The 144,179-nt window shown below is 44.1% G+C and overlaps 1 protein-coding gene and 2 pseudogenes across 2 annotated transcripts; 2 read left to right on the plus strand and 1 right to left on the minus strand.

Annotated features, from left to right (window-relative positions):
• Positions 1–34,922: 34,922 nt before the first annotated feature.
• LOC142449191 (U2 small nuclear ribonucleoprotein B'' pseudogene) lies at positions 34,923–83,352 on the minus strand (annotated as a pseudogene).
• Positions 83,100–117,302, plus strand: CEP78 (centrosomal protein 78). 2 transcript variants are annotated; one of them, XM_075549758.1, is made up of 16 exons: positions 83,100–83,603; positions 84,047–84,216; positions 84,318–84,390; positions 85,274–85,377; positions 89,193–89,367; positions 93,105–93,218; positions 94,711–94,775; positions 94,938–95,049; positions 98,962–99,082; positions 100,795–100,840; positions 101,973–102,101; positions 110,176–110,253; positions 113,483–113,649; positions 115,312–115,483; positions 115,823–115,870; positions 116,679–117,302. In XM_075549758.1, exons 1-16 carry the CDS (start codon positions 83,351–83,353, stop codon positions 117,237–117,239), a joined length of 2,388 nt encoding a protein of 795 aa, XP_075405873.1. In that variant the 5' UTR covers positions 83,100–83,350; the 3' UTR covers positions 117,240–117,302. The 2 variants fall into 2 exon arrangements, with proteins under 2 accessions (XP_075405873.1, XP_075405874.1); XM_075549759.1 differs by lacking the exon at positions 115,823–115,870.
• Positions 110,338–113,469, plus strand: LOC142448175 (hsc70-interacting protein pseudogene; annotated as a pseudogene).
• Positions 117,303–144,179: the final 26,877 nt, after the last annotated feature.

Here is a 144,179-nt window from a genome sequence, read left to right on the forward strand (position 1 = left end):
CCCACTGTCATCCATAACCTTCTGAAAACCAGATTCTCCCAATTTATGTTCTGATACTAACACCTCCTTCAATTTTGTATTACATGACTCACAATCTTTCAGTGATTGATGATGGTGTGCTTCTTCCATGTGGACTTAGTTGATGTCTCACTTAAATGGATGCTTATTTGGAGACAAGCCTTTAAGACCCCAGACTCTCTTTTATCTGATAGCCAGGCACCTCTAATTTCTTCATCACATTTTGCTATAGCACCCGTATCTTCTGTGTTCCCTTCCTGAGGGCAAGTATTGAGCAGGGTTATGATGTAAGAACTAGTTGTTCCTAAATTGGAGCTAGGATTTACTGTGAGCCCAAAACCCATTCCTGGATCTATACTTTTTAAATTTTGTATTATTAATTGTGAGGTAATACATATATCATATCATTCCACAGTTCAATCACGTCAGGCAGAATTGTACCATTGCTTCCACAATCAGTTTCCAAACGTACTTTTTCCTCCAGACTCCTTGACCTCATCTCCCTTCTACCTCACCAACACCCTGAACCCAACCTGACCGCCCGCCCCCAACCCGCTCCAACCCTTATTCTACTACTTGCTGTCCCTATAGGTTCATCAATCCTGAGTTTCATTTCCTGAAAAACAGAAAAACATAACACAACTTCAAGAGGGTGACACCCATTGGACCCCCAATGACATAACCTGAGATACACACTAATATGCACAAACAAAAACAAAATAAAACAGAGTGTCTGCCACAGGCTTGCCAGAATAATAAAGATTTAACTTTTTTAATTAAAAGATCATTTTATTGGTGGCTCTTACAGCTCTTATAACAATCCATACATCAATTGTATCAACATATTTGTACATATGTTACCATAATTATTTTCTAAATATTTACTTTCTATTTGGTATCAGCTCCTCTTTTTTCCTTCCCTCCCCACCTCCTACCTGCATGCCCCCTTGATAAATTATAAATTATTATTAATTTCATATCTTATACCCACCGCTGTCTCCCTTCCCCCATGGTTCCTGTTGTTAGTCCACCTGGGGGGAGGGGTTATGTCTGTCATTGTGATTGGTTCCCCCTTCCTCCCCTCCTCTTCTTCACCTTTCCCCAACCCTCCTGGTATTGCTACTCCCATTCCTGTTTCTGGATTCCGTGAATAATACATTTTAATATCGCATATAGGGTATTGATGTAGCAAGACCATGATTGTCCACCTACCAAACTTAAACAATCTTGGTACAGCTGTCTTCTGCTTCCCCAGACACCATGTATTTATTTCTAACCTAAGTCTTCAGGTTTCAAACATATCTGCAGTAGAGCCCAGTTCACCCTGTGAAGTTTCCATGTCGGATCTCACTGATGCAGCCTCTGGAGCATGCTGTGTGCCTTGAAGATCCAGGATTGTGTTCCACAGTATCCAGTCTATGTCCCCAGGATGCACTCAGAAGCCTGAGTAAATGTGGCCAATTTCGTGGGCCACCAAAGACACTCCCACCCCCACTAGTGTCCCCAAAAGCATTTTAAGTCATTCTTCCCCCAAACTGGAGGTCAGTCCTCCCTCTTTCCCTACCAATAGGCATGCATTTGTGTTCCCCCAGATATGTTTGCTTTCTCTCCCCGCTTCTGAGTGTTGTTTTTCCCGTCAGTATCCCTCATCCCTCTGATAGGGTTGTCTACCTGCCTAGGGGGACCTCATCATAGATTTCCATGGCAGCCACTCCAAAGACAATATCCCTTTCCCCTCTCTTGACATTTGATCCCAGCTGACAAGAGGCGCCCTCAGGCCAAGTGACCTTCAAAATACTCGCCTAGAGTGGATGGTGAATGGTTCATTGGCACCAGTCAGGCTGTCTGACCACCCAGCCAGAAGACTGAATGCCTTACAAGCCTGGGCTTGTGCCCATTTTGCTGCGTCTTCCCACAGCAGTGGACTCAGAGTAGTTGTCCTTTTGTGAGTAACTAACTTCACTCAGCATAATGACTTCCAGATCCCTCCACGTCTTGAGGTGTGTCATGGTTTCTTCGCTGTTTTTAGGGATGCGTAGTATTCCATTGTGTGTATACATACCAGAGTCTTTTAACCCAGTCTTCTACTGATGGGAATTTTGGCTGTTTCCAGCTTCTTGCTATTGGGAACTATGCTGCAATGATCATGGTGGGGGTGGGGGGAGCAAACATCTGTTCGTGGTCTATTTATTTCTTTTAGTTATATGCTCAGTAACAGTGTTGCTGGATCATATGGTAGTTCAGTTGCCATCTGTTTGAGGTATGGCACATTGCTTCCTACAGTGGCTGTACGAACAAGCCCAACAGAAGGAGGTAAGAGTTCCAGGCTCACTATACCTTCTCCAGCATTTGTTGTCCTCAGCCTCTGGGTTGTTTGTTTTTTTTAATTGGGCTACAGTGATGGGTGTTAGATGATATCTCGTGGTTGTTTTCACTGGCGTTTCTTGAATGGCTAGTGAACGGGAGCATTTCCTCATGTGTTTATTTGCCAATTGAGTGTCCTCCTTGTGAATCATCTGTTCAGGTCCTTTGCCCACCTTCTCAGAGGGTTATTCATTTGTTTGTTTTTCTTTTCATGTGTTGACTTGTAAAACACTGTAGATTTTGGTACTAGTCCTGTGACTGCTACATCATTACTAAATATTTTTCTCAGTCCGTGGGCTCTTTTTTATTCTTTAAATAAAGTCTTTGAATGTTCACACATGCTTTATTTTTAATAGATCCCATTCATCTATTTTGTCTTCCATGGAGTAGACGTGTATGTTTCCTTTGTTATCACTGATAGCCCATGTATTCCCTGCAGTGGGGCACTTAGATTTGTCCCAATTTTCTCACTGATGGTCCTGATAGTTTTGGTGTTTACATTTAGGTGTTTGGCCCACCTTGAGTTTTTTCCTTGTGCATAGGGTGAGATATGAGTCTTGTTTCATTCTTCTGCGGGTGAATATCCAATTTTTACAACACCATCTATTTGAAGAGGGCATCTGCTTCCATTTAATGCTTGGGCCTTTGTCAAAAATCTGTTGTCTGGATGCGTACATTTTTATTGACAGGTTTTCCATCCTGATCCATTGGCCCATGTATCTATCATTATATCAGTACCAAGCTGTTTCGACAACTGTGGCTGTGTACTAGGCTTTGAGGTGAGGTAGTGCAAGACCACCTACTTTGTTCTTCTTTTTGAGGAGTTACTTGCCTATCCTGTGCTTCTTCCCTCACCACCTGGAGTTGGTAATCAGTTTTTCCATTTCTTTAAAGAATGATGCTGGAATTTGGATTGGATTAGTTGATTGGTTAGTCCTGGTTATATTAGATAAAATAGTGAAAATAGAGGCATGAGCTCAGGACTTCAGAGCCACAGTGCAAGTGCCACTTAAAAGACTTCAAGCTTCCACTGATCTCTGAAAGCCTTATTTTAGCAATAGTCAATATTGCCCCACACTCAACCCAGAGTCTTATCAGAAAAGTGGCTACATTGTAACATCAAATTTGCAACCCTGAATGGTCTTTGAAGCCACATTGAGGGAATTATTGGGAAGAACTGAGATCCTGAAACTTAGGATGGGGATATTGAACCCTTCGAAACCACTGACTCACTCCTGTAAACTACACCAGCTCGCTTACCCTGATATGAAGAGATTGAGCCAACTGTGGTTGATGAGTCATTGTCTGGTATATCACCTGGGCAATGCCTGAAGCAGATTCTTTCTATTCTTTCATGTTCCCAGGAAACACCCCAGCATTCGTTATTGCTTTTAGACCTATACCTAAATTTAAATCTTAGCAAGCCCTAACAAGTGACTATAAACTGTGACTCAGGAAGAGATACACTACACGCAAAAAACCTGCTTGATTTTTCGGAGCTGTTCGAACAGAAACCTGAAGAATCTGTGCACGCCGATCTATTAAGGGTGTGAGATATTGGTGCATTCAACCTAAAGTTGGATCAGTATGAATTTATTAATGTGGGGCCACTAGCCACAGATTCTTCAGTCAATGGTTTAGCACAGAGGTTATGAAAAGATAAATTAGTTTACTTAGTTGGTTCAATGAAGGAAGCACAGATTGTGCCCGTGGTCTACAAAAATTCAAGTTGAAGTACCATATCTACCCTGGTATACTGTAGAAGAAGTATCCAAAGGCTTACAGGCTTACAGGAAGTGGCTTCTCCAGTGGCTACACCAGGTTAGACTCAAGATCCCCGCATGAAGTCTTCGCACCACAACACTAAGGAACACATTTGTGAAGAGAGGCCTTCTAGACTGCTGTGTTTGCTATTTTTTGAAGTCAGATTTGATATTGACAATTGCCTTAATTGAATTAACACACTCATAACAAAGGGCTCCAAAGTGGTAGAACCAAGTGGCAGCACGTAACTGATACAGATAAGATAAACATGGTTATCATACTAGGCAGTAGAATCAAAGCAGTAATCAGACTAGTCTGACTACTGTGATCTTATGGTATTCGCTACTTAGGCATGATTTCCCTAAGAGCGAAATGGATCTGTACAAGCAGAAAAATTCTAGGTCAAGTGAAGAACAGTCAAACTTGAATCACCAGAACAGAGAGACATGACCCCTCAATCAATTCCCAGACTTGAACAGCTTTCTGGGATCTTCAGTCCCTTGAAAGGAGGACAGGATCCCTTGATGAAAGACTTCACCACACTGCCAAAAATGTATACTGTCGGCCTTTCTTCCAGCATTGCCAAGAGGGATCTGTGGTCTTTTAAGAGAATGAGCGTTCATTGAATGAATGAAAATAATAAGACTTTTCAGGGATTACTGGGCATTGGCTCTGAATTGACACTAATTCCAGATGAGTCTAATGCAGCTCCAGACTACTAGGCAGAAATGGGACATATTGAGGTCAAATTATTGATGGAGATTTAGCTCAAATTTGTCTCAAAGTGGGTCCAGTGGGTCCCTGAAGCCATCTATGGATTCACAGAATACCTTATCCACCATCAGGGCATCCCAAATAGCATTGCCTCAGATCAAGGTAATGCCGGTCTTCCATGTTCCCCATCACAGTGAAGTAATTACTTCGATAGAACAATGGAATGGCCTTCTAAAGACATAATTATGGCAACAACTAGGTGGCAATACCTTGCGAGTCTGGGGCAGTGTTCTCCGGAAGGACGTATGTGTTCTTTACCAGTGTCCAATATATGGTACTGTTTCACCTATAGCCAGGATTTCATGGGTCCAAGAATCAGGAAGAGGAAATGGGGTGTCAACACTACTTGTGTCTGACTCACAAAAGTTTTGGTTAGTTCCAAAGGGAAGACTATCCCCATCTGAAGACACTGGAAGTTAAGGTTGTCACTCAAACATTTTAGAATCCTGTTTCTGAATCAACAAAACTAAAGGAGTTGCTGTATTGACTAGTGTTACTGATCTTGATGACCAAAGGGAACCGAGGTTGAGATTACATAATGGGGTTAAAGAAGTATATGACTGATATAAAGAAGATTCTATAGGTTAAATCTTAGTACTTACTACCATGCTCTGTGAATAAAATCAAAGCAAAAGTCATACAAATCATGACTGCTAATTCTTCATATCCTTCATTGTTATGAATCTTTTTCTCTTGTGTGTTTACATATAATATTTTTCTTCACTTATGAAATATAAGCTATAAGTGAGGCTAGTATATTAGGGGTGAGTATGACTTTATACCTGACTTTATTTAGCAATTATGTATGCCACACAGAGATGTGTATAGGCTACAAGTTGACAAGGTAGACTTACTTTAATGGTTGATGTTGTATGCCAACTAGGCCAGAATGCACTTAAAATCTTGTCATTTCCCAGGAAGGAATCTGGCCTTATATTGAAAGATAGTAAGCTTGGGTATGTGGTTTACTTCCAATACACATGGACATTCTGGTCAACCACCTTTGCGTTTTGGTTAATCTGGATCTTTTGTCTGTCTCATTATCTGACCTCTGGTTTTTTTAAACTTGAGCCAACAGCCACCATATTCCCCACTAATCTTTTGTTGTTGTTTTTTGTTAGTTCAGCGGGCCCAGGGGTTCCTGTCCCATGGCTGAGAGAATGTGTTTTCCAACGGGTATATGTAGTAGCATTTACAGATCTTTCAGAAGGCATGCACATCATAAGAGCTAACATCAAACATAATCAATAAGTAATTTCATAATAATATATGGTATTATAATAAACAAGCAATGAGGTGAGTCAGAGGTTTGCACTAGTGCTAATTGGCCTTAAACCCCTCTGAGCCCTCCCCAGGGGTAGCTATCTCTGATCAGTATCAGCAAGAGATAGCAAAAGAGAATTTACTACATTTTACGGTGGGTTGGCTATAGTACCTGATTGCTTTTATCTTCAGACAACCTTTAGGCATGGTGAAGTAGCCAGACACAGAAAAGGTTCATCTTATATGGTAGCTCCTTTAGGACCGTTCTTCTATAGGGGGTTATTAGAGGGACTGTGTCCAAGCATGAGAATGTATACTCCGATTTATTTTTCTCTCATAATGGTGAGAGTCTTCTTCCCCGACCAGGGTCGGCTTTCCAGACCCGTCAGGATGAGCATGGATGATTGTGTCGCATGACATTCTCATCCAGTCCCTCTGCTTACCACAGCTGTTGTTGGGTGACATTGAGATAGTTCTGACCCTTAGCGACCTTTTGTGCAACAGAAGGAAACACTGCCCGGTCCTGCACTGTCCTCACAAGTGTTCCTGTGCCGGAACCCATCGATCTGTTAGGTTTCTAGAGTTGGTAATACCTCTATTCTTGGCTTTGCATGAGGAGAGAATTCACGCCAAAGCCTGTTTTGCAATCCAAGTGGCACTTTATGAAGGTCAAGACAAGGTTCAGGTTTGACAGTCTCAAAGGGGTTCACAACTGGGCCTGAACAACCACGTGGAAAGGAGCACCCATGCATGAGAAAGTAGGGGGCATCCTGGGAGGCCAAAAGCCCAAGAACCCAGAGGCTGAGAGTATGTGGGCGAAGAGGCTGTGGGCCCTGAGTGGGCCTGGAGCAAGCGAATGTACACCTGCCTTTCTCCAGGAGCAGGGTAAGAGATCCCCACTACTCTTGAACTCTGTCAGCTTCGGCAGCCTGTGTGCCATCAGCCTTGTGTAGCAATCTTGGAATCATCAGCCTCTACTTCCTGTGAGCCAGCAGCCTACTGTCTGACCTTCTAATTTTGGAGTCATTGGTCTCTGTAGCTACATGAGTGAAGAGAAGTCTCCAGAATATGCCCGACTCACGGACATCAGATTTGTCAGCATGTAGACGTCGCATTGCAGGCTCGATGGCATTGGTTTGGGAATGGAAAGATCACGGAAACGTTCCACGAAATTTTTTAAACTCACTCATATGTGAGCTCTGCTGGCTTTGATACCCTGGAGAACATAGGGTAAGGCAGTGCCACGTTCACCCTACACCAGCTGTCCACATGTAATTTGGGTCTGTTTCTCCACTCTCCAGTGTATCTTTCTAATTTGCCCCCCTCCACTCATTACTTTTATTATGTAAACACCCCCCCATCCCACTCATTATTTTCCCAGGGTTTTCCAATAAGTTTTCTTTAGTTTGTGTGTGTACGCAAACACAAATGTGCTTCAAAAGCGTCGTAGAGATTTTTCATTATTGTTTCATTCTTTTTCCTTGTCAAGTTGTGTGTGTGTGTGTGTGTGTGTGTGTAACCCAATAGACAACACAATGGTATATTGCCCAGTCCTGGGCTAGCCTCATAATTATTCTGTTTGAGTCTATAGGAGCAGCCACCATGTCAGTCCATCTTGTCGAGGGTCTTCCTCTATTTCACCGCCCCCCCTCCCCCCGCCCCACTTTGCCAAACATGATGTTCTTCTCCAGGGACTGATCTTTCCTGATAACATGTCCAAAGTACAAGAGACAAATTCTCACCATCCTGCCTTCGAAGGAATCCATTTGACTATACGTCTTCTAAGATAGATTTGTTAGTTCTTTGGCAGTCTATAGTACTTTTAATATTCCTCACCAGCACCATAAATCAAATGCATTAGTTCTTATTCAGTCTTCCTTAGTCCATGTCCAACTTATACCTGCATAAGAAGTGATTTAAAATGTTATGGCTTGGGTCAGATATATATAATATACATATATAGTATATTATATATATATATATACTCTCTCACACACATACACCACCAATCTAACCAAAACCAAGCCAAACCCATTGCCACTGTGCTAATTCCACCTTATAGAGCAGGGGTCCTCAAACTACGGCCCGTGGGCCACGTGCAGCCCGCCGAGGACATTTATCCGGCCCACGGGGTGTTTTTGCCCGGTTTGTTTTCTTTACTTCAAAATAAGATATGTGCAGTGTGCATAGGAATTTGTTCATTGTTTTTATTTTAAACTATAGTCTGGCCGTCCAACAGGTCTGAAGGACAGTGAGCTGGCCCCGTTTAAAAAGTGTGAGGACACCTGTTGTTAGAATTACTGTAGGACAGAGGAGAATTTCCCTACAAAATATTCTAAGCTATAATCTTTATGGAAGCAAACTGCTATATCTTCTGCCCCAGAGCAGTTGGTTGGTTCAAACTGACAAATGTTTAGTTAGCAGTGAGATTGGCTCCTTTGCCAATCTCTAAGAAGAAAACGTGCATGTTAAGAATTTTACTGGTTTTATTTACATACGTAGTATTGTGTAACCCTCTATACATGAGGTTCACTCAAGATGATACAGGCATTTCTTCGTCTTGATGGCAGTGCTTCTTTATGTTCTTAGCATCAGCAAGGAAAGGCCATCAGGAGACAATGTCAGGCTTAACCATTCACCACTAGTAGACATCAACACTATTTCCACGGTTTTCTTAGCCAAGATAAGCTAGAAGGAATATGTCTTTACATACATTAATGATATCAACAATCATTTGGGAACACCAGCCCTCTCACTTCTTTTTTTTTTTTTGCTATATTATTTCTACACTACCTGTCCATTTGTCATACTATATATAGTAGCTGAAATGTTGCTAGGATATTAAATTATGCCTTTGATATTTCAAACACCTGCAGGTCATCCATGGTAGACCAGCCTCAGCAGAGCTTCCACACTGACATACTAGAAAGAAAGGCATGACAATCTACTTCTAAAAATCAGCAAACGAAAACTATATATTTCACAACAGACTATTATCTGCTATCATAATAGAAGATAAGCCTCCTAGGTTGGAAGTTTCTCAAAATAAGAATAAGATTGTCCATACTGGAAGTCCTGGCTTACAACATAAGGCAAAAAAAAAAAAAAAAATCAAAGGAATTCACCTGGGTAAGGAAGAGGCGAAACTATCATTATTTGCAGACAATATGATATTAAACATTGAAAATCCCCAAAACTCCACAAGTGGAGTGTTGGAGTGATAGAGGAATATGGCAGGGCGGCAAGATACAAGATCAACAAACAGTAGTCTATCGGACTGCTGCTACACACATCAGACAAGGTCACAGAGAGGCGATTGAAAAGGTAGTACCCTTTACAGCAGCCAAGCACAAATTGAAATATCTCGGGATATACCTAACTAAAAAAAAAAAACAAACAACCAAAAGATATGCATGAGGAAAATTACAAAACACTATTACAAGAAACCAAGAGTGACCTCAACAAATGGAAGAAGACCCATGCTTGTGGATTGGAAGACTCAATATAGTAAAGATGTCAGTTCTGCCCAAGGCACAATATAAGTTTAATGCTATCCCGATACGAATACCATCAGGCCCGAGGTTGGGGGGTTGGATTGCTAAGGCCTCCGAGGAGCCCAGCGGGAGCAGCTTCAGGCCCAGGGAGCAGAGGAAGAACTGGGCAGCCTGCAGCTGGTCAGGTAGCAGCCCAGCAGGATGCCCCTTCTTTGACAGAGTCATTAAAATCCAACATGCCTCACAAATTTCCATAAATGAGGATGAATTTAAAATGCTCCTTTCCCCTCTTGCTCTCATCTGCGTCTTCAGCATAACTTGCACTTCCTCTCTACGACACGACAGTAATCTATGCAGGGTGGTAGTTCTTCATACTAGAGGCACAGCCATCGACACGATGGGTGCACGGGTGTCAGACCACTGGATGTGCTGCTGGTGGTTCTCTGCCTTCCTTTAAACTAGTTCTCCACTTTGTTCTAGTTAACTTTGCATGGATAATTAGGAAACAAACAATCTGCTGAGAAGAAACATATCAAAATAGTATACATCTTCTATTAAATACTGGCAAGAGGGTGAAATCAATATATCTAAAATTAAACTCACTCCTTCCATCTCCTTTTTACAGCTTCCTTGCTGTAGGACTTTAAATCTTCCCATTATATTGATTGAGTTTTACTTTTTACTAGAATAATAGATAGTCAACTATAGTTCTAGACCCAGGAACACCTAAATTTAAGAGTTAAAATCCCAACAGCATTACTTAACCTTTCTGGGTTCTATTGTTTCTCAGTAAGTTTAATGGAGAGAGCTACCAAATTCCCTCCACTTCTAAAACCCTATGCAACTTTAAACATATTTCTAAGAAATGGATTGGTTTTGACTTGAATTTTAATAAGCAGTACAGACTTCAAAATATTGCCCACTTTTTACAAGACCTTTAGTACCTTTGACTCAGTTCCAAGAAGGACAACAGAAACCAAGAAGCCTCTTGGTATTGGGAAGGACACACCAAGCACTGTGACCCATCTTTGCCTCAGCATTTAGCAAGGTTCTTCCTCCTTGCTGTTACTTCCTTTACACAACTCTGACCATCAGCTGATTGATATTGCTCAAAAAGGAAGTGGTGGACTTCTGCTTCATGCATCTGCAGCAATTATACATGCACTTTAGTGAAAGATCCAACATTAAAAATAGCAACACTGAAAACCATTCCATAGCTATGTTGGGAAGCGAAAGAGGCACACCATGAGTGAATTGGAAAATATCCTTGAAAGACAAAAAGCAAGGCAGTAGGTTCAAGAGAATGAAGCCACAACCCCCAATACTGGAAGCAGACGACTTTTGTGATGGTGGGAGAAGATCCCACGATGCACAGCTTGGGAAGCGGGAGTAATAGTGTTGGGGTAGAAAAGTAACAATGGAGAAAGAGCATAACAATACAGAAAGAATATCAAGCAATGAAGCCATCTCCACCTACCCAACTTCCATCACACCCAAATGTTCCCAGAGAAGGTAGTTGGTTTGGTTGGGTTTGGAGAGGCTGGGGAACCACATGCAGAGACCCACCCCTCCTCTACGCAGCATTGTTACAGGCTCATCCTGTCCGGTGCGTGTCTCACCCTCCTAGCTTATGAGACAGACTGAAAGTGTATCAAGTGAAAACTACCCAATTATAAGACTTACTGAACAGCAGCACGCTCACTGCCATCGAGTCAATGCTGACTCATGGCACACTATAGTGAATTTGTCCCTGTGAATTTGCGAGGCTGTAACTCTGCGGGAGTAGAAAACCCCTTCTTTTGCCCTCAGGGAGGCTGGTGGTTTTTAACTGCTGAGCTTGCGGATCACGGCTCAAAGTGTCATCACTGTGCTAGCACACGACCTCCAAACCCCAAGCAAACCAGGAAAGCCAATACCCCCTGAGGAAGAGAAACCAAATGAGCAAACTGATGAACTGATCCTAAACGACAGTGGCAGCAAGAGAAAAGGTTTGTACTGGAGCTAGCAATAAAAGATACAAGAGCCCAAGGCCTAATTCAAAAATACTTAATTACATTCCTTGAAAATAAACTGATAAAAAAAGTTCAACACATTTGATTGAACAGCAGAATAGCCAGGGCTAGCTCTTTCTTGAGATAAAAAATAACCTCATGGCTTCATGAAGCACAGTTCATAGGCAAGGAGAGAGACAAAAAGAAAAGTATATTTATTTCAATGACATTTATCTTCTAGTTCAAAAACGAGAAAAACTCAAAATGCCTATTTCCTTCTCTATCAAATAAAATACGCTGATCACTGATATGGAGCTCTCCTTTCATCTAATACATTATAGACAAAACCAGAAGATTGTATGTAAAGATCTTGGTATTAAAGATATAGACACCATGATTAGATCTGCACATGCGTACACACTAACGCACAGGATGGAAGACTGAAAGTAAATGCACCAAACTCCCGAGGAGTGAAGGCAAGACTGAGACTGAGGAAGGGAGTCAGGGATGGCTTTAATATTGCTCGTAAAATATAAATTCTTTACTAATCATTCTATATGTTGAAATTGTTTTCACAATATGTAATCAACCGTTTGTATTATGTATCAAATTATATTTGTATCCATTTTTATCAAATTGTATTTCAAAATACATAATCATTAGTAAAGAATTTATATATTCCAATTAAAATTTTCTCAAAAAATGACATTTTGGAGATCAAAGAAACTAACTTTAGAAATCATTACTTACTAAGGTGTAACCTATAAAAGGTGCTAGACCACCGTGCTTGCTGCTTGTGGCTCAATGCAGCCACTTAAACTAGGGCTCCACATTGTTCTAGTTAACTTTGCATGCATAATTAGGAAACAAGTTTAATCTGTTGAGAGGAAGCACATCAAAAAAGAATGTGTTTTCTATTAACTATTGGTAAGAAGTTATTATCCTCTTCCATTCAACACGGTGAGGGTAGAACACCTTGAACCTAGAAAATATGTCATGTTTATGTCCTCGTCAACCACATACCAAATCACCATGATAAGGTCACGCTGTGCACAAGGCCTCAGTTACGTGTCACGACTCAGTCCTCTGTGATTATTCTATTTACAACGATGTGAAGAATGGAGATTTTAACCCAATGGGACCTAAGGACTATTGCATAAAAATATTCCATAAATATTATGTCAGTAGAGCGATTAAAATCTCTTTAGCCTAAGAATCTTGGAAAATGATTGGCAAAAAGGTTACCCAGCACTGGCCAAAGCATGCTTCCACAGCAAGGGTCCCACAAAATGCTCTAGGAACAGATGCATCCCAAAGCCATAGAAGTGTGATGGCCTCTAGAAGAATCACCAGAGCCCTTTCCGAAAACCTCTGAAGGAGCCGGCAGTACATATCCTTGCTGATTGAACTTGATTCTATCCAGCATTTCTCACATCTGAGCACTGAAATATTTTCTGGGAACAGTATTTAAAATTGCATTACACTCACCTCAGGAATAAACAGAGTCAAGCCACGAATTTGAGAAAAGCTCTGTAGACTCTCTATATCAGGATAAATAAGTACCGTATATACTCGAGTATATGCTGACCCGACTATCATTTGAGGCACCTAAGTTTATCACAAAAACTGCATTTAAAATGTGCTGGAAAACTCAGCTTATCCTCCAGTATGTAGGTACTTCCATCAATCCAATAATAAAACATTACATTACTTCATGGTCAAGTATAAAGAAGATAACAAGCACACTTAAAGTATATTTGCTAACTGCTAAACTGAAGTTTTCAAAATCTTCCATGACTTTTGATTCAAAATATATTATGATGAAAGAAATTATGTGCAAGTTCTATGCTACCAATAAATAAAAAATAAATACACAAATTAAAAATTGGGGAAATATTTTCAATAATTATGACAATTAATTTACATTAGGTAAAATATATATGAATATAACATATAGTCAGACCACAAAGGGTAACTGAATAAACAGTATAGAAGCAAGTTACAGAATATATATTTTGTAAAGACATTGAGCAAACAAAGATTGGTCAGTTTTTAACAAGACTAAAGAATTGTCAGACCACGGTAAGAAGACAGACAGTTGCAGAAAAAAAGGAAAGGGGAATCTACAAATTACCTGGTATGTTTGATTATGTGGGAAATTGCACGTAAAGGGATTTTACCATTCTTTCAGTAAAGTGGAGAAAATTGTACTAGACACAAAGCAAACAAAGAAATTATAAAAACAAACTAAAATTGTCAATACCAGGAAAGATAGAAGGGGATACAATGAAGAAAATTCAATTATATTCCACATTTTGAATTAACAGTAAGCAAGATTTACATAACCATAATAAAGTTCATACCAAATAACATCTTTATCCCCAAATTATAAAATCATTATCCTAGGGTGGGGGTGGGGGAGAAGAGGATGAGAGGTAGCCTCCGAGTGTCAAAACTTCACTTCCCAGAAGAGGAAGTAAGTAGACACTGCCCAAAATTGATATACAAAATGTTTCCAAATATGTACACGATAAGTCAATAAGGAGGTAAATTTAATTTTTTAAAATTGCAAAGTTAAAGGATTACATTGGGAGAGCATTACTAGAAGATGAAAAGGAATAAAGGGATCAATGTGTTACAATGAAATAAAAAGCAAAATTAACTCATATCCCATCAGAACATTTTCAAGGCAATTTAACAGGAACTAGTAGAGTGGGTCAATTACCAGATGATCAAAATGAAATGAAAATGTATCTATTATAACAAATAGATAAAAGTAGAGGGTTATGTCCAGGGGTGGGAAATGTCTGGTCTGTGTGGCATCTAAGGCCCATGAAATCATCAATAAGAGCTATCAACACACATCTCACCAGAGACTGCCAGCTCCAGCCATCACATTAAGGGTGAGTTAATTAAATATCTGACCAGTGTGACCTGAGAATGATGTTATAAACATCCAAATGGCCCCATGGCAGAATAACAGTTTCCTATCCCTGGGCTGGACACACAAATGATTTATAGAATCCTGCAGAGAACAAAGTAATTTATGTAAATATTTACATCTTGGGTTTTAACATTTAAATTTTAATATTGGACTAGAATTCTGGACTAGGCAGTCTTCCTTCTATACTTTCTCTCTAATTAATTGTATCTGTGTCTCTAGCTCCATTGACCATGATACCAGAAAGTATATCTCCAACCCAATTCTCTTACTTGTTGACCCTCCCTGTGTCTGTTTGCCTGGTCTGGACTCAGATAAAGGTGGCTAACACGCAACATATCAATCTTGAACTCAATATCAATTGCTACCTCCACTCCTTCCAGTGTTCCTTGGTGATAGCAGTGAACTGCACACCTGCTTCAGTTTCACAAGCAAGGACAGAAGCAGAGCTAGATGCCTTGGTTCTTTCCTCAGTGCAGATGACCAAAAATGGTCATTGGACATATAGTCATCAAATCCAGAAGCGTAGAACACATCCTCTTTAGAAACCTGTTTATCAGCAGCTTTCTTAAGGTCCCTCATCTTCCTCTCACCATTAATCCTTGGCCAGCCTCCAAAAATAAAATGTTTCTAAGAAATAAAATCATCAAGAGACTGTCATTTTCCTTGGTTAAGCCTACTACAAGATAATAATCTAAACATTGTTAATTTAGTCAACTGTTAGACTAAATTTGATTGTATTTAAGATTCCATTTTAAGCACCCTGGGAGACAATCAAGATAAAACTTAATAAACTGATTTTTAAAGGTAAATAATTTCAAGTTGATAGAAGTTCAGATTTTGTCAGATAAAATTAAGCCTATAGAACATTTTCCTGATAATCTAATAACTTTTTAAAAATTCAGCCTCTCTAGATTTTTCTTAATCTTCCCACTACTCTTCAGGGATAAAATGAAAATAAAAATTTTCTAACCCTTTTTCCAAGTAAAAAAGACCAAAGTGTTCAAATCTAAAATGGAATAGTGAGATGAAAAAACATAAATTAACTAAGCAATTTGATTACAATTACATTTTAGTATTCCGCTTTTTCATTTAATTGCTTTAGAATATCGAAAAATACCCCTCCACGTATCAACATTAAAAAATATTCTTCCCGACAGGTCTGAATTTTTGTTTTTCCTTCTCCCACTTACTGCTAAACCAAATCAAAAGTGTTGGAAATTGTCAAAAGATGTCAAATAAATGGAGGAGCGTTAGGGGATGATTGAGGAAAAGCATGTGTACGTTAAAGGTTTAAAAAGTAAAAAGTAGCTTGGATTTCAATAAAAAGAAGCTCTGCTAGCCCTCCAGCACAGATAACGGACACATACGCCTCTTACAAAATTAACAGGAAGCAATATTTCTCCTGAAGACGAACTGCTCTCTGACTTGAAAATGGTGGAGTGCGGCAAGCGTTGCTGTTGGAAATGGTTAGCGGGAAGGACGGCACACGCTGCTCTTCCCGGGGAGGGTGTCAGTCATTGACACAGAGATGCCGCCTTCCGTTTCCACCCAGGGGCACACCTTCAGCGAAGAGGTTTTGGTACGCAGCATTCTTTACCCATCTTAACACTGTCGCTACCAGCAAAAGACAACCCAGGCGTACTTCACAGTCCTGATCTGATAGGGAACCCCTTACACACAGCCTTCTTTGCTTTTACACTACCCGTTTCGTTTAAAGTTCGTCTAAATTCTAGCCTTTCCCTCAGTCCTCCAAAAACCCTCTCTATCCTTTCTTTGGCACGATGTTCTTCCAGTCTCCTTACAAAGTCAATGAATCTGCCTTCATCGGATTTAGATGGACTGCTTCGGGGCAGGGTCTACATTAGGATTCAAGGAAAGAGATTATCTGGTTATTCATAAAGTGAACACCTGGGGGCTTCCCAAGAGTCCTTTGGTGGCTTAGCTCATTTGCCAATGATTAATTGGCTCAGCTGAGAACTGAACGCTTGTGTTGTGGAGTGCCTGCGGACTTGAGAGCAAGCCTGTCAATGCACTTCTGAAAAGCCAGCTATTGTAGACGCCCTATGAGAGACAGTTCTCGCCACGGTGACCAATTTTGCTGGCCGGTGGCTGCTTGTCTATTTGTGTTAATGAAGAGATGAGCTACATAAATGGAAAGAGAAAGTCAACCCCCAATTGAATGTCACAACCAGAAAGACTGCCTGGAATCTCGCAGACATGCTGAAACCACACCTCAGTTTTCTCACCTTCAAAATGAAAACAATAAAATAAAATGCAGTACCCTCTTCAAGTGCTGATGCATACACTAATGAGATGACCTATCGGATGTGTATGGTACAATTGACATATTAAAAACAAACAGGACTTTATGCTACTTTATCTCTCTCTCTCTCTCTCTCTCTCTCTCTTGCTATTTTATTTCCTCTTATTTGTATTAATGCTACAATAAACTCTAAACAAATTCACTGCCATGGAGTCAGTGCTGCCTCATCGCGGTCCCTGTGTGTGTGTCTGTGAGTGTCACTGTTTATGGGAGGAGAAAGCCAGGCTTTGTCCTGCGTTCCTATGGTGGTTTCGCACTGCCGGTTGTGTGGAGCGCAGCCTGTCGCGTAACCACTATGCCACCAGTACTCTCGCATTCCACTAACTGTCCTTCCATTCTGTAGAGTTAACTGACAACCACCTAGATGTGTTCAATATGAATGGAAGCACGTATAGTTTAAATTTGTGATCCATTTTGAAGCACACATATATACGTTTATATTAAAGCTATAATACTATAAATATTACTATAAAAGAACTAGAAATATACACATATTAAAAAGCTTCAAAAATTTAAGGGAAACTTCCATTTCTTTTCATTCTATTGATCCACAATTTTTTGAAACCCATTAGTATATGAGGATTTGCAAGAGTAAGTAAAAACTTGTTGTTAGTAGCGTTCAGACTTGGAAAGGTTCATTCCAAACAAAACCTGGCTCTGTGGTCGTGGATGATTGCAGCCAAGTTCTCGCATTAATATGCTTGTATTGGTCTCACTAAAATGTCTTCAAAAGAAGGTCCAATTAAAACAGTGACTTCTGAAGGTTCTGCTGGGCCAGTTAAATTCAAGGGAGAAAGGTCAGTTGAGAAGGTATGGTGACTTTTTCTGGGGATTCGACAAGGGTATTGTCACAGATTTCTGGCAGGACACATGGCCATCATGGGGGGTTACTATGAAGACGTTTTAAGAAAATTGAATACTACATTGATGAGAAAAAGGCTTAGAAAGTTGTGCTGAGGATTTTTTTCCTCCAAACGACAATGCTTCAAGGGTATTTAGAGCTCATTCTTCAAGGGTATTTAGAGCTAGCCTATGGGAATTTCCATGGAAAACCTTACACTATTTAACCTACTGTCCTAGTATCTTACCCTTTTAGATTTTTTATTTGTGTCTCTTCCGAATAAAGAACATTAAAAAGGAACATGATTTAGGTCCCAAGAGGGTACCACCTTGTGCAATGTGATGTAAATCAAGTAGCACAGAATTCTTTGGGAGAAGGGTTAGGGAGATGAATATACCCCCTTCGTACATTTTAACTTCTGAAACTGAAGCACAATTCAAATTTTACATTCTGAAAAAACCTGAACTCAAAACACCTTGACAAAAAAGTTTTGGATGATAACGCATGTGCTTTGGACTGCATAATTTCAGTCCCGTTAGAAGTCTTTGATGTAAAAAGAGAGAGAGGTCAGATGTTTTTAGAATATTAACTAACAGTCAAATGAAGAAGAAAGTGAAAATGCAAATCTAAGAATAATAATAAAATACTATTTCTGCCAGGTTTATCATAGCTTAACATTAAAATATTCTAATTACAGACTATTTATAAAGTCCCGTGTGTCAACGTGGTGTCCCTGAATGGTGCATTGAGCTGAATCCGGCTCATGGAGACCTTATGGGTCAGAGCAGAACTGGTCAGGCCTTTGGGTTTCGGAGACTGCTTCATCTTTCTCCTGTAGAGTCACTAGTGGGTTGGAACTACTGATCTTGCACTTGACAGCTAAATGTGTAGCCCACTAAGCCACCAGGTCTCCTTACAAATAAAGCACAAGCTAAATCAATGGAAGTATTTAGTTTATTTGTTTAATCATTGCACCTGATAAGGTTTCTCACTTAAAACAATTAAGTAAAAAATGGTTTCGCTTAACTAGAAATACATTCAAGTATGCACTAGTTGCCTATGAAATAGTTTTGAATTTTACTTTACTAAAACAAAAAACCTAAAGAAGTGGTTTGACTTTACCAATAGCCACCTCTGGAGAAAAGCCTAGTGGTGTACTTCACAAACAACGGCAGTCATTTACAGTCCACATTTCGACTCTGGCATACATGTGATCTCTTTACATCAGAATCCATTTAAGAATAACTGGTTTCTCTATCCAATTACTCCAGGTGAATTTAGACTTACCTTGTTCTCTGGGTGCTCCATAGCTGTCGGGGGTTATGAATTTGAAAAGAGACTTGGATTCCTTAGGAAGGTACTGTGGGTTTGAGAGAAATGCAGATGCCAGCCATGCATAGAAGCAAAATCTTGGATGTGATTGAAAAAAATTAAATTGTCTACTAAAGATTGAATAAACACTAGTTAGCTTGTGTTTACTGCGTAATCCAACACTGAAATACTCCAAATACAGAGAATATAACAATTGCAGGGTATTTTTGGTAAAATTTCTTCTAAATACATCAAAACCAAAGTATAATATTCATAGAACAAAATTACATAAATAATTGCATCTGAAAAGGTTTCTCACCTAAAGCAGCAAAAACAAAAAGCTCAACTAGATATACATCCATATATGCACTATTTGTCTAGCATTTCTAAATTTGATCTTCCTAGAGCAAAGAAGCCATAAAAGAATCAATTGCATCTCTTCCAGGAATTCTCAGGCATGACCAGTTAACCTTCTTAGTTTTGTCTGTTTTTTAACATAAAGATCCAGATATGGTCCAATCTCCAACTCTTTCAACTATACACGGAAATTCTTTAAGCGTTAGAAAGAAGAAACGCTTTTCTAGGCAGCAGCTGACATGAGTTGAGTTCAACGGAATCTTTGGAAAATCATGCAAAACTCTAGAAGTAAATCTGCAGCTCCTTTAAACACAACAATATTCAAACTAACTTCTCCAGTGATCAGCGTTCTCGTTCTTTTGTTTAATAATTGTGAGTGAGCACGTGCGTGCGCGAGATGAGAGAGAGAGAGAGAGAGAGAGAATGAATTAGGTGGGGTGTCCTTCAAGTTCAAAACCACCAGCGCTGTGGGAGACAAATGAGGCTGTCTACTCCAGCAGAGAGTTACAGTCTTGGAAACCCACAAGGGCAATTCTATGGTGTCCTCCTACAGGGTGGCTATTGGTTACAATCAACTCCATGGCAGTGACCTTGGTTTGGGATTTTGATCCTTCTAGTTCTTTAAAACATTACAACAAATTAAACAATGGAGGCTTTAAAAATGGGAAACGAAATTAGATGAAAATTTCCCACAATTTTTTTGAAGCGCCCTGGTATATATTTACTTGTTTACATGGGGCTAAGTAATTAGAGATATTTATTTTCTTGTTTACATGGGGCTAAGTAATTAGAGGTATTTATTTACTTGTTTACATGGGGCTAAGTAATTAGAGGTATTTATTTACTTGTTTACATGGGGCTAAGTAATTAGAGCCATCGTGCCAAAACACAATCACACAAATGATCTTATTTCAAATTTACCTTCTACTACTCAAACATTTTTGTTCCCCAAATCGGCCTTGGTTTAGTTAGTTCACAATGAGTTTATAGACTAACTCCCAAAAAAGCAATAATGCTAAATTGTGAGATGTCTCAGAAAATTACATATTTTCTTTTACAATGGGTTATTCTATAGTTTTTAAAAATGTAATGTAAAACCTTAGATGTTTGATAAAAAGATTTCTACATTAAGTAAGTCGGTTTAAAATGTCCCCAAGGATTCGGGTAAATGGCCAAGGGGAACCCCCTCGGCAAGGTTAAAGCTTCTGTGGATGCGCCTCAGTCCAGCGCGATGTTCCCCTGCCTCTCCCGCGCGTCCACGAGTCCCGTCGGCTCAGAGCGAGCTCCGTGGACTCATCCCACTGAAACCTGGCCACATCAAAGCTTAATCGTTACCAATTCAGGAATTTAATTTTGGATTTAGTAGGTGTAGGAGGAAAAGTACTCTTTATATTCAAGTCGACTTATCAAACTTTACTTCCGATTTTAAAGCCCCCCCCCCCCATCCCCGAGTGTACTAGCCCCGGGGTCAACTGTTCTTAAGGGGGCGCAGGAGGGAGACTCCCGCGCCTCCTGCGGACTCGCTTAGATCCCTTTTCCTAAACCAAAGAGGGAGCTTTTGCCAGCGGCCCCCGAGATCCCGGGACCCGGCGCGCGGGCGGGCTGGCGTGGGTCCACGTCCCGGAGCCGCCGAGCCAGGCGGAGCGCGCGCGCACGGCGGCACCTACCTGTCCCAGGTGCGCGGAAGGTGTAGGCGGGGCCGCGCGCACCCCACGCCGGAGGCGGGGCGGGCTGAGTTGTCGGGTTGGGGTGCTTGGCAGGCGGCTGCCCAGACGCCGAGCTCCCGGGAGCGCGGCAGCCAGACGGGCGAGTCTGCACAGTCAGCCGGGCGCTCCTCCTAGCCGCCCGCTCCCCGCTCCTCCCGCCACCCTTTGTGGCCTCCACCGCCCCAGGCGAGGCGCTTCCTCTTTTGGGGTAACTTCCTTAACTCATCGGGGCAGGCGCCCGCACTTCCTCCTGGCCGCCACGCCTCGCAGCTTGCCTGGGGAACCCACCAGAATGGACCCCCCTTCAGGGAGCGGGCCTGGACTCTCAGCCCTCTAATGAAGTGGGGGGGGGGGGCGCAGGTGGGCAGGCCCCAGGGGCGGGGATGGGGGAGGTGGGCTTTGAGATGCACTTGAGGTAGAAAGAGAGCCTGGGAATGGAGCAAGTCCCCTCTGTGGATTCCCTTCGGGAAGACTAAAAAAAACGTTCCTCTGGGAAGAATTTGGGATTGCCAACAAAAAGTAACGCTGATAGGCCCCCAAGGCCACTTAGAAGCCACCAAAGGAACACCCCAGTGGGCTCTGCAATTGCTCAGGAAGAGAACACTGACCACGTGGTTAGGAATCCTAATCATTGCCTTAGGCGAGGAGCCCCTTGGTGAGACGCGGGGTGCTTGCGGTTAACTGGAAAACAGGAGATTCCAGCCTTTGCAGAGGCACCTCAGAAAAAGGACTTGGCGATCTATTTCGGAAACTCACCCACTGAGAACACCATGGGGCCAGTTCCACTCTGACACACTTGGCATCATCCTGAATTGTAGCCCACCCATAGAAGTCGGTTTAGTTTCGACTAGGTAAACATCAGGCTTCTGAAAACATCAGCGACTCAGTGCAGCCATTTTTCTGGGAGATTTAATTATTAGGGCCCTCTTTTTTTTTTTTCTCTTCCTTCTGTTGGACATTTCTCTTGATATTTTCCAATCAATTTTCAGACCTTCACCCTCCTGGTTCCACTGGTTGGCAGAGCAAATTTTAAGAAGACAATTCGAATTCTCAAAATAAACAGTCTGCAAATAAAACACAGTGTGGTGAGTTTCCCTTAGCTTTTTCTACATTCTTTCTATTCCGTTTGCCAAACATTTTTTAAGTTACAAAAACACACTCCGTACCAAACCACATCAACAGCAGTTCTAGCCCACCAGCTGCTTCAGGAGAGAAAGATGAGACTGTCTCCTCTTGTACAGATTGTAGTCTGGGGAAACCAAATGGATAGTTCTAGACTTACAGGATCGCTATAATTTTAACGTTAATGAATGATTTTTATAATGATTATATATATATACCACTGGGCTTAATATCACTTCAATTAGCCAGCAAAATAATGATTTGTGCCTAATAAATGCTGCAGGATGTTTACATACGTGTTTTTTTAGAGATGTCAAGATGGTTGGAAATGGGCACTAGGGGTGCTGCCTTGAATCTATGCGGGGGAGGGGGGAGCAAACCTGTCTTTTATTTAGACTACAAGGTTTCCTGAGAGGATGCTGATAGAGATGATACAGGTGTCAATGGAGGTGAGATTAGGTTATAAATCCACCTGCAAGCCATCTTGTACCACATTGCTGTGGCCCCGGCGCCTTAAGTAATTTTCAAAGTGATTTCATATGTCTATAATTTTTAAAGAATTTTAATTATGTCACAAAATACACGAAAAAATGTCTTAGATGTCAGCCAATGTCTTCTAGCCATCTTGGTGTCTTTTCCCTTCCCTCCCTAATGTGGAGATAGATAGATAGATAGATAGATAGATAGATAGATAGATAGATAGATAGATGATATGAATTTTGGCTGTGAGCACAATTAGGAATCCCTGCTAGGTAGTAGGTATTGTCAGCTCTGTTTCAATTCATAGCCACCCCGGGTACAACAGAAGGAAACACTGCCTGGCCCTTCACCGTCCATGCAATTGTAATATTTGAGCCCATTGTTGTAGCACCGCAGCCACTGGCTCAGAGGGGTGACTGCCTTGCCTACTGACCTGGAGTGGTGCTCATAGCCTGTGGCACAGCTGCTGCCACTCCTCCGTTTCGCAGGGGCGGAGCCGGGTGGGGAGCGGTCTTCTGAGTGCCTCCTGACACCCCCAGCGGCCAGGAGCACAAGAGTGGACTTTGAGGAACCCCTCCCCTGCACTAGCTTGGTGGAACAGCCCCCTGAGTGGAACTCAGAGCCCAAGCTTGGCTGGAGGGCACTGACGCCTGATCTGCTTGTGAGTGTGGTGGGCAGGGTCCAAGCTAGCTTAATCCTACTGCCCCCCCCTCCCACTCCTCCCAGTAGTGACAGACAATATCGCTTGCTGAAGAAGCACAGAAAAATCAAAGCCAATGATAGTATGTCAAGCTCTGACGCTTTTGTCCTCTTTCAATATGCTGTGCCACAGCTGAGTTTGCACACAGCTGAGCTTGAAAGGACCGACCTTCAAGGATGCCAAACTACAAGGCCCTGGTGTGTGAGCCAAACTCGAATTATCAGGTTGGGCAAGCCTGCGCTCATTCCCATCATTACAATTGATAAGATCAAAATCCTACCCTACCCACCCCACCCCCATTTGTTCAAATCGTGTGCCCCCTGTGCCAACTAGTAAAGAAAGTGAATGATTTGGGGGGGGGGGCGGGGGGAGAAAAATCATAGGACCAAAATGAGAAAGAAGAGGGTAGGGGTGGAGAGTCAGAATATGTCATAGAAAGACATGAGAGGTTCAATAAGAATATGGTTTGTCTTGAAACTGAATGATAACCTGAAGTTATATAGTGTGGTAGTTACATAATCTGGTGTCGACTTGAGACCATTAAGAGTGAAGGTGTGGAGTCGAACCTGTTAATCAGGTTGCAGCTTGAGGACCTCATTTTTAAAAAAATCATTTTCTTGGGGGCTTATACGATTCTCAAAACATTTTCTTTCTACTTGAACCCTTGCTATAAGCTCCTCATTTTTCCCCTCCCTCCTCTATCCTCCCTCTCTTACAAACCCATGATAATTTATAAATTATTATTATTTTTCATGCCTTACACTCTCCGATGTCACCCTTTACCTACTTTTCTGTTGTCCGTCCCCAAGGGAGAAGGGTATATGTAGATCCTTGTGATCAGTTCCCCCCTCCTCTTCCACTTTCCCCTTCCCCTCCTGGTATCACTACTCTCATTATTGGTCCTGAGGGGTTTATCTGTCCTGGATTCCCTGTGTTTCCAGCTCTTAACTGTACCAGTGTACATGCTCCGGTCTAGCCAGATTTGTAAGGTAGAATTGGTATCATAATAGTGGGGTGGGGAGGGGAAGGAAGCATTAAAGAACTAGAGAAAAGTTGTATGTTTCATCATTGCTATACCACACCCTGACTGGCTCTACTCCTCCCGGAGACCCTTCTGTAAAGGGATGTCCAGTTGCCTACAGATGGGCTTTGGGTCTCCACTCCACATTCCCCCTCATTCACAATGATATGATTTTTTGTTCTTTGATGCCAGATACCTGATCCTATTGACACCTCATGATCACACAGGCTGGTATGCTTCTTCCATGTGGGCCTTGTTGCTTCTTAACTAGATGGCTCTTTATTTACCTTCAAGCCTTTAAGACCCCAGCCACTAAATGTCAGCTTTCTTCACATTTGCTTATGCACCCACTTTGTCTTCAGCTATCCTGTTGGGAAGATGAGTGTAGGAGGCATTGGCTGATCAAGGTGTTTATTTATGGGTGACCAATTAGTCCCCTGTGCCTCTGTGTCTTTGCAGACAAAAGCATTGCAAAATGACTGTAATTTGTGACCTTGCTGCTAAAAACATTGAGAGATAACTGTTATTTATAATCTCTTTTAAGATTCTTTTGAACATTGCATATCTGTGTGATTGTCTTAGAACATCGTGCTTTTATTATTCAAATGTTAAGAAAGTGTGACTAGTTAAGTAACGTTTGCATAGATAAGAGTTTAAGAAAGTTTTTTAAGTTCTTTGATGTTTGTTTTGTAAGCAATCCCTTGTAAGAAGAGTATAAAAACCAAGCTTTGAATATACTCGGGACTTCAGTCCATCAGACTGTCACCCTCCTGATCCCATGCTTTGTACATATCTCTTTCTTTTCCTTTCATCCGCACGCCTCATTTTGGACCCAGCTTGATGCGGGATAGCTGGCCTAATCTCCCGCATTAATGGCACCCAATGTTGGGGCTTTGAAAACCGAGGATCCCTTGACGGACACCACTGAGTAGCTGGCCGTGAATCTTTACAGAGAAAACTAAGGGTACGTCGTGAAAAGTTGGGAGTAATAAATGATGGGACAGATTTCTAGTAAATGTATGTATGTAACTATGCTTCAAAATATGTTAAAAGCTAGAGGAACAAAAGTAAGCTACCAAAGATTAGAGAAGTTTTCAGATTTTGTGGTTAAGATATGTCCTTGGTTTCCTGAGGATGGGACTGTAAATATTGAAACTTGGCAAAAAGTAGGGCAACGGTTGAAAGATTACTATACTGCTAATGGACCTAGTAAGGTTCCCATAGACACGTTTAGTCTGTGGAATTTAGTTAGGGATAGCCTGGACCCTAGGCATGAGGGACACTTGGGTGAGAATAATTTACTTGCACGCTCAAACAAAATTGAAAGAAAAGTTCCTTCTGCACCTCCAACGCTGAAGCCGCTGAAAAGTGACCTTGAGGGCTTTGAAAGCGAGCAGGAGGAACCCCTTGATCCTGGCAATGTGGAGCAGTTAGAGAATGAGTCAGTACATTATCATGATGAGGACTTAGGAATTTGGAAACCCTGTGCAAGAGACTCAGGAGTCCTGCTGGGATGCAGCAAAGGCGTTACCCTGGGAGCAAGCTTATGCATCATTAGCAACAGAACAGGGAGAAGATGTAGGAATTCCAGGGCGTTACCCAGTTAGGGCACAAAATGCCCAAGGACAGGGGCGAGTGTTTGCCCCATTCCATTCAAAACTATAAAAGATTTAAAATCTGCTTGTTCTCAATATGGTCCTGTGGCTCCTTATACTATGGAGTTATTAGAAGCTGCAATAGGAGATGATGTGTTTTATGCAGGAGAATGGAAACTATTGGCCAAACCTTGTATGTGAGGAAATTACTTGCTGTGAAAATCGGAGTTTCATGAAAGTTGTCAAAATACAGAAGATCAAAGCTGTTTGTGTAAACAAAGTGTGTGTGTGCATGTGTGTGAAAGTATTACCTACTCTTTCACTTGTATGTACAGAGAAGTTTTTCTGAATGTTTATTTTAAGAATGAAATCACTTTTGCTTGTGTTTATTACTGCTTGAAGTTGAGTCTTTTTTTAATATTTAAAACATAATTATACCAACGAAACTACTCTCTCAAGGAAAATATTGTAATTTGTAGACTATATAACCTTCAAGTATGTGCTAATTTTTTGTCCCTTTGTCTAATTCAAATCAGGAATTGTATTAAAAAATTAAACAATGGGCTTTTAAAAATGCAAATATTGCCTGCCAGGTAGTGTGGAGGCCTTTTAGAAAAAAGGGCAACCTGTCTGATTATGTCAGACTATGCTCAGACATTGAACCTTCCTTTACTCAGGGGCTTGCTATAGCAGCTGCTTTGCAAGGAAAAATGGTAAAGGAGGATTAATGATACTGTGGAACTTACGGAAGCCCTGCAGCCTAGGCTCCCTTCCCCCTCTGCTATTCCAGCCAGTACATATAAGAACATTATAGATTTAAAAGACTGTTTTTATACCATTCCCTTGGATCCCAAAGATTATAAAAGATTTGCTTTTAGTGTTCCTAGTGTTAATTTTAAAGAACCTATGGAGCGTTATCAGTGGAGAGTTTTGCCTCAGAGAATGTCTAATAGCGTCACCTTATGTCAAAAATTTGTAACTGCAGCTATAAAGTCAGTAAGAACCTCTGAACCATCAGTGTATATCATTCACTACATGGGTGATATTTTGATGGCTCATAGGGACCAAAAGGTGGTTCTTCTTATTTTTTACTCATTACAAGAAGCATTAAAAAGGCATGGGTTAGTTATAGCAGAAGAAAAAGTACAAGTTATTGAATCTTACAAATATTTAGGACATATTTTACAAAAAGGTTTTGTTAAACCCCAGAAGATAGAAATAAGAAATGATCACTTACAAACTTTAAATGATTTTCAAAAATTATTAGGAGATATTAATAGGCTTAGACCATATTTAAAAATAAGTACTGTAAAAAAATAATAAGTACTGTAGAGCTTAAGCCTTTATTTGATATTTTAAAAGGAGGTCCTGATCCAAATATGACTCGGGAAATTTCCCCTTTAGCAGAACAAACCTTAAATTTAGTAAACTTATGAAAGGTAGATCTGAGTCCGTTAAATATTTTGGAAAAGGCCCTAATTATGGGAAAGTTGTGATTTCATGGGGATTAATTAGCATTTCCTGGGTTTTGTGGATTGGTGAACAATATTTATCCTCCAGATAAATTGTTACAATTTGCTAAAAAAAAATTTATTTATTTTCCCCAGTATTTGTAAAAATAAACCCATATCTCATGCCCTTACAATATTTACTGATGGTTCCTCCAATGGAACTGCAGCTATTTCTTATAAAGGACATATTATGGTTAAAAACAATTCCAGCTCAATCTGCACAGGTACTTGAGCTACATGCAGTCATTGCACTTTTTCAACTACATACTGAACAACCTATTAAGTTATTTGTATGTTATGGTGGACACTTACTCTGGATTTATTGTGGCCACTCCTATGACTGGTGAAAAAAAATGTCTTTAGTTATTCAATACATGTTTCGTTGTTTTGCTATAATTGGTGTACCTAAATGCTTAAAGAGAGATATTGGATCCGCTTATATTAGTAAATCATTTACTCAGTTGTATGTCACTTTTCGAATTAAACACATAACTGGAATCCCTTATAATCCTCAAGGCCAAGGTATTGTGGAACATGCCAATGGGACTATTAAGTGACATTTAGATAAAATAATAAAGGGAGAGATATACCCTTCTACTCACAATTTAATTAATCATACTTTATTTATTTTAATTTTTTTTATTTGGATGTACACGGTCAGTCTGCTGCTGACTGCCTTTGGAAAAAGATTCCCAAATATAAAGACAAAGCATATGTAAAATGGAAAGACCCACTTAATGGACAATGGCAAGAGCCAGCTCCCTCCTGATTTGGGGGCGAGGGCATGTTTGTGTTTTCCCCACAGGATGCTGATGGAGCACGGTGACTGATGGAAAGGTTGGTGGAGTTTGCAAACCATGCAGATGGTAATTTGCCTCCAAGTGCTTCTGAGGACTTCGCACAGTGAGCAGTACTACCCCATGCTTTGTACATATCTCTTTCTTTTCCTTTCATCCACACACCACATTTCAGACCCAGCTTGATGCTGAGATAGCTGGTCTAATCCCCGGCAGATGAGCATCATGGAATGCCAGTTTAATAGAACAAAGTGTTCTTGCATTGAGGGAGTACTTGAGTAGAGGCCCAATGGAGAACCTCATTTGGAGGTGCGACAGAGATAAGTAGCTCACTGAAGGTCAAATACACACACTAACTGTGAGACATCCCTTTTGACAAGCCATATTGAGCTACACTGATGCAACTACAGCCTTGGAGCTGGAGGAGCCACGTGGAGACCCACATCAGCACTAAGATGTTTCTACTGCCACTGGATCCCAAGGCTTTCCATCCACTGACCTGTGATCTTCCTGCACTCAACATCATTCTGTATGTTGTGTGAGTATAAAGAAGAATTTACAGACTGGTATCAGACATATGGGCTAATAACAGACTTATGGATTTAATCTTGACTGGGCTGTTTTCTTAATATACAATTACTCTTTTATATAAAGCTCTTTCTTATACACATATGAGTGCCTATAAATTTGTTTCTCTAGTCAACCTGGAATGAACACATATAATAAATTGTAAGTCCGAGAGGAGCTGAAGAGAAGGCTAAATTTATGCCACAGAGAACAGGAGAATATGCATGTGTATTTGAGTCAAGGAGGGATGTATTCCATTTTTTTAAAAATACCAGGACAGAGGACAGAAGATATTAAAATGCTTGCTAAAGATTTTATCTATTTATATTTATTTTTTAGATTTAATTTTATTCTTGTGAAAACTTCCTTAAAGTTGAGGATTTTAACAGAAGAAATTCCTGAGCATAATAAACTCCTGACAATTTAGAAATCCTGAGCTATTTCAAGGCCATCCCTTTGGCAGAATACAGCCAGAGGCAGATTATCTGTTGGAGAATCCCAACTGCAGATAAAAGCCATAAAATAGATCTCTGCTAGAACTCTTCTTAGAAACCTGGGCATATATCTGCCAAATGTGTTTTAAAAGCATCCCTCGAGCCCTGCATTCTCTGGATCAGTTGGTCTTCACTTAAGAAAGGAGGTTGATCAACAACCTATCAACAGAGGTTGATCCGGCAGGTCAGACCTTCTATCAACCTTAGAGAGTGTAACCACTGGGACAATGTGTGGACTGGGTGTGGCCAGTTTACCCAGAAAGGCATGGTTGGAGATTGGGAAATTAGCAACAAAAAATGATGTATTTAGAGATCAAGTACAACCCTAGGGGAAAACAACTCTGTGCTCTGTGCAACAGTTTGCAACCGGTGGAAATCATCCCCAAAGGAACCCCAGTGGCAATATGAATATGCTGTCCCCTACCGGGCTGAGGTAAGGACTTCACCAAACCACAATCAGAGGTGACACCGACCAGTGCACTGACAAAATAGCACGAGGGAAGCACCCTGTCAACTAGCCTCATGAATGCTGAACTAAACCAAATTCTTAGGTCCATAGCATCTGTCACCTGAAGAATCAGTCAATCTACGAAGTGGAGAGCTGCCTACGCGACAAGGCTCCAGTCTGAACCTGAGGCGGCCCGCCACATAGAGGGCTTGGCCAAAGGCACTCCTCCCCAACCAGCTACAGAGGTGGGGACGGTCGGAGAAGTTACTGGACAGCGCTAAGGGTGGCCTGGGTGGTCCTCAGGTGTGCAAGCAAGCAACCCAATGTGCTCTCCCAGCTGTGCACACCTGTGGTGTCCTACCAGATGTCCACAGCCACCAGGAAAACCACTTATTTAGACACAATGGACCAAGTGACTGCACAAGGCCCTGTGATGGCCGGGGCTGTAGAAGATGTTAGTATTTCTCCATAGTTGGGTTGATTCTTCACATCAGCAATCGTTATGGCCCCGCTGGCAAGAAAAAAACAAAACACCAACCATTACTGGAAGCGCTCGGGGTAAAAAGAGAAGTGAGAAGCTCAATGGGTAAACTTTGCCCGTCAAGCAAACTGTGTACAATGGTTGCGAATGTGGACCACCTGCAACCCTTATATCTCCAGCTGGCAGCCTGCTGTGGAAAGTTGCTGCAGCCGATGCGTGTGCCAGGTTGTGCCTACAGGACGGGGAGAGCCAGTCTGGACTGGGGGGAGCCTCCTTCTCAAGCTATTTCTCTAAGTTCTCTTTGCACTGAGGTGGGCTTTCGTAGTTTTACCATTGGTGTTGTAACTTGTGGCTACAAAGCACTAGTGCTCAGGTTTTGCAGAAGACTGGCAGTAAGACTGTACTGCTCATAAAGGACTGCTGAAGTGGAAGGTAGGGTAAATGATCACCCACATGTGTACCGTCAATGGCCCCCTCCAAGATTACCCTTCCCGTTCGAGTCCAATTCACAGCGACCCTAAAGAAATACCCCTGTGCATTTCCAAGACTGTAACTCTTTTTACAGGTGTACAAAGCCTTATCTTTCCCCTTGGGAATGGCTGGTGATTTCAAACTGTTGATCTGATGGTTAGTAGTCCAACATGAGGTTGTGAATTCTGTTGGGACTGCACTTTGGCCACTCTTATGGTCAACTCTACGTTCAGCTTTTGGCTAGATCAGCTCTGCTAATATGTAGCACTGAAATGTGACCCTGAAGCCCTGAGTTCATCTTCTTTTACTGCTATTTATATTGTATTATCAACCAACCAGCTTCTCAATAATTCTCTTCCTGACAACACGGTTTAAAAATATCAAAAGCAAAAAAATATATATATCAAAAGCTCAATCACCTAGAGTCTCACTTCCCACCAATACTCGATTTACTGATGGCAATATTTGGCTTATTAACAATGCCACCTCACTCCATGGAATGTTGTTGTTGTTAGGTGCCTTCAAGTCAGTTACAATTAAAGTGATCCTCTATTCAACAGAATGCAATATAGCCCGGTCCTGTGCCATCCTCACAATTGCCCTTTGGTTGCAGTCACTGTGTCAATCCATCTTCTTGATGGGCTTCCTCTTTCTCGCGACTCTTCTATTTTACCAAGCATGATCTTGTTTTCCAGAGACTGCTCTCTTCTCATAACATGTCCAAATTACATGAGATGAAATCTCACCATCTTTGCTTCAAAGGAGCATTTTGGCTGTACGTCCTCTAAGATGGATGTTTTTTCTTTCACCAGTCCATGGTACTTTCAATATTCTTTGCAACGCCCACGTTTAAATGCATCAGTTCTTCTTCAGTTTTCTTTATTCAACGTTCAATGTTTACATACAGATAAGGAACTTGACCGTGCCATGGCTGGGGTCAGTTGCACCTGAGCCTTCAAAGTGATATCCTAGCTCTCCAACACTTGGAAGAGATTTTGTGCAGCAGACTTGCCCAAAGAAAAACATTGCTTAATACCTTGACTGCTGCCTCCATGAACAGTGATTGTGGATTCAAGGAAAATTAAATCCTTGACAACTTCAATCCTAATTTATCAGGATTTAGTTTTTTTACATTGAGTTGTAATCTATATTAAAAAACACCGTAGATTAGCAGTGCTCTTCTCACTAACAGAGCCAGAGTAATCAGTACTAATGAGGGCAGAATTATCAGTACAGTAGCCAGACTTAGGTCCAAACTCACCAGTCACTCTGCAGGAAAAAAGATGACCCCATGTGCTCCCATAAAGATTTACAGCTCTCAAAAAACCTACATAGGGGTCACCATGAATCAGAATGAACTTAATGGAAATTAGTTTTTTGAAATTAGTGTCAATTTGGAGCCAGTATCCAGTAATCCTCAAATAGACTGATTCTTTTATTTTCCCTAAGAACTGTCACTCTCATAAAAGGCTATAGATCTCTTTGGGGTAAGCTGCGAGAAATAGCAACCTTTGGAGCAATGTAATTGTGTCCTTCATCAAGAAAATTCAACATCTCCTTCATTCAAGGGTTTGCGGGCCTGTACACTGGCTTAAATCTTGGGACACAGAGGGTTGGGTGGGGGATCTTAGCTTCCTATTCTGGCAATTTACTCATTTTTCCTACAATTATTTTGCTTGTGCAAATGAAGTAAGCATTTAGTCAATTTCCAGTATATTTCAATCCTAGGAATACTGTGTTGACGTACAATTCTTTGTGGTAGCTCTTCTATCCAATTTTTGTAACTCCCGTCAAATGTTTAGTTGGAGTCTGCGGATAAGGTGTACAGGATTCTAAGGAAGGGATTGGTCAGTTTGTCTTTACACTAGGCATTAAACTGGGCCATCTCAGAATCAGGAACAGAGACTTCCCGGACCATCAATCGAGACAAGTAAAGACATCTGCAGAGAACATGGGAGATCCCTACCTGGAACGGTGGAGGCAGCAGTAGCACGAGAGGAAACATCATTGAGAACCTCAGAGGGGTGCGCTTCCTAGCCCAGGAAGGAGTAAAGCCGAGTGCCTACGGGCAGGAAGCTGGCCTGAGAACAGGGTGCCTTCTGGGTATCTACTAGTACTAAAGGCGCTTCATAAAGTTTCCAGAGCATGGCCCAGAGGTTGATAATCAGTGACATGGCTTATAGAAATCATATCCTCGTATTATTAATATTTTCTTCTTGACATTTTGTTTTGTTTCTTATTGTTTCTGTTGGGGTTTCCAGTTTGTGGAAACAGAAGGAGCAGCTGCATTGAGACAATAACAGATGCAATGGTTTATGGGATGTGGCGGGGGATAAGGTGGGGAGGGTCCGCGCATTTGGGGAACAGACAATGAATGCAGGTGGGAGCAGCACTGATTGTGATGAGGGATATACTACTCTTTTTCAAAGTGATTTAACCATGGAAGTGGATAATATGTGAATATTATATCAAGAAACCTACTTTTTAAAAAAAGAAGTCTTCCTGCCCCTCCCCCAAGAAGAATTAGTTTCAAAGGACGATGTTGATTCTACAGCTCCGGGAGAGGGACATATCTGATCAGAGCACACGGGAGCAGATGAAGGGGCAGGAGGAGACAGTGGAACACTGCCTGGCCCATGAGGCCGTGAGGATGATGTTCCTGAGTAGAGCAGCCAGTCCACAGAGAGAACAACATGACTGGCCCTACTATGAGACATGATGCCCCTCAGTGACTAAGGGCGATACAGGGGACAGCACCGGACACACAGTGTGGGAATTGTACCTGACCTGATCCCACCACACCAAGGCAAAGCACTGGGGGAGTGCAGCGGAACAGCAAGGGAATGGAGCAGCAAGGTCCCCAGGGAATGCTGAAAGTGGACTTTGGGGCCAGGGCGTGGTGCCCCAACAGACTAGACTGGAAAACACTCCTAAGGGCCAGCAAAACATCCTTGAACTAACTACCAAAAAAAAAGTCAAATTTGACCAACGGTTACCATCAATGAAGGAGAAAGAGTTGTTGCTTAGGAGCCTTGAGATTATATTAATTGTGGTGGGATAAATTGCAAAAGCATATCAGTAATGGCTGTACAACATGAAGAGTATAATCAGTGACACTGAATTATACCCATAGAAATTGTGGAATTAGAGAATGTTGCGTATATTTTTGCCACAATTAGGAAAAAATTACATGAATAACAATGAGTAGAAGGAAGAATAAGTTCAAGAATTGAGAGTGGTGATAATTGTACAACACTTCTTGATATGATTGAATTATTGAATTGTATGACACGTGGAAAAGTGTTAATAAAACTGTTTTTTAAAAATGTCCTTGGGCAGATGTGAACTTATCTTTCTGCACTATAATTTGCTAATATCATTAAATTTGAGGGTACCTTATTCTACAGTATACCAAGGCAGGTCTGAAATTTCAAATGAATTTAATGTAGGTCTTCATGCAATCCATGTTTCAATAAACCAACCAAATAAACTATTAGATACTTTCTTAACCTCTCAAGCATTTGAAAGTAAAATCTGTAATTCATAGGCCCATATCAATAAACCTATAACCAAACCAAATCTGTTTGTTTGCACTGTAAGCTGCACCCTTATTAGCTATTTCCACACATATCCTCCAGGTCTCGATTTATACCTATTAGGAAAATCAAGCAGTTTTTCAGAGTGCAACGTACCTCTTTCCTTATCACATTTGGTACCTCTTGGTGTTTGCTGGTACTTAAGTCCAGGTACAGGTCTAGAAGCAATAATGGTTTGGGGGTGTGATTCTTGTGCACATTCATCATTGTCAGGTAAGACATCTGCTTTAGATGCTACTCTATGTGATAATATAGACAATAAATAATTCATTAGCCACAGCTGAATTAATCTCAATACTTGAGGGTAAGAGGGCTATCTCTGTTGACAGGAATAATTCAATGGAATTCAGATGCCCCCAACTTCCTGATTATCTACCCATAGGTTCCCATTCAATTTTTTTTTGGAATATAAATGAAAATTTATTGTACAAAATTAAGGTCTTCATATTTCACAGCTCACTAGGGTAACAAAAGATTAATTACTTAGGTTCACAAAGTTTTAATTTCACTAACCCCTCTGATTCCAATTATAAAAATGGACTGACTAAAAGTTACCAAAACAAACATTATAAATAAAAGTATGAAGAAGACTAAGCCACAAAATGGTGTGATTTTAAATCCTTGCAAAACTTCCCTGGCAGCTTCAGCCTACTCATTATTTTCAAATTCAGCAAAAACAATGGCATGCCTTCCAGGTATCAACCTTCCATCCTTAAAACCAGGAAGCTGACTAAGCAGCATGACTAACATTACCTCATTAGTTTATTCTGGTAAGTTATTAAGGAATAAAATATAGTTTGGAGGGTAATCAGGGACCTGAGGACTTGGAGTTGAATTTCCTGGAGTGTAAGCTGCATTTGGTATTCCTTGGCCAGGTTTTTTGTTTGTGGTTGTTACCTTTGTCAGTAAAAGTGCCGTGCATTCTAGATAATATGTCAGAATCTGATTTTGCCACAAAATGGACATTTTCTAAATGTCTCAAGGCATTTGTGGATGAGCCCAGTTCTTTAAATATAGTTCTTTAAAAATAAAGGCCTGTCCCCGTATCTTCAACTTTAAAGCCATGTTATTTACCACATGGCCAAACTGAGAAAAGAGAGCATTTAATAACCTCTTCAATTCTTCCTTTTTAATTTTGGCACTCATACTGTTAATATAAATTGCACGGTTTGGCCTGATACCCACGTTTTGGGTACACTGTCCATACAAGCTGATGATGCCTTATCCCGGTAAGAGTCCAAAGCCAGAAAAAAGTCCCCGTCCCAAGTTTTAGATACAATTCCTTCTCGTGCAATGCCTTCAATTTAACTTCAAATATCATTAAACATTTAGAACTCAATTGACATTGTAATTCATTCATCTATTCTTGTGATAAGACACTGTATTTGGTCTTTTGTAATGAACATAACAAGAAATTATATATATATATATATGGCACACACGGCAACTGTGAAGTCTTGTATGTGGTGCTTGAGTTGTGACTCCAAAACCCTGAGCTCCTCTAAGTCACTTTGTCTACTGGAACTAGGACCAAGCCATTAGTTTCCCTTTACTCTTCACCCTCTCACAATTGCTTAAAACTATGAACCATGTGACCACGTAGAGCCTCATCAAGACTTGAGCTATTGACGGTAATATTTTGCATACTAGTGTAGCCACCCCATACGCACTTCACTAATGGACTTGGAGCTGTCAGCACCTTTCAGACTAGTCAGACATAACAATCAATGTAGAAAACTCATCTTTATGATTGGGTGTTGTCGTGGGATTCTTCCTTTTAAGGGACTGAGGTAGTTAGTTTATTGTGCCAACCTGGCCGATAAACACATGTGGGGTTAATTGAAGGGCAGAGGGATAAGTGGTTCAGTGAGCCTCTCCTTTCGAGTTCTCAGGTTGCTTGCTTTGTGATGGTCAGACCAGGGTGCAGCTGCCTTAGCCAGTTCCCTGCTTCGGCTGGCAAGACTCACTTCCTGCAAGACATCCCTGAGGACAAGCCACATGGATCTACTCCGATGCAGCCCTGGGTGCTGGAGCAGCCGTGTGGAGACCCCTGCCAGCGCTGAGATGTTTACACGTTCACTGACTTGGCTTACCTCCTGAAGTCGGCATAATTGCATCTGATTTGTGAGATGGAGGAGGACTTTGTGGATTGGTGTTGGACACATGGATTAACGGGTTAATGTTGGACTTGTGGGCTTGTGCAGCACTGGGTTGGGATGTTTTCTTGATGCGCGCTTAACCTTTATATAAAACTCTCTTATTGCATGAGTTTCTGTGGATTTGTTTCTCTAAAGTCCCCAGACTAACATAGGGACCAAGTCTCCCTTTTATTCAAGGAGCTGTGTCTCTATCCTGGCTCATGTCTGAGAACTGACTTACATGCAACGTAAGTTAAGCAGTCCGTGGAGATACTGAGGCTCCCTTCACAAGTTGATTGCTCACTCCAGCAGGTCTATGGGTCTAACCAGATAGATCTACTACTCTAACGTGCCAAATTCCCTAAGTCTTTGGGGATCTTCTTTTACATTATACTAAGGTAGGTCTAGTATTTCAACATCACTTATTTTAGACCCTCACACAATCCACGCTTCAGCAAGGCAACCACATAAACAATTAGATGATCCATTCCTAACCTCTTGAGTTAATGCGTGTGCTTTGTGGACACACATTAATACACTTAGACTGATCCAACATTATGTTCCCTGTAGCTTAGTAAACATGTGCACACATATTCAGGTTTATATCTGCACATATTACAAACCTATCAGTTCTTTTTTGGTATAGCAGATTTATTATCTTATAGTGACCTGGAGCATCTTTTGCTTTTTTTTTCCCCTTTTTTAAATATTTTATTAGGGGCTCATACAACTCTTATCACAATCCATACATATACATACATCAATTGTATAAATCACATCTGTACATTCTTTTCCCTAATCATTTTCAAAGCATTTGCTCTCCACTTAAGTAAGCCCTTTGCATCAGGTTCTCCTTTTTTTCCCCTCCCTCCCTGCTCCCCCTTCCTCATGAGCCCTTGATAATAGATTTATAGATTGTTATTTTGTCATATCTTGTCCTATCCGGAGTCTCCCTTCCCCCCCTTCTCTGCTGTCCCTCTCCCAGGGAGGAAGTCACATGTGCATCCTTGTAATCAGTTCCCCCTTTCCAACCCACTCACCCTCTACTCTCCCTGTATCTCCCCTCACACCCCTGGTCCTAAAAGTATCATCCACCCTGGATTCCCTGTGCCTCCAGCTCCCATATGCACCAGTGTACAACCTCTGTCCTATCCAGCCCTGCAAGGTAGAATTTGGATCATGGAAGTTGGGGGGAGGAAGCATCAGGTTTATATCTGCACATATTACAAACCTATCAGTTCTTTATGAGCATCACATTTTTTTTATCACTGTTTGTACTTCACCTTTTGGGATTTGCGGAAACTTGAGTTTCATTGTACATCTGAAGCAAGAATGGGTAGTGAGAGTGTTTCCTGGGAACTCCCCATAGATAGAGTCTCAGGTGCTATATCAGCGGGCCCAGATGAAATAATCTCCTTGGATGTGTGTGGAGGGAATGGCGGTTTTACTGTTAACGGATTAGCAGGGTAAGGTGGAATAATCTCTAGTGGGGAGTGCTGTTGTTGCTTGAAATAATTCAATGGAGTTTGGGGGCTCATTGTCTCCATGTTCCTGATGATCTGCTCATATATCCCCATCCCAAGTTTTACAGTTTCATTTCTTCCCAATCAATGTCCTCTCTTTAACATTGGACACCATTTTAGGTTGAGAATTCTGTTGGCATTGTCAACCAGTCACTCTTACGATAGACTCTGGGTTTGATTTTTAATAATATCAGCTCTGCTACTGCAAGAAATACGGCTTTCTTTCATGGTACATCTAGAAACTTTGAGGTATTTTGTGTAGTGCTTGAACTGTGCCTCTGAAACCCTGAACTTGTCTCTTTCCTTTACCACTTTGTCTATTGTAAATAACAGCACAAACCAGCTTCCCTATACTTCTCTTGCTGATGAAATTGTTGAAAAATATCAAACACACGATCACCGAGAAACTTGGTTCTCACTAACACTTCATTGACTGGAGCTGATCTTTTGGATATTAACATTGTCACATCATGCTAAGCATTAACAACACATGTTTTACTAACAGTGAGAGACTTATACATACTAATGAAGTAAAAAAAACTTCAGTACCTTGAAAACTAATCAGATTGGAGAACTATATTAGACTAGATTTTCTAAAGAAGCAAAACAGGGCAAATCTATCTATAGAGAGAAAGAGATAGAGACGTTTATATTAGGAATGGAATTTATATCAAGATTGCGGCCCATAAGGTCACAGAGAGACTAACCAGTCCAGCTCATTTCTGTGATTCAGGTGCTGAGCCAAAAGCCTTCCCGCATCACATGGCTTTCAGGCCTAAGAGCTAAAGGGCAGGATGGAGAAAGGCAAAGGCAGGTGGCAGTGGCTATTGTGAAAGTTGTAGCTGTGGTAACAACTGTGGTGGAGGTTCAGGAACTGGTAGTGGTGGCAGCTGCAGTGGGTCACCGGCAGGTGCCAATAGCAGGCTACGTCAGGCAAGATGAAGCTGGCAGTGAGTGACGTGGATTCTACACCAGCAAGAAGAGGAGAGAAAGGTGTCTCTTGAGGCATTCCCTTATAGCTAGATCAAGTAAGCTGCATCCCCAAGAGGGGATCATCAGGCTGCAACCTGGTTGATAGATTGGACTCCGATTATATCTTTTTACAGGTGTACCAAGTTGACAGAAAAACCTAACCATCACAAGAGCCAAATTAGGAAACGTATCACTAGGGTGCTTTCTCTAGAACCACTCCTGGTGCCAAATGGACTAGGCTGGTTTCTCTAGAGAAGCAGATCCCGAGACACTTAAGGAAGACAATTACTGATAGATGCAGACGGGGATAAATCCATGGTCAGCAGCCAGTTATCCAAGGCTGACAGGTCAAATGACAGGCTCCGATGACTCCGAGGGATAGCAGGAAATGTGGTGGGCTGTTGCCTCAAATCCAAAGAACCAGATGTCAGTGCAGGATCCGGACCCGCTAGAAGTAAACTAACCTCCACAGAGCATGAACTTACATCTGAAGTAGGTCACACCCCTAAAGAAACATCATTAGGGTCAGGACAGGAGTAAGGGTTTCCCTCCTTCCTAATGTTCCCACAACTACTTAGCTGCTCAAAGATCCCAATATGGGGTTAATTACATGATGTTAGATCACATCATGAGTGAAGCCTGACCTGCCAAACTACTGAGAACCCTGGCCCAGCTAAAGTGACACAAAATCTAGCACAGTGTCTAACTGCAAAGTGTTTCCAAAGTTGTGCAGTTTTAGGCACATTTTATGTACAGTTACATCCCAGCTGGCTGCACTTCCCAGATACCGACTTTGTTGTCATTTGAAGATGTGAGACAATCCTGTATCAAGGAAGTCTGTCAATGCATTTCCCCAACGGTACGTGCTCACTGCATGTGTCTGTGTCACATTTTTGTAATTCTCAAAAAAAACAACCATACTTTCTCATAATGTTGTATACTTAATAGACTGCCAAACCAAACGCATGGCCATCAAGTCGATTCTGGCTTGTAACAATACTGTAGGACAGAGTAGGGCTGCTCCCTAAATCTTTGCCGAAGCTGAATGCTTCTTTGTCCTCCCTAGGAGTGGCTGGTGGCTTGGAGTTTGGCAGCCCAGTACATAATCAACTGGGTCACTAGTGCTTCTTTAATAGATGGCAGTATAGTCTAAACACAATTCTTAAATGCATTAAAACCAAAACCAAAAAATCATATGCTTGGCTTTATTGTGATGTTGGCTTTATGGCGGTGGTCTGGAATTGAACCTGAAAACGACCTGATGGCACACCTAACAACAACAACTTCAGACTGAATATTTGTGTTTCTGCTTTTGATCCAACTTGAATTATTTTGTGTGTGTGGCAAAAGGTATATTTTGCAGTTTTATTATTCTGTATTTTGCATAAAAGTATCCAACTGCTCCCATATCAATTTTATAAGAAATTCCTTTTACCACTACACTTGTCAAAAATCACTTACCATTTTGGTGATGGTTTCTTTATCTGTCCTAACATTAACACCACACTATCTTGATTACTATACTTAATAATAAGATATGAAATGGGGAGCTTTAAGTCCTCTGTTTTGTTTTTTCTTGTTTGAGGTTTTTGTGCAATTCTAGGTCCTTGGCACTTCCCAATAAACATGAGAATTAGCTTGTGAGTTTCTACAACGATCCTCCCCGGTTTTTGATTGGTGTTTCCCTGAATTGTTGAATCTATTCATCAGTTTCCGGAAAAGTGAACTGTTAACAATATTCATTCTTCCAATGCATAAGAGTCATGTATTTATTCATTTGGTTAGTTGCCTTTGAAGTGGTTTCACCTCATAGGCGCCTTGCCTATAACAGAATGAAACAATGTCTGTTCCTGCACCAGCTTCATGATTATTGATATGCCCGGAACCATTATGGTGTTGTTGTTGTTGTTGTTAGGTGCTGTCGAGTCAGCTCACAGCCGCCTGTGAACAACAGAACAAAACCCCGTCCAAATCCGAGCCGTCCTCACAATTGTTCTTACGGTTGAGCTCATCGCTGCAACCGCTGTGTCGATCCATCTTATCAAGAGCATTCCTCTTTTTTGCTGTCTCCCTGCTTTACCAAGCCTGACGTCCTCCTGCAGGGACAGGCCTCTCCCGACAACATGTCCAAAGTTTGTGAGACGAAGTCAGGTCATCTTTGCCTCTGAGGAGCATTTTGGCTATTCTTCTTCCAAGATTTGCTTGTTCTTTTGGCATCACTTGTCTCTCCGATTGCTACACTGGGGTGACTCACGTGTCCCGGAATGCTGGGTCCCTAAGAGTTCAAATACCAGCAGGGTCACCCAACATGAACAGGTATAAGCAGAGCTTCCAGAAAAAGAACAGACGGTAAAGAAGGATTGAACTGTCCGCTTCAGGGGAACTGGCCACGGAAAACTGTATGGAGAGCACGGAAACACTATAATGTGGTGCCTTCTAATTTAAGGGACTCGCCTCCCAGTGTTCTAACAGAACAATATTTTATTATGATCAGAGGCTTTCACTGGCTGAGCTATGGAAGTAGATCATGATACTTTTCTTTCTAGTTGGTCTCAGTCTCAACGCTTCCCTGAAATTTGGAAGGATGGCTCAATAGTAACATTCTCACCTGCTACTAGAACACCAGGTTTGATTCCCAATTAGTACACCTCATGTGCAGTCTGTCAGTAGATATTTTTGTAATGTCAGTATTGTGCTGCTGAACAAGTTTTCCGTAGGTGTCCTGTATGAGTTGAGAAAATGTTCTACTTGCTTGAGACGGTTAAGTCTAGCATTACTAAAAGACTTTGACATCTGCTTTTGAGTTAACAGGGTTTAAAGCACCAACAGAGCCAAAAGGCGTATGAAATGCCAGGTGCTGTAACGACAGGCGCTCGAGCAGCGTAGTGGTCACTCTACGCGTCACCAGCTGCTCCAAGGGAGAAAGATGCGGTTTTCTACTCCTGTAAAGAATTACAGCCTGCACACGCCCAGGAGCTGTTCTATAGGGTCACTATACAACTGGAATGAACTCGGTGTAGTGAGTTTGGAGTTTTTGAGGTGCTAATTATGTGCTGGTCTAAGAAGTAATTAAAGCCTCGCATGGAGTTGGGGCTGCAGTTATTTACATTTTATAATAGAGAAAATTGAAGCACAGGTTGGGCTGAGAACTTGTCCGAGGTCAGATAGCTAGAAAGTGGCAGAGCAGAGTAGCCTAGATCCTGAGACCCGCTGCTGGGCTGCCTATACCCTCAACTAGAGGGTCACTGACATTGTAAACCCATTCAACTTTCACTGGTCCATCTGAATGTAGCAGATCCTACCAAACCATTCTCTCCTTTGGCATTGGGAAAGAGGATGATTGCTAAGTGTGATAATGTACTTTCACAACATGGTTGTACATTTCTGCATTGCATAAATATCAGTAAGTCAATCTGAATTGCATACACATCCATGTGGTTTCTCTATTTTAAAATAATATTTAAGACACAAAGATAAAAAAATATTATCCTTTGAAGTAAGTGGCAATCCCATTTTTATTTAGTTGCTCTCTTCACAGATCTCTCTCTAAAAAAAAAAAAAAAGTTGTCTCCAAAGATCAGAAAGTAACTGCCTTCAGGACCTATAGTGGTAGTTTAATGTATTTTTACATTTTAATTCATTTACCATTAAGTATCAAGAAAGTATATTCTTTCTTTTTTCTTGAGTGTAGACTAAATATTTTATACAGTCAGCAATTGGCATGTCAAATTTATATGCATGACATGTGTATGTAGATTTGTATATATACCTGATCTGGTTATATATTTGGTATAAACCATTGCCGTAAAGATGATTGTGACTCACTTACACTATGTGTGTTAGAATAGAAGTGATGCTCCACGACATTCCAATGGCTGAATTTTCAGAAGTAGATTGCCAGACCTTTCTTCAGAGGCACTTTGGGTAGACCCAAAACTACTTTTATTTAGCAGTGAGGGCCGTAAATGTTTGCACTACCCAGAGTTTCAGTCACGGAACAGAGAATGTGGCAAACCACACAAAAGCGGAACAAATCCATCCACCAGGTGCTCGAGTGTTCGGAGCCCATCTGGGCCCTATTAGCATATTCTTATCTCCACTGTGAGGGCCCAGAGGAGTGCCACATAAGCTTATTGCCATCGAGTTGATTCCGACTTACAGTAATCTTGTAGGGCAGGACAGGACTGCCCCTCTGGGTTTCTGAGGCTATAGGTCTTGAATCGACCCCGAACCCCTTTGCACTGAGTGGATTCTGACTCATGGTGGTGCGATATAATGTTTCCGGGGCTGTACATATTTTCAGGAGGAATTAATCTCATCTTTCTCCCATGCAACGGGTCGTGGGTTTGAAGTCCCAACCTTTTGTTAGTCCTGTGACAGATACCTGACAATGCCATTGGGCCTGCAACAAAACCGCAAGTTAATTCTTGAGCAAAAACAAAAGCGAGTGAATGAACTTTCTTGGGGTAAAGTCAATTTGTTGCCGGCCTTACTCTTCATCTGAACATTTTCATGGCACACAGAATTGTCTCCCCACTTGGAAAATTCTGCTAGCTTCACATTGCTCTTTAGGAATAACACCTGCAGGGAAGTTGCCTCTACTGGGGGGAAAGGTGGTCCAAGTATTCAGCCCAGCCAACAAGAAACATGTCCTTGAGCAGAGCTGTAGGGTCAGTCAGGCAACGAGGGAACACCAGGTGTCGGCTCAGATGGTCAGCGGGTAAGAGGACGAAATACAGGAATTCACTAGCGCCCTGGACATGTGGAGAGAGTAAGAAGTCTTGGCCTGCATGTACCCTTCCCTGTCCCTCAGCAGAAGCGTGACCTTGGGTCCTATGGTCAAGCTCTGGAGGATTCAGTTTCTGCGTCTTCAAAATGAGGAAGTTGGAGTAACAGTGATAACCCACACTTGTTGAAACACTGTCACACACTGGTAACTATTTTACATACATTTCCTTTTCTCGTCTTTGACTTACTCCTATGAGCAAGATTCTAATATTATCTCATTTTGCAAATGAGTAAAATGAAGCTTGCAAGAGTTGACTAATTTGCTCAAGACCGTACCATAAGATAAAAACTCATGCTGTCCTGGTAGCTATTAAAGGCCCTCAGCTCCAACATTCACCACTGACCTTCAAATGTTGCATCTGAAAGGGAAAGAGTTTGCTACCACAACCACCCCACTTTGAATTCAGTGAAGAGCTCATGCATCATTTTCTTAAGTTATTGAGTAAGAGGAGAGCCCTAGGGGCAGAGTGGTTACATGCGAGGTGGCTGATTGCAAGGTTGCAGTTCAAAACCACTAGCTGTTCTTTGGGAAAAATATGGAGTTTTCTACTCTGGTAAAGAGTCACAGTCTCAGAAACACAAGGGTAGCTGTACCCTGTCCTACAGGGTTTCTACGAATCAACATCAACTGGATACCAGTGAGGTTGTTGGCTTTGTTTGTTTTTTTATTAAATAGGAAGATGACAATTTCCCAAGGCTTTCTCTGCCTGACTTGGCCTCTGCTATCCTGAAGAGGGCAGTGTGGCCTCAGGTAGTTCTTTCTTCCCCAAGTTAGAATGAAATCTACTACTTTTCTCAGCTCAACTTAAATGCACTGCCATTGGGTCAATTCTGACTCATAGAGACCCCTATAGGGCAGAGTCAAACTAACACACTATGTGCCACAGGGGCTCCTAAGGGAGCGTAATTAAGTGTTCTGGAGTCCCCATTCTTCTCAAGGTCATCCGTAGTTTGTTAGGACCACCAAGCTACACAACGCCTGGGTACAGTCAATAAAACACAGGTAAACAAATACCTTCTCGGTATTGTCTGCTTTCAACCAACTGGCTAGAATTTTCACAGATCCCTGTCAATGTAAGGCTTCATTCATTTTTAAAATACAGTCAGGAAAATCGTGTGTGTGTGTGTGTGTGTGTGTGTGTGTGTGTGAAATATTGTTAGATCATTGCTGTGTCCTGTTGGGTCGTCTGTCATTGAAATGGACACAGATATGGATGGCCAAGTAGCTCTTGCCCAGACCTGTTGGCTTCCAGTGCTGCATCTGCATTTTGAAACATTGTAATTGGTATTTCATCCATTTCTGGAGGCTGTTTTCCACTGATGTTTGCAGTGCAGCTTGGCCTTTTTGGTACTTGATCACATCCCACATCTTTCAATGGCTGACTACTGACCACTTCTTTTCCTTAACGTGACTTTGGGGATTCCCACTATCTTCTTTTGATACTTCTGACATAGCTCAATACTTTGCCCATTTAAAAAAGCTAAGTTAAATGTATTGATAGCCGGTCAATACCAACTCATAGTGAAAAGCAGGGTGGCGTAAAACGTCCCTTGTGGTTTTCTGAGACTGTAACTCTTTAAGGGAGTAGAAAGTCTCATCTTTCTCTCATGGAGCAGCTGGTGGTTTTGAACTGCTGGCCTTGCAATTAGCAGCCCAAAGTATAACCACTACACTGCCAGGAATCCTATGTGCCCATAGAACCAATCAATGTTGATGGTGCTCCACGTACTTCTTGGGCTTTCTTCAGACATTTTCTTTTTTTTTTCTGAGGGTCCCTCTGGCAAGTTAGTATGAAGATAATTGTCTCAAGGTCACGAATTCCAGCTTCTGTTGCTTCAGTTCTACTCTGTTGCTCTGTCAATGTATTATGAACTGTGGCAGTTACATAAGCTGGTGGCAATTTGGGACATGAGAGGATCAAAAGTGAAGGGGTGGCATCTTGTCTGTCAATCGGATCATAGCCAATAAGGCTTCTATGTGGGCATGGCCTTCTCCTGAGGATTCTGGGAAATCCAGTATTTCCTCCTTGGAGGCAGGAGACACCTCTCGCTCTCTGTTCACTCCCTGAGAGACATTGCAGCCGACAAGACACATGGAACTACTCTAGTGCCCGGAGCTGGAGAAGCCACATGGACCTACCCTGATGCAACCAGACCTCTGAAGCTGGAGAAGCCACGTAGAGACCCCTGCCAGGGCTGAGATGCTCACAACACCACTGGATCCAAAGGCTTTCTACCCACTGATCTGTGATCATCCTACATTTGGCGTCATTGCATGTGTTTCGTGAGCCTGAAGAGGACTTTATAGATTGGTATCAGACATATGGGCTAGTATCAGACTTAAGGACTTGGACTGGACTGGGTTGGGATGTTACTTAATGTGCAATTACCCTTTATATAAAACTCATACCGCTGTGAGTTTCTATGGACTTGTTTCTCTAGTCCACCCAGACTGACACATCTACTTAGGAAAGCTTTCGAGCAATCTTCTCTATTTCTATTTGATCATTTTGTTTGGTTTCAAATTTTATTTTGTCAGTTTATTCTTGTTGTCGTTTTCTAGATTCTTCTAATGTTATTTTTCCTTTGTTTTCCTAGGTTTCATCTGCCTCTTTCTTGGTCTTTCTTGTGACCTAAGTATCTAAATATCATTATTTTGAATTTTTATCAGATAATTCTAATGTTATTTCTTCCTTACAGAGTTCTTTTTGCTTTGTTTTGGTCACTTGTTTAAGCCACCTCTCCGTGCTTCTCTGTGTGAACTGAAATTGTCTAATCTAAGAGACATTGTATTGGTGTTCTTCTTGTATTCAATTGATGATGTCATGTTGGTGTGTGTGATCGTAGCCATTCAGCACCTACCTCCTGGCGGATGTGATAAAACACTGTTAAGTGTCAGGTTGAGTCTGGTTGGTTAGGTGGTGGAGGAGTGAGTAGCTGTGGCTGGACCATATGGGCCCTGTTGCTGCCCCCTGTTGGGTAAGAGAAGCATAGAGAGAGAGAACACAAATAACAAATAACAGCAAACAAAACAAAACCTCAACAAGGGGAAATTCGTCAACAGCAAAAACAGTAATTATTATTTTAACTATAAAATTAAAAGCAAGGGAAGAGAGAAGGAAATAAAAAATACAACAAGCAAAACTGAGGAGGGAAAAAGAAGGGAATAAGCAAGGAAGGGAAAGAAGAGAAAAAACCCAAGGAAAGGAGAAAAGGTGAGCGGGGCAGGACTCCGAGAGGAGAAGGCTGGGGAAAGCAGCGTACCCAGGATGGCTGACAGGAGTCCTGGCACTCACAGGACAGACGGAGGGGGAACAGACGGGAGACTGCTAGATAGGTTCCCTGCCAGCCGCGGTGCTGTCTGCAGTCATGGATGTGATCCGGTAGCAATTTGTTCAGGCTTCGATTGTACCGGAGGTCAGGTGGTTGCTCCTGGAGGAAATCCCTTTGGGCCCCGAAGGCAGCTGGGTGTAGGCCTGGTGGTTACAGACACTTTTCTTGCCCAGCGAGTTTGCTGGCACAACCTGCGTGTGTGGCACTGTGCTTTACGCTGTTCCTATGTGGGAGAGACCACATATCTTCAGGTGTGGGAGTGATGCAGCAGGACCCTGATCCAGAACAGCCAGGCTGTGACCTCAGGCAGAGCAGGCCCCGGGAAGGTGGGAGGTGTAACCAGCTGCTGGGTAGGTAGGAGTGAAGGCTGCCACTTCCTGGTCACCAACACAAGGATTAACCAGCCTTTCTCATCGTCAGCTCCTGGGGTGTGTTTGTGCCCACAGGCTACCGCCTCCACTGAGTCTCCTGACAAACATCCAGGGGAAGGCCAGTAGCGCGGTGGTTGCACGTTGGGCTGCTAACCACAAAGTCAGCAAGCAGCTGGAAACCAACGGGCATTCAGCCAGCAGGAGAAGGATGAAGCTCTCTACCACCGCAACGGATTACAGTCCCGGAAACGGTTAGTTCTCCTCTGTCCTATTCGTTGGTGTAAGTTGGAATCCAGTCGATGGCAGTGAGTTTGTCTTTTGGTTTGTACAAACATTTGACACGGCCGTACTTGTCTGTCTCTTCTCTGGGCGCTTTGTTCAGGGTTCGATCCACTTTTCTATCCTTTCCTTTCCCTTGGAAGCGTGGAGTATCCAGGATTATCATTTGTATCTGTCTCAGTTTGTCTTTCTTATAAAAGAGGGTGCATTAGTCTGGGTGGACTAGAGAAACAAATTCATAGACACTCATATGTGTATAAAAAAGAGCTTTATATCCAAGAGCAATTAAATATTGAGAAAACATCCCAGCCCAGTCCAGATCAAGTCCATAAGTCCTATATGAGCCCATATGTCCGATACCAATCTATAAATTACTCTTCAGACTCACGAAACACATGCAATGATGTCAAATGCAGGAAGATCGCTGGCCAGAGGGTGGAAAGTCTTGGGGATCCAGTGGCGGTGGAAGCATCTCAGCACTGGCATGAGTCTCCACGTGGCTCCTCCAGCTCCAAGGCTCTGGCTGCACCAGACAGGAATGTCTTGCAAGGAGTGTGTGTGTCCCAGCCCTCAGCAAGCGACTTGTCTCTGTAGTGCCTCGAAACGAGGTCATCAAGCAGCATCCTGATTGACAGGCTAAACGCCACCGTTTCGCTCTTAATAGATTATGTAACTACCACAGAGGGTTTGCCTTATCTGGCAACTGTCCAGAAATCTCAGTTGCTTGCTTGTTTTTTTTTTCTGTTCTCCTTCAGTAGTGCTTTGTTGATATCGTCTTGGTTGACTCATCCCTTCCTTGTGACCCTTCTGTGAGGGGGTGTCACAATGTCAACAGATGGGTTTGGGGTCTCTGCTCCATGCCCCCTCCTTATGCTCAACAATATGTGTGTTTGCTTGTGGTCCTCTGATCACACAGGCTGGTGTGCTTCTTCCATGGGGGCTTGTTGAGAAGCCCCATTTTAGAAGCCCCCTCACTCTACCTTCGTCTCTCCCCTTTGCAGTACCCCTTCGCTGCCTCAGTCTCTCCCCTTGAATGCCTCTCCCTCTGCCTCAGTCTCTCCCTGCTGTGGCCTCCTAGGCCACCCCAATCTCTCTGCCCTGAGCTCTCAGTCTCCTAGGGCCTCTCAGTCTCAGTCTCCTGAGGCCCTCCCACAGCATCTCCACACATTTCCTCTGCAGACCACCCTCGGGGGACCCTCCACTCCACCGCATTCTCTGCTCTGCCTTCACAGCAGTGCCTCTTCCCTAGCACCCCAACTCAGCTTCAGCCTTTCCCCCTGCAGCCTCCTACTGTTCCCCGTCTTTCCCCTTGGCCTCGGTCTCCCCTCCCTGAAGTCCCCAGCTCGGCCTCAGCCTCCCCCTGCGGAAGCTCCCCACTTCTCTTCAGTCTCTCACTCTTGAGGCCCCCACACTCCACCTCACCGTCTGTACTGAGGCTTAACCTTTCAACCTCAGCCTCTCCCCTGCTCCCCCATTCCATTTATATCTTCTCTTCTGCAGGCGTCCTACGCCACTGCTGCCTCTCCTCTGCAGGCCACCTAATTCCCACCCTGACTCTCTCCTCTGCACATCACCCCACCCTGTCTCAGACTCTCCCCGCTGCCACCTCCCCCCACTCCCTCCGTGTCAGCCTCTCCCCACAGAGATGCCCCAAATCCACCTCGGGCTCTGCCCTGCTCCCATTTCTCCCTCTCAGTCTTCCCCCCATGCATCCCCGCACTCCTCCTCATCCACATCTCCTGCCTCCTCTTCACTGCCTCAATCTCTCCCTTCTGAGGCCACCCACTCCCTCAGTCTCTCCCACAGAGACCCCGGGCTCCACCTCATTCTGCCACCCAGGAGTCTCCCCACCCCATGTCATCTCAGTCTCTTCTCCCTGTGTACCCACCTCTGCTTCAGTCACACCCCAGAAGCCCCCATCTACCTCAGTTTCTCACTCTAAGGCCTGCAAATGTCACCTCAGTCTTTCCCCCTTGTACCCCCATCTGTACTTAAGCCTTTCCCCTAGCAGGGCCCACACTCCACTCTGTCTTATCCTCCTGTAGCTCCCCCATTCTGCCTTAGTCTCTCATGCTGCCCCCAACTCCAACTGGGTCACTTTCTCCTGAGGCTTCTTGCTCCCCCTCAGTCTGTCCCTTCCCCTGAGCCCCCAACTCCTCCTGCAGTCTCTCCCGCTCCCTTCAGTCTGTCCCTTCCCCTGAGCCCCCAACTCCTCTGCAGTCTCTCCCGAGCAGGCCCCCTCCCTCAATCTAAGTCGATCCCCTCTGCTGACCCCCAGTTCCACTTCAACCTCTCATCCCAGTCCAGCTCACCCTCTCTCCACAGCAGCCTCCGTTTCTCCCATTTGAGACCCCCTCATTCTACCTCCTTCTCCATCTGCCACCATTTCCAATGTGCTCTGGGGTCTGTCGCTGGCCTTCTCCTCTGTCCACAGCCAGGTCCCTGATCTCGTGGATGCCTGGGGGCCCCTCGCTGGCTGAAGAGCAGGCGCTGTCCCCGTCCTGACCTGGGCCTGTGGTCGCCCAGGAGGGCAGCCCATCACATGCTTCCCCTTGGGGGTGGACAAGGCCCTTTCCCTCCATGTACAGGTTGCCAGGCTCATTGGTCACTAACCCCTGGGCCTGTGGGTCAGGGGGCTGAGAAGCAAAGCAGACTGGGCTGGCTGTCCAGTGGGCCTGCAGATCTGAGCATGGCTCTGTCTGCCGCTGCTCCTGGGTGCTCTCCTGCTTCTTGGCGAAGTTCACGAACACATAGAGGGACACATGGAAGGCGGGTTAGATGGGCAGGTGGGGTGGCACTGACATCTCACCTTACACAGGGGGCACTGGCAGAAGAACTGGTTTACATGCCGACCACATGCCCCATCTTGCTGAATACCTGGGTGCCACATTCCACCACCTCCTCACCTGACACTTGTCCCCCAGCATCCCCACCTGGCCCCTTGGCTCCAGGATCCCCAGTATCCTAGGCCTGCCTCCTGGATCTCACTGACCTGGGGGAAAGTCTGGGGACATGTGTTCTAGGTGCTGCACCCCTCGTGGCTCATTTCTGGCCCTTAAGGGCCTGCTGTGGCCTGCCAGACTCAGAAGCCCAGTGCTAGCCCTCCCCTACTCACACCTACATCCCTGGTCACCAATGAAGAAACTGTGTCAGCCCAGATCCTTGTATCTGGGTCTTTGTGGGGGTGGGGGAGGGTGGCATGAATTGAGCCAGTCCTGCATAGCTGGGTATTTGTCTCTGGGGACACTGGGCAGGCTGAGAGTCACTGGCCTCCATCGAGGTACTGGCCTAAGGGCACATCATCACAGTGGGAAGAGGAGCAGGAAGTTTGTTCTTTGGAGCTCAGGGAAGCAACCACTAGGCCTCCAGGATAGGCCCTGTGACCTTGAACCGCTCCCTGGGCTGGGGACAGAAGGACCAGCCCTTCTCCTGCTCACACTTCCAACCTACCAGTGCTCCGTTCACACTTGCACTTGAGGGAGGGAGCTCAGCTCTCTCCTGTTGCGAATCCAGACCCAGAGCCTGACCAAGACTGTTATTCAGGTGGGCCCCGCACTGGGCTGAGAACCCAAAGGCTGTAGAGTCCGGCCACACATGGAGAGGTGAGGGCACGGCAGAGAACCCAGGAAGCAGACTCTCAAATGTGACTGTTGGACCCTCCCTGCTGGCCCTAACCCACCCTCCCCGTCACCCCTTTTCTTCTCACTGCCATTGGTAGGGCGGCACAGCGAGAGCAGTTTCCTTCTGCTCCGGTGAGTCAGTACCTGTGGGGTGGGTCCCTGTGACTCAGAACCAGCTTGATAGCATCAAACATCAGGAGCGAAAACAACAACACGGGAACAGCATACACATACTTGCGCAGCACCAGGACTGCAGTCGCCAAGCATAAAGGCAGCCCAAGGAGTGTCCCCAGAGAGCTTGTCTAGGAAGCACAGAGAACCGGCAGAATGAAAGAATATGTGGGAGCCAACAGGGGCAGCCCAAAAGTCCAGCAACAGTGGGTTCAGTCCGGACCAGCACAGATTATTCTGAACAAACTGTGTTCGCCCCTTTCTCTGCGGTCAGTGGAGCAGCAGACAAAATCACGCAGCATTGCACGTGTCTTAATCTCCTTACAAAAACCAAATCAAACTCACTGCCATCGTGTCAATAGTGACTCACAGTGACCCCTGTGGGTTTGTGGGAGGAGAAAGCCTTCCTCCCATGGACCTGCTGGTGGTTTTGAACTGCTGACTAGGCGGATTGCAGCCCAGAACGTAACCACCACATCACCAGGGCTCCGTGTTTAGTCTCCCTAGGGTGCCTTAAAAAAGAGGTCAAAACAGGTTCCACTGAAAGCTTTGGGGCAGGTCTGTGCTGTCTTACAGGTTTGCTCTCCACTCAGAATTTACTCCATGGCACAGAAGAGCAACACAAGCAATAGAAATCAGATTGAGACACAGATTTTTCTATAATAGTTTCAGTTCATCTGCTCAATCATGAAGAGACATATAGTATTCTCATACACGTCTGTGTCTTCAATGATCTACTTTAATCTCTGAAAGCATCTAGTTCAGACCTCCTGAATTTGTATTTCAGTGCAGCCAACTGCCTGAAGGACATCTCTGTCTGGGTGCCTCAAGCTGCTTTCAATTCTAAAGTCACCATCTCTACCAAAGGAAAAAAGCTTCAGTGTGAAGCCTTCTTCAAGTTCATCTGATGGTCACGTGTCACGTGTGGTGTGAGATGGGAATTTGATCAGATCCTCTCATTTCTTCATTCAACAATTGTGCCTGAGCTCTTGCCCTAGAACATGTCTGTGTCAGGTCCAAGTGAGGACCAAAATTGATTGCACATCCCTGTCCCGGAAGCTCATAGTCTGGATGGAGACAAAGATGGACAGAAGCATGAAAACCAAAACATGTGAAAGAAACCAGCACATTCCATCCATCAGTATTTCACCACCATCAAGTCCATGCTGACTCACTGTCAACTAGCAAGACAGGGTAGAACTGCCCCTGTGAGTTTAGGAATGAAACGTTATTTTAGAACAGTTTTATTACCATATAATTTACATATCATACAATTCAATTGATCCATCATATTAAGATAAGTTGTACAATCATCATCGCAATCAATTTTAGAACATATTTTGTTTTTATGGTCATTGTTATTAGCACCCCATTTCCCCACAGCTTCCTCTGCCGCTTCCCCAACAAACCATGGATCCTGCTACTGTCTCTATAGATTTGCTTCTCCTGGATTTTATGCACAGAAAACAACCACGAAACCAACGGTAACAAAGTAAAACAGAAAGACCTCAATTGAGACAAAACCAGAAAATATTAAAAACTAGAACAAATTTTAAATGGATCAGAAGGGAGATCAAATGATAAAGTGTTCAATTTTAACCTGTATCTGCAATAATCCACTTTTTAATATATTCTGCATAATGGCAAGTCAATCACTGAAAGGGATCCATCAGATGCTTAATACACATCTATTTCCCCTTCACTTAATTTTTTCAAAACAGAAATGACGTTAAAATGTGTCAAAAGAGAGGTCAAATGATAAGGTATTACATTTTAACTTAACTGCACAAAATGCTTTCTGTTTGACAACACTATTCACTCCCCTTGGAAATTGTCAGAGGGGCTTCACCAAAGACTTACTCCAAGTGTGGATCCTGCAAGTGGATTTGTGATTTCCCTTATCACCGTAGCCTTTTGCAAACCAGGTATTCAAAATGTAAGCTCTGATATCATTTCCTCTTTCAGATATGGACTTTAATGTTCACAATCTTTGAATCACACATGCTGGTGGACATAGTGGACACCTTAGTTAGATGGCTGCTTGTTTGAAGAAGTCAAGCTTTTATGACTCCAGACTATGCTTTCTGATAGCCATCATCTTGTTTCTTGCCAAACTCTGCTGCAGTATCCCTAACTTCAGCGATCATTCCGTGAGGATGAACATCAAGAAGGGCTATGTCCCTGAGGGGCTGGCCCCATTACCAACTAAGTGTACAGCACCAGCCTCCCTGCCACCCCAGAAGAATTCACTTCAGAGGACAGCACTGAAGCTACAGCTCAAGGAGAGGGACACCTCTGATCAGAGCACACAGGAGCCAACGAGGGGGGGAAGGGAAAAAATAACTAAACAAAACATAGCGAAGCACATCTTGGTTCACCAAGCCCTGAGGACAATGTTTCTGCTCAGAGCAGCAATGCACAGAGACGACCACAGGGCGGGCCTCACCACAGGACACAGCGCTCCTCACTGACCCCTAGCACCACTGGGGACAGCACTAGAGAGAGACACACAGTGGGAATTGTGCCCGCCCTGAGCCCACTACGCCGAAGCCAGCCACTGGGGGCATGCAGCAGAGCAGCAAGGGGAGCAAAGCAATGAAGTCCCCAGGGATAGATGTGGGGCCAGGGCATGGCACCCCATCAGACTCGACTGGAAAGCACTCGTAAAGGACAACAAATAGACCCTGAACTATTTATAGGGTTTGTGTGTGTTGTTGTAGCTATTGTTTTACTTTCTATTGTTGCTTCATTGTACTCAGTCTTGTGATGGTATATAGCATGTCTCCCTGTAAGGGATAAGTGGGATAAACAAGCTGGAAGAGAGAACAATGGGATGACCGTTCTGGGGGGACATGGGAGAAGGGGATGCGGGGGAAATTAAGTGGGTATTAACAAACCCAGGGACAAGGGAACAACAAGTGATCCAAAATCAGTGGAAAGGAGGGTACTAAGAGGTCTGGTAGGGCTGGATCAAGGGCAATGTAACCAAGAGGAATTCCTAAAGCCCAAATGAAGGCTGAGTATGATAGTGGAACAAGACGAAAGTAAAAAGAAATAGAGAAAAGAACTAGGAGGCAAAGGGTAGTTATAGAGCTCTAAATACAGGCATATACAGATGTAAATATATTTATATACAACGAGGGGGAAATCGATCTATGTACATATATTAATAGGTTTAGTATTAAGGAAACAGATGGACAGTGGGTCCCTGCTCAAGTACTCCCTCAACACAAGAACACTTTGTTCTAACAATTCAACAAGCTGAGGTGCTCACTTTCCTGGCACAATCGTTGAAGAAAATGGGTGCACAAGACAATGGGTGCACAATGGTGAAGAAAGCTAATGGTGCCCGGCTACTGAAAGATATAGTATCTGAAGTCTTAAAGGTCTGAAGATAAACAAGCAGCCATCTAGCTGAGAAAAAAAACAAAACCCACATGGAGGAAGCACACTAGCCTGTCCCAACTTGATCGCTGAGGACAAAGTAGATGCATAAGCAAAAGTGGTGAAGAAAGCTGATGGTGCCTGGCTATCAAAAGATATAGTGTCTGGGGTCTTAAAGGCTTGAAGATAAACAGGTGGCTATCTAGCTAATAAAAAACAAAACCAACATGGAAGAAGCACATTAACCTACACTAACACAATCACTGAAGACAAAGCAGGTGCATAAGCAAATGCAGTGAAGAAAGCTGATGGTGCCCGGCTGTCAAAAGATATAGAATCTGGGGTCCTATAGGCTGGAAGATAAACAACGGACCATTTAACTGAGAAACAACAAAGCCCACATGAAAGAAACACACCAGCCTGTAAGATCACAAAGCGTCAAAGGGATCAGGTATCAGACATCAAAGACAAAAAAAACACATAATATTGTGAATGAGGGGGAGTGTTGAGTGGGGACCCAGGGCCCATCTGTGGAAAATTGGACATTCCCTTGCAGAAGGGCTGTGGGGAGGAGACAAGCCAGTCAGGGTGCAGTGTAACAATAATGAAACATACAATTTTCCTCTAGTTCTCAAATGTTTCCTCGCCGCTCACTATCACGATCCCAATTCTACCTCACAAATCTGGCTGGACCAGAGGATGTACACTGGTACAGATAGGAACTGGAAACACAGGGAATCCAGGACAGATGAATCCCTCAGGACCAGTGGTAGAGTGGTGATAACGGGAGGGTGGAGGGAAGGTGAGGGAGAAAGGGGGAACTGATTACAAGGATCTGCATATAACCTCCTCCCTGGGGGATGGATGGTGGAGAAGTGGGTAAAGGGAGACGTTGGATAGTGTAAGATATGACAAAATAATAATAATTTATAAATTATCAAGGGTTCATGGGGGAGGGGGCGGGAAAGAAGGGGGGGAAATGAGGAGCTGATACCAACCAAAGGCTCAAGTAGAAAGCAAATGTTTTGAAAATGATGATGGCAACATATGTACAAATGTACTTGACACAATGGATGGATGTACGGATTGTGATAAGTGTTGTATGAGCCCCCAATATAATGATTAAAAAGAAAAAAGAAAGAAGGGCCGTGTCATGAGAACTAATTGTTCACAGCTTGGGACTAGAATTAACGGTATTCCTCAAACTCATTCCTGAATCTATGGTGTTTAAGTTTCAAGTCACCTTGGAGACAACATTGTCATTATGTGTTAGAGAACATCATCAATCATCACCCTGGAGCACAAGGTCATTTTATTGATAGGGTCATTAATGTAGCCAATGATATAGAATTTAAAACATATTTGAGAAAAGGAAGTTATACAAGTACAGACTGGTTTTGTACCCAAATTCATGAATTATTGGCTTTTACAGATTAAACCTTTTGCTTAAACCTTTAAGTGACTGGACACTGTTTACACAAACAATGGTGGTTGGAGATAAGTCAAAATGCTCGATAATATTCATTGACAGTAGCAGAACTATGCCTACTAGATTAATACATATTTAACAAAGCCAGGAGGTCATTAGAGTAGAAAGTACATGATATTCCAGGTTATTATTCCATGATATTATTCATTGGGCGCCCTCAAGGCAAGTGGTCTGAACCACAGTCCAATCACCAGCAGTCCTTGAATCTTGGAATAGCAGTCATCAGCTTCTTCTCACCATACAGTTTCAGCCTTCAGCCTAAGGGCTACAGGTGACTTGAGTTAATGCCCAGTTCACTTAGTGGAGTTTCCACATTAAGTCTTACAGGTGGGGACTATCAAGGCAGTTGTGTGGCTCAGAACAGAGGCTAAAGGCCCAGTAGTCTATAGCACAAAGCTTGGGTCACCGATGGCTGAATAAAACTGGATCAGAAGTGTCCAAAGAGAAGCATAGTAGCAGACACATTTTTCTTGGGTCCTATATAAGCATTTATAGGCAGTTGTTAATCTAGGTAAATTAGAGAAACAAATCCACAGGCACTCATGTATAAGAGACAGTTTTATCTAAAGGTGAAGTGCACATCCAGAAAACATCCCAACCCAGTGCTGCCCAAGCCCACAAGTCCAACATTAACCTTTATGTCTAACACCAATCCACAAAGTCCTCCTCCATCTCACAAAACACACACTATGACGCCAACTGCAGGAGGAAAGCCGAGAATGAATGTGTAATCGTCTCAGGGCTGGCAGGGGTCTCCACATGGGTGAGCCTTGCAAGTGAGCCTTGCAAGCTGAAGCAGGGAACTGGCTAAGGCAGCTGCACCCTGGTCCAACCATCACAAGGCAAGAGACCTGAGAACTTGAAAGGCAAGGGCTCACTGAGTCATTTATCTCTCCACCTTGCAATTATCCCCACATGTATTTATCAGCCAGGTTGGCACAATAAACCTTAACTATCTCAGCGATTTTTCATGATGGGATGTAGCTCTTCCCCATGTACTCACCAGCTCCAATGTAATCACCTTCCCTGAGACCTACATGCCCCACTTCTTCACATCTTGACATGTATTTCCAATAAGGTTCCCTTATCACTCTAGGAGGGGCCAGTTGATTTGGGTTGACCTGAGCACAATTTTGTCTGGCAGCAACAGAATGATCTTCTCCCTTCCCCTCCATCTTGAAAAAGTAACCCCAGCTGAATTGAGGTGTCCTGTGTCAAAGGGGTTTTAAGATGTGCATGGTTCATGGGCACTAGGCAGCTCTCTACCTTGTTGCTTGGGAGACCAGCTTAGAAGATTACATGACCCTGGAGCAGAAGCCTACCTGCATCACGGTATTTCTCCGTATAGTACATATTTGTCCTTTTGTGATTGGCTGCCTTCACCCAGTATAATGGTTTCAAGGTCTCCAGAAGTCATGAGGTGTTTCATTGCTACTTTTAGGGAAGCATAGAATTCGTTGTGTGCATGTTTCAGAGTTCTTTTATCCCATTCTTCTACGGAAGGGCATTTGGGCTCTTTCCAGAGTCTTGTTTTTGTAAACTGTGCTGTGGTGAACATGGGAGCGCTCTTGTCTGTCTGTGTTCTCGTATTTCTTTGGGGTATTTTCCAAGAAAGGTATTTCTGATTTCTATGGTATTTTCATATCTAGTTGTTTTTAGTATGACCACATGGTTGCCCACAACTGTTGTATATACACATACATCCATTGGCGGTGTATAAAAGAGGCACTCTCTTGGTGCCCTCTCCAGCATTTGCTGTTCCCTTCCTTTGAATGGGCCATTGTTCGGGGCGGAAGGGGATATGTCACTGCTGTAGTGATTTTCCCCGCCTGGATTTTCTCGTGCGTTTTTAGCACTGAATTTTGTGATTGTTTATTCCTGTCCTTTGCCCACCTTTTAACTGGATTGCTTGTTTCTTTCTAATTGAGATGGTCCAGGCTCATACCGTTTTAGTGATTAGTCCCTTGTCAATTGTGTCATTGCTAAGGATGTTTTCCAGGGGCTCTTATTTTGCTCTTGGATCCAGTTTGCTGATGTGCATACGTGTTTTATTTTTAAATGGTCTCCAGCATCTATTTGGCTTCCACTGTGTGCTTCCTTTGTTGTAGTTGGTCGTCTGTGGCTTGTTTAAGTATTTCCTAATTTCCTCATTGATGATCCTTAAGGCTCTGGGGCTTACATTAGGTCTCTAATGCATCTTGAGTTTGTTTTTGTGTATGGAGCGAGGCATGAGACCGGTTTCATTATTCTGCAGTTGGAAATCCATGTGCCCCAGCACCATTTGTTGAAGAGGGGGTCATGTCCCATTGAAAGTTAAGGTGGCCTCCATATGGCTTACCACCCTGGCTTCAATTTCTGCCATCTCTGATTTTGTGCAGTAGTTCCATGTGACACCAGTCCATACAGATGCAGGTGTTCTCTCTCATACACATGCTGAAATGGGTGCAAGAGTATGTTGGTAGGGAGCTTGTGGGAGGTGTTGGAAGGATAAAGATTTGTGCAGAATCCAAAACTGGAAGATAGGGAAGCACTGTGCCTGACACCTAATGTCACCAGTAGCCAGGAGAGCAAAAGACACACTGCATTAGCTACACCGGTTGCACAGGACTCTTTACAGTATGGAAATGCAAGGATGTCATTTGAGGACCAAGATGAGCCTGAGCCTAGCCATGACAGTTTCAATGGCCTCAGATGCATGCTAAAGTTGGGCCTTTAGTAAGGAAGCCCACGGAAGAATTGATGCATTTGAATTGTCATGCTGGAGAAGAATATTGAGAGTACCATGGACTGATAAAAGAACAAATGAATCTGTCTTGGAAGTACAGCCAGAGTGCTCCTTAGAGGTAAGGGTGGCGAGACTTCCTCTTAGCATAGTTTGGACATATTGTCAGGATAGACGGGTCCCTCGAGAAGAACATCATGCTTGGTAAAGTGCAGGGGCAGTAAAAAAATGGAAGGCCCTCAAAGAGACGGATTGACACAGTGGCTACAATGGGTTCAGGCATAAGAAACATTGGGAGGAGGGCTGAGCACTGGGCAGTGTTTCCCTCTTGGTTCATAGCATCATAATGGGCCAGAACCGACTCAATGGCACCTAGCAATGACAACACGACACCCTCTGACCTCAAGCACGCAGTAACTTCCATTATACTTAGTTCCTGATTCAGGGAGTCTACGACTAGGTGGCGGGCAGCGTGCGCCATGGCTCAAATGGCCCCACATCCAGGTATCTACATATTGAGCGATCCCTTCTTTTGAGTACAGGCTGTACGCAGAGACTAGCTCCTAGAGAATGTTACTATTGTTGTTTTTAGGACACAGACGTGTGTGGAAACGATATATGCTTCTCAAGCATTGACCAGATGGCCCAAAAATAATGATATAAAAGATGTGTACCTCCTTTTGACCCCTACTACTATTGTTGCTCTGGTGTGACACTGAGTCAATTCCAACTCTAGAGAAACCCTGTAAGACAGAGGAGAACTGCCTCATAGCGTTATATTGAAACAATTTTCATGGACATTCTTATAGTTTCTTCAAACCCCCCCCCCAGTAGATTGTCTGGTCACCCAGGAACGGACCCCACTGTGTAGACCCTTGTTCTCCTCCAACCAAGATACTCCTGCTTTTATTCCTCCTGCCCATCCAAAGCTCTTCTCCTCACCTTCCCTCCCTCCCTGCCTGCCTGCCATGTCCACACAGGTTTGCTCCGTCCCCTTCCTACAGAGTCACCAGCTCCCTCCCTGAGGCAAGGGTTGTGGTGGGAAGGTTGGTGTGACCAAGAGAGTCTTGGGCCCTGTTGGCCAGCAGCAGAAGTGAAGGGCTGCGTCTTGTCTTATGCCCCTGTCACTCAAACAGATGGTCAACCAGCAACATTTTCATGTGGCCCCTCTAGTCTTGCACACCCATGATGAATTGCAATCACTGCGTCCCTTCCACATGGGAGAGGCATTTAAGGAAGGAGACCGTGTCTATGTTTCCGGGCCTCTTTAAGACACGTGTGCCTGGTAGCAATACACCTATATTTCTTCCTTGGAGACTACAAGCCCAATTCTAGAATCAGCTCCTCACCTATACACTGGCTGAAAGTCACACCTCGCTAAAGCTCTTCATGTGCATGGGTTTTGTAACTGTCATTACATCTCTTGCGACTCATGTTGTGGGAAGCCGTAGCTCTCGCGAGATGTGGGAAGCCACAGCTCTCGTGATGTGGGTAGCCGCAACTCTCGCTGCCATTACTAGATGGCGCCGGGCAGTCAGGGCGGTGGTCCAACTAAGTGGTAAACAAACACTTAGCGCATGCGCGATGCTAAGATGACGTAGTCATAACTCCACCCTGGAGTATGCAAACGAAGGTTCTGGCGAACTCACCAATCTATGCATGAGATTTTGGCAAATGCACCAATCAAGGCACAGCACGTCCCCATTGAGCATATATAAGCAGCACTAGACTGGGGTTTCAAGGTCTTTTACCGCATAATGAAAAATAAAACACTTGTGGAAGAATCCTGTTGTGGCGCGTCTTTTCTTGCTGGCGAGACCTGGCGCACGACAATTGGTGCCGAAACCCGGATATTTACGATCATCTAAGGCACGAGCGGAGACCCCCACCAGGGAGGATTCAGAACCACACGGAATTATAGAGGTAAATTCTGAGAGACATGAGCCTAAACGATTGCTAGAGCTGCAAACTGTTGTATGCATTCTAATACTTTCACTTTCGGTTTCAACGGCGGACAGCCTGCTGCTTCTTATCTTGCAAATAAAACCGTGTAAACCTGTGTGTTAAATTCTTGTCTACATAAGTAGGGAATATGGGAAACGTAGCAATAAACACCATGGTTACAGCGCTTAATGCTTTATTAAGGAAGAGAGGATTAAAAATTTCAGAGCCGACGCTGCGTAAGTTTGTAACAAATGTGGATGAGATAGTACCGTGGTTTGTATCTACAGGTTCTCTAACTTTGGCGAGTTGGAACAAACTGGGCTGGGATGTAGACCGAGCTACAAAAGAAGGGAAATTGAAACCGGGAACTAGACCCATCTGGAAGTTAATAAAAGCCTGTATTGAAGATAAAGAGTGTAGACAGTCATTACAGCAGGGACAGCAGGCTTTGGAGGACGTTCAGAAAAGCATGTCAGAAACAGAACGGGACAAGTCCAAAGAGGCTCGGGGCGAGTCCAAAGAGGCTCGGGGCGAGTCCAAAAAGGCTCGGGGCAAGTCCAAAAAGGCTCGGGGCGAGTCCAAAGAGGCTCGGGGCAAGTCCAAGGAAACTCGGGAAAGGCATGCCCAAACAGAAGAAACTGCGCAGGTAGAATTAGGGGAGGAAGTTGATCGACAGAAGAAGAACCGTACCCGCCATTCGGAGCCTTTATATCCGTGGCGAGAACTAGACCGTGCCCGCCATTCGGAGTCTTTAAATCCGTGGCGAGAACTAGAACTCTTGGAAATATCAGAGGAGGAGGAGGAGCAGTTAGAGGAAATAGCTGCTCGCTATGAGGAAGGTCGGCATAATGCACTAAAAGCGGCCAAAAGAGGGCGGTATAGTGCTATGCGGAAGTCAGCTGTGAGCCCATCAGCACCACCTCCTTATAAGGAAGAAAAGCAAAAAGGGTGTGGCTATTCCTTTTGCCCACCCAATATCCGTAGAGAAATTCAACAAATGTATCCAGTATTTGAGGATCAAAATAATGCTCGTTATCATACACCCGTAGAACACAAGAAAGTAAAGGACTTAGCTGAAGCTGTGAGAGCTTATGGAGTAAGTGCAAATTATACTCAATCTTTAATTGAAAGGCTTACGAGTCAAGCTATGACTCCTGCCAATTGGACATTTGTAACAAAAGCAGTATTGACTACAGAACAGTACCTAAAATGGAAATCTTTATGGCAGGATTTATTAACAGCTCAGGCTAGAGAAAATGCTGCAGCAGGACAGCCAGCATGGGATTTTGAAATGCTTACAGGCCAAGGAAGATGGGTTAATAATCAGACAGTATATCCATTGCAAGTATATCAGCAAATAAATTCTGCTGCAAGCAAGGCATGGAGAACTTTACCTAATAAAGGAGAGGTTAGAGGCAACTTAACAAAAATTGTACAGGGATCTACTAAACCTTTTTCAGATTTTGTAGCACGTATGTTGGAGGCGGCAGGAAAAATTTTTGGAGACCAAGACACAGCCATGCCTCTCACTGAGCAGCTAGTTTTTAAGCAGTGTCATTGTCCCATATACTAGTGAGCAAGTTGCTACACTGTGCGCCACTACAGATGAGTGGACAATTTTTAAATGCAGTTTTAATGGACTAATAGACAACCATTATCCTAAACATTCTTTGTTGCAGTTTGTGACTGCACATCCAGTAATTTTTCCCCGTGTCACTGTTAACCATCCCATTAAGGAAGCTTTAGACATTTATACAGATGGCTCTAAAACAGATAAAGGATGTTATGTAATAAACAATCAAGTGACTACATTGCAATTTTTAGCTAACGCACCTCAATTAGTAGAATGTTTGGTGGTCTTAAAAGTTTTTAAGAAATTTTCGGAACCAATTAACATCATATCTGACTCCCATTACGTAGTCAACGCAGTATCTAAGCTGGAAATTGCTGGCTACATTAAGCAATCTAGCAAGGTAGCAGACATCTTGTCTCAAATTAGAAAATGTATTTTACAACGAAAACACCCATTTTATATTCAGCATATACGTGCTCATAGCTTGCTTCCGGGACCTATGGTAAAAAGTAATGATTTGGCTGATCAAACTACAAGAGCTTTTCCTGTGTTAACTAAATCCAATTTTGAACTTGCTAAAGACTTTCATGAGCTGTATCATGTGCCTGCTGCCACTCTACGCATTAAGTTTTCAATTACTCGCGCAGAGGCTCGTACTATTGTGTTGCAGTGCGCCAAGTGTGCAGAATTTATTTCTAAACCTTCAGTTGGAGTAAATCCTCAAGGCGTCTGTCCTCTCAACATCTGGCAAATGGACGTTACCCACATATCTGCTTTTGGAAAGTTGCAGTACGTGCATCTGTCAGTGGACACCAGTTCTGGCATTGTACATGCAACACCCCTAACGGGGGAAAAATCCAGCCAAGTAATTCAACATTGCTTAAAGGCTTGAAGTGCATGGGGCAAGCCTACCATATTAAAAACGGATAATGGGCCTGCATATACTTCCACCAAGTTCCGACAGTTTTGCTTGCAAATGCAAGTAAAACACCTCACGGGCTTGCCGTACAATCCCCAAGGGCAAGGAATTGTGGAACGGTGTCATCGTACTTTAAAACAATATTTATTAAAACAAAAAGGGGGAATAGAGGCCTTGACGGTCACTACCCCTAGAATGGCCTTATCTTTAACTCTTTTTACTCTAAATTTTTTAAATTTGGATGAGAAAGGCCAATCAGCTGCAGACAGACATGGACAATGGCCAAAGCCACCAAAGGAAATGGCCCGATGGAAAAATGTATTGGATAATAAATGGTATGGCCCGGACCCCATATTAATCAGGTCCAGGGGAGCAATTTGTGTTTTTCCACAGAAAGAAGAAAACCCCATCTGGGTGCCAGAAAGACTGGTGAGATTAATTAAGGAGGATGAAGATCGTGGGAGCAGGAAGAATGAAGAAGACGATGATCAACCTAATAATGTTGCTGATACTGATGGTAATATGGACCCCAATAGTTAAAGGAGTTTTTTTATGGGCCATAGCTAAAACTTGGCCTGTACCTATTCCCATGCACTCGAATGCGTCAATATTACCCTTATTCTTATCAACGCAATGTGATTTGGGAATACCATGTATTACACCTAGAGGGGAGCCTCCTAAGGTATATAATGCAAGCAATTTTACATTGGCATATATTTTGTGTTTTACTATCATTAATACTAGTGCACCTTGTATACATGTAAGAAATGGGTCTTTAGTCAATTGGGTGGATCCTTCTGGAGACTCTGCAGTTAATAATATTATATCCACCCTTATGAAAGTTGCACAAGGTGCTACAGGTGGAAGTGGCACCTCTAAGAAAGGAAAAGGTGTAAATATAACAACACTCATGATGATTCGTGAGGGATCTAGGCCCTCTGGGCCCATCTATGAATCAGTAGTGCCACCTAATGTGACCAGACGTGTCATATTACCTAGTTGTTTACCTGAAAAAGGTTTTCCGCCTTCTTTTACTCAATGTCAGTCTCCAAACTATCGGAACAAACCTATTATACCAGGTTTTGATATGACTCCAGCTTTAGGTAAAGCAAAATGGAATAGCAGTATTAATATCACTGGTCCTGATAATACTTGGCCGTGGTATGAATGGATATTATATAATCAACGTGGAGCATCTACAATAGTGACTCCTTTTGCAAAAATGTTTGGAATTAATGATACTTTATACAATGTCACCGGTGTATACAATACCACTACAAAGAGGCTAAAAGTAAATACTATGGTTAATATATCAAGAGTGCAATTTCAGCCATCACCTGTTTGTGTCCAGCCCCCATTTTTCTTTCTGTTAACATTCAACATTAGTCATGCAAATGCTACATTTTGGGAAGCTTCATGTAATAGCTTTAGCAGTCAGTGTTGGCTTGCTGAATGTTGGAATGGCTCTGAGCCATTTGCCTTGATAGTAAAGATTCCCACTATGATACCTGTACCGGTTGAAGCAGATCCCAATACTTTTCCTATTGCTACACTTTATAGATATAAAAGAGATTTTGGCATTACTGCAGCAATTATTACAGCTATTACTATCTCAGCTGCAGCAGCGGTTACAGCAGGATTGGCTATGTCCAATCAAGTAATGACAGCAAATGTCATTAACAATATTACGCAATCTACATCAGAAGCTTTATCTACAGTCCATAAGTTGGATGCTCGATTAACGTCTGGTTTACTGTTAGTGAACCAAAGAGTTAATTTATTACAACAACAAGTGGATACTCTTACGAGCATGGTGCAATTAAGTTGTGTTTCTTCAACACCTAATTTGTGCATAACACCTTTAAAATTCTTGAAAGAGTCTTCTTTTAGCAGCAAGAATATATCCCAGTATCTTACAGGACAATGGACAGCTGAGCTGGAAAAACTTCAAGAACAACTCCGGATGCAGATTACGACTCTTAATGGCATAAGAATTAAACCCATAACTGTTGGAGATTTTACTTCTTGGCTTTCTACTGCCTTTTCCTACTTTAAAGAGTGGGTGGGGGTGTTTACATTTGCTGCAATAATGTGCTGTGGAGGAGTGTTGTTGCTATGGTTGCTCTGCAAGCTTAAAGCCCAGCAGAAACGTGACAAAGTCATCATCACGCAGGCACTCTTAGCGATTGAGCGCGGTGGTTCCCATGATCTTTGGCTTTCTTTGTTAAGAGAAAATTAACCCCCATAAGTTGTCAGCTCTTGCACCCCAAGGGAATTGTCCCATTGCACTGGGAAGAGTGACAGAAATTGGATCTTGGTCAGCCCTTGCACCATGTGGAGCTTTGCTCATTGCACACATCAGGGTGACCAAATTTGGGTTTTTATATCCATCTTGATTTCCTGGGGCTGCTGGAGACTCCGGGATAGATCGATGGACTTTATATCCATCTTGATCTTTTGGAGCTGCTGGAGGCTCTGAAATTGATTGATGGATTAGGCTTAAAATAAAAAAGAAAGGAGGAGATGTGGGAAGCCATAGCTCTCGCGAGATGTGGGAAGCCACAGCTCTCGTGATGTGGGTAGCCGCAACTCTCGCTGCCATTACTAGATGGCGCCGGGCAGTCAGGGCGGTGGTCCAACTAAGTGGTAAACAAACACTTAGCGCATGCGCGATGCTAAGATGACGTAGTCATAACTCCACCCTGGAGTATGCAAACGAAGGTTCTGGCGAACTCACCAATCTATGCATGAGATTTTGGCAAATGCACCAATCAAGGCACAGCACGTCCCCATAGAGCATATATAAGCAGCAGTAGTCTGGGGTTTCAAGGTCTTTTACCGCATAATGAAAAATAAAACACCTGTGGAAGAATCCTGTTGTGGCGCGTCTTTTCTTGCTGGCGAGACCTGGCGCACGACATCATGTCCCTGAGGAACTTCCTCTTTTCCACTGACTATGATACTTATCAAGATCCAATGATATTCTAGAAGGAAAGCTCTGCTGTCCTAGAGCCATTCGCAAAATCCAAGTTCCAGGAACTGATGGAATCCAAATCCAATATTTCAACCAACTGATGAAGCGCTGGAAGCACATAGTAGTCTGTGCCAAGAGATTTGGAAGACAGCTACCTGGCCAACGAACAGGAAGCAATCCATAGCTGTGCCCATTCCCAAGGAAGGTGATCCAACAAATGTGGAAATTACCAATACTGCTAATATCGTCCACAGTGAAGTTTTGCTGAAAATAATTTTAACATGGTTTCAATGGTGCATCAATAGTGATCTGTCTGAAATTCAAGTTGGATTCAGAAGCTATCCAGGCTGACGTCCGATAAACTTGGACTGAAAGCAGGGAATACTGCAGGAAGTTTGTGTTGCATTGACTATGCAAAGATATTGTACTATGTACAGCAAAACAAACAATAGACCGTGTTGAGAGAATAGAAACTAAAGACTTCATTGTGCTCATGTGGAACCTGCCTATGCACCAAGGGTGGTAGTTCTAACAGAAAAAGGGGATGCTGTGCAGTTTAATCAGGAGAAAGATACGGTTTTCTGCTCCCGTTAAGAGTTATAGTCTCAGAAACCCACAGGGGCAGCTCTACCCTCTCCTATTGGACAGCTACGTCATCATCGACTCTAATGGAGGCAAGTTTGGTTTGGGTTTTGAGTGTGGTTTAAAAATAAGAAAAATAATGTGCTTAAGGGTGGTATCCTTTCACTATACTATTCGATCTGGATGCCCTGCAGGTAATTTGAGAAGCTGGACTCCATGAAGAACACCGCGTCAGGAATAGAGGTGGGCATATTAACAACCTGCGATGTGCCCATGATACAACCTCACTTTCTGAGTGTGAAGTACTTGAAGTACTTGCTCATGAAAACCAAGGAGTGCAGTCTTCAGTGTGGATTACAATTCAGTGTGAAGAAAACCAAAATCTTCACAACTTGTCCCATCGACAACATCCTGATAATTGGAGACAAGATTGAAGTAGTCAATATTCATGGTAGTAGCAGTCAAGAAATTAAATGGTATGTTGTATTGGTAAATCTGCTGTACAAGACCTCTTTAAATCATTGGCAAGCAAGGAGGTCCCTGAGAGAATTGAGGTGCGCCTGACCTAAGCCACGGTACTTTCAATTGTCCCATTGGTTGAAGAAATCTGGTTAATGAATAATGAAGTGCTCAGAAGAAGATCCTCTAGGAGATGGATTGACACAGTGGATGCAACCATTTAAGCTGAATTAAAGCAACTGTAGGGAAACTGCAGGAGCAGGTGGGGTTTCTGTCCATTGTACAGGGTCTCTATGCATTGGAGTTGACGCTATCTACCAACAACAAATCCACTTGGTCTACTGTGGTGTCCGTCCCCAGAGACTGCTTGAGTCACTTCTAACTCACTTCTAACTCACTTCTAACTCAGAGTGACCCTGCAGGACAGCAGAACTTCCCCGTAGGTTTTTCCTAGCTATGCATGTTGTGGAAGCAGACTACATCATCTTTCTCCTTGGGATACTGTCACATCGGAACCACAACCTTTCTGGTTAGCAGCCCAAATGCTTAACCCACTTCACTACCCATGTGTGTTAGCAAGGCAATTACATATAAGATAAACACACCAAATTCAAAAGCATTTCTGTGTGCTGGTAATGAGTATACGACAACAAAACTGAAAACACAGTGCTATTTAAATCTATAAACATTAAAAAATGCATAATATATGTAGGCATCACTCTAACAAAATATATAAAGAACTGGCATATTGTGAAAAAAAATCTAAAACACTGGAAAGGCAAACAATATTCATGGACAAGAAGATTCAGTATAGTAAAAATACCACTCTCCCCATCTCAAACCCACAACGAATGCTCCTGGAAACAGCAGTCAAAAGATTGATAGCTGCATTGCATTAGGTAAGTGTGCTGCACAAGACCTCTTAAAAGTGTTGAAAAGCAAAGACTGAGGTATGGCTGACCCAGGTCATAGTATTTTCAATGGCCTCATATACATGTGAAAGTTGGACATTAAATACGAAGACTGAAGAAAAGTTGATGCTTTTGAACCATGGTGTTGGTGAAGAATACTGACTGTCAAAAGAACAAACAAATGTGTCTTGGAGGACACACAGCCAAAATGCTCCTTAGGCAAGGATGGCAAGACCTCATCTCACATCCTGTGGACTTGTCATGCGAGAGCAGTCCCTGGAGAAGACATCATGCTTAGAAAAGCGGAGGGGCAACAAACATGAAGAAGGCGCTGACGCGGTGTATGGGTTCAAACAGAGGAGCAATTGTGAGGATAACGCAGGGCCTGGGGGTGTTTCCTTCTGTTGTACACGGGTTGCTGTGGGTTGGAACAGACTCCAATGCCCCGAACTACAACAGCAACAAGATGCACATACAGGTAAACCACAGTCCTGATGCAAAGTCCTGCATGATTTGGGGGAAGATTAGACAAGAATATTTTTTAAATCATCAGATGGCAATGAAACTGAAATAACTAAAACTATTTTGAAAAAATATATGAAACTGGAGGAACCAGGTTGTTCAATCCTAAGCTTCATTGCTTAACTGCAGTTATCAAGCTGCTGAATAAAACCAGAAAACAAATTCACTGCCATCAAGTTGATTCCAATGCACAGCGACCCAATAGGACAAGGTGGAGCTTCCTCTGTGAGTCTCCGAGACTGGAACTCTTTACAGAAGTAGAAAGCCCTGGAGTGGCTGGTGGTTTTGAATTGCTGACCTTATGGTTTGCAACCTAATGCATAACCACTACGTCACCAGGGCTGCTATATAAATAACCCTTATTCCTGAAAACTGAAGACTTAAGCGCTCTCTCTCTCTCTCTCTCTCTCTCTCTCTCTCTCTCTCTCTCTCTCTCTCTCTCTCTCTCTCTCCATGTGAATATTTAGTGCAGTTTGATTCATAACAGGCCAAATCTTGAAATAACCCAGATCTTCTTCAGCAGCTACATGGATGAACAGAGCAGTACATTGACGCCGTGGAATAACACACTAGCTGTAAAGAGAAACAAAGGACTGATGCGCACTTTGACCTGTGTGACCTCCATAGAAACATGCTCTGTGGAAAAAGGCGGCCAGCCCTTGGAATAAGCAAACTGTGGTGGGAGTGGAGAAGAGAGCGCTGGTCACCGAGAGATGGGGGGGGGGGCTTTATGATGGCGGAATGCTCTGTATCTTCACTGCCAACATCCTGAGAGTGAGGGGGCACCATGCTTTTTCAAGACTTATCACTGAGGGAAACTGGGCGAAGAATACTTTGAGCTCGCGCTGTTTTATTTCTTTTGACTACATGTGAACCCAAAATCATCCGAAAATGCAAAGTTTAATGGGTGGAATGTTGATAATACACACAGCCTATGGCTCAGCAACCTTATTGCAAGCATCGCTCCAAACGGTACATTTCCACTGGCGCACAAGTGGCGCTGTCCATGGCTGAGAGGCAGTTCTACTCTGCCCTGTAGGGTGGCTGTGAGTCACTTGACTCAGCGGCAGTGAGCCTTTGTTTGAGGGGCAAGCCACTCTATGCTGCTCATCTAAACAGAGAGCCACGACAGGCCACTCAGAGCCAAGAAAATCAAACTCTTGCTAATCCTTGGAATTCAAGACAGCTCCTTCCACGTGCTATCCAAGGTAAGGGTACCAAATGCAACATCCTCTGAAGGATTGTTGGATAGTGAATTGTCATCTGCCGGCTTCTTGACCTCTCGGTGCCTATGCAACACATTTCAGCTAGCTCTAAGTCTCCCCGAGTAAGTCTGTCAAGATGCTAAAGCATCTCTCCACTGTTGTGTTAAATGGAACATGAAAGGTTATGTCTATTCATTTTAGGTCATGGTACAGTGTTTTCATGGATCTAAAAGGATGTAAGATTGTACAGGAGCATCTCTACCCACTTTAAAGGAACAGCTTGGTGGCTGTTCTCGGGGTGGGGATTGGGGTTAAACAGGCATTTCACTGACTGTATGGCACTGGCTATCCTGGTGCCTCTACGTGCCCAATGAACAAAGGCGCATGAGAAATGGTCTCCCATCTGAGGAGAACCAGCTGCTCAAACGTGGTGGAGCCTTGGTGGCATAGTCATTAGCCAGGGGTCCTCAAACGTTTGAAACAGGGGGCCAGTTCACTGTCCCTCAGACCCGTTGGAGGGCTGGACTATGGTTTAAAAAAAAACTATAAACAAATTCTTATGCACACTGCACACATCTTATTTTGAAGTAAAAAACAAAATGGGGCAAAAATACCCAGTGGGCTGGATAAATGACCTCAGAGGGCCACAGGTGGCCAGCGGGCCATAGTTTGAGGACGTCTGCATTAGGCATTGAGCTGCTCACTGCAAGGTCAGCAGTTTGAAACCATCAGCTGCTCCAAGGGAGAAAGAGAAGGCTCTCTGCTCTCATAGAGAGTTACCGTCTCAGGAACCCACAGAGGCAGTTCCCCTTGTCCTGTGGGGTCACGATGAGTCAGCATTGACTCAATGGCAGAGCATTTTGGTTTGAGGGACCCGAAGGCTAGCACTACTCAGTGTCCGTGCCCCATAAGACATAGAGCATGCTTTAAAATGGAACTCGATACATTGTTTCTTGGAAAAACAAAACCATGTTAACAAAAGTACGCAATGTGCTCAGCAATAGTGCGGATATACGTTCTGGAGTACGCTCCTTATCACCACAGTGATGGTTCTCAGCATCATGTGATCTGTGGAGTCCACATGAGCAGCTCTGTTTTAGGTCACTGGGAGATGTTTTGTCATTATTTTAAGAACAATATGACAGATTTCAATAGGAGGAGTCGAGGTGCTGGCTGCGTCATAGAAAATGAAATAAGATACATTCAGACGTAGAGGAAAGACAATAAGGAAGTCTAAGTTTGAAAACCTCCGTAAGAGGTGTCCTCTTCAAGTGAGGGCAACCTGAGACACGCAGATGTCGGCAACGGCCGTGAGGAATAGCCGCACATAAAGGAATGAAAGGGAAAAAGAAATGGGACCGAGTGTCGGTTACAGTGAAACAGCCCGTGTGCCAGATCATGTTGGCACAGCCCTGGTACTGGATCCAACTTGACTTTCTCTTCTAGAAAGGAACGGAGACAGTGAATTGCAGAGAGAACTAGCAATGCGGTTGGTGATGGTACATTGACTTGAAAGCCTGGGTCTAATGTCATCAGATTGAACCAGGAGGAGAGTAAATAAGAGGTAAAATGAAACTACTTAACTGCGTTCTCGTCAAACGTCCACTCACCAGGCCCTTGAAGGAGGAGAGCCCAGGTCTTAAGCGCTCAATAGACATGACCCTCCAGAGATTTACTCACGGGGAAGATCGGGTGTTATATTCTTCGGAGAGGCATGAGCTGAGCTTGTAGAAATGATGAAGAGATAGTAATTAAGAAGCCTCTTCCACTCACTGTTTCCAGGGAGATAGTGGCTGGTGTGCAGCAGATGCTGAAAGGAAACGGGAAATGATCATTAAGTAGAAGTTGAGACAAGTTCATCACACAAGCCTCAAAAGAAATCTTGTCAAACTGACAAGTTTCATCTGGAAAACACTCCTAAAGGCCAACAAACTGACCTTGAACTACTAGCAATTTTTCTTTTAATTTTTGCTATCTTTTTGTTTTGTCTTTTTTTTTTAACCTTGTAAATTTTGTATGTTAGTGACTTTTCTGATTATCAGCGTGTCGGTGTTGCTGATGTTGAAGCCATGTTCATATGTGCCACTTAGGCACTGTCAAAGCCATCTGCATTTGTATGCACATATTACTATATCAGCAGGTCCACCTAGACAAGATAGGCTGGACAAACAATGAGAAAAGAAAATAACGGGACCAATGGTCCTGGAGGGACATGAGAGCGTGGGAGGTAGGGGAAGGGAGGAGGTGTCGCCCAACACAGGGACAAGGGAACAACGAGTGGTTCAAAACCAGAGGAGGGAGGGGAGGACTGGTAGGGAGTGCCAAGGGCAAGGTAACTGAGAGGAATTACTGAAACCAGAATGAAGGCTGAACATGGTAGTGGGACGGGAGGAAAGTGAAAGGAAATAGAGGAAAGGAGTAGGAGGCAAAGTGCATACAGAGAAGCCTAAATACAGACATGTACATATGTAAATACATTTATGATTATGGGGGCAATAGACCTATGTGCATATATTTATAGGTTTAGTAGTAGAGTAGCAGATGGACATTGGGCGTCCTCATGTATAATCCCCCAATACAATAGCACCTGGCCCTGCTAAACGGTCATTGCATGATACCCACCTTCCCGACATGATCACTGAAGACAGACGTGTGCGTAAGCAAACATGGTGAAGAAAGCTGATGGTGCCAGCTATCAAAAATATATAGTGCCTGGGGTCTTAAAGGCTTGAAGGCAAATAAGCGGCCATCTAGCTCAGAAGCAACAAAGCCCACAGAGAAGAAGCACACGGCCTAAGTGAATACAAGGTGTTGAATGGACCATGTAGCAGACACCAAGGAACAAAAGCCATCATTGTGTGATCACCTTCCTCACATAATCGCTGAAGACAAAGTGTGCATAAGCAAGTGTGGTGAAGAAGGCTGATGGTGCCCGGCTACTGAGAGATATAGCGTCTGGGGACTTAAAGACTTGAAAGCAAACAAGCGGCCATCTAGCCCAGAAGCAACAAAGCCCACACGGAAGCAGCACGCCAACATAGGTGATCGTGAAGGGCAGAGGAGACCAGGTCTCAAACAACAAAGGCGGGGTGGGGGGGTGGGAATCACATCACCGTAAATGAGGGGGAGTGCGTGATGGGGACCCAATGCCCATCTGTAGATAGCTAGACATCCCTTCCAGAGGGGTAGTGGGGAGGAGATAAGTCACTCAGAGTTCAGTGTAGCAACAATGAAACTTAAAACCTTCCTCTATTTCCTGAACGCTTCCTCCCCTCCCAATTATTATGACTCCAATTCTACCTTGCGGACCTGGTTATACCAGAGGATGTACAGCAGTGCAGTAGGGATCTGGAAACACAGGGAATCTAGGGCGGACGAACCCCTCAACACCAGCGGTGGGAGTGGCGACACCAGGAGGGAAGAGGGTGTAGAAAGGGAGAACCGATCTTGGAGATCTATGTGTAACCTCCTCTCTGGGAGATGGGCAATGGGAAGGTGGGTGAGGGGAGACGCCGGGCAGTGTAAGATAAGATATAATAATTATTTATAAACTATTAAGGGACCAGGGGGAAGGGGGGAGCGCGGAGGGAGGGGGAGGAGGGAAAAAAGGGAAACCAAGCTGATTCCAGGAACCCAAGTGGAAGGTGAATTTTGAGAATGACGAGTGCAACGAATGTATAAGGGTGCTTTGCTCAATTGATGTATGTATGGATTGTGATGAGTTGTATGAGCCCCAATAAAAAGATTAATTAATAATAAAAAAAGAAATATTGCCAAACTGAAAAGAAGCTGGGGGGTAGGGAGAGAAGACACATTTTAGACGAATATGCTGAATGATTACTATGTTGAAGCTTCGCGTGGCTGCATCTATAGACAGCAACCTCAAGCTTCAACACATTAAGAAAGAATACAGAAGCGTGTTCCAAGGTTAATCCGGTAGCACCTGCTCTTGGGTAACAATCTGAGCTCTAGTTCCTGCCTTCAAAGGGCGTACTGTCTATAAGAGGAAACCCATCTAAAAGACACTTTTAATTGGATATCCTGAATGTTATGATAGAGAGGTGTTCGGGAGAAAGGAGGCAGTAAGCAAGGAGGGGGAGTGAGGAAGAGTGTGGGGGCCACGTCCGACCTCCTCGAAGGAAAACGGAACTGCGCGTCCGCCCCCGGGGGACTCCTGTGAGGCAGAGGTCAGACGCGCCTCCAGCCCCCGCTCTGCTTTAGCCCATTGTAACACCAGCTCTCCGTCTGACAGATTACTTCGCTGCCAGGCTTCAGAACATATTTCAATGGCCACAGAGACAATCCTCATAACTGTGGAGTTTTTTTTAGCGAAGTTAACAAGCTACGAAAAGTCCAGCTAGAGCATATCCAGGTCAAGCAGGCCACCAGGGAAAGCCACATCTCCCTCGTCCTCAGACTCTCAACCACGTGACCTCAGGTGCATGTGAACGCAGGCCAGTGAGCAGGGAAGAATGCAGAAGAATCGATCCATTTGATTCATGGTTCGGGCAACGAAGATGGCAAGGACAGTGGACTTCCAGGAGAACTGACAATTCTAAAAATTACAGCCAGACTGCTCGTTGGAAGCGAGGTGGTAAGACTTTATCTCGCGGAATTTAGACATGTGCGCAGGAGGGACCGATCCCTGGAGTGAGGACACAGTGCCTGGTAAAGTAGCAGGCCAATGAAACAAGAAGACGACTCATGGGGAGATGGATGGACACAGTGGAGATGGATGGACACAACCACCGCAAGGACACTTTGGACTGGGCCACCAAACACACTGTGCTCCCACATCTCAGTTTCTTTACATCATTTTTTTCATTCCCAACGACTTAGTGTTCCCTTTGCAGCATCCAAGCACACTCAGCAGTGGATCCTACTTTCCAAACACATCTCCCGTGGTCCCTGAACTCACGTCCCACCTCTGGCCCTGTCCTGTCAGGATGGCAACCTCTCACCTCATTTGGCCCGCCTCGGGAACTCCACTGGTTCATCTGACAGTCACCTGCTGCCACTCATTCTCCTACCTCCACCTCAACGGTCTTCCTTTCGACTGGTTGCATGCCATCCCGATCCCTCCGGCCCCTGAAGTCTCGGGCACAGTCACACCTGCTAGATTCACCGTCTCCTGGTGGCAGAATTTTATGAGAACCTGTCTCTCCCTCCTGTCCCCACTGTTTCCTGTGAGAGGCGGTCCCTAGCTCCCCAAGGAGTCCACTCTCTGAGGGCATCCCAGCCAGCAGCTGAGGAGTGGCTGCTACATTCTTTTTTCGCCTTCCTTGACGTCAAGAACAACATGGAGAGAAAAGTTATGAAGAGAGGAGATCTCCACAGTTGGAAAAGAAGGACAATAACATCCAAAACGATTGAAGTCAAGCTACTGGAGAAACCCACAAACATTTTAGAGTCCTTTGTTCAGGAGTTCTGAGGACAAGTGAAAACAGGTGCACAAGCCACACCTGCAACCAATGACTGGGGGTCCAGGAGAACAGGACAGCTCTCTGAGGGTGCCTGCTCTACATCATGAGTGTCTCAACACCAATGGAGTCCCCCTGTCTCACTCAGAGGGACAGCTCGTGCTCTCCACTCCTAATACAGGCTAAGGGATCTCCATTCCTTCCGCTGCCACCGAGCCTGCCTCCCCATGGCCAGGCCACAGCTCTTGGGTATAAGCCAGTCTGGCCCAATGCCGAGGCAGCGTCAATCCCCATGCTTCTGCAAGAGAGTGAAGGGCCTGCGGAAAGCTCTTCTTTAAGGAACTGAATGAGAGCAGTCGCTCACTCTGATCGAAACGGACGGAACACCTTAAACGGTCCTGGCAGCAACGCAAAATAAAACAAACCTGGAGAGATTGTGAGGTGAATTCCCTGTCATCCAAAATAATCTAACAGATGAATTCATCTTTCCACTCCCCTTCTTTCCCAGCACAGTTTTGCCTCCCAAGCCTACTTACCATTCCCCACGCCTTAGAGGAGAGTTTACTTCTCAAGGCTGTTTAGGAAGTAACTGAGCAACACTTAACAAAGAGAGGTGCTCAACACCAGTGGAGGCTGGTCCGCAGGAAACCAGAGTCACTCGCAATGATGCCGGGGAGATATCAGCCAAAGGCAGACACCGATAGGTTGCCTTAATTCTAGCCGACATGAAAAGAATGAGGGGCTGGGAGCCAACTCTCTTCGCTGCACAAGTGCAGAGGCGTGGTTATCCATGTCAGCCTGCATGGGACTGAGAGACTTCTGCCAACTGACCTATTTGTCATTTATAATATTTTCTACTCTTCCTTCATGAAAAACTCACAATCCTTTCTCTACATGATCCTCATTAGATGTTTCACTCAGTAATTCATCTGCTGCAGAACAGCACCGTCTGACACTTCCCCAGTCTGAGTCAGGACTCCAGCCTCGGATCATCTGTCCACAGGGCCCAGTCCTACTCTCCACATCAGCGCCAAGGCCAAGGCTTGGCCTGAGGTGGGAAGGCAACTGACGATCCAGGGTTCAGGCACTCCCTTTTCTCGAGCCTTCGTCAAATCCAGGTCATTTGAAGCACTGTGTTTGAAATTGTACCTTGGAGCTCGCTGATCTGGGGACTTACAGGAAACCTGTGTCCTGCCTTGACAAGGAGCCAGTGCCTCCCTGATGGTTGTCTGCATTTCCCCTGGACATTGTGAAGGGGGATTCCTTTTCAGAAACAGAGGAGGAACCCCATTCTACAGACGACATTAAAAATCAAACTCCGGGAGAGGAGACACTTTTCTGCTACCCCAGAGGCAGACAATCAGCCTCTTCCAGACCCTCAAGCTTAATGGAAGACTCTCTGAACCCATCCTGGGCCTTGGGAAGCCTCCATTTTTCTCTTGGCCTTCCTTTTCCAAAACCATTCTCCCATTATGTATATTTCTCCACCTTTTTTTAATACCTTTCTAAGTAATCCATACAACTCAAATTGTGGGTCCACCTTTCCCCACTGATGCTCGCAACTTTCTGTCCAGCAAGCCCGCAACCTTGCAAATCTGATGCTCTCTCGGGAAACTGCTGAATTCCGGGAAATCACACTCTCAGAATTCCCTCCGCCCTCGATGGCAGCTTCCACATATAATCTTTATCACGCCAAAAGACACGGGGGCCACCAGAAGCTGGACAGGACAAGGCAGAAAGTCATGGCTTTGTGTAAACACCAACCCCAGACCTGGGAGAGCATACTGCCAGCTCTTTAAAGACACTCGCTTTGTGGTGTCTTGCTAGGGCAGCCCTAGGAAACTGAGAGCGAACTCACAATCTCACTCTGTAATGGGTCCCTATAATTCATGGAGCCATGGGGGGATAGTTTTGTTTTTCAGATAAACTCTGAATTGTGGAAGCTGAAAAGCTTGGAGGCGTTCATGTACCTCATCCTCCAATAAGCACAGATTGTTTTCATTTTTTTTTAACCCAAATGACATAGGTTGGATTCTCAGCACCAGTTCCTCAGAGGAGAAACAAGGGATCATTAGATCTTCAATAAAAAACATTCCTGAATTTTGGGCCTCTACGAAATCTCACCTCAGTACAAGAACAGCTTGCTCTAGTAATGTGGCAATGTATGATGCTCACCTTCCCGACACTATCACTGAAGACAAAATGAGTGCATAAGCAAATGTGGTGAAGAAAGCGCATGGTGCCCATCGATTAAGATATAGTGACTGGGGTCTTCAAGGGTTGTAATTGAACAAGTGGCCATCTAACAGGGAAGCAACAAAGCCCACATGGAAGAAGCACACCAGCCTGTGTGATCATGAGGTGTCAATGGGAATAAGGATCAGAAATTCAAAAATAAGCAAGCAAATTGACGTGAAAGGTTGTAGATAAAGTGGAGACCCAAAACCCACATGGAAGAGAATGGGAGAGCCCCTAAAAGAAGGGCCATATAGAAGCAATGCTATATCCAGGGTGCAGTATAGCACTGATGAAACACCTAACTCTCCTCTAGTTCTGTACTACTTCCTAGCCTTACTTTCATGGTCTTAGTTTACCTCACTAATCTTGTTAGACCTGTGTGTGCTCACTTGTATAATTAAGCTCATTGGATGCATGAAATCCAAAACAGATAAACCTTCAGGAATAGTAAGGGGAGCAAGGATTCTCTGAGGGCTCGTGAAGGGGGGTGGGGGACTGATAACCATGATGAGTGTATAACCCCACTCAAGGGGAACGAATAACAGAACTTTAGGTGAATGGATACATTGAATGGGATAAGATATATGTGTGTGTGTGTGTGTGTGTGTGTAATGTTCCTGAGGGGTAGGGGAGCAGTAGAGGTTAAAGGGGAGCTAATATCATGGAGTTCAAGAGGAGAGAAAATGTTTTGAAAAAGATGGTGGCAGAAATTGTACAATTATGCTTGATCTAATTGAAATATGGACTGTTATAATATTTGTAAGAGCCCTCAATAACAGCATTTAATAAAAACAAAAAGAGTATTCCCAAAGTCGTCTTAAAATTAAATGGTCATCTAGCTTAACTAGTTAAAAACTAGTTTAACTAGTTGCCCTGGGCATTATGCTCTTTTAAGATCTGCTCAAATGGAATCAAATGTACACTAGCACCTCCAGAAAGCGGAAGTAAGGGGCCAGGAGGGTCCCAGGTTCTGTTCACGGCGAAGAACACTCAGAAAGGGAGCGCGGGGATAGCTGGGCAACGCCAAGAGTGGGATTAAGGTCACGGAATTGCAGGTGGAGAACTTAAGGTTTCTTCCTTCTTTAAGTAATGACGAAATTAAAAGCAAAAAAAGATCCTATGAAGTGCAGTTCCATCAGACTCACGTGGGGTCGCCATGCTTTGGAATCAAGTCAGTGAGAAGTGGATTTTTTGCCTGCCTTTGAGACTCTGCCAAATACAAGTGACTGTACAAGGCGGACTTCATACTAGTGATCGTACTAGGCTGACTTCCTTGTTAACAGCAATGTCTGAATAAATCGCCTCTATCAAGGAGTAGCAAAGACCATGGAAGAAAAGAAAATGCCGAGGGACCTGAAATGAAGGGAAGTCAAGGGAAAGGTGCAATGTCAAGCAAGTCCCGAGGAGAAGAATTAGGCTGAATTTCAAGGAGACTGTAGAGACGGCAGGAAGTTCACTTGGGGGCTGCTCAGTCAAGGGGGAGGCTGCTGGAGTTTTTTGGTACAAGCTGGTAGGTAAGGACGTCTCAACTAAAAGGGCATTTCTGAGTCTGTAGGACTCAGTAAAGCACTAGCAGCCTAGCAACCCAGAGTCCCAGGATGACTCTTTAAGAGACAAAAACCACAAACATACACCTTCTTATAACACTAAATGTCATTCAACTAAAAGTATAGATCTTCGCCACCACTCCAATCCTATTCTGGGGATAGCTACTGATAGCAAATGCACTGTGGATTCTTCCAGGTTACTTTCTGTGCCCTTACAGTGAGTGCCCATGGGATTACCTGAGGAACCATGGCGGCATAGTAGTTGCACATGAGGCTGTCGGAATCAACTCAATGGCAGCCAGAAGAATGGTATTAGCTAGGTGTTACAGACACATAAAACAGGTATTCTGTCGGTTCCCATGTGGTAACACTAAATGCAGAGGACTGGTCAATTTCCATTGCCATCTCACTGGCTATAAGCAAAAGTTGAGATGAGAAGAACCTCGAGAACCTTGGAAGAGCAAGTTCAAGATCTGTTGGAAGTAGCAGTGGCCATCAGGCTCTGGAAAGACACTTGGCTACTACATGGCTGAGAGGCTGAGAAACTCTCATATGAGTGCAAGAGGGAGCTTTATGACAAAGAACAATCGTATATTGAGAAAACCTCCAAGGCCCATCCAGGTCAAGTTCATAAGTCCGATATTAGCCCATATATCTGATACTAGTCCATAAATCCCTCATCAAACTCATGTAGCTACTCACTATGAGGCCGAATGCAGGAAGATCACAGGCCGGTGAGCGAAAAGTGTTGTGAACCCAATGCCGGTGGAAGCATCTCAGATCTGGAGCGGTTCTCAAGGTGACTCCACCAGCTCTCCAAGTGTGCCTCCTCAACAGGAAGGTGATGCAGAGAAAGGGGAAGTTCCCAGAATCCTCATGAGAAGGCCACACCCACAAGGAAGCATCATCAGCCTTGACCTAATCGATAGGCTATCTCTACCCCTTCACTATTAATTCCCTCAAGTTGAAATGAGATTCTGTAACTACTACACATACTTAGTGTTTGTTTTCTTCTCCTTTTGGTTTTCTAACTCCAGGCCTTTGTACAATTAGTCATCAAAAAAGAACATTTACCATCTGTCCTTTAGTATAACATTAGTAGTGATAGGATGATATCCATAAGCCTAGGTGCTAGGCTGGGTTGTCTAGAGAAACAAAACCAGTGATGCTCATATATATATATATATATATATGAACGCTTTATGTCAAGAAGTTATCTGTATCAAGAAGGGGTCCCAGCCCAGCCCAACTCAAGTCCATGAGTCAGATGCTAGCCAAGAGTCGTCTCCAGAGGCACATAGCCGCAGGCTGATGACACAGAAAGGTGAACAGGGAAACAATGAGATCACGGACTGGTGGATACAGAGTCACATAGATCCAAGGTCAGAGGGAACGTGGCAGAGCACCAACAGCTTCCAGGGTCGGCAGTCCACCCGGGGCAGCCAAATGCGGCAGACACAGAGTCCCAGTAAGCAGGGAGCGTGACATTGCAAGGGAGAAACAGGGGTTCCAAATGTCTCCCTTCTCAACAGGCCACACTCAGAAGGAGGCCTCATTGGGCTGTGACCTGACTGATAGGTTGGACTCTATCCCTACATGTTCTTCCAGGTACAAGTTGACATAAAATCTAATCACCACAATTTGTAAAGAAGTCCAATTAATATGACTATCACTCAAATTTACACACTAATGCCAAAGATGAAAACATTGAAGATGAGTTTTACTGGTAGTGTAGTAGGTTACTCATCGGGCTGCTGACTGCAGGTTCAGCAGCTCAAAACCACCAGCCTCTCTGCAGGAGACTTTGGCTTTCTACTCTAGAAAAGAGTTAATGTCTAGCAAACCTATGCAATTCTACCCTGTCCCACTGAGTCACTACACGCTGGAATCGACTAGATGGCAGTGAGTAGTCTGAAAATCCTCAAACATACAATCCAGATGCATTGACAATTACTGGTGATTGAATGCAAAGTTGGAAAATACGTTCATGGTGATAGAAATGTTGGAGATTGTATGATAGAATTTTATAAGACCAACTACTTTTTCACTGCAAATACCTTTTTTTCAATAGCATAAATGCAAACAATACATATGAGCCTCACCAGAAGAACACAAATAAACCAAAGAGAGTGTATCTGTGGAAAGAGATCACGGCGAAGCAGTTGGTCACAGGCGTTGCTCTAATAACACTGAGTTTCTCCCTCATTTCTTTCCACATATATAATTCAATTTATAGCTGAAGAAAGTTAAGCCAAGTCCATGAGAGACAAAGTACAACCTTAAAAACACCCTCATCTGACTTTAGAAGATCATGTCAAGAATGGATTTGAAACCTTTAACAAAAACTAGACGAACTGCAGGTTGATATCAAGGGCATCATACATGGAATAAACAAGTCTAAAAAGACATGAAAGACAGAAAAGTTCCATGGATGTCAGAAGAAACGGAAACTTGCTTAAAGAGCTAAGCATTTCAATGGATGGCTCAAAAAGTCAAAGTAAGAGTTATGAAAATTATTATTCGATTCAATTTGATCATTAGCAATAATAAGCACTAGCTGATGAAGATCAAGGAGTTCATCCTTCAGCATGGATTACAATTCAATGTTAAGAAGACCAGAATCCTCACAACTGAACCAATAGGTAACATCATAATCAATGGAGAAAAAATTGAAGTGGTCAAGCAATTTGTCTTGCTTGGATCAATCAATGCTCATGGAAGCAGCAGTCAAGAGATTAAAAGATGAATTGCATTAGGTAAATCTGCTACACAAAACCTCTCCAGGCCCTTAGAAAGCAAGGAACTCACTTTGTGGACTGAGGCGCGTGCTTCTGACCCAAGCCAGGGTATTTTCAATGGCCTCATCTGCATGCGAAATTTAGCCATTGACTGCAGTAGACTGAAGAAGCATGGATGCATTTGAATTGTGCTGGAGAATGGACTGCTAAAAGGAGAAACCCATCTGTCTTGGAAGTGCGCCCCTTAGAGGCAAGGATGGCAAGACTTTACAGACAGACTTTGGACACATTGTCAAGAGAGACCCCTCCCGGAGGACATCATGTTCGGAAGAGGGGCAGGGAAGGAGAGGAAGGCCCTGGAGGAGATGGACTGATGCCGCGGTTGCAAACGTGGACTGCGGCCCAGGAACGATTGTGAGGATGTCGCCGGACCGGGAAGTGTTCTGTCCTGTTGTGCACAAGTCGCTATGGGTCAGATTAGACTCGATGGCACCTAACAACATCATTAACAATCCCAGTCCAGAAATCATGGAACCGTTTACAATTGGGCAGTCAACGTGGCAGGTAGGCAGAAACCGCAGCCACTGAGAACTGTTTGTGGAAATGAACATCCTCATAAAAGATTTCGTGGAGGTCGAGGGACATCCCCCGGGTCCTTCAATAAATAGCCCCTCCTCCATTGCGCGTTGGCCAATCCTGGAGCCGGCAATCTCTAAAGCAGGACTTCCCCACCCCCTTAAGACACGCCCACCGACTGGGGCGGGGCCTGCGTGCTGACGCGCTGACGTCGTCCGGGCGGCGCCGGCTGGGCGGGCCCGGGCCGCGGGCTGGAACCGCAGCGCGCCTTCGTTGCTGAGGGCTATGAGGCTGGCGCTAACGGCCGGCGCCGCGGGGCGGGAGGCGGCGCGGGAGCTGGGCGTCGAGGGCCGGCCGAGCCCGGGGCGGGGTGCGCACCTTCCGGCCGAGCCGCCCGCCGCCGGGCACGGCGTGGGAAGGCAGCCGGCGGGGCTGTGAAGCGGGAGGGGAGCGAGCGGCGAGGCCGCGGGAGCCCGGGCCGTGCGGCCGTGGACTTGGCGGGAGCCCGCCCCTCTCGCCATGATCGACTCGGTGAAGCTGCGCCGGGACAGCGTGGCCGACTTCTACTCGCACTACGAGTACCTGTGCTCGCTGCAGGACTCCGTGCCGCTGCCCGCCGTGCGCGCCTCCCTCCGCGAGGGCGTGCTGGAGCTGAACGCCGACCGCCTCCGCGCGGCGGACTGGGCGCCGCTGCTGAACACCCTCAAGATTAACAAGGATCTGCCCCTGCTCTCGATAAAGAGCTGCTTCCAGCCGTGGCTTGGGGACGCAGGTTGGTGTTTCCCGCCTGCCCAGCCCCTCGGCCGTGTGGCTTCTTCCCCGCGACCGGCCGCGAAACGCCCTGGATGGAATCCTGGTTGCCACTCCCTGAGCATGTGTGCAGTGGGCGCGACAGGCGGCCGTGGACGCTTAACCTGCAAGTCACTGTAGGTGTAATCGCTGCACCACCGGGCCTCCTTAGGAGATGCGCAAAGCAGCCTCGAGCGATTCACGGGAAAATGGAATTGCAGCATAAGCCTGGAAGGATTGACTGTCGGAAACCCATAAGGGACAGGTCGATCTGTCTACCTGCCCTTCTAGAGTGTATGGTTTGGGGCCAATATCTCAGTAGGGTGGAAATTTTGCGTTTCAGTGGCTAGCCCACAACAGATGGCTTTTAATGTTGATCCGGTGTGTGAATGCAGTCACTAATTTTGCAAAATTATCTTGCTGCAGTTGACAGAAGGAAGGTTTTCCGGAGTCGAGTTCCTGCAGTAAGCTCCAAAGATGTGTCCTTCCTGCTCTGTAAAGCTGTGCGAGACTGTTTAAGTGTATCAGGCGCTCTGAAGAACCTGGAACTGAATGGGCTGATTCTGCGCGAGAGAGATTTAACTGTTCTAACAAAGGTGCGCTTTCTGGAATTGTCCTGTGAACATTTTGTAGTTGCTTTGGGGGAGGGAGGGAGGAAAACATTCGTTTTTAACCCCTTTTTTCCCTCCCATTGAAGGGATTGAATAAATCGGCTTCGTTGGTCCACCTGTCTCTTGCCAATTGTCCGATTGGAGATGGAGGATTAGAAAGTGAGTTTCAAATCTCTACCTGAATCCGTCAGGCCCCTCAGGTTGCTCAGTCTCCCCATTAATTCCCGCCTTGACCTTTCTCCTGCTGCCACCTGTGCCCGGACTGCCTTCAGTGCCTGTCCAAACTCTAGGCAAGTGTCACTTGAACCCCAAGTATAGTATTTGGTATTCTCGGACTTTTGTGTTTGCTCATCTTCCTTCACAAAATATTTTTATAGGGAGGCAGTGGGAAGATCTAGAGAAGGGGGGAGGGGAGTATCCTTACCGATTTAAATATGCATATATGCAAGCATAATTAAATCCTAAAATAGAAAATGCATGCAATTTGCAAAAGGCTACCACGCATGATGGGAGAGTCCTGAGAGGAATCACAGAGCCGGTGACCTCTGACTAGGACCACTAGACTCAGTGCGACTCCTAGAATCATGAAGCAGGTGGGGGAGATAAGGAAGCCTGCCTTTTAATTTGAGGGAGCGTATTGTAAAGCATCTCATGAAAGACTGGTTACAGTTGACAGATTATTCATGCATCGTAGACTTTGTTAGAAACAGGAGGAGAAAGATTCTGTTGTTCAGGGCTTTTTCCCTTCCGTTTGTCTCAAAAGGTGGTCTACACTACTTGACCTAAGTGATTGGGAATAGCATTTACAACATTTAGAGCATTTACTTTCAACATCTAAGTAAAATTCCCCTTTTTTGGAAACTGTAGTGGTACTTATTTGCTGGCATATTTCAGACTACCCCGATCCATTGGTTGCCTACGAAGATTTGTAAACAGTGAGCGTAAACATAGAGCTGTAAGTGGAATAACATTGCTATATTACGACTGGCCCAGTTGTGTCGGCGTATCATCATCATACTGTGCTGTGTGCGTTTCCTTTTAGTTATTTGTCAAGGTATAAAGAACTCCGTCACCCTGAAGACTGTGAACTTCTCTGGGTGTAATCTGACCTGGCGAGGAGCAGATCACATGGCCAAGATCTTAAAGGTGATTTTATGTTCAAGCTTTCATGAAACTGTACTGCACGATTGAAGCGCATGCACAGTGTTGATACCAGCTGGCGGGGCTTCTGTGTGCGTGTGTCTTTGGATGCGTGTGTCTTTGAATGCGTAGGGTGGTTTGCTGCATTCGTTTTCTGATAGAATGACCATTTTAACGTTTGGAGTTTTCCCACTTAGTAAATGTAGTATACTTAATCCTAGAAATGAAAGGTTTCATATGTGATTCATGGTGAGCAATGCATCATTTTGCAGTGACTGAAAATATTGGGGGGGGGGGGAGAAAGTACTTGTTACCTTGACATTTACTATCTGGACCTTGATATAGCAAGTCTACCCATCCCTAGTATAGTCAGCAAGAGCATGAATCCTGGAACCAGGCAACTGAGAGTTAAAGTCCAGTTCTCCTTTGTAATGCCCTGAGTAGATTTCTTCACCCCACTGTGCCTTCCTTTCTCAGCTGAAAAATGTACGTGATAAGAAAGCCTGCATCACTGATCGTCACTAGCCTTCAGTAAGCCAATTTGTGTATCATCGTGTCTGGTACCTGACAGTGTCTGTGCTGTTGTCTCTACCTGATGTAGAATGAGTCCAAGGATTTTCCTTCTAGATTGTCATAGGAATTAGAGTCATTTGTTGCTCAAGCAAGTGATGTTTTTTTTTAACCTTTTAAAGTCGTTGTTTCATATTGTCAAATTTTATTTTGCGAATATGTAGAGAATTAATTCTAATGTGTTTTGAAACAGCATGTGTGCTTCAAAATCAAGCTAGAAGTTTCCTATGATTTATCACACCAATCCTCTTCCAGGGCTCTAATATTAGTGTAAGGAGCCCTGGTGGTGCTCTGGGTTAAGCACTGGACAACAGCTGCTGCACGGAGAAAGGCGAGACTGCCTGCTCCTGCAAAGGGTTATTCTTGGAAGCCCTGTATGAAGCCGCCATGAGTTGATAGAGCAGCTGTCACCATGGGTTCAGCATAGGAACAAGTATGAGGATGTTCTGTTGGGCACAGGGTTTCTATGGGTTGGAACCGACAGGGTCGCACCTAGCAACAACAACAACGAGTTGGAATTGACCTGATGGTTGTGAATTAATACTGGTAGATTTGCAAGATCCATTGGGTTATGAGAAGAAAATAACAAATAACTATTTACATTTTTGCCTCATTCTGCCTTAATACACCTCTTTTGTGTAATTTGTAATGTATGTAAAATGTTTGTCCAGGATATCATGTGTAACTTATTGGTGAGATATGTGCTGAAAAAGTATTTGTGGGGTGCTTGATCAAATATGTGCAGAGCCCAGTGGAGGACAGAATGGTAGACTTTCATTAGAGCCTCAGCAGTGGGAGAATTGTTTATCAAGTTCCATGACTTGTCATAAAACCAAAACCAAACTCATTGCTATGGAGTAGACTGACTCATGCCGGCCTTGTAGACCAGGGCGGAACCCTGTGGGTCCAAGACTAACTGTTGATGGGGCTGGAAAGCCTCGTCTTCCTCCAACTGACTTGGCAGATAAGGAAAATAGGATTCATGAGAGCTGATTGGGTTGTCAAGGTTTGAACATCTAATCAGTGACAGATCAGCCTGTTGCAGACTACACAGCTCAATAAGGGCAGGGTTGGAATCCGGGTCATTTGACTCCTTAACCAGAATCTCCTGTTGGTTCTCTCATGGTGACTCCCTCTTCTGGCATCTGTAGTGAAAATGAGAATATAAATTTTAGTAAGCTATGCTAAGCCACACTAAATTTATATTAACTCACTGCTACCAAGCCAATTCTGACTCATGGCAACCCTATAGGATAGGGTAGAATTGCCCCTGTGGGTTTCAGAGACTACAACTCTTTATTTTTTTATCTTTTAAGACAATATTTTTCTCTTATTGGGGACTCTTACAACTCTTGTTACAATCCATATATTGATTGTATCGGGCATATCTGTACATAACATTGTCTTCATTCATTTCTAGACATTCACTTTCTTTTGAGTCCTTGGTATCAGCTCCTCATTTTTCCCTTCTTTCCTCCCCACCTTCATACCCCCTTGGTGGATTATAAATTATTATTTTCATATCTCACACCGACCACTGTCTCCCTTCCCCTGTGTTTTCTGTTGTTCTTCCCCTGGAGAGGGGTGTATGGTTACATACATGTCAGTCATTGCGATCCGTTCCCTCTTTCTCCCTTTCTCTCCCCTCCCCCTTTATTCCTACCTTTCTGGTATTGCTGTTCCCACACCTGTTCCTGGATTCTGTGTGGTGTGAGCCCCCATCTCCTTTCTATACCTGGGTACATGTTCCGGTCTAGTCTGAATTGAGAAGCAGCTCTGGGGTCAGGATAGTTGGGGGTGAGGAAGCCTCGAGGAACCAGAGGACTAGTGTGTGTTTCATCTGTGCTTTACTGCATCCTGGTTGACTCATCCCTTCCCTGTGACCCTTCTGGGGGGATTGTTCCATTGTCTACAGATGGGCTTTGGGATCTGCTCTACCCTCCTTCATTCTCAACAATGTTTTTGTCTGTTTGTTATATGTCTTCCGTTTGCCTGTTTGTTTGTTATGTCTTCCCAATGACTCCTCGTGATCACACTGATGGTGTGCTTCTTCCATGTGGGCTTGTTGCTTCTCTGCTGAATGGCCACTTGTTTGTTTAACTTTAAGCCTTTAAGACCCCACATGCTCTATCTTTTGATAGCCGGGCACCATCCACATTCTTCACCACATTTGCTTATGCGCCCGTTTTGTCTTCAGCGATTGTGTTGGGAGGGTGAGCATCACAGAGTGCCAGTTTGTTAGAACAAAGTTATCTTGACTATGAGCAGAGGTCCGAAGTCCGTCCACTACCACAGTGTATTGCCGTATAAATACATGTTCACAAGCCAATAGCTCTTTTTTTGTGGATTAATATATTTACATATGTACACACCTATGCTTATGCCTCTTATCCATTGTTTGCTTGCTAGGTCCTTCTTGTGTTTCCTTTTGCCCTCCTCCTGCCCCACCATCATTTTCCCCCCTATTTCCACCTCTTAGAACTTCCTCTTAGCCAGTTTGTTGTTGCTCCAACACCCTTAGGAGCTCCATCTCCTCCTTGTTGTTGACTCTTAATTCCCTGGTTGTTCCCCTGTCTATGGCACTTCCTGCTCCCCGTGCCCTTCCCCTGCCACCCTTTCCCCCTATTCCCCTGGGGACTGTTGGTCCCTCTGCATTCTCCTCGGGCTTGGTTTCCATGCCTATCTTACATAAGTAGGCAAACCAACTATGACATAGACCAAACAAAAAGAAAACAAAAGATGTAAAGAAGAAAAGGAGAGAAAAAAGAGATTAAAAAATATACATAATTCCAGGTCTGTTCGCTGACCTTCATGACTGTCTCCCTGCTGTACAACTCTTTAAAAGAGTAGAAAGCTCTGTCTTTCCCTGGAGGAACAGCTAGTGATTTCAAACTGTAAACCTTGTAGTTAGCAACCCAATGCATAACCCGCTTTGCCATAAGCCATACTTAATTACGAAAACCAGACCCACTGCTAGCAAACTGATTCCAACTCAGCAACCCTGAGTAGGATTTGCTAGACTGTTCATCTTTGCAGAGCAGAAAGCCTCACCTTTACCCCTAGAAGTGGCTGGTGGGTGTCGAATCACCCACCTTGTAGTTTGCAGCCCAGTCCCCTACACTCTCAGGGTCCTATGGAGCACGGTTCTCTGAAATACATGGGGCTGCTGTCCGTCAGAAGAAGCAGCTGGAGTTTGGTGTTGTGGGCATGGCTTGTTTGCTTATCCGGTGTCTTGATGTCATCCGCTGTAGTACCAGACCATGAGAAGGCACGAAGAAACCTGGGCGGAGAGTCTTCGTTATCGGAGGCCTGACCTCGACTGCATGGCCGGCTTACGGCGTGTCACGTTCAATTGCAACACACTCGTTGGTGACCCAGGTGCAAATGCCTTTGCAGAATCTCTTAGTGAGGATTTGTGGCTTAGAGGTAAGTTAAAGGAATGTCTGAACTTGAAAGTCATTGAATTAAATACATCAAGTATTAAATATGCTTGACTTTTAGCATAAGTGTTGCTATAAAAATGTAAAAGCATTCTTCTTTTTCCCGATTAGATTTTGATTTTCTACCTTTTGTGAAAGTTACATATATTCCTTTATAATATTACCCATAATTTTAATGGCCAGGCATGATGACTGTTCATTTTGGACTATTGTACCTTCTGTCTTTTTTCCTATAACTACGAAAGGGCTTCAGAATGTGGAGAAATGTGTTCTTTTCCTTGTACATGTATGCACACGGAAATAGCAAAAGAAATACTATGCTTACTTCCTGCCATGGCGTCCGTTCTGACTCACAGAGACTTGATGAACAGAGTTGAACTCCCCCTGGGTGTTTCCGAGGCTGTCAGTCTTTGGGGAATGGCTGGTGGTTTTGAACTGCTGACTTTGTGGCTAGCTGCCCAATGCATAGCCCACTATGCTATCAAGACTCCCTTGCAAAATGTGCTTACTGTTGAACAGCCCTACCGTTATCACTGGTGTGGATTTAGTCCCCCTTACTATATGCAGTTCTTTATTTAATCAGTCCTCTGCTGGTAGAAGCAGAGACATGCACTTTTCACCTAGTGTTGGTAACTGTGTGGTAAGCATCATGTAGATGCATTTCGGTGCCCATCGTGGTGGTGGTGGTGGCGGTGGCTGCTAGTTGGGTGCCATCAGTCAGTTCTGATGTAGAGTGAGCCCATGTACAACAGCGGAACGCTGCCCAGTCCTTCAAGATTACTTCTGTAAAATAAATCAGTGAATGTGGACTCACTCAGTAAGACACATTGCTAACCCTTTTGGTTTGCCTTACCAAATCATCTTCCAGAAATGCTGTGCCCGTTTATCATCTTAGCCATGTGTGCAAGACCCTCATGTTCGCCAGCTTTGTAAAGCGTAAAAGGTACTCAGAACCGATAGGCAGACATCGTGGCAAATTGGAAAACACGATAGCCATCTAGGATTTCGTCATCCAGACATGAACGGCCTCGCCATTTTGGTCTGGGCTGTGTTTCCTTCCAGCTTCCCTTTGTGTGTTTTCAAGGGAGGGATAGATATTATCTGATTTTTTTGCTGTTTCTTTCTCTCTTTTTTCTAGATTTTTCTTTTTCTTTTTTTTTAATCATTTTATTGGGGCTCGTACCACTCTTATCCCAAGCCATGCATACATCCATTGAGTCTAGCACATTTGTGCATTTGTTGTCATCATCATTCTCAAAACATTTGCTTTCTGCCTGAGCCCTTGGTATCAGCTCCTCATTTTCCCCCCTGCTCCTCACTCCCTCAGGAACCCTTGATAATTTATAAATTCTTATTATTTTGTCATGTCTTGCACTGTCCAGCGTCTCCTTTCACCCACTTTTCTGTTGTCCATCCCCCCAGGGAGGAGGTTATATGTAGATCCTTGTAATCGGTTCCCCCTTTCCACTCCACCCTCCCAGTATCGCCACTCACACCACTGGTCCTGAAGGGATCATCCACCCTGAATTTCCTGTGTTTCCAGTTCCTATCTGTACCAGTGTGCATCCTCTGGTCTAGCCAGACTTGTAAGGTAGAATTGGGATCATGATAGTGTGTGTTGGGGTGTGTGGGGTGGAGAAACATTTAGGAACTAGAGGAAAGTTGTATGTTTCTTTTTTTTTTTTTTTTAAGTTGTATGTTTCATCATTGTTACAGTGCACCCTGACCGGCTCGTCTTCCCATGATCCTTCTGTAAGGGGTGTCCAGTTGCCTACAGATGGGTCTAGGGAGCCCACTCCTCACTACCCCCTCATTCACAATGGTTTGATTTTTTTGTTCTTTGATGCCTGATACCTGAACCCTTCGATGCCTTGTGATCTCACAGGCTGGTGCGCTTCTTCTGTGTGGGTTTTGTTGCTTCTGGGCTAGATGGCTGCTTGTTTACCTTCAAACCTTTAAGACCCCAGACACTGTATCTTTTGATAGCTGGGCCCTGTCAGCTTTCTTCACTGTTTGTTTCTTAACAAAAGCAGAACTACTCTGAGTTTTACTGCTCTTCTCACTTCTTACAGCAGGAACATTGAAAGCCAACAAACTTGTGACTAACATCACTTTCAGTGACTTTCCAAAATGACATTGAGTCCGTTCCGTTATATGGATATGCCATAGTGCACTTAAAAATCAAACCCAACTCCCTGCCATTGAGTTGTTAACAACTCATAGCAACCCTGGTGCTGCCGTGGTTACACATTGGCTGCTGCCTACAAGGTCAGCTATTCGAAACCACCAGCCGCTCCACAGGAAGATCAGGAACAGCCGTGCCCTGTCTTGCAGGGTCAGCCACAGTGCAGGAGCTAGTTCATGCTTATACCCTTGCCCACATCTGTTTCTTCAAGTCTGAAAAGGAGAGTGGTTGGAACCAAGGCTTTTGTTATCAAGTTTAAAAAAAAGCTACACAATCTTAGGAACTTTTTTTTTAAGTTGCTGATCTCATTCATCGAAATTTTAGGAACTTTTATTATACCAAATACCGAATTGTAGAGCTACTTTTGCTTGACATACCCACCCTCTAGGTCTCTGCCCCTGAGAGTCTTTCCAGTTCTCAATTTTACCCCCAAAGATTTCTGCACCGTCAACGTACACTGTTTGAGAGCAGCGGTTTTGACATCCTCGCGGGACTCAACTTCTCCTTTTCTGTGTTTGCCGGCACAAAGATAATTCTTAAGGGGCGGGATCCGAGCTGTAGGGCGGGTAGCATCAGGCTTCCCAAGGGAGTTCTCCACGCACAGTCATTGCTACCTCCGAAGAAGAAGCAGGCGCCTTGTTGTGACGGGAACAGCATTCCTGTTGCAGCTTTCCTTAGCGGTGCAGATTCCGTGCTTTTAAAGACGTCTTCATTTAAAAGTTCCGAACGTATCCTTTGTGAACATTTGTCAAGATGTTACCCCTTTGGGATTCTGAACGTTGTCCCTGTAACCACCTGAACTTACCTTCCTTGAACTTACCTGGCCCAGCAGATCCCCTCAAAGGTCATTGTTTTGATTCAGTCTTTCTGAAAGACACTCTAACAAGACCCGACAAGTGTATCACTGTGAGGACTTTCAGATCGCAGAGACATGCTTAAGCAGTTTTGTTGGGAATAGGCCCTCCATATTTGAACTGGAAGCCAAGTAGTGATACTTTTTGACTTGCCCGTGTATGACCTGTTAGGATGGTTTTCTCTGTCCGTTTATGTTAAAGCGGCAAGCCTTGAAGTGCTTCTGTCTTGTTTCTGAGGAAGTCTAGTGTGTTTTATTGAGAGTCGAGTGGAACCGAAGCCCTAGATCATGTTCAGAGGAATGCACTCTGAGCCCCACCCCGTGTGTGCCAGTGAGATGGACACCTTCACGGGCACCTTTGCTCAGCGCGCACTGGCCTTCACTCGGTGATGCGCTTCTTGCCGTGGGTTATGTGCCACACTGATTATATTGAGCATCCACTCTGTGGGATCATTTATTGGTAGGCTAGAGGGAGGATAAGTAGGGAGCATCCGAGAAGAGTTTGTAGTTACATTTTCAATAATGTGTATGTGCATGTTTTTCTGTTCTTATTTTTTCAGTACACATGATTAAAAACCTGCCTTGACTAGCATTGTGCAGGAATCTTATGCCTGTGTAAGTGAGAGTTGTCTGTACATTAAATCTGTATGGAGCTGGCCAGTGACCTTTTGTCTTTCATCATAAGCCCTCGATTTGCAGCAGTGTGGCCTCACGAATGAAGGAGCAAACGCTTTCCGGCAGGCCCTGGAAACCAACACAACTTTGGTCATTCTGGATATTCGAAGAAATCCACTCATTGGTATGTCACTGCATTGCTTGGCGTGGGTAACCACTATCAATAGCAAGATGAAAAACAATTATATATGAGCAATTTTTAAAACTTAGTAGGAGGATTATTTTTCTAATTTCCTCCCCTTTGTATTTCTAGCAGATTAATATGGGTTGTGCATGTAAATTGCCTTTGGCTGCTACTCTCGACGAAGGGGAGCCTAGATTATAAGCCCGAGTCCACCGAGAGCAGTATTTGCTTCTTTTGAAACCTCGGAACACTTCATTTAGCTATTAATTTGATAAGCACGCACACACACACACACACACACACCCAAACCCACTGACCTAGAATGAGCCTATCTAGAGTTCCAATATTAAAATCTTTGACCAGAGCAGACAGCCTCATCCTTCTCCTGAAGAGCAGTGTGTGGGTTTGAACTGTTGACCTTATGGTTAGTGGCCAGTGCTTAGCCTCCAGCACCACCAGGGAGCTTTAGACAGTGGTTTAAGTAGTAGAAATAGAGACAAGGTCTTGCTGTCATAGAGCTTACATCATTCTAATGGGAAAGTTAGAGATCAATGAGTAAAGAACAATCAAAATACAATTGCTGTTAGTAGAGAGCAAGAATAGCATCAGATAAGGAGCTAGAAGAAATGACATGAGCGGAAATCCGAGTGACGAACAGGAGTGGTGCCTGGCACAAGCCAGGGAGAATCCCATTCCAGGGCGAGCAAGTGGTGGGTCCACAGGCAGGATGTGGGAGGGTGGCCGAGTGTTTCAGGAGGGCAAAGAGGCCAGCGTGACTGGAGCGTTGCGTGAGGGAGGGAGGACATGGGGAGCAAAGCGGCTTCACTTGTAAAGCTTCTATGGCCAGGTGAACTGCAAGTCAGAGCCGAGTAGTATTTCAAAATGTCCACTTTGGTGTGGAAAATGGCGTCGAGGCAGCAAGAGAAGAGCAGACTGGTTAAAACACGGTTAAGTGAGACGGTGCAAGTGAGCGATGGTGGAGAGAATCAGATAGATTGAAGGTACTGAAAAGTGGCTTAATTCAGAATGTGTATTGAGGCTGCAACTGACAGTGATTTCAGATTGATTAGAGTATAAAGGAAATAAATTTGTTTTTAAGCTATCGGTATTTAACGGTAGAAGGACCCTTAGAGAGTAGAGTTTTGAGGGGTAGCAAGACTAGTTTGGCGACATTAAATTTAAGACATGTAGCTAATGCTCACATTGTTGGCTCTGTCCAGCTGTGTCCTAAGCCACTATAGTTCTAAAATGCACAAATTTGGTCACTTCGCTGCCACCAAAATAGGAGCTGTTAGAGGTGTGAGGTGGCATGCTTTTATCTTGTGTTTTGAGGAGGAAGTTGGAGTCCTCGATGGAAAAGTAGATGGGTGAGTACAGTAAAGGAAATTTGGTGTTTAATTGTATGGGGCATCCATTAGTTAGTTGACTTTTTTTCAATAGCCTACTCCTTGGAGTACAGTTACTGTAATTTCCAATTTCCTTTTCAATCCAGATCATTCTGTGATGAAAGCGGTAATCAAAAAAGTTCTCCAGAATGGAAGGAGTGCTAATTCAGAGGTAGGCCATGTTTTAATCTTTGGGGGGGTGGGGGGGAATGACTTTCTAATTGCTAGTTTTTCTTCTCTTGTATGACTCTTCAATCTGGGGAGCCAGAAATGCAGATCATCCTTTTCATCATTCATTGCCTATTAACTGAAATAGAATATTTATCATCTCCAGTACCAGTGGATCACTTCCCCATCAGCAAAGGAACCGTCTAAAACTGCTAAACAGAGAAAGAAAACTATCATTCTTGGAAGTGGACGAAAGGGAAAAGCGACTATTCGAATTGGTAATCGTTTCTACCGTGACTTCTACTCTTAATGGAATGTATGCCCCTCGTGTTTCCCAGTGTGTGGAACCAGAATCTCAACAACAGGAGTAGCCCAGACACATGAGTTGGGGTCCTTGCCTGTGGAAGCATGCGACACCACAGCTTCCAGAGAGACCGTGGAGGCTAGAGCAGAACTGCCCCTAGGGCCCCCGAGGCTAACTCTGGACAGAAGTAGACTGCCACATCTTCCCCCATGGAGTGCCAGGGGTACGTTCTAACTACTGGCTCAGTGCCTGACCACTGCACTACCAGCATTTCTCAGGAATAGTAGAGAGGAACAAAAGCTTCATTACAGAGGAAAGATAATCAAACAGTTAGCAATGTATAATCTTTAACTTGGAAGCTACCTGAAGTCTTCCATGCTTTTTGAAGTTTTTCATTTTGGCTTAAAGCATAAACAATAGCAGTGGGAATAGAAAAACCCCTCCAAACTTCTTTTCCTATGAGCACTATTTACAGTTTCCTCTTCCTTAAACTGTTTGTTGTCCATCATTTTCACACAGCTTAAATACAAGTTTGCATACTTCTTTTCATCTAAAAAACACTTAATAGGATGTAAGTTATACATTTTAATGCATTTATAAGGTTTCACTGGGTTAATGGTTTTATTTTTCTAACTAGTGACTAATTAAAAATAGCAATTATCAAATAACTTTAAAATGTTACTAGAATTGGCTTGGTAGATAAAACTTTTATTATTATTAAAGGATTGTGATTTTGATTTACCAGGAATCAGTTCAACTTCTGTCACCAATCACCTAGTAGTTGTTAAGAGAATTTATTAAACGTCTTAAAAAGCTTACTTACCTTTATTTCAAAAGTGCTATTTTAGTAAACAAATAGTATGTGAAAGGAGAACATTGGAATTTATGGAATAACTAAATTGTAAAATATTTTTTAAAGTTTCTGAGTTGCGTGTTTCCATATATGACTTTCAGGAACATCTTAGAAATTCTAATATAAGCATACAACAGGCAATAATAGGATGATGAAAATAATTATATTTTTTCTTAGCATGATTAAACAAAGTGCAAATATAAGTGAAGTCTACAAGCTCACTTGAGTTTTGTTTTGTTTTTTAATTTTACTTCTTTGAATTTTTTTGTATTTACTTCAGTCGGGAAGGTGAGCATCATGGAATGCCAGGTTATTAGAACAAAGTGTTCTTGCATTGAGAGAACACTTGAGTAGAGGCCCAATATCCGTCTGCTACTTTGATAGTTAACTCAAAAATACATGTACGTAGATCTATTTCCCTATCATTTAATATATAAATATATTTGCATGTGCACATGCCCTTATTTAGACCTCTGTAAACGCCCTTTGCCTTCTAGTTCTTCTGTTTCCTTTGACTCTCCTCCTGCCCCACTGTCATGTTTGACCTTCATCTGGGTTTCAGTAATTCCTCTCAGTTACTTTGCCCTTGATCAAGCCCCACCAGGCATCCTGTGCCCTCCTCGCCATGTTCCCTTGTCTCTGGGTTTGTTAACACCCACTTCCTTTGCCTGCCTCCCCTCTCCCATGTCCCCCCGAAACATCAGTCCCGTTTGCTCCTCCAGATTGTTTAGAAGATAAGAACTTTTATTGGATTTTTTTTCATCTTCTAACAAGGTAACTGTAAAGTCTTCTAGTTAAAGTTCTGTTTGCTTCTTAATCCCAGTAACAAAACAAAACTACATATAGATAAACCATTTGGAGAATCTAATAGTCCCTGATACATATCATCATTAGTATGTAAAAGTTGAGGAGCCTCTATGGCACAAACCTCATACACAGCATTCTTTCTTTGAGGCTAATAAAAGTCAAAAGACAAATCACCTGGCGTTCCTAAGAAGCATACAAATTCACCCAGGAGCATTCAGAAATTATCGATGACTTGTACTAAATGAACTCTGTGTCCCTTATCACCATTACTTGCATATGCTACGCTAATACAGCTGTATTGGCTTATTGACACAGTAGCAGGTGGGTTCCCAAGACTAGGTCATTATGCAGTATCAAGGATGCCCACATCACCTCGCCCCTGCCACTGTTGCTCCCCACTCCCCCATGTCACCTCAGGAGAGCTTAGCTCCCACAGCCGCTCAGAGTTTTGCAGAGTCACGGTGGCCCAAATACCCCACAGCATTTCTGGGACCACCCCCCTTTCCTCTTCTGCTGTTACTTTCTTTTCAGAACAGGTAGACCTGGCTTATCTCTTCAGTGATCCCAAAATGTGCTTGGTGGTTCCTTGTCTTTGGAAGGGGCCCTGGGTGCTATAGAAGGCATTTATACTGCCCGCTAGATCTTCCTGCCAGCCTCTTGTCCACCTGTTCCCCTCTTTTCTCGTATCTTGAGAATTGACAGTCTAGAGCTGCCCCCTAGACTGATAGCCAGGCCTACCCTCTGCTCTTCACCTTAAGCTGGTTGCTGCAGGCTATTCACTCACGTACCCCTTCTCCCAGGTAGCCCACCCTCCCCTGTGACCTCAAGGAGTGGAGTAATCACTGGGGAAGTATATAGGTGCTGATCAGTTGATGTAGGTCCTGCAGGGCCTGGGCACCGAAGTGCCAGGTGTCAGTGTTCCAGACTGTGGCCTGCCTTATCCCTGCCACCCAGCAGGGCTGGGAGCTAGGATTAGATACCAGCATCCACTTCCTCCTGTGAGCAAATGGATCCACAATGTTGCATCCTATCCCTGCTGGCTTGATTCAGCCCACTGTCCACTCTGTTCAGTGCCTTCCCAGCTTGGGGAGACCACACTCCTCCCCGCCCATGGGGTGAAATCATACGTGTGCAGGGCTCCCTGTCTACAGGCTCACAGGGCCCGCTGTGTAGGATCCCGTCAGGGACCTGTGCACTGGTTACTAGACGTGTGTTACCAGTGCACACAGGAAGCGGATTTTCATTATTGTCATAAATGTGAAATGTCAGGTCACGAGACTGTCATTAAGTGAGGAGTGGGTGTATTGCAAAACTCAATGTGGTTTAATAAACTAGTTGTGAAGGGTAAATCCAGTCCAGCTCTTGTGGATTTGGTGCTGACTCACGGCAGCCCCATGTGTTTCACTCGGGTTTCCGTGGTTGATTTTTCGCACGTAGATTGCCTGATCTCCCAGTGTCCTTGGTTATCAGCTGAGTGCATTAACCATTTGTGCGACCCCAGGGACTGAAAGATAAATATAACCACTGTAATTGACCTATTTTATAGGTTAATCTTATTCAAATGTGAATTTTGATAGTAGTCATTTTGATTTGTGTTAAAGTCTTGATTGGTTGGTTGAACTTTCCTACTAAGCATTCCATCTAAAGACACGTGACTCTTTCGTAGTGAAATGCAGAATAACTGAACATGAAATTTTAGCGCTGACTTGCAGGAGTGTAGCATAGTCTTCCTTGTAACCCAACAGCTTTAGTCTTGTGCTGTTGGTAGTTTTTACAGAGGATAGTTCATCCTAAATTGAAATTTTGGTCTGATTTATGCAGTGCGGTTTGGCAGCAGTGGGGTATTGTATCCCTGTCTGTCTGTCTGTGAGACTAAACCACCAAATATTCCATGAGCCCCTGAGTATTTGCCTGGTGAAAAGTAGCGTGTCTAGTCGTTCACTCTTTGTGGTCTTTTTTACTGACTAATGCACATTCTGTCCAGCTCATGTACACAGCTCACATTTAGTTGAAATGACAGCTTACCACTAGAAAGCTTGTTTTCAAACCGTGCCTGGCCTGTCGTGCAGATTTTTATGAAGTGATCCTCTTTTGGATGACCTGGACAGCGTTATAAGGTGCACATCTATCTGTATGCTGTTAAGAGTGTACGCATGTCCCTGCTCTGTAGGCCTGAGGTGCATCTTCATTCTATTTTGTTTTCTTTTAATGATTCCTCAAACATAGGAGTGGCTACAAAGAAGCCTGCGAACAATGGGCGAAAAGAATATTATGCTCCTGACCCTTTGCCACCTGGCGTGTCTGGCTTCCTACCTTGGCGTACTGCGGAACGTGCAAAAAGGAAAAGGTAGCGGATTAGTATTTTCCCTCTTTGTCACGCAGAATTCTGTGTTTTGGAGCCTCTACTGTGGGCAGTGTCTGCATGACTTTTTCTATAGAGGAAGGAAAGGATGACTCGGTCATAGCTTCTGCCTAATGAATCCTTTAAGAAAGATAAACAAAAGTTAATTATAATTGGGAACTTCAAGTAATTTTCTAAGTGTCAGAACAAGTGTACTCCTCTGGGCCTCTAGAGGAGACCGAAATGATCCCCACGTGGGCAGGGAAGCTAAGGTTTCATTAAAGGCACAGGTAGTTGGGCCAAGCCTTGGAGAGCAGAAGCAGGGATTCGGGTAGGTAGGAGTAAGAAAGGAGGGGTATTGTAGACGGATAGTTTCCTGCAAGACGGATGTGAGGCTCAGTCTGGCCCAGCAGTCACTTGTCCTCACTCTTGAAGTTTAACACTTAGTTTGACTGAGTACTTTCCCAGAAGATAGATACAGCACTGTGTCAAAGATACATATGTCTTTTTTAATTGTTGTATCATTTTAGATTATTAAATTAACTTGTTAGCTGTAGATTTTCTTTCACGTGGCTTACTTGACAGTAGTTAAGAAAATAGAAATGAACAATTTCAGAAGACAAAGAGAGTGGGTTTTAAGTAGAACTCGAAATAGAAACCATGTAAAATATCTGTTCTGCTGCTCGTCTGTTGATAAGCATGGTCTTTACAGATAGCTAACTTCAGTATCTTCCTTAACAAATGGCACTCTGAATCACAGTGCTGAGCCCGAAGGCTTACACTTTAGTTTTATGACTGTGGTTTCGTCTCTTCGTCATGAAACACTTGTGACTCTCGCACCACTCGTGGGCCCGGTGAGTTGTACATTAGAGAACGGTAAAGGAGGTGGACTGAACATCTGAGCCATCCAGCCGTTCACAGAATGACACCAGTCCACTAAATTCCATTCCATTTTCTCTGTAGTGGAGCCTTCCAGGTCCTGATTTTGAGATTGTTTATTTTTATACACAGGTCTGTGTGGATATTGTACAAAACACAAATAAGTTTGTTTGCTGGATTTTAAGTCCTAAACAGTAAGCAACAAACTAAAATTCTCAAAGATGTCATTAGAGGCAAGCCATTGAATTGACATTCTAATTGATAGAAGCATCAGGAAAACGAAAAATCTCCAAACTCAAGTGCAGTGCTGCCGCGCTGATTCTTCTCCTAGCGACTCCATGGGAGAGTGGAGTGCTGCTCCTTGGGATTTTCAAGGCTGTACAGTCTTTGCGGGAGTACAGAGCCTTCTCCTTCTCATGCAGACCAGCTGGTGGGCTCAGTCTGCTGACCTTGCCGTTAGCAGCCCAATGGGTAAACCACTGCGCTACCAGAGACTCTAGGAAAATGAAACCAAGTCATAGAAGCTCAGCAAAGAGAGACATTTCTGGGGGCTTTTCTTGTGACGGACAGCCCCCTGTAGTACCTAGAGACCCCTGAGGCCTCTACTGCCCACTAACGTCCAGGATTGACGCTCTTCAATGTGACCGAGTAGGTAAAAGAGTTAATTTAATAACTTCTGTTGCAAAAGGTGAGCTTTCCAACCAGAAAGAGAAAAATTGTCACACTTTGAAAAATAAAAAATTACAGGTATCTGGAATTTTCCTTTTTGTGGCAGTTCTAAATTGGGAGTTCACTATACCTATACCAAAATTTGACTTCATTTATTAATATCTCTTTAGGGGTTTTCCATTAATCAAAACTCGTGCTGTCTGTAATCACTTGCAGGTATGTAGTTACCCGTATTTATAACAGTAGTAGAGTGTTGGGGTGGAGTAGGTGGCAAGTCGTTTTCTATTTTCTTTTTAAACGGAATGAGCCTTATGAGACACATTTTTCCCCATGAAGTAAATGTGGTTTCGACATTCCCGGTTGCTCTCCCGGGGCTGCAGTCTGCCTGTATGCATGCCACACGCACGAGTGCTTCGTGACACGTGACGCTGTCCTCTACAAGGACAGTGTAAGGGACTGGCCCACCCCTGCCACACTGCCTCGTGCGTGGTCTCGGACAGCAAGCTAATGGTGTCACGGCTTTGTTTCCCCGTCCCTGTTGTCTTTAGAGACCACATGGATATATTTTGGTTAAAAAAAATACCACCACTGGGATTGAGAAGGGAGCACCCTGTGGGTTGCCGCTGCCCCTTGCTGCCGTGTAGCATTTTCACAGGCTGCTGTTTGCCGCGTGTGGCCGGCATTTTAAACTCTTTCCCAGTCCTTTGCCCCTGTATACGCATGTAACGTAGCACTCTTCCTTTTGCTACGCAGGGCTTTGATGGGGTTGTGCCGAGGTCATTTTAGAGAGAGCTCCAGTTGCAGAGACACTTGGTGGTAGAGTTGTATTGCTGCCACACACGCTTTGACTTGAGCCAGTGAGAAGTTCCTCAGGGTCAGCTTTGCTGCTGGTAACGCTGTGATCGTTCTAACAGAAACTGCCATGGCTTAGTCACAACATAGCTATCTTGACTTTTCTCATTCTTAATATTTGGCCTTGTCAGTACCTACTCATGCAGTGTCTTGTTAAAAATTACATTTTCTTCCAGACTCTCTGGTGATCATAAATTTCTGTATTATAAAGTTGAGCTGAGAGAAAGAAATACGTGCTGGCTCCTCACTTGCTTTATATCAGATGAGTTTCGTAGTAATATTGGAAATTCCAAGTAACCCAGCAAGAAAATTCTGAACAGTAACACAACTAGAAAAGGATACGGTCCTTTTACTTTGTTATTGATTGTTTGAGCAAAAAAAGTCATTTATAGATAATGGGCTTGCTATTCCAGAAAGATCACTTTTGATTAGATGCCTTAAATATTTGATATTTGGTTTATAGTATTGTTTCCAGGTGTGTCCTCTTTTCTTTAAGCAATCCAAGTTTCCCGTGACTGTAACAATAGAAAGTCCTTCATCCTCCGAAATCGAAGAGGATGATGATTCTTCAGAAAGTGGTCATGAAATGCCTGAGAAAACAAGTGTAAAACAAGAAGCACTACAGGTATAAAGTGTTCTTAACTCTTCAAGACATAGGGGGGTGGTTTTAAACCGTGCTTGGTATTTGGCAGGCAGCCTGGTTGTGAAACAGCACTGCACAGCTTGCTTGAGGATCCTGTTGTCCCTTGGCTCCTTAGCTTAGGCCAAGGTGAAAGGAGGGCACTTGCACTTGAATGGCAAGAAATAAAAACCAGAATGGATAAGCAAATCATTCTATGTCCATGCAGTGGAATGTTATTCAGCCATCAAGAAAAATAAAATTGCGATCCGTACAAGGACATGGCTGAAGCTTGAGACATGTAAGGTGAAGTACGTCAGGCATAAGTACAGATATCATGTGAAATGGGCATAAGAGGCAAGTGCATAGACACCAGAATCTGTTGGCAGTTACTGGGGTGGGTGGGAAGAGGTGATGAAGGTCTTACCGTAAGGGCTGTTGAGTTTCTGTTTGGCGTCAGTGCGCACTTTTGATTGTGGATCGAGGTGATAGTTACACAACGAGGAAGCTGTAATTCTTGTTATTGAAGTGTACTTGTCAAAGTGGTTGAATTGGCAAATGCATTGCTGGGTGTTTCTCTAAAGTAGAAATTAGAAAGAGAAGAAAAGCTTCATCGGCAACGTATTTCCCTTTTCTTAGGATCTTAGAGTCTATAGGGCGAGCCTGAAAGGTTCTGAGATAAACTCAAATATATTGAGCCTGAGATGTGCGTAATCAGTCAATTGAGTGCTTCGTAGCACCCATCAGGGAATTTGCCATTCTGGCCAGATCTCCTGGGAAACATTAACTAGCTTTTCATAAAGGTAACGTTGAAAAAACAATCTTTAGTTCTACAAGTGATAATACCCTTTAATAAAATTAAAAACTTTGAGAAGCCAGCTTTCACTCCTCTATCCTATTAACCACCCAAGCCCAGTGCTGTTGAGGTATTCTGACTGGGAGTAAACCCATAGGATGAGCACAGGTGTGTCCCAAAGGGTGACTAAGGCTGTAATGTGTGTCGACATGGTCTACTGTCTGTTTCTTCCAGGGAGCGGCTGGTGGGTCCAAACCGCCTACCTGTCAGTTAGCTGTTACATGCCCGACCTCTGTGTCACCAGAATGTCCTCTTATTATGGAACTTGGACTCCCACCATCGAGTCAATGCTGACTCATTGCGACTCTACGGGACAGGGTAGAACTACTCTTGTAAGTTTCTGAGACTGTTTGCAGGAGTAGAAAGCCTGCCTTTCTCCCGCAGAGCAGCTGGTGGTTTGAACTACCAACCTTGTGGATCGCAGCCAAATATGTAACCACGACATCGCCAAGGCTCCCTTTCCCTGTTCTTATAGACGTGTGGAAATTCCCACTGGTCACACCTTGTACTAAGTTTCACAGGAAAGAGAAAACCCTGTGTCATCTGTCTCACATCTTTCACTTTGTACATGCTGTATTCATATTTTTCGAGGGATGAGTGGAAGACAGTTATGGCCTTGGGGAACATCAAGACCTCTGGGGAAGATTAGGCACTGTGACTAGGGAATTTCTTGTTAAAAAGGAAAAATACCCCACACATTGCACATCCTTTCTACTCTTCTCCATTCTGAGAACACACACAAATGATGGTCGCAGAGTGTGAAGTGCTCAGATGGCCACCAAAGGGCTGGCTGGCAGTTTAAGTTTCCCAAAGACACCTCAGCAGAAAGGCCTGGTGACATGTTTCCGAGTAGCACAGTTCTGTTCAGACACGTGGGGTGGTGGTTAGACCGAATTCACTCTGGCTCTCACCTGGTTTTTCTGGTTTACCTCTGTGTTGGGCAGGATGAATGCAAATAGATGCCCAGAAGCAGGTTCTCTTCATTGTGAAACTTCAAAATAGCAAGGGAAATTCCACCTGTCAAAATAAACCAGGTTGGATCTTATTTCCCATCAGCTGTCCCATATCTCAGAAGACTTTGGAAGGACACCTATGAAATTTGGGACTTTTGGCCTAGGATTTCATATCCAGCCAAACTTTCAACCATAAGTGAGGGCTGAATACTCCATGCTTTCCATGTGTGTCTAGAAATTGTACCACCTCTGGAAGAAAGGAGTTTGGAGATAAATGTCTAAGGACCTTTTAAATGTTCATTTGTAGTATCTAAAATTCCATTTTTAGTGATCTAAGAATATTATTTTCAACATGAAAAATACCTTCTTGGTTTTAAAATCACATTTGTGATGTAGCAATAATCTCAATGTTCAGCCAAAGAAGAATGATTCAGTAAACCAGTAGGCCCGCGCTCTGGCGGTCTAGTGAATTATGTGTGTGTTAGGCTGTAGTCAAAACCATCAGCTGCTCTGCAGGAGGAAGGGGGGGAGCTTTCCTGCTCCCATAAAGAGGTACAGTCTCCGGAATCCAAAGGGCATTTCTACCCTCTTCTGTGGGATCGCTTTTTGGTTTGGTTTTATAAAAAAATCAAGTTAGGAATCCTCTGATCATATGAGAAATGATGGATTTATATCACATGGAAAAGAATTGAGCATAAAACTGGATATTGATAGAAGGGAGGTGGAAGCGGCAACAAGAAGGAAAATTACAACCTTTAGTTGTATTTGGGCAGTTGGATATCAAGTAAATTTACTTTGTAATGAGAGGCAACAGTTTTCATGAAAATTTAACATGTGTTCTGTCTGAGTTCCCCCACTAGAGGGAGAAAGGATTTCATGTATTGCACTTGGGTGTGTATTTAGAAATCGTCAAGAATAGACATTTTTGTTTCTTTTGTCCAGTTGTGATAAGGATTTTGTTTGTTTGCTTCTGTTCAGAATATCAATGAAATAGGTTTCAGATATTAGGACCATTCGATGAATAGTAAGGAGAGGAATTTGGGTTTCTCCCCCAAAACTTAGTTGACTTTAACTGGCTGTAAGTTGTCATCAAATGTATTTGGCTCATGGCAACCGCATGTGTGCAGAGTAGAACCAGCCGCTCCGTAGGATTTCAAGGCTGTGACCATTCGGGAGCAGATCAGCAGGCCGGGTGGACATTGCAGTTCAGAATGGGTTCAGACCATCAACTTTTTGCTTCGTATTTGAGAGCTTAGCGCTTTGTCCACCCAGGAAACATTTTAAAAAATGAAATTACTGATGTATTCATTGTTTTCATCAAATATAAGTGTATGCTCAAACTTTAATAATATACGTAAGTTGAGGAAAATGTTGAAAACCGTGAAAAATGTTAAAGGAAATAATAGCTACCTCTGGCTATGCAGACATAGCTATATATTCGTAATCTGCCTCTTTGTCTTAAAACGTTCATCAAAAATGTTGGGCCATGTCATGAAATTCTCTTCTGCCGCAAAGAGTTGGGTTGAGCTTGTACGCCATCCCCCAGAAGCAGCGTCCCGCTGCACTGACTCTGGGGAAGGCCTGTTTCGTGGCTTCAGATACCCTTCCTTCTGGCCAATGAGCTGCTTTTATTTATTCACATGATTCATCTTATTTGAGCCAACCCCATTTTGGAGACATGAAGGTAATGACATTATTCTGATGAATCTTTACATACATCTTGATGATTTCTATAGGTTAAATTCCCAGGGATAGAATTGTTGGCGTATGTTGACGACTATATTCTCTAGAAAATAGTAACCTTTTGCTCTCAAACAGTAGAGTGGATATGCCTCCCCTTAACCTGAACACACGTACTCTGTCTGTCTCTCCTCTGACACAGGGGTGATTGGGAATATTTTAACTCTGAAATTTGGCACCCAAAAATACCATTAGTGATCTATAGGTCTCTAGCCAATTTTTTTTAAGATCTGGAGCTAAAAGATCCCTTTGTCTCCATTAAGAAGTGACAATATAAACAGATTTGCATCTAGAAAAATTTCCCATTTTTCTCTGCCTCCATATTTCAGAGTATAGTGTTACATGAGCTACAAAATTGAGGATTTAATGTCAAAATCTGTGTTCGTTTTTGTTGCTGTTGATGAAATAATAGTATTTTTTTTAAATATGCTTGCTCTGCTACCATGAGGTTAGTTCACATCCTGGTATAGGTCTATTGTAAACTATATATCAAGTATCTATTAGAATAGGTTCTGTAGTTGCTCCTGGAGAGTAAAGGCCCTGCTAATCTTGAAAGCAGAGGTCTTCAGAATTAAAGCTGCTGTGAATTTCATTTGGAATCCACTACGCGGCCACGTGGCAGATGAGTAGGTTCTGCCTCGGCTTTCTCAGCGGCGTTGCTGTTGTAATGCCTCAGTAGCTCTATGCCCTCCGTGTGCTTTAATCTGTTAGCACGGCAGAATATTTTTGTTCGTGCCAGAACTTTTTATAGGTAGGTTTTTAATTTTACTTATTTTGTTGTCAAGACTACACACAGCGGGAGGTATACCCATTCAGTTTTTCCTATGTGCACACCGATCACAATAATTAATCAGACATTGATTACATCGTCAGATAGGGTAACCATTCTCACCCTCTTTTCCCTAACTCTTACTCCTCTGTTAACAGAAATTCCAAAATGGGAGTTCCCTGAGTTTCCGGTCTTATCTTTGGAGTCCCTGCTGTGGATTCCATCCAGTAAGGGTGGTGGTGGTGGTGGTAGTGGTTAGATTCCTGTGTTAGTTCAGGTGGACTAGAGAAACAAAGCCATAGAAACTCATGTGTATAAGAGAGAGTTTTATATAAAGGGTAGTTGTACTAAGAAAACATCCCAATCCAGTCCAAGCCCTTAAGTCTGATACTAGCCCATATGTCCAATACCAGTCTATAAAGTCCTCTTCAGACTCATGAAACACATGCAATGACACCGAATGCAGGACGATCACAGACCAGTGGGTAGAAAGTCTTTGGATCCAGTGGCGTTGTAAGAATCTCAGCTCTGGCCAGGACTCTGTCTCCACGTGGCTTCTCTAGGTCCGGGGTTCTGGCTGCATCAAGGTAGGTTCACGTGGCTTCTGAGAGACGATTCAAAGGGAGTCAGCCTTGTCAATAGAGTTTCCAAGGGTCGAGAGCCGAGAGAGAGAGAAGTCTTCCGCCTCCAAGGAGGAAAAACCAGATTTCCCAGAATTCTCAGGAGAAAGCCATGTCCACACAGAGGTCTCATTGGCTGTCTCCCGATTGACAGGCTACACTGCACCTCTATACTCTTAATCCTCAAATTGAGAAACTATTATATACCTACCATAGTGCCATCGAGTCGAAAGCAACTCATAGCAGCCCTGTGTACAACAGACCCCCACCCCTACCCCCCGGCTCTGCACCATCCTCACAGTGGTTCTGTCCGAACCATGCTGCAGCCTCTGTCAGTCCGTCTTGTTGAGGGGCATCCTCCGTTTGGTTTTCACCGCCTCTCTGACGCTTTTCCAGGTAGAATGTCCTTCTTCAGGGCCTGGTCTCTGATAATATGCCCAAAGTACTGCTAGGGTGGCTCTTGAAAAGAGCGCTATGCTCAAACCCTAATTTCCTGAGTAAGCTGAAACGATTTGGTTTAAAGAAGACTGCAGAAGATATTTGCTCAAGGTTTAAAGATTACCTCGGGGCAGTAGTTTGCATGGAGGGGTGACCACATCCTCTCTAGGTGCGTTGTCTTCTGTTTTTTGAATTGACTTTTCTACACAGAAGTTTTCTGTGAAAATACTGACAGTTCCTAAAGCTTTCGGTCTTTGCCCGCACTGCCCACGCTGGGCTTATCTGTGTCCTCTTTTACATAACAATGCCCGGTGGAACTTGTTGCGGTGTAAAGTACCCTGTCCTGTGTTTCAGTTTAGAGTGGTAGCTACACTGGGTACATGTTACCTGGACACTCAGGATGCTGCTGCTGCAATTCAGGAACTGAAGTTAAATTGTACTTAACTCAGCTAGTCCCTTGTAAGTGGTAGCTACCACAGAGATGGCACAGTGATTGAAAGCCTTGTGTTAAATATTCCAGAAGTTGATGAAACTTTTTTAAAAGAACTTTGTATTGTTAATTAGATGAAGGTTTATGCTGCTGGTTATTAAACAGCTTATCAAACCTTCCATTGTCTTTCCCTGCTTCCATTTCTCCCCCCACCCCACCCCCACCCTTCTTTCTCGTGTTGGATGTTATCTTTCCGTTCACCCAGGTGCCCCCGACTGTCCTCTAGCCTGTGATCTTCCTTTCTCTCCCTTCCCTTGCCCTTTAGTAAGCCTTCCAAGTCAGCTTCTCTCAATCTGAAGGCCTTGAGTTTTCTATGACAGTGGTCTGTCTCCTGCAGTATTTGTCTTTGCGTGTTGGACTAATTTCACTCAGCTTAATGCCCTCTGAATAGGCTCATCCATGTCACGAGGTGTTGTCCTGCTATGCAGTATTCCATTGTATGGATATATACCAAAATTTATCCATTCTCCAACCAGTGGGCAGTGGTTTGTTTCCATCCTTTTTAAGAATGTGGATCGTGTTGCAGGGAACATGGGTGTGGGTTCATCTGTTCCTCTGACAGCTCTTCCAACTGTAGGTGTGTGCCAAGAGGGGAGGTTGCTGTGTCTTCTGCATTTCTGATGATGAAGGATTTATTGAACTATGACTATCTGGAAAATAAGTAGAAGTTCTTGAGGTAATCAAATTTAGCCTTAAATCACATGCAAATTGGTTTATAGTTGTGTGTGAAACCAGTCTCGAGTTGAGGTTTTTCTGCTGTCCTTACTGATTAAAAACCTTAACTTGCAAATCTTTTCCCCAGTGAAAAGATGATACCCGTTTTACAGAAGGCTGTGTGAGAATTACACAGTACAGTGAGTCGACAGCCTCTCGTTCTCCCGCCGAGTGTCTGGTGCTTTCAAACTATGGACCTTCCAGTTAGCGTCCCAACAGGTGGCCCACTACCCCCCTGCAGAGCCCCGCTGGTCAGACTGGCAGGCTCATAGTGGTAAGGATGAGGAATCAAACTCTGAGAGGCCATGTGATGTGCTTTGAGGCCTGACACTGGACACCTGATGGATTTGGTTGTAAATAGGAAGGTGGATCAGTGAGGGAATGCCACACTTAATGCCTGTTCCATATTGATGGTGTATCAGGGAGATGAGAGAGAGCACGCTGCAGGTAGTTCAGTGCTCGCAAGTGTGTTTTGTTTTACTCTGTTGTTTCTCAGAGTCCCTTGTTTGGGTTAACTGTAGCTAGAAAGGCCTTTCAAGTGCTGGTTGGTGGCACACCCACCCTTCTAGGGCAAATAGCCCTTGAAAACCACATGATGAGGCAGAGGGCTAAGTTTCCAGGACTAACAGTAAGTGAGGATGTGTAGGCGAGACTCCCTTGAGGTAGACTTTGAGAGGTGGAACGATTTGGAAGGTGGAACAGAATGAACAAAGTTATGGGAGAACTTGGATCAACCAGTGAGGAGCTCTTATTTTGGAAAGTAGACAGACGTAGGTTTGGCCTGGTAGCTTTTAAGTTGACCGTCTTTGTGTAAATAATTATTTGAAATATTTAAACCTACTGTCCCATTTCATAAGTAGAAGCATTCTGTTCGTTTATGGTTGCATTAAACGCCACCCCAAGGCAGGGACCTGAAACAATAACCCTCACTTACTTTGCTCACGAGCCTAGAGACTGAGTAGCGCCTTATTTCCAGTTGGCACCCACATACTGGCTTAGCACACACTCATTTGTTGGCTCACAGTTTGCAGGGCAGAAGTCAGGGGAAGCCGCATGAGGTGGGCTCACTGCTGAAACCACTGGGTCCTGGATTGGCCAACGTGTGTTTTATCTGTTGGCTCGGGAGAAAGAAGAATCCATTTCTGAGCCTATTCAGGTGTTGCAGAATTCACTTCCTCCCAGTGGTAGGACTAAGGTTTCTGTCTCCTTGCTAGCTCTCCATGGGGCCACTGGCAGCCTCCCTGCTGCAGTGCTTACGACATGGCCTGCAGTGAGACTTTCTCTAGGACTGTGTCCAACTGAGATGTAAATCTCAGAATGGAATCAGCAAGGACGAAGGAGAACAGGAGTTTTCCTCTTACTAGCACGGTATGATACCCTGTAATCCTGATGTCCAAGTTCACTGTGACTCTGCTCCTAAATAGTTGGTGGCAAGTGTAGCTGGAGTTCTTCTGGGATCGGATGGCAATGAGGTGTCTTTGCTTTCCCTCTTCCTGCCAGGGGAAACTGGACGAGTGTCTGAAGCAGTTACAGGAGGAGAGAGGGTTAAGACTTAGGGCGGATAAACGACTAAGTGAGGTAAGCAACGTCTTTTAAAAAAATACTTTTTGTATTATTTTGATTTCACCTGAGCCACAAATACATGCACGCGCTTTGTAAAAAAGTGAGCAGGTATATAGGGCGCTGCAAATCGGTTACATCAAACTAACCTGTGAGCCGCGCCCTCCGCTCCCCTCCGCCTGCCGACCATGGACCCCCGCAAAGTGAGCGAGCTGCAAGCCTTCGTGAAAATGTGTAAGCAGGACCCAAGCGTTCTGCACACCGAAGAGATGTGCTTCCTGAGGGAGTGGGTGGAGAGCATGGGTGGTAAGATACTACTTGCTACTCATGAGGCCAAATCAGAAGAAAACATCATGGAAGAAAAAACAGATGATACGAAGACAGAGGAAAACATAAAGGCCGATGAACCGTCGAGTGAGGAGAGTGACCTAGAGATTGACAATGACGGTGTGATTGAACCAGATGCAGATGCCCCTCAGGAAATGGGAGATGAAGCTGTAGAGATAACTGAAGAGATGATGGATCAGGCAGATGACAAGAAAGTGGCTGCCATTGATGCCCTAAATGATGGTGAACTACAGAAAGCTATCAGTCTATTCACTGATGCCATCAAACTGAATGCTCGCCTGGCCATTCTTTATGCCAAGAGAGCCAGTGTCTTTGTCACATTACAGAAGCCAAATGCTGCCATCTGAGACTGAGACAGAGCCATTGAAATTAGTCACGATGCAGCTCAGCCTTACAAGTGGAGAGGGAAAGTGCACAGACTTTGGGAAGAAGGTACACATGGCCTTGCCCTGCTTGCAAACTGGACTATGACGAAGATGCTAGTGGAATGCTCAAAGGAGTTCCGCCGAGGGCCCAGAAAGTTGCAGAACATTTGAGAAAGTAGGAGCGGGAAATGTGAAGAGCGAGAGAGCAAAGAAAGCATAGAAAGAGTTACGCAAGCCCGGGAAGAACATGAACACGCCCAGAGGGAGGAAGAAGCTAGAGGACAATCGGGAGCTCCACATGGCTCCTTTCCAGGTGGCTTTCCTGGGGGGATGCCTGGTAATTTTCCTGGAGGAATGCCTGGAATGGGAGCGGGTATGACTGGAATGGCAGGAATGCCTGGGTTCAATGAGATTCTTAGTGATCCAGAGGTTCTTGCTGCCATGCAGGATCCAGAATTTCTGGTGGCGTTCCAGGATGTGGCCAAGAACCCAGCAAATATGTCAAAATACCTTAGTAACCCTAAGATTATGAATATCATCAGTAAATTTTCAGCCAAATTTAGAGGTCAAGCATAATACTATTTGACAAATAAAGCCTTTGCGGAAGGAAAAGCAAGCTAGAGCATTTCTTGGATGTCGCAATAATACAAACCAGCGTACCTCCGACCTTCTCATCAAGAAAGCTGGGGTGCTGCGAAGAGCACCCTCACCCTGCAACCCCAGTGCCGCTGGATATCTTACAGTTGTTTTTCACTGGGGTATTCGTTCAGATCACAGTTTTTTTCCTTTTAGGAAGTACAAACTTTCTTTAAATATTTTTTAAGTCTTAATAATACCTAAAGCAAAAAAAGAAACTAAACTATTTACTTGTGTATAGTGGTCGTGTGGTATGTACTCCAGAAGCCTAGTGTTTGTCTCCGTGTGCTTTTCTACGACCTCGTTTGGGAAATGCAAACGTCTGGCAGACCACCACCAAAAACCAACAAGAGCCCTTCTCGGGCTTACACTGTCCATACAGCACGCTGTGAGGAGGCGCTCTCCCTGGCAGTGAAACAGGAAGATGAATAAGTAGGAAACTGGGGAAGCTAATGGGCCAGTGTACCCATGAAGGATAACAAACTACACTGCGAGGATTAAGCAGGACGTTATCTGCAGGTTCTTGGTAGATGTCATTTCTTATCATAGGTGCGTTTTGAGAGGACTTCTGAGAGGGTCATGAACTGTCTTGACTGATAGGTACTCTTGTAAGAGATACTGAACACCCACTTGTACAAAACAAAAGTTACATTGTGAAGAAAATGCCGTTTTGTGGAAAGGGATAAAGTTTGGCATATAAGTGGTATGAATTTTTAAAGGTGATTGGAAGTAGGGGCATTGGTGATTTTTTTTTTTTTAGAAGCGAAGAGGTTGCCCTGAGTGCAGAACCTGCTGGACATTTCCTCCAAGCTGTCATGCAGTGGTCATCGGAAAGGAGGAAATGGAGAACACAGTTTCAAATGCCCACGGACTCCAGACTTGCTGAAGCCCTGGAGGCTAGCTGAATCCCTGAAACTATTGCTCTGAAGTATTTTAAACTTCAACTGAAACTATACCATGAAATCCTCTTAAAACCAAGCAGTAATTTAGCTTAAGTAATTTAAACAGTAAAGTCTGCCTTGAGGATGATGCTCTTCTAGGATCTCTGCACATGGGATCAAACTGACAATAGCAATTCGAAAGTTAAATGGGAGGCTTGGGGAGGGTGAATTCATGTTGAGTGAGGGACGGACAACTCCGAAAACGGTAGGCATCTTGAAGAATGTCATCAGGGACACTGAATTGCACCTGTAGGAACTGTTGAATGTGGTTCTACAGCAAGAGGTGTGTTTTTTGCTGTGTATGTTTTCAACATGAACAAAAATTGAAAATGGTTAAGAATCCATAGGAAATATAAATAGTACAATTAGTCAATTATGGCTTAGAGCTTTCCGACTTAGATATTGAATGCTGTACTTACTAAAATTAATCCTTAAGGAGCACTGGTGGCATAGAGTTTATACATTGATTGGGCAGATAATCATAAGTTCAACAGTTCAAATCCACCAGCTACTCTGAAGAAGAAAGATGGGCTTTCTACTCCTAAAGAGTTACCGTCTTAGAAACTCACAGGGGACAGTTCTACCCTGTCCGTAGGGTCACTGTGAGTCGGCATTGACTGATGGCCATGAGTTTTGGTCGGAAAGGTAAAACATTCCACTGAATTGTTCTATGCTTTTCTCAAGTGAGACTCTATTCTACTTTCCAATTTACAAAGACCTTAAGCTGCTAATTTTCTAATGCAGAGTTGGGGTCCAGTCTGAATTTATCCAGTTAGAAAGGTAAACTTGTAAAGTCTCTGTAGTTGTGGCTCATCATCCCTGCGTGTCATTGGGTGTTGATTGGTGTGCGGTACCGTCTGTCTTCGCTTCTCTAGGAGTTTTAGTTCTGGGACTCACAATCTGCTCGCTTGGTGGCAGTGAAAGAAGATGGTGGTGCATGTCCCTCTTGTTTTCCAGCTGGAATCTGAGAACGCCAAGTTAAGAGATGTGAACTTCTCTTTGTCGGAAGCCCTTCACGCACACTCTTTGACGAGCATGATGCTGGATGATGAAGGCGTGTTGGGCAGCATCGAGAAGTCTTTTCAGAAGTTTCATGCCTTCTTGGATCTCCTGAAAGATGCTGGGTGAGTTCATTGCTCTCCATGCCTTCTTCCTTCCGTGACTTGGTGGTCTTCTGCTGGGGAACTTGAGAGTATGCTTCACCTCATCCCTAAGCCACGTGTAGTGTATAATTGTAGGTGATACGCTCGCTCTCGCTCCTTAAGGGAAATTAACTTAGAGAGAAATGCAAACTGGCAGAGCCGCGTTGGCAGAATTGAGAGCCCTTTATGAAAGAGAATCCCGAACATGAGTAACTGATGGGTATAGTTCTTGGTAAAGACTAAACTGAAGGTGATTTCAGTTGAATATATTCAGGACTGCATAGATGTTTCCCTTTTATTCATTTCCCATGTTAATTAATTAGAATTAATTTTGTCCTAGACATAGAAATTTGTTATGCCAAAAAATTTAATCTGAGTGGCAGATAGAAAACCTGGTTCTCATCTAGGAACAGTTTTGCTGAAACAAAATCCTGAAAGCGCTGGCGATCTATCGTTGGTACCGTGAGATCTTGTAAGAGTAGGCTTCACGGTTTGGGATCCTGGAGGAAAGGTGATTCCATTGTGTGGGGTGAAAGTGGAGAAGCTGCACTAGGCAGCTGGTGAGTGCTGAAGCTGCTCGTGATATAGTCGGTGTAAGTGGATCAGTTACAGTAAGAAGAGCCTTGAAGGCAGGTGGTATTCAATACAGTGTCAGTAAACAAGCGGCCATCTAGCAGGGAAGCAACCAAGACCACATGGAAGAAGCACACCAGCCTGTGTGATCATGAGGTGTCGAAGGGATCAGGTATCAGGCATCATCAGAACAAAAACATCTTAGCATAGCGGATGAAGGGGGAGTGCAGAGTGGAGACCCAAAGCCCATTTGTCGGCCACTGGAGATCCCCTTGCAGAGGGGTCTAGGGGAGGAGATGAGTCGGTCAAGGTGTGATATAGCACTGATGAAGAATACAGCTTTCCTCTAGTTCCTAAATGCTCTCTCCCACCCACCCCACCCCCACTATCATGATCCAAATTCTACCTTGCAAGTCTGGCTAGACCAGAGGAAGTACACTGGTGCAGATAGGAACTGGACACACAGGGAATCCAGGGCGGATGATACCTTCAGGACCAGGGGTATGAGTGGCGATACTGGGAGGGTAGAAGATGAGTGGGTTGGAAGGAGGGAACCAATTACAAGAATCTACATGTGACCTCCTCCCTGGGGGACGGACAGCAGAAAAGGGGGTTATGGGAGATGTCGGACAGGACAAGATATGACAAAATAATAATTTATAAATTATCAAGGGCTCATGAGGGAGGGGGAACGGGGAGGGAGGGGAAAAAAAGAGGACCTGATGCCAGGGGCTTAAGTGGAGAGCAAACACTTTGAAAATGATGAGGACAATGTACAAATGTGCTTTACACAATTGATTTATGTATGGATTGTGATAGGAGTTGTTCGAGCCCCTAATAAAACGTTTTAATAACAATTCAGTGTCAGGATGGCGAGGGAGTGTTTAAAGCAGTCGGTGATTTGGCGAGGCCCCAGGGCGTGAATATGGAAAGCTCTGAGAGGGTAAGGCTGTTAGGGGCTATGATCTGCAGTGGGATGCTGGCTTTTAAGACCGGGTACATGGGAGTCAAAGCTGTTTCTGTGTGATGATGAAAGTCCTTGCCTTCCCTCCCTTTTCTCGCTGGCTCCAGGCTTGGGCAGCTTGCTACCATGGCTGGCATCGATCAGGCAGATTTTCACTTACTAGGGCGGCCCCAGATGAATTCTACTATTACTAATGCTCCTGAAGAAGAAAAGAAGGCCCTTGAAGAAGTAAAGCCAGACTCCGAGAAGGCGGCTCTGGGACCAGTGCACAACGTCCAAGTAAGTGTTCGGGACGGAGATTGCCACTTAGAACAGTGACCTCCCAGAAAGGCATTCCCAGTCAGCAAGAAAATAACCAAGCAGCCATTCCTAGTAGTTCAGATACTTGGGGTCTAGAAACTTCTTTGGGATCCATTCCAAGTCTGAGAGGAGTATTTTGTGGCCGTTTCATGATGATGTATTAGTAAATAAGAAAACCGGAAGAGTTCCACCCCACCCCCAGCCTCCCTGGAATGTTCCGATCTGAAGCAGTTCATTTATCCTCAGTGGAAATAGAAGATTTTAGAGAAGATATTGTGAAGTGTACATTTTGACACTGTCTGTTCATATTTTACCTAGGTTTCTATTTGTATGCAGTCAGCTTACAGGGAAGGAACACTAATGAAGGTACAAGTGCTGAATCAGATGATTGTTAAGTAATCCCACAGAACTAATGGGCCTTAGCATGTGGCTCATAAGGTCCTAAACTTACTTGGCTTACTGCCCCGCCCCCATTTCAGACAAAAACCTGACAGTCTTCCCCCGGCAATGAGCAATATTTGTGCGCGCGTCCATAATGCAGGGGAGGTACAGGTTTCTGCTTTTTCAACCCTCTGGGCATCCCAGTGTCCTCAAGGAATGGCATTGCCCACTTTGGGAAATACTAGTACCCAGTGACCACTGCTTGTGGAGCTGGGAAGGGCCAGAGTCCCCTGCTACTTTGCCTCTAGCCTCACTTGGAGGGTCCCCCACCCCATCCCCGCCCCTTGTATCCCTTCTCAACCACTCTCAGGCCCATCTGGAGAACACAGTCAAGTCACACATGGATAATGATCACACGTGTCTAGAAGACAGGAAAACAATTAATATCCTAAGGGTATAGGTTTTTCCATGTGTGTGTGTATGTGTGTGTGTGTGTGTGTGTGTGTGTGTGTATGGGGGGGTAGGATTTTCTTTTAATGAGGGAGGAGAGGAAGATGGGTAGTGATGGCCCAAAGCACAGACTTATGGCAGCAATTGTCTTGGGTGGAGCGAAGTCAAGTTGGAAGTCACTTATCAAGATACAGGGGTGAAGAGGGAAAATGACTCTTGAGACCTCCTGGGTAATCAGTTGACCATCTTAATGAAATCACAGAGTCACTGAAGTTTGGGGCTCTGACTTTTGAATGGTTGGTTGTGTTCATCACAGAATTTTTTGGCTTGTATTTCCTTCCAGTTTGAGAAAATTACAGGTGATGCTAGAATTCCTTTGCCTGCGGACGCCTCCCACATCCCAGCTCCTACTCGGGAATGCTCAGTGATGCTCAGAGACAACGTGGATGCCCCAGGTGCCGAGCAGCAGCACGAGTCTTTTGAAGAGTTCCTTGCAAAAGCGTGCTCCCCGCCATCAGGTGTGCTTGCTGAGATTGGAAGTCCGAGAAAAGAAGAGGAATCGTCCAGAAGTAGCAGGTCTTCAGAGAGAGTGAACAAGGCAGGTGAACATTCCAGAAAACACTCTGCCAAGAAACAAGCTGCAAAAGATGTTCATTTCTACCCGAGCGCTGATGTGAGCTGGAAAAGCAAAGGAACCGGGGGGATTCGTTCTCTGATTAATGAGCCAAGTAAAAGTGAGCCTTTGAAAACACACATTTCTGCCAAGAAAGAAGTTGGAGTGGTGTCTGTTTCATCCAAGACAAATAAAAGTAAACGCAGCCCACAGGAACCTTCTGAAAGTGATACTCTTGTATCGGACTTGGAATTTCAAGAAAGTATCCATTCGCTATCACGCCTGACATAGGACGAAATCTTGTGAAATTATGCTTTTTTGCCTTCAAATTTCAATAAATTTTCTTACATTTTCTTTAAAGCATATGCTTTAAAATACAGGACAGGAAGCCACCTTTTAATTGCAGTGAGGCTTTTAGTGTGTGTGTTTCCTTTTCAGCCAGCACTTTCTGAGGGCCTAATACGATCCTGGGTGCAGTGGTTCCTACTGGGGAGCAAAGCATGGCCTCTACCTCATGAAACTAATGCTGCGTGGAAGTGAAGAAACCTGGAGGGCGGCAGGAGCCCGGGTGGTGCAGGGGTTAAGTGCTGGATCCGGCGTCACGGCAGGTGGTTCAGACGCACTGGTCACTCCTGCTGAGAGAGCTTTGCAGCCTCAGGCGCTAAGGGGCGTTGCTGCTCTGCCTGGTAAGGCCCTAAGAGTTGGACTAGGAGGCAGTGAGCTCCGTTTGGTGGTTTGGTTTTTGAGGCGGGTGAAAAAAAAGTAGATAAAGGGAATGTGAATTAGTAAATGAGTGTTTTACCAGCGAGTTAAAAGTGAAAATATTTTAAATCATGTGACCAACATTATTGGTTTATTCTTTTTGATAGTCACAACAGCAAACACCGCGATATAAAGATCACAACAACTCTCTAAGGTGGTGGGGTTGTTAAGTTGGTTCCTACTCAAAGCAACCTTCTGTACACCTGGATGAAACACTACCCAGACCCTATCCGTTCTCACAGTTGTTGAGTGTGAGCCCAGTGTTGAAACCAAGTCAGTCGAGGATCTTGGTTCATTTTGCTGACTGCCGTGCATGCTGTTCATTTCTAAAGGCCAGTTCCTCCTGATAACATGTCCAAAGTGTATGGGACAAGGCTTGTCATGCTCACTTCTAAGCAGCATTCTGGCTGTACTTACAAGATAGAATTGTTTGTTCTCCTGGTAGTCCCTGGCCTATTCCATATTCTTCACCAACACTATGATTTAAATGGATTGGTTGTTCCTCGGTCTTCCTTAATCATTGTCCAGCTTCCATGCTATAAGGGAATTAGTGTGTGAATTTTCCAAAATCACTGAGCTATGAGTGATAGAACTGGGATTTGGCTTTTAACACTTGGTTAATCCTTCCTTCCTTCCTAAAAGAGGAAGCCCTTGAGGAGAATGAAAATGGAAGGCAGGCTATCAGAACGCATTTGTGTCTCCTCCCCCATCCTGGGTAGGATGCTTTAAAAGGTAGAGAATGTAAGACTTGTGAACTCACCTCTCTAAATTATCCGTCCTGTGAAAACACAGCTAAACTCCATAACACAAGCAGATTTCTACTTGAGAGGTGAAAGAAGAAAGGCAGGAGGGTCCGATGGTAGAGGGTCCAGGCTGGTTGCTACCAAGGCCTGCGGCTACCATGCTATTTAGTTTAATCGTGGACCCAGTGTTTGCAGATGAGACAATGACTACATTCCCATCTTGACCTTTTAACATAGAAGGCGAGGAAGATAGAGCAGATGGTTTGTGTGTTACATGTAGTGATGGAAATAGGGATTTCGCTGAGGGGAACTGTCGGCTACACTAGAAACCCTCGTGGTGTGGTGGCCCCTCTTGAGTGCTCATAACCCGGTCAGCAGTTCAGAACCTCCACCTAATTGCTGTGCGGGAGGAAGCCGAGGCTTGATCCTGCAGGAAAGATTTACAGCCCCAGAAAGCCTCAAGGGCACTTCTGTTCTCTGGTGGTGCTGTCGCCCAGAAGGAAGTTTGAGGTCCAGAGGTAAATCCTACAGCAAGCCTCAAGGACTCCGTAGAGACCAGTGAATATGGAAGTAAAGGAGGACACAAGAAACAGCCTGAGTGGAAGTGCAGAGCCTTCAGTACAAGTCTGTGGTGTCTCCCTGTCGCCGAGTCCAGTGTGTCCCAGCCCCCACAGCACTCTTACAGGGGTGTCCGAGACCAACCACACCAAGAGAAAGCCTCCGCTTTCTCCATGACGTATTTGGAGACCCACAAATCCCAGTAGCTTTGAATTACTGGAACATCTTAAGCTGGGGCAGGTGATGGTAAGGAGACTAGAGCTGATTCTTTTTCCTCTGAAATGGCTAATAACCGCTAGGTAGCTATTAAAATGGTTAGCTCATACAAGGGATTGAAGATTGGAAACGGCATGTTAAGGCTTGCATTTTAGATAATTAGCTTCAGGATACAAAGTAAACTTGGAAGGGCATGAAGAATAATTAAGCCACCATCTTTAGAGGAATGTTCTTGTTTGTTTGTTTTTTAATGGGATTTGCACCAGCACTTCTGCTCCTGTCCCCATGAAAACAACCTGTGGGTAAATACTTGGGAAATGCTGGATTATATTGAAAGATTCCTTTATGTAGCGTTCCTCCTCGGGCTGTTTCCTGTAGAGTAAATGGTCATCCGAAATCTTCAAGACTGGCATGTCATATGCAACCCTCCTGTGATTATGGAATCAGAATAAATATAGAATTGACAATAGCAACCGATTTTACCTGACCCCAAGTTGCTAGATTCTGCACTAGGGAATCGCTAGCTGGAAGGGGGATCTGAAGGTGTAGATCAAGGAGGGGTTACGTTCAGATCCTGTGAGTCACGGAGTAAAGGGAGAAGGAGGCAGCGAGAGGACTCCTGCTTGTGTGACGACGGTTCAGTGGTAGTGTCCTTGAGGCTGGAGATAAGGAATAAAGAACCGGAGAGAATAGTGTTGGTGACCAGTTTGTAAGGCATCTGTAAGGGTTGTGGTCCCCAAGGTCAGCAGTGCAAAACTGCTAGCCTCTCTGAGGGAGAAAGATGGGCTTTCTGTACAGCCAATCCCCCTGGGAGTCAGCATCAACTCAATGGCAGTAAGTTGATAGATTTCAGAAAAAGATGCCTAGGAAATAATTGAACACAATTTTCGATGTTTTGGGTAATTAAGCACACTTGAACAAAATCAAAGATGGGTGAGATCACACTGGGGATTGGCAAGGCATAAGTGATTATCAGAGAAAGGAGTCTAAAACTTTGAAGAAGAAAGAACTACCCATGTCCTGCAAAGAATGTGTGGGTGCATTGGATTTGCAGGTTCGATTTCTGGTAACTTCAAAATAACAGTGCTACTGAATGGATTCTGACCTATGGAAACTTTCTGAGACTAAATCTCTGGGAGTAGAAAGCCTCATCTTTCTGCCACTTAATCCATGAGGAGACTTCACAAATGGATTTGGGGCTTCTGTCCCCAAATATGTTCACATTTTAAACCTGGAGGCCATTCCCCTCTTAGGATTTGGGTTTTATTATTTACAATTCTTGGCTCACACAGGCTGGTGTGCTTCCATGTGGACATAGTTGATGCCTCTCTTCATGGTTGCATGTTTGAAGACAGACATTTAAGACCCCAGACATTGTTCTTTCTGATAGCTGGGCACCATCTCATTTCTTCACCACACTTTGCTCCAGCACCCACATTGTTAGTGATTTCTTCATGAAGGCCAGCACCAACCATGTCATAAGAACTCATTGTTCATAGAGTGGGGCTAGAACTGAGTGTTTTGAAGAAAACTCATCACAATCTAGTTTTCTAGTACAACTGATAAGAAAATTTAGCAAGGAGGCCGAGCACAATACTGGCACACAATTCAAAAGCTTGTACAGTGGTAAGTCAAAGAGTATGGCTACAAAATGATGGAAACCATTGCTAGACAAGGCAGGATGCTACTGCTTTCGATTTGCAGGTTAGATTTCAAACGGAGTTTCCATCTCTAACCCTTGTCTGAAGAATTCTGCCTTTTATTTCCATCACATCAAACTAGCAGCCCTTGTATCCTCAAGGCACTCAAAGTGTGTCCCTTATAAATGTTCTTCCAGTCTGGGCAAAAAAAAGCCTGAAGAAGGATCAGGATGTATGGTAGCTGGGGTAAGGTTCCCCCCCCCCCAAATTTGTCCAGGAAAACCCTGACTAGTCTGTAAGAGTAAGCAGGTGCATTGTTGGAAAAAAAATAAAACCAAACCTCAGCCCAGCTTTCCTGGCCCTTTTCTCACCCATGCAATTTTCGGTGTTCTTAAAAATTCAAAATATACCCCAGGATTGCCCGGTATCCTTGACAAAAATATATCAAGATTATCTATCATTAGTCTCAAAAAATAGTTACCATAACTGAGCTGATCCCTTGCCTTGAATTTAACTAGTCTAGCAGATCCTCTTGGAAACCATTGTAGTGATAAGAGCTGTTTGGTTTTAAAGGTCCCCTGATGTTTTCACTGGCTAATTCCGTAGAACTTCCAAAGTGGGCAGCCTATTCCATTGTAGTTTGTTCTTAGTCTGGGGGCGTTAATGAAACCTGTTCACTTTACAGCTTCCAGCATTACCACAACACACAAGCCATCACAGTTTAACAAACTGGCAGACAGCAAAGACCATTGCGAGGATGGCGCAGGACCGGCAGTGTTTCATTCTGTTCATAGGGTTGCTATGAGTTGGAACTGACTCAACAGCATCTGACATCCAAGCTAGAATAGGCAAAGTCCTGCTGAGAAAACGCCTGCAGCCAGCTGCTGCTTGCAGGGACACTTCACCACCTTTGGAATAAACCCTGCAGGTGTGCATGGGAACCCCAGTAGCAATTACTGTGTTGTTTTTCTTTCAGCTATTTTTTATATACCAGCAAGAACCCATTAGGAAATGTATGTGGGGAAGGAATCCTATTCACAATAGCTACAAGACAAACTAGTACATAGAATTACAAACAGAAACGCAGGAGTACATGAATACAGTAAAGATGTAATGAGGAAGGTAGGGTTCAAAAAGTTGAGAGGCATGTCACATTCCTATGTGAGAAGACTCCATTTGAATATGCCAAATATACCAAGTTATATAAATGCCAAGCAATTTCACACAAGTACAGCATGATTTTTTAAAGTAGTTATAAGAACCTGAAGTGGTGGTCCCCCAAATAAAAATTCTTGGCCATTGAGTCAATTCTGACCCAAAAAAAACAGTGACATTTAGTCAATTCCGACCTATAGCAACTCTGTAGGACAGAGTGGAACTGCCTCAGGGTGTTTCTGAGGCTGTAAATCTTTCCAGCGACAGAAAAGATCAGGACAATATGTGCCCTTTTTGGACTCTTGATATAAAGAATACCAACAAACTATGGACAAAGGATATAAAAATACTCTAGAATAAACATGAATAGACACGTAAAGAGATCTAACTTCATAAATTATCAGGAGACTTAAAATGAGTTTCCATTTCTCATGGTAGATATTAAACGGTGGTAATTGCTAATGCTGGCAATAATGTGAGGAAATTAGTGTCCTCGGGCCATTATTGAGGGAAGTATAAATTGATAACAGCTGTTTGGTTGGACAATTGAAATTGTCCATTCTTAGCCTTTGCTCTAACAGCACTGATTCTAAATATCCAGGCAAGAGAAATACTCGGGTGGGTCTAGAAAGGCAGGTGCAGAGTGAGTGTAACCAGTTGGCATGGTGTCCGAGAGGCACCGCCCTCCACGGGACCTTCAGAAGCTGCTTTCCCACAAGCACATTGTCAGCTCTTTCTGCCGAGATGCCTCATCGGTGAGTTGAACTTCCAACCTTTCATCAATTGAGCGCCTTAATTGTTTGTACCACCATGGAGTCTAAAGGAACATTTTTAGAAATAAAAAAGTAGAAATGACACCATTGTATATAAATGGGAAAACTATTGGACGGGTGCATACTAATTCCTACCATGTAATTCTCTGAGGCAGATACAAACTTTAATGTGGATATGACAATATTCTTAAGAAATTGATAGGGGGGAGAAAACAATTCACACAATACTTGTCACACAACCCTGTTTACATTGACATAGTTTAAAACCTATTTTTGTAATGTAGAAGTGTGTACGTGAGACCTGACCATTAGCTGCCATCTTTCATATCTAACTTCCTGTTTTAAGCTATTCCTTAATTTGTCAAATCCCCAGATGTCTGCTTTATTGGAAAAAAGTGAGAGAGCAGGATTGTAAAACTGACAGCAACCTGATCTGGCTATCAGACACAAGTGGTCACCCTAATGTTTAATGTCAGATGGCACAAGCCATACCTCCATCAGGGATCCAGACTTGGGCAGTTTCATCTTTGTGAGTCCTTTTCCCAACCAAGGATGCACGAAAGACAGCGTTGTGTTTCCCTGTGATGAACACCAGTTGCTCTAATAAAATACCCTGACCCGGGACTCACCAAAGAAGAGCTTCGTTCCCTTTTAACTGTCTCTGTGGCCATGCCAATGAAGACCGGAAGACTGGCAACAGTCTTGTATCTGATAACCAGATCAGGTTGCAGTCAATTCTACAATCCTGCGCTCTCACTTTTTTTCCAATAAACCAGACATCCGGGGATTTGACAAATTAAGGAATAGCTTAAAACAGGAAGTTAGATATGAAAGATGGCAGCTAATGGTCAGGTCTCACATACACACTTCTACATTACAAAAATAGGTTTTAAACTATGTCAATGTAAACAGGGTTGTGTAAATCTGTAACAGTTTGTCAGAGTCCACGCCAGACTGTTGGCAGTGGCTCCTGCAACTCAAGGCGGTGCAATTGGATGAGGAAGAAGGGAAGGGTGCTTTTCATATTTAATCTGTTTAAAAAATATTTTAAAGCATTTTTCTATATATGTGTATTAGTCCAGGTTGACTAGAAAAATCCAGAGGCACTCAGATGTGTGTAAGAGAGAACTTTAGATCAAAGAGCAATTGCACATTAAGAAAACATCCCAGCCCAGTCCAGATCAAGTTCACAAGTCCAATATTACCCCATATATCAAAATGAGACCGTAAATTCCTCTATAGACTCACTCAGCCATGCATTAATGATGAATGCAGGAAGATCACAGGCCACGGGGAGGAAAGTCTTAGGCATCCAGTGGTGGTGGAAGCATATCAACTGGCATGGGTCTCCACATGGCTCCTCCAGCTCCAGGGTTCTGGCTCCATCAGTGTAGCTCCATGTGGCTTGTCATAAGGAAAAGGAAGCAGAAAGTGTGTCTGGCCTCCAGTGAGCTCTTTATCTCCATCATCAAGTTATGACCTGATTGAAAGACTAGACGTCATGTCATGCCTTCTTCAAGTTGACAATAGATTATGTAAATGCCACAATATGACTCAAGTCATTTAAAAAATCTTCTCATTATAGAAAGTTGTATAATCCATCGCCCTTATGCCTATATCCATTTCCCAACCCCCAAATTATTCTGTTCTTATTTCTTTCCCTCGTCAATGAAAATTAGTTTTTATGTAGTCTCTTCTTAAAACACAGTTCCCGAGTGTTGATGTAGCCTTCCATGTATTCAAATGGTTTTAACTGCAGCTGCCAGTCACAATTACATTTTATACAAGGTGAAACAGCATTACAGTGATATCTCAGTTGTCAAACTCACTTAGTCCCAAAGTCATGTTCAAACTGAAAAGTTCGAGAACTGAATATATTTTTCCAATAAGTAATGGAAAACCAAATAATTCCTTCTGAGGTCCGAAAATTACACTTATGAATTCATTTATCCAAGACTTTAACACAAAAGGTAACAGCCCTAGGTTGTGAAAATGCCCCCTAAAACATCTAAACAATAAAAACAGTACATTAAAGGTCAAAACAATACAGTAAATTAAATTACAATATTTTACACAAATAAAGCACACACACAAAACACAATGACTAATGCTTTCATGCATTAACACAAGTGCTATATGTTGTCTGAGCGAGAGCGACACTTAGACTGAAGCGTCATTGTGTCCACAATGAGAGGCAACAAGGACTCGCTCGCAGCCAGGACAGGGTTTTCAGGTCAAGATGCTAAGTTTGAATTTTGAGCAGTTACAAACCCGGAGCAGGTTTTTAAAAAAACTTTGCTGTTCTAGTCATGGAAAGTTTGAGCTTGGAGCCATTCCCAAACCGACAATCCCATTCCTACACCTACGTGTATTGGCATACTGACACAGTGTGCGTGTTAGGCAGGGCTGTCTAGAGAAACAAAACCAGTGACATTGATATATGCTTAAGAAAGAACTCTATATCAAGAAGCAATTTTGTACCAAAAAGATCTACCAGCTCAGTCCATGGGTAACGGGAGTCCTCTTCAGACTCCCATGGCTGTAGGAGCAGAGCGGATGAAGCAGAGCAGAAAGGTGACGTGAGAAACAGCAAGGTCACTGGCCAGTTATGCGTGTCCGAGGTCGGGGAGAACATGGCAGGGCGCTGCCAGCTCACAGGTCCAAGGCCCACCTGAGGCTGCCCCTTGAGGCAGATACAGAATCCAAGCAAGGAGGTAGGTGAAGGACAAGTAAAAAAGCGGTTTCCAGTGTCTCTCTTCTGGAAAGGCCACAAGCCCAAGGAGGCATCATCAAGCTGTGACCATCTGTATGTGGTGCTGAGGGATAGGCGTTGAGCTACTAACCACAAGGTCTGTGGTTCGAACCCCCAGGCTGCTCTGAGGGAGAATGATGGGACCACTGTTCCTTTACAGACTTAGAGTCTTGGAAACTCTGTGTGGCATCTCTATGAGTTGGCATGAATGCAATGGCATGGGTTCAATGTTTGTCCCTGATGGAGTGACTGCTGTAGGTAGTGGAGATCAAGTATTTCTTCTATTTGCACCGTTCCGCATTTGTGCATCATCCCTTGTTGTTGTATTGCGCTCCGTTCCTTTGATTCTGACTGATAGGACCTTCTGTGACCGAGCAGAACGGCCCATAGGCTTTCCCAGGCTGCACGCATTACCAGCACAGACCCCCGGTTCTTTTCCTTTGCAGAGCCACTGGCTGTGTTTGAACTGCCAACCTTTGGTTAGTAACCAAGCACCTAATCATTGCACCGCCGCGGCTCTTTCCTCCACAGCCTAGCTTCCTGAAACTCTTCAACTGTCAAAAGCTTTAAGGTAATTTACACTGGATTTCCCCTCGTCCCTTTGCCAGCCTTATTGTCAGATAGAAGCCACACATTTGGAAATTTGACCAAAGAGTGAAGAAACAAAATATACGGTATTTATCATCATTGTGAGGGCTTCGGGCAATCATCAGAATGGCTGGCTGCTCACAAAGGTACACCATGTACTGCTGTGGGTTCTCTGAGTCCAGTTGTAAATCTTAAACCAGTGTGCATCTTTTAAAAATTACCAGAGGGTTTAGAAGCAGATAAATACACCTCCTGTGGATAAAGCAATCATTAACTTTGTACCTGAGCAGACCAGTGGAGTTTAGTTGGGTTGTTTAACCTTTGAAAAAGATCAGTCTTGAAATGTAGAGGTTTTTATCCTTTTAAAAGATAAACCAAAAATTCCACAAATCTTAAAGGGAGAGAAGCCCAGTTCAGTATTTTCAATGATAAAAAACAGGAGTAGAGTCTGAAAGTACTAGAAGCAATTTGCTAAGTAGAAAGAAAGAGTAGTCATCAAGTGAGCCCCACCTCAAGGCCACTCCATGTGCATCAGAGAACTGTGCTCTGTAAGGTGTTCCGTGGCTAATATTTCAGTCAGTAGATCATCAAGCTGGCCTCCAAGGTACTGCTGGGTAGACTCAAACCTTCAACCTTTTGGTTAGTAGTCAAGTCTATTAACATTAACACCAAGGTTTCAGCTTGCTAGTAGTCCGCTCTAATGTCTTTTTTTTTTAATATTCATTTTATTGGGGGCTCCTACAGCTCTTATCACAATTCATACACACATCCATTGTGTTAAGCACATTTGAACTTATGTTGCCATCATCATTTTCAAAACATTTTCTTTCTACTTGAGCCCTTGGTATCAGCTCATTTCCCCGCTCCCCCCCATCTCTTCCGTATGAATCCTTGATAATTTATCACTTTTTCATGTCTTATACTAACCACTGTCTCCCTTCACCCACTTTTCTGTTGTCCATCCCACTGGGAGGGGATTGTATGTAGAGCATTGTGATTGATTAACCCTTTCTTCCCCCTCACTTTCCCTTACCCTTCGGGTATTGCTACTCTCGTGATTGGTCCTGAGGGATTTATCTGCCCTAGATTCCCTGTGTTTCCAGCTCTTATCTGTACATGCTCTGGTTTAGCCTGATTTGTAAGGTAAAATTGGGGTCATGGTAGTGGGGGGTGGGGTGGGGAGGAAGCATTAAAGAACTACAGGCAAGTTGTATGTTTCATCAGTGCTACACTGCATCCTGACTGGCTTGTCTCTTCCTGTAACCCTTCTGTAAGTGGATGTCTAATTGACTAGAGATGGATTTGGGGTCTCCACTCCGTGCGCCCCCTCATTCACATCGATATGAATTTTTGTGCTGGGTCTTTGATGTCAGGTACCTGATCCCATTGACACCTCATGATCACACAGACTGGTGGCTTCTTCCACGTGGGCTTTGCTGTTTCTCAGTCAGATGGCTGCTTGTTTATCTTCAAGCCTTTAAGACCCCAGATGCTGTATTTTTTGATAGCCGAGCACCATCAGCTTTCTTCGCCACATTTGCTTCTAATGTTTTTAGACTCATGCCAAACTTTACCTGAACACTCCCTAGGAATTGAGTGTCAGGAGACACATAGACTATTAAAAGTCTAGCAAATCTGTAAAGGGTAGGTGTTATCTTCATTTTAAGGAGGAAGACATGAGACCCAACAGGTGTAGATTAACTTGTTCCAAGGCTTCAAGTCATACAAGGTAGATGTCACATGTATTTACTTCATTTTCTTCCTATTTTCTTTCTTGTGTAGTCTCTTGCTTTTCTTCTTGGACAAATTTTTATTCGACAAGTATTTATGGTCACTGAATATAGCAAAGGAACCGAGCGAAGTAACAGAGAAGCTGCAGCGATCATTCAGACCCTGGTCCCGGCTGCTGCGTGCAGTCTAATGAGTCTCACAGTTCTGTCCAGAGGATGAGCAGCTAGGAGAGCAGAAAGCACGACATTATTCAACATGGTTTCCTTGGCCTTCTCTTCATTATGGACCCTGTTCTGGATTGAATTGGGTCTCCCTCAAAGCATAGGCTGTGAATCATAAACTTTATGCTGTGGTGAAAGCATTCTGGTGGTGCAGTGGGTTAAAGATGGACAGCTAATCAGGTGCACACAGTCATCTTCCAAAATATTTACAGCCCATGAAGGGCTGTAAAACCCCATGAAGGAGTTCTACTCTATCCTACAGGCTTGCTATGAGTCAGAATCCCTTTGAAGGCAGTAAGCTTTGGTGTCTGGGAATTGGTTGCCTTTGTTACGTTGAGGGGCTAGATTTAGTGTACAGTGTACTTAGAGTTTGTCTTTTTTGAGAGATAAAAAAAACAAAACAAAAAAATCAGCCCCAAAGCAAACTCATTTCCACTGAGTGGATGCCAACTCATAGTGATCTTACAGGTCATGGTAGTAGCACTGCCCCTGTGAGTTCCTGAGACAGTCACTCTTTATGGGAGGAGAAAGCCCCGTCTTTCTCTCACAGAGCTGTGGTAGATTTGAACTGCTGACCTTGAGCATTACAGCCCACCACGTAACCACTGTGTCACCCAGTCTCCTTTGTGTGAGAGATAAGGGAGTTTAAACCAACAGTTCAAAGAAGTAGAGATGCCAAAGTCACATAAAGTTTGCTCAAAACAAGGACTTTGCTCCACAGCCAACAGAGCCTTCCCCTAGAGTCAGCTCTCTGCATTTGGATTTCCTTCCTCCTAAATTGTAGGAGAGTAACTTCTGGTTGTCCAAATCTGTGTTTCTGTTCTTTCTGTTCTAGCAGTACTGGCTAACAAAGACAAGATAAGCACTTAGAGTTGTATCTCTTACTGTAAATTCTCTCTTCCTCAACTTCACAGTCGGTGGTGGGGGTGGCCATCCAGGTCATTCTGACTCACCGTGGTCCTGTGTGCAACAGAATGAAGCACTGCTGTCCACTTCTGGTCATCCTCACAATTGGTCTTATATTTGAACCCGTGGATGTGGCCAGTGTGTTCATCCATCTCATTAAGACTCTTTCTCTTTTCACTGCCTGTCCACTTTCCCAAGCATGAAGCTCTTTCCTAAGGCATAATCACTCTTGATAACCTGTCAAAAGTAAGAGGAAGTCCCACCATCCTTGCCTCTGAGGATCATTTTGGCTGCACTTCTTCCAACACAGAGCTGTTCTTTTGGCAGTCTGTGGTACTCTTTGCCAACACTATAAATCAAAGGCATCCCTTGAAGAAAAGCCCAATGACTTCGCCTGTTGGTCTTTGGCCCTCTATGTCTGTAGTAGTGTATGTTGCTGCTTGAGTGACTTAAGCACCCACAGGTGTTCAGTCAAGAGACACACCAGGTGATATAGTTAAAATTTATTGTGCTAACCTGGCCAGTAAACACATGTGGGGTTAACTGAAGGGCAGAGAGATAAATGGCTTGGTGAACCTCACCTTTCTAGTTCTCAGGTCTCTTATTTTGTGATGGTCGGACCAGGGTGCAGATGCCTTAGCCAGTTCCCTGCTTCAGCTGGCAAGGCTCACTTCCTGCAAGACATCCCTGATAAGAAGCCACATGGACCTATCCCAATGCAGCCCTGGGTGCTGGAGCAGCCGTGTGGAGACCCCTGCCAGTGCTGAGATGATTACATGTGCACTGATTCAGCATTCCTCCTGCAGTCGGCATCATAGTGTATGTTATGTGAGATGGAGGACTTTGTGGATTGGTGTCAGACATAAGGGTTAATGTTGGACTTGTGGGCTTGGGCAGCACTGGGTTGGGATGCTTTCTTGATGTGCATTTAACCTTTATAGAAAACTCTCTCTTATACATGAGTTTCTGTGGATTTGTTTCTCTAAAAGTACCCAGACTAACACACCAGGGGAAATTAAAAGCCACTTTCTTTCTTCGAGCACTGCAGTGTCCTGTGAGGAGGAAGCATACTTGCTTGAGCTGGGAAATTTTTACCTCAAAGCAAATGGGGATGGCCTCCGGGAGGTGTGCTAATTTTTTATGTTTCTGAGTCGAAGAAACTTCTGAAGAAGGCCTCACCTCCACAGCCTTGGCCTTGGACTTCTGTTCAGTTTGGGGAAGGGTCAATCTAGCCAGACTGGCTTCACAAGTATGGTTTTGCCTAAATGTCTAAGCTGGCAAGTCGTGGGCTCCAGGCAACTGGTCAAGACGCTGATATCTCTCCAAGAGCCCAAAACTAAGGTTTTTCTGCAGTGGGCTGACTGGAAGGATCCAGACTTTCCCAAGTGAGAAGTCTCTGACTGACCCTGAACAGAACGAAATCGAGGAGGAAATGCTTATGGACTTTCATTTCTTTAGACGCTAACCTTCAAGAGAAAGGGCGTTGTTTTTAGACGTTAATTCCTCTCTGAGAATTTAATAACACGAGGCATTTCATATAGTTCAAATCAGGGCATTTTAACATTGGCAGCATTGTACTATTTAGAGTCATTTCATGCTTTCATTTGGGTTTATTGCATAATCGCCAGTGAGCTGCACTGAATGTCTTACCTGGGAAAATAGAAGATGGGAAACAGATTAGGACGTAAATTTTCACTTGATGTGGCCTTGAAGACATTTAATTAATGCCCTATTCAGAGCCATTTAGAGTCTTCTGGGGCCAATCGCTGGCCCCAGGAAGATGCACCGAGCATTGTGAGTATGGAAGGGAGTTAATTCACCTGGGGCAATGCTCTCAGCGTCCTACCCCAAGACAGGCAGCTGCATACGCACATGCGTGGGCGGAATCCAGTGTGCGAAGAAAACCACACAGTGGAAATCTTGGGGTGGTGACAGCATTTTTACCTCCCTTCAGGATTCAGCCTAAGTTGGTCAAAGAGTAGTGTCTGTGCATAAAAGAGTAGTGGGGGGGGGGGGGGAAAGAATAGCACCATCATTGAATTGTATTATATGTATTTTTAAAAGCAATTAGGAAAAAAAAAGTAAGGTTGGCTTTCTCGATGTTTGGATGACTAAACTCATTCTTACGTTCCCCTTCTCTTGTTTCCTCTCAGGTGGAATGCTGTTCCAGTGAGATTGACAGGGGGGGGGGGGGTAATGAGGGCAATTAGACCAGCTATCCCGCATCAAGCTGGGTCTGAAATGAGGCGGGCAGATGAAAGGAAAAGAAAGAGATATGTACAAAGCATGGGATCGGGAGGACAATAATCTGATGGAAGGACAATAATCTGATGGACTGAAATCCCGAGTATATTCAAAGCTTGGTTTTTATACTCTTCTTACAAGGGATTGGTTACAATACAAACATCAAGGAACTTTAAAAAACAACATTCTTAAACTCTCATCTATGCAAATGTTACTTAGCTAGTCACTCTTTCTTAACATTTGAATAATAAAAACACTAAGTTCTAAGACAATGACACAGACATGCAAGATTCAAGAGAACCTTAAAGAGGTAGTAAATAACTGAGTTATCTCTCAATGTTTTTAGTAGCAAGGTCACAAATAAGTCATTTTGCAATGCTTTTGTCTGCAAAGACACAGAGGCACAGGGGATTAATTGGTCACCCATTAGTAAACACCTTGATCCTACAGGAGGGTCACTTCACAAGTCTGACCTCCTCCCTCTGATTCTCTTTGGGTTCCTACAGTTGACCTCTGGTCTTCCTTGTGCTCCGGCAAATTCTTCAAGGACCGGTTCTGGCTCTGTGACAAGGCAGGGCAGAGGAGACCTGACATTGCTTGACAAGTACACTTCATTTAAAGGTTGGGGAGACATAGGTTTCAGACGTAGACTCTAGTCCACCGTGATAAGTACTTAGGCTATTTTGATCCCTCTGGGATCCTACTGGAATTCTGTGACTAGGTTTCAGTTGGGTTCAGAATATTGGAATGTAGAACAGAAAGATGAATTAGTACCATGAACATACACACAAACAGTGTTCCTTCCTACAGCAAGAAACAAGGCACAGGCTCTACTGATAGCATCCACTTCCACAGTTTGTCATAGGAGAGACTGACTTCCTTCCTCGGGGCAACCAGATAAAACCCTGAGGAAGGTGTGTTATGACCACCTTTGAGTCAGGGAATCACACCTAATGCAATCAGTTGTGACCAGGGTCTAGGATTTGCTCAGAATTCATGGAGCTCCACATGTCCGCTGAAGTAGAGATGTCATGGATACCTGCTGTTGCTGGTCTTTATCTACTTGGAAGACTAGTGACATGTTAGAAAGTTCTGGAATCCTGTACCTGAAAACTATCTGTAGTAAAGAAATTAATGAATGGGATGAGAGAACCATTTATATTTTGGCAAAAGAAACACTTCTGTAGTTGTCTTACTGGTCAAAAGGGAGAGAGAATGTTGTGAATATTCTCATCAGTAACCCTGAATATAAACTAAATGATTCATTAAGAGGCAAGAGTGAGAGTTTATTTTTTTCTTCCTTTTTCTCTTTCTCTCTTTTTTGAATTGCCTGTGCTCAAGAGAAATAATAGAACTAATAACTCTTATGAGGTTCAATCTGAGATGTCCAAAGGGTGTGTGTGGAAAAGGCAGATTTTTGCCGAAGCTCTAAGATAAACTATTCTTGTATAATAAATATTTCCCAATATGTATGCTGCCTTCTGCGTCCAGACATTTCAGGTTATGTGCAATCAGATGCAACAAGGATTTTAGTGATTTTGCAATGAAAATGTCATTCTTTTATGAGCTCACCTAGCACACTGAGGCCTGGATAAGATGCTGGTTGTTGATTGTTGGTGTTATGTCAGACAGGGTTCTCTAGAGAAACCTGAATGCTAATAATTATCTATATATATATATATAGATATGTACACAACATTAGAAATAAATAGTTAATTAATCTATAAAGCAGTACAAATGCCTCAGTGCAACTCACTCCCATGAGACAGCTGTGAGACACTGGCAGTCCTTCAAGTCTTGAGGGCCTCCAGGTAGTCCTCTGTAGAGCAATTCAGGCTATCTGGGCACAGGCAGCAAACAGCAAGGCAGGTCACCAACAGTCAGCCAGATGACAGGGTCCAACAGTCCCCAGCTCAAGAGATGTAAATTCCAATAGTGTGGTGAAGCAGATCTTGAAGGAACCTCAAATTACAGTGACACAGTCCACGGGCTAGGTGTTCCACAGATAGGTTAGCTTGCAAATTGAGGCAAAGAACAAGCGAGGCAGCCGCACGCACACTGGTCTGATGATCAAAGAGCAAGAGACAAGAAAAGCGAGCCTTGCCCGGCCATTTATCTCTCTGCCCTTCAATTAATCTTACACGTGTTCATTGGCCAGGTTGGCACAATAAACCTACCTATCACAGGTGTTGAGACTTGGATTTCTGCTAAACTGTGTCTCATTCTAAGTAATCAGTCGCTGTGGATGATGGCTGGGAATGTCTGGGAGACAGTGCACATCAGCAAATCACCCCAGCGTTCTGATCGCTTAGGGAAATTGGATGGCGCACTGGGCAGGGATACGGGAAGGTGAGGTGGGTAGAATGGTTTCTGAAACAAACAACCTCATCTTCCTCCAGCAGAGTGGTGGTGGATTTCACCTGCAGCTCCACACTTAACCCACCATGCCATCGGGGCTCCTGGTGTGGGAGAGCAAGGCAAGATTGGAAATGGGGAATAAAGCCCTGGTTGTGTAGTGGTTACACATTCAGTTGTTAACTGCAAGGTCAGCAGCTTGGAACCGCTGGCTGCTCCTCAGGAGAAAGACCGGGCTTTCTACTCCAGCAAAGGGTCAGTCTCAGCAACTCGCAGGGGCAGTTCGACCCTGTCCTGTAGGGTCGCGATGAGTTGGCTTCAAGTTGTTAGCAGTGAGCTTGGGTTTTCTGACTTTTGCAGGCCTCTGGGTCTTGTATATAAATGTGTCTCGAAATTCATGTGGCAGACCAATCAGAAAGTGACTCCGCTGAGCCATAGGCCAGGATGGCTAAAATTTTCCCTAGGGCAATTACAAAGAGATGGAAGACCAAAGCAATGGCAGCAACGAACTTGCCGTGAGATGCACAGGGATGAGGATTCGCTTGGGATAACAGGAGCTGTTTGCTTAACAGGCAAAATTAGAACGCCTTCACCAAGGCTGCTCAAAAGAATTAAAACAATACCCACCTGCTGCCGAGTCCATGCCAACTCACCGTGCACTACTTGTGAGAATAGAACTGCGTTTTCAGTGGCCAGGGTTTGCCAAAGTAGGTCACCAGGCCTTTCTCCACAGGTGTTCCTGGGTGGACTCAGAGCTCCAACCTTTTCGTTAGTGGCCACGTGCATCAACCTTACACCACCCAATGACTCCTCTGCTTAAGTTCTCATGGATCAACCCTGGGGCTGGCAGAAGAGGTGGGCCTCATCACAAGTGTGAAATAGCGCCCCCCCAGGAACACTCCGTGAAGCCCTTGCCTTTTACCTGGAGCGGGGACAGCATTTTGTTGCAGGAGTGGACAGCATCTGTGGGGTCCTGGTTTACAACTGCCGGCACCAGTACCATGACGGGCTGTATAAAACCAAGGTCTGGGGCAGGCTTAAGCTCTAATTTCAGATTCCTGGACACTGAGGTAATTCTGTCAGAGAAGGCATCACCTGTCCCAGACTGACCAGTAGGGAGAAGCGACCCCCACCCCCAATTGACCAGTCAAGAGAATACGCGAGAACTACTCGCCAACCACCACTGGACAATGCTGATGCCAGAAGTTTTCTCCAATAAGTTTAAAGAACAGCAACACTGGACTGCCCCCGGTCCCTGGCCCCATAAAAACCCAGGGAACAAAGAACTCGGGGCTGATTCCCTTTTGGACGCTGGGTCCCGCTGCGCTGGGCAGTGCAGGGAAAAAAGCCCTAGCTCGAGCAAACAAATAAACTCCTTTTGCCGTGTTTGCATCTCAACTGGTCGTAATTCTTCCGTGCGCCCAAGGTGAGCTCGCGTTCCTTTCCCCAATCCAACACATCCTAAGGGACAGGACAAGGCAGGACACGTCACCTGCTTGTGCAGGCTTCTTCCCGTTGTGCAGTCTCTCCCTGGTGCCTCCAGCTCAGCCTGTATTCTGCTGAGCTCACTCTCTTCTGGGAGAATTTAAATGCCTTTACTGACACCTTCAAATCATTTTTTTTAACATAGAGCCTGTGTATAAGAAATTCTGGGAGTTGATGCCCTCTCCTTGGTTCAATTGCCAGCTTCTTGGTGACTGTAGAAAAATCTTTGAACTTATCTGGGTTTCAGTTTTCCTCGTATAAAACAAGCAAACAAACAGCCAAACTTGCTGTCATAGTGATGCTGTAGGGCAGGGTAGAACTGCCCCTGTAGGTTTCCTGAGACTCTAAGTCTGTATGGGAGTAGAAAGCCTCGTCTTTCTCCCACAGAGCAGCTGGTGGATTCCAACTACTGACCTTGCAGTTAGCAGCCAGTGTGGCACCAGTACACCACCAGGACTCCTTTTCCTTCTACGAAATGGGAAGATGTGACAGCAGCCCAAGCCAGAGGAATTCCAGTGGAGGTACTCATTAAAGGAGCTCCAGGCCTGCAGCAGCATCTTCTTCGCTGACCCTGTCAGGAATGCAGGGATGGCGCTCACTGTCCGATGCCTGTGACTTGAATTGAGTAATTCAACAACCTAGCCAGTTGCTAAGTGACTAGATTCAATTATAACTGTGTTCAATTATAACTGTGGTTTTCAAAAGCCGATTTGGGGGAAGTAGGTCTTTCTTTCAAAGTACCGCTGGTTGGACTGGAACTTGTAACCTTCTGGCTAGCAGCCAAGAGTGCTAACTATTCACACTACCCAAGGACTACAATTCTGTAGCACCCAAATACACGCAGAGCACATGAAAAACAAGTCCTATTCTAATGCACGGAGATCTCAGGCTGTTGAAAAGCCAGTGGCCACCTGTGGCTTTCCTCAGCTTGGCCGCCAATGGTCTTTTCATCCATCACTGGGATTGGAGTTTAAACTGGATGTGAATTCTCTTCACCCCAGGCTCCCTGTGGGGAGTTTCCTCTGGTTACAGTTCGTCCATCTTCTTAGTCATCAAAGGCAGTTCCTTCTCATGGGGAAAATGGATGTTCAAGAGGCCAGCCTGGGGACCCAGAAGCAGGTTATGTCCCTAAGGGTTCCTAAGGTAGCAGTCACGGAATGCAAGGATATTCAGAATCCATATAAAGGTGGAAACACAAACAAACGGTGAGTTCATCTCATTCCCAAGTCTACAAATCCTTCAGGCAGTGATTTGGAAATGGTTTGTGCTGAGTTCCAGGGGAACATAATTTGTCTCCCCGAGCCTAAGTGAATGCTGGGAGAGGGTGGCTCGCAGAGTGTGTGCACAGATGATTCTAGATGAGCTTCCTGCCGGCTCCGTGAGCCTGACCAGCAACTGCACACAACACCCCCTTCCTGAGATCACTGAGGCCTTCCCTCCTCCCACCCCCCAAAACAATAACAACAAAGCATCCAGACCCTGTGGCTGGTGAAGGTCCGCCATCAGAGCAGAGCAAGCAGGGGAGCCTAAGGCAAGTTCAATAGGAAGAAATCCTTTGAAAGTCTTTCATCAGGGGAGATTCTGGTCCAGAATTCTAATTGCACAGCGACGTGTTTGAACTAGAAGCTGTGATGACTGGTTTGGCCTCAGCAGAAATGACTTGTGGGAGGGAGGATGGGCCTCGGGGCTTGAGCAGCTTGCAGAGATGCGTTCCTGGGCACTGGGGGGTTTCTTGGTGGCCTTTACAAGAGCCTCACGCTGCTCTTGTAAAATAGAGGGACAGAAAGAAGTGGGAACAGATGTTGGTGATGGCTGCACACACAACCTGCTGGGTTTGATGCATTAGAAAATTCTTAAGAAGGGATCACCCACGACGGTTTCTCTCAGCAACAAATAGATGCTTGTGGCACTCCAGCTATTTCCTTCTTCTTGCCCTGGACACTTAGGAGACAAAAACAAAAACTTCTCAGTTCCTCAGAAAAACATATAACCAAACCAGACATCTCACGTCCAGTCCTTTCCAAGTCATGGGGCTGTGTGCCTGTGTCGGTGTAGAACGGGCCGCAGAGGGTTTGCAGGAGCTGATTTCTGGGGGAGAAAGGAGAGGGGGAGGCCCTTTTTCAAGGCATTTCAGCGTGGACTCAAACACCCCATCTTTTGGTTAGCAGCCAACTGAGATAACATTTTTCACCACTCAGGTACTCCGGAACTACCACAGGAACCTGAAATTCCCCTTGTAAATACATGCCCACAGAATGAAAAACAAGTACATGCACACACACGTTTGGAGCAGCACAATAGCCCAAAAGTCAAACTGCCCAATGGAATAGAATTCAGTCGTAAAAATGCATTAAGAACTGGTATATACTATCCAGCAGGGATAAGCCTTCAAAACTCAGGGAAAGAAGCCAGACTTAAAAGGCCATTTATGGACAATTCCATGTGTCGTAAATATAAATTCCATGGCAGGAAGTAGCCAGAATAGAAGCAGAATGCCAGTTGGTGGGTGCCGGGGACAGTTGGGAGAGGACTGATGGGGAATTGCATCCTGGGTCTGAGGCTTCACTGTTTTATCACTGCGAACGAAGATAGAGGTAGAAGCCACACAGCATTGTGAATGCCACTAAATGTGATTCCTAAATCTTTATTTTAAATAGAGTAATCGTATGTGAATTTCACCTCAATAAACTATGCAAAAAAACTATACGAGACTGTGTATTTAGCAAGCACCTAGGAGCCCTGGTGGTGTAGTGATTACGAGTTGGCCTGTAATCTGCATGGTCAGTGGTTCAAAGCCACCAGCAGTTCCTCATAGGAAAGACTGGGTTTTCTAACCCCATAAACAACTGCAGTCTCAGAAACCCACCGTAGGTCACTGTGAGTCAGCACTGACTCTGGGTGGCAACCTTGGCAAGGGACTTTCATTCCAGAGAAGAGGAAATAAGAAGCAAGTACATTCGTATGTTGGGGGGAATAAAAAGGGGGGAAGATGACAGAGTAACTGGATAGGTATAAGTTGGAAGTATTGTTGATAAGGTGACCAGAGAACGTTTAAAGAGAGAATAGTAAGTAAGCACGAGGAAGCCTGTGCTTACCTTGATTATTGGAAGGACTAAGACAAGAGGTGGCTATGGACCCGGTCAAACAGGGTATATTAAAGAGGGTAGGGTTCTCAGAATGAAAGATATTTCTAAAACATAAAGTCATTCTCTCTAGCACATTAACTATCTGCACCTCAGAAAGGCAGGATCCAGGCTTGCTTTCTTCCTGACACCTGGCAGCAATATTTGTTGAAAGAATAAATGAAGGGATGGATCTAATGTTTTTTTTCATAATTTCTGACTTAATATGGTAAATTATTGTTTTAAGTTTAAGTAGAAAATGTGACTGTAAGTGAGTGTGTCTTTTGGACATTTTTCTCCTATGGGAGAGAAAAAGTGGGGGAATAATTGTGATTTGGGACTGTACGTTGCTGGGTTGGATGTGTATTTGGTTTCCATTTGACATTTCATACTTCAGCCTCTTCTTTTTTTAAAAATCATTTTATTGGGGGCTCGTACAATTCTTATCACAATCCATCCATCCATCCATTGTGTCAAGTACATATGTACATTTGTTGCCATCATCCTTCTCAAAACATCCGCCTTCTTCTTGAGCCCTTAATATCTGCTACTCATTTCCCCCTTTCCTCCCCACTCCCTTCAGTCTCTTCTTTAAACCAAAGAGTAAACCCCAAACTTATTGCTGTTGGATTGATTCCAACTCAGATGGACCCTGTAAGTGGAGCAGACTTGCCCCCCTGGCAGATTGCCACATCTTTCTCATGTGGAATGTGGTGGGATCAAACTGCAGACCATGTGGTTAGTAACTAATCACTTAAAACAAAAAACAGTTTAACCCTCATGAGTAAAGGAAAGAGCCCTGGTGGGTTGTGATTGGGCTGCAAACCAAAAGGTCAGCAGTTTGAAACCATGGGCCACCCCGAGGCGGAGGGATGAGGCTTTCTGCCCCTATAAAGATGTACAGCCTTGGGAGAGGGACAGCAGAGAAGGGGGGAAGGGAGACTCCGGATAGGGCAAGATATGACAAAACAACGATGTATAAATTACCAAGGGCACATGAGGGAGGGGGGAATGGGGAGGGAGGAGGGGAAAAAAAAGAGGACCTGATGCAAGGGGCTTAAGTGGAGAGCAAATGCCTTGAGAATGATTGGGGCAGGGAATGTATGGATGTGCTTTATACAATTGATGTATGTATATGTATGGATTGTGGTAAGAGTTGTATGAGTCCCTAATAAAATGTAAAAGAAGAAAAGAGAAAAAAATCATTAGGGCAAAGAATGTACAGATGTGCTTTATACAATTGATGTATGTATATATATGAACTGTGAAAAGAATTGTATGAGCCCCAATAAATTGTTAAAATTAAAAAAAATGAAACAGAAAAAAAAAAAAGATGTACAGCCTTGGAAACTCACAGGGACAGTTTTTTCAATGGTAGATGCTGTGGTGTCAACTCTCTCATGGCGGCCCCCTGGGAGCAGAGTAGAATGGGACCCCAGGAGGTTTTCAATCACTTTTCAGAAATAGTTCGTCCAGCCTTCCTTCCAAGCCATTTCAGGGTAGACCTGAAACCCCCATTCACATCAAGAAGCATATGTATAGATCAGGAGAAATTTAACCCATATTTCCCTATGTGCCCAGCTTCCAGCCAGACCCCTTCCTGTTCTGTAACTCACTTACATTTATATATGATAATAGAACTGACTCACGTCATCCATGACAGCTTTGACTGCTTATTACTTTTATAATTAACCTGTGCTGCCTTTCCGTACCAAACATAAGCCAAAAACCGAAAATGAAATCATAAAGACAGAAAACAAAACTCATGGCCATCGAGTAGACTCTGACACATCAGATCTCTCTGCTGTGTTGCCGAGACTGTAAATCTGTATGGAAGCTGACCGCCTCATTTTCCTCCCATGGGGTCATTGGGCAGTTAAAAAAGCTCTTGGGACAAACTCACCAGGGTTCCTTAAATAAAATAATTAAAATAATAAAAATGACAAACTACGTGCCTTGTCATGGAGTCCCTTTCTGATGCATGGCCACGATGCAGGACAGGGTAGCACGGCCCGGTGGGTTTCAATGACAGCAACTGTTTACAGGAGTCGAAAGCTTCATCTTTCTTCCAAGTAGCAGTTGGTGGCTCCAAATTGACCTTGTGGTTAGCAACCCTACCCATAGCCACTGCCCCTCCAGGGATTTATTTCTGAGGCAGTGCGTATGGTCTTTTGGAGTTGGGTCTTGTTTGGAGTAGGGGCAGAAAATAAGAAATTTTCAATCCAGAACTGACTTAGACTCTCCTTTGTTCCAGTCCCTTTTTTGCCTTGTTAGTTTCTGTGGCCCTCTAGGAGCCCCACAGGGGCCGAACAGGACTGTTGTTGGCACAGTGCATTAGGCGTTGGTTGCTAACCCAAAGCTCGCAGGGTTGAATCCACCAGTTGCTCCACAGGAGAAAGATGCCGCAGTCGCGTTCATGAAGAGTTCAGCTTGGAGACTCTGGGAGGCTCTGACCTACGTAGGGTGGCTTGGAGTCAAAATTGATGGCAGCAATGAGGATGGCTTGGATTGGGGACTTCTGCTCCTTCGCCTCTCCTGCTCTTCTTCCCGGGGTCCCAGTGGGCTGTCAGGTAAGCCTTGTTCTACTAGTCTAGAGGTCAGAACATCAAACTCAGACCAACTGCTCCCTCCGGTGAAAGCCAGGCTGTCTGCTCCCGGAAAGGTTTACAGTCTGGGAACCCCTATGCAGAACTGCTCTGCATGGGAATCAGTTTGACAGCAGTGGGTCAAAGCAAAACAAAGCAAACTGAAGGAAGAAAGCCCTCTGTCGCCCTGGTGATGCAGTGGTAAAAGCCCCTTGCTGTGAATCCGGGAGGGGCTTGGAACTGCCCACCTCATCAAGGGAGAAGAATGTGGCAGTCTGCTAGCATAAAGATTCCACCCTGGGAAACCCCAGGGGACAGCTCTGAATCTGAAGGAGAGAAAGGAAGAATCGAAACAACCAACAGATTGTTCACCCGCCAAGTCAGCAGAGGGCTGTGCCTGTATGGTTGTCAGTGAAGGGCATCTTCACACCTGGCGCAGGTGCTTTAACACATGCTTTCACAAGGAACCCTCCAGAGATGGGGTCCTGGCGACAGCTGGGGAGCCTATCCCTGTGTGCATATGACTTGGGCCAGCAGGGCTGGTCTGGAGTGGCTGCTAGTGTGTGTCCCCATGCAATTGAGATGGTGCCGGAAGCTTTTGTTCCTCTCCTGAGAACATAAAACATGATAAGAGGTATGAAAAATAAGTGCATCTTCATGGTACAAACTCCCGATCCTTTGTCCATAGCGGGAATCTGTTTAGGATGGTTGGTGACGGACTAGTGTGCGGAGCCCCATGAGGGAACTTTGCTCTGGTGTGTAGACGGGACATCCCTGAGCTGGCCTCTAAGAGACTTCACTCACGTGAATCTATTTGAGGTAGTTCGTTTATTGTGCTCACCTGGCCGATAAACACATTTGGGATTAATTGAAGGGTGGAAAGATAAATGGCTCGGCAAGCCTCCCCTTTCTTGTCTCTTGCTCTTTGATCATCGGACCAGTGTGCGGCTGCCTTGCTTGTTCTTTGCCTCAATTTTCAAGCTACACTACCTTTGGGACACCTAACCCATGGACTGTGTCACTGTTATTTGAGGTTCCTTCAAGACCGGCTTTGCCACACTATTGGCATTTACATCTCTTGAGCTGGGGACTGTCGGACCCTGTCATCTGGCTGACTGTTGGTGACCTGCCTTGCTGTTTGCTGCCTGTACCCGGATAGCCTGTATTGCTCTACAGAGGACTACCCGGCGGCCCTCAAGACTTGAAGGCCTGCCAGTGTCTCACAACTGTCTCACGGGAGTGAGTTGCACTGAGCCATTTGTACTGCTTTATAATTTAATTAACTGTTTATTTTTTATGTTATATATCTATCTGTATAAAGAGATATAAAATTATTAGCATTCTGGTTTTGTTTCTCTAGAGAACCCTGTCTGACACACTATTCCTTGCTTTTGTTAACTGCTTTGGAGTCAGCACTGCCCCCCACCCCCACGCCCCCTCCAGGCTTAAAGGGACCTTAAGCACAATAGGCCAAAGTGCAGACTGGTCCTGCAATGGTTTGTCTCAGAGAGTTTTCAGGGGCTGGTTTCTCAGAAGTCACTTGCCAGGCCTTTCTTCCTAATCTGCCTTCTTCAGGCAGCCCCACTGATCCCTGTTCTGCACCCACAGCAGCACACAGGCTCCCACTAACAGGAGACCATTGTGCTGGTGAGCCATCCGGGCCTCCGTTTGTTCTCAGAGCGCCCTCTACGCTTAGCCATTTCAAAGAGAAGCAATGCAGGATGGAGAAATAATAGGGTAGAAAAGCGAGCTGGACGGGCATCATTTGCTGCTGGACTCAGAATGAAGACTGTATTCGGATGTTTAAACTGCATACATTTTGAAACTGTGGTAAAGTGAAATTTCTTTTAAAAATGTTTTATTAGGGGTTTATACAATTCTTATCACAATCCATACATATATCAATTGTGTAAAGCACATCTGTACATTCATTGCCCTCATCATTTTCAAAGCATTTGCTCTCCACTTAAGCCCTTGGCATCAGGTTCTCTTTCCCCCCCCCTCCCTACTCCCCCCTCCCTCATGAGCCTTTGATAATTTATAAATTATTATTTTGTCCGGCATCTCCCTTCACCCCCTTTTCTGTTGTCTGCCCCCCAGGGAGAAGGTAACATGTAGATCCTTGTAATCAGTTCCCTCTTTCCAACCCACTCTCCCTCTACCCTCCCAGTATCGCCACTCACACCCCTGGTCCTGAAGGTATCAGCTGCCCTGGATTCCCTGTGTGTCCAGTTCCTATCTGTACCATCCTCTGCTCTATCCAGACTTGCAAGGTATAATTCAGATCATGATAGTGGGGGTGGGTGGGTGAATGAAATTTGTTAATATGGCCTTTCTCCCCATGTCTCTGTGACTCCCACTAAATGATTGAGTGGGGCCCTGGAACAGGGTGTGGGGAACACTAATAGGGAGGTTTAGTGGGGATAAGAATGAGGCAGCCCAGAAGCAGGAAGAGAGCATTCACAGAACTATTAAGGAAGAAGAGCCACCGTCGAAGCACTTCCAAATCCGTGCTGAAGTGGCAAAGGCACCAGGGGCCGTGCCAGCTCTGACCAGATGCACCGGAAGACAGAGTCGCAGCACTGAAACCAGAGACCATGAGGCTGCGAGGCAGACCAGTGGGCAGGCTTCCCAGCCCACAGAACAAGGCAAAGGACAATGTCACTGAGAAAGACGTGGCTGTTTCTGAGAAGTGATGCTGTCATAGACCGATGATCACATCCTCAGTGGTTTCTGATTCTAACTTGTAGTAACCCATTGACTTCCCTACTAACCCCCTGTAACTGTGAGCGCTATCTGAGAGCTCTGTGTGGCCATTGCAGGGGATTACCGGAGAGAGCAGGGAAGCAGTGTGCCGAGGAAGGAACGGAAAGGTTGGTGTCAGATTAAGGTGAAGAAGGAGGGAAGATGGAGGCATGCCTGCCCTCTGCCTCATGGTAATCAGCTCAGGGCTGGTGTGGAGTTCGATTCTCTTGCTTCTTTGTGTAGCCAGAGAGATCCAATGTGGCTTCCACGCTCCCTCCCTCCCTCCCTCCCTCCTGTTCCTCATTTTCTCTGTGAGTAATGATGAGGGAAAAGACAAGTGTTGAGCCGTTTCTGACCCTCTTGTGCCAAGTGCACGCGTGCAGAGTTACAGGATTTTCAAGGCTATATGCTTTCAGAAGCAGATCACCAGACCTGGCTTCCGAGTCTTCTTTGGGTGGACTCAAACCAGTAACCTTTGGTCAACAGCTGAGTAGAATGGGAACATTTCTTCATGCAGCATCTCTGAAAACGATAAGGGGTGAGGACTTTGAGCTCCAACTACAAAAGGGCAGCAGGAATCACCCCATCCCATTCTAAACAAAGAAACTCTGCTACTGCTCTGGGTTAGGATTTTTGGGCTGCTTGTGGAA

Source organism: Tenrec ecaudatus, chromosome 5 (genome assembly GCF_050624435.1).
Source record: "Tenrec ecaudatus isolate mTenEca1 chromosome 5, mTenEca1.hap1, whole genome shotgun sequence".
NCBI classification, from domain to species: domain Eukaryota; kingdom Metazoa; phylum Chordata; class Mammalia; order Afrosoricida; family Tenrecidae; genus Tenrec; species Tenrec ecaudatus.

What these genes read in the sequence shown, in the direction of transcription:
- CEP78 (XM_075549758.1), top strand. Translation starts at nt 83,351, where the DNA reads ATGATCGACTCGGTGAAGCTGCGCCGGGACAGCGTGGCCGACTTCTAC. An exon ending in GCCGTGGCTTGGGGACGCAG is followed by an intron (nt 83,604 to 84,046) that starts GTTGGTGTTTCC and finishes ATCTTGCTGCAG; the next exon opens with TTGACAGAAGGAAGGTTTTC. An exon ending in GGGAAGGAACACTAATGAAG is followed by an intron (nt 115,871 to 116,678) that starts GTACAAGTGCTG and finishes ATTTCCTTCCAG; the next exon opens with TTTGAGAAAATTACAGGTGA.